This window comes from Scyliorhinus torazame, chromosome 20, assembly GCF_047496885.1.
Source record: "Scyliorhinus torazame isolate Kashiwa2021f chromosome 20, sScyTor2.1, whole genome shotgun sequence".
Lineage (NCBI taxonomy): Eukaryota > Metazoa > Chordata > Chondrichthyes > Carcharhiniformes > Scyliorhinidae > Scyliorhinus > Scyliorhinus torazame.
In genome coordinates this window covers 30716656-30859792 of record NC_092726.1, presented here as the reverse complement: position 1 = coordinate 30859792, position 143137 = coordinate 30716656, and the positions used below count along the sequence as shown (strand labels likewise).

General features: G+C 47.2%; 1 protein-coding gene, 14 non-coding genes and 4 pseudogenes across 15 annotated transcripts; all 19 read right to left on the bottom strand.

Annotated features, from left to right (window-relative positions):
* Positions 1-18381: 18381 nt before the first annotated feature.
* LOC140397346 (U2 spliceosomal RNA) lies at positions 18382-18558 on the bottom strand (annotated as a pseudogene).
* Positions 18559-24689: 6131 nt separating this feature from the next.
* On the bottom strand, positions 24690-24879 carry LOC140397870 (U2 spliceosomal RNA). The gene has a single exon (XR_011937293.1). It is a non-coding gene; the product is annotated as a U2 spliceosomal RNA (small nuclear RNA).
* Positions 24880-29764: 4885 nt separating this feature from the next.
* Positions 29765-29949, bottom strand: LOC140397212 (U2 spliceosomal RNA). The gene has a single exon (XR_011936763.1). It is a non-coding gene; the product is annotated as a U2 spliceosomal RNA (small nuclear RNA).
* A 6134-nt stretch (positions 29950-36083) lies between these two features.
* LOC140397891 (U2 spliceosomal RNA) lies at positions 36084-36273 on the bottom strand. The gene has a single exon (XR_011937314.1). It is a non-coding gene; the product is annotated as a U2 spliceosomal RNA (small nuclear RNA).
* Positions 36274-55102: 18829 nt separating this feature from the next.
* LOC140397078 (scavenger receptor cysteine-rich type 1 protein M130-like) lies at positions 55103-81442 on the bottom strand. The gene is made up of 6 exons (XM_072486111.1): positions 81193-81442; positions 66965-67059; positions 63996-64344; positions 62583-62900; positions 61896-61937; positions 55103-55221 (listed from the first exon to the last, which is right to left on the bottom strand). Exons 1-6 carry the CDS (start codon positions 81440-81442, stop codon positions 55103-55105), a joined length of 1173 nt encoding a protein of 390 aa, XP_072342212.1.
* Positions 81443-93720: 12278 nt separating this feature from the next.
* On the bottom strand, positions 93721-93901 carry LOC140397344 (U2 spliceosomal RNA; annotated as a pseudogene).
* A 6099-nt stretch (positions 93902-100000) lies between these two features.
* LOC140397910 (U2 spliceosomal RNA) lies at positions 100001-100191 on the bottom strand. The gene has a single exon (XR_011937332.1). It is a non-coding gene; the product is annotated as a U2 spliceosomal RNA (small nuclear RNA).
* Positions 100192-100976: 785 nt separating this feature from the next.
* On the bottom strand, positions 100977-101165 carry LOC140397172 (U2 spliceosomal RNA). The gene has a single exon (XR_011936742.1). It is a non-coding gene; the product is annotated as a U2 spliceosomal RNA (small nuclear RNA).
* A 6131-nt stretch (positions 101166-107296) lies between these two features.
* On the bottom strand, positions 107297-107487 carry LOC140397886 (U2 spliceosomal RNA). The gene has a single exon (XR_011937309.1). It is a non-coding gene; the product is annotated as a U2 spliceosomal RNA (small nuclear RNA).
* Positions 107488-108272: 785 nt separating this feature from the next.
* On the bottom strand, positions 108273-108463 carry LOC140397885 (U2 spliceosomal RNA). The gene has a single exon (XR_011937308.1). It is a non-coding gene; the product is annotated as a U2 spliceosomal RNA (small nuclear RNA).
* Positions 108464-109240: 777 nt separating this feature from the next.
* On the bottom strand, positions 109241-109431 carry LOC140397849 (U2 spliceosomal RNA). The gene has a single exon (XR_011937274.1). It is a non-coding gene; the product is annotated as a U2 spliceosomal RNA (small nuclear RNA).
* Positions 109432-114216: 4785 nt separating this feature from the next.
* LOC140397193 (U2 spliceosomal RNA) lies at positions 114217-114407 on the bottom strand. The gene has a single exon (XR_011936754.1). It is a non-coding gene; the product is annotated as a U2 spliceosomal RNA (small nuclear RNA).
* Positions 114408-115192: 785 nt separating this feature from the next.
* LOC140397378 (U2 spliceosomal RNA) lies at positions 115193-115372 on the bottom strand (annotated as a pseudogene).
* A 6144-nt stretch (positions 115373-121516) lies between these two features.
* Positions 121517-121705, bottom strand: LOC140397165 (U2 spliceosomal RNA). The gene has a single exon (XR_011936736.1). It is a non-coding gene; the product is annotated as a U2 spliceosomal RNA (small nuclear RNA).
* Positions 121706-127851: 6146 nt separating this feature from the next.
* LOC140397684 (U2 spliceosomal RNA) lies at positions 127852-128042 on the bottom strand. The gene has a single exon (XR_011937117.1). It is a non-coding gene; the product is annotated as a U2 spliceosomal RNA (small nuclear RNA).
* Positions 128043-128827: 785 nt separating this feature from the next.
* On the bottom strand, positions 128828-129018 carry LOC140397746 (U2 spliceosomal RNA). Its single transcript, XR_011937175.1, has one exon. It is a non-coding gene; the product is annotated as a U2 spliceosomal RNA (small nuclear RNA).
* Positions 129019-129805: 787 nt separating this feature from the next.
* On the bottom strand, positions 129806-129996 carry LOC140397477 (U2 spliceosomal RNA). The gene has a single exon (XR_011936913.1). It is a non-coding gene; the product is annotated as a U2 spliceosomal RNA (small nuclear RNA).
* A 784-nt stretch (positions 129997-130780) lies between these two features.
* LOC140397324 (U2 spliceosomal RNA) lies at positions 130781-130956 on the bottom strand (annotated as a pseudogene).
* Positions 130957-137090: 6134 nt separating this feature from the next.
* LOC140397194 (U2 spliceosomal RNA) lies at positions 137091-137273 on the bottom strand. The gene has a single exon (XR_011936755.1). It is a non-coding gene; the product is annotated as a U2 spliceosomal RNA (small nuclear RNA).
* Between the last annotated feature and the right edge of the window lie 5864 nt (positions 137274-143137).

Here is a 143137-nt window from a genome sequence, read left to right as displayed (position 1 = left end):
TCCTCATTGTTAGACAAACAGACAGATGTCCATTTATGTTTTGAAACATATTCGAGATTGTAATTGATATTAATCATACTTATAATGGTTAAAGTAACATTGGCTCCAGCTTAATTTAATTTCCACATTTACAATATTAATACACCGTGTCCAACAATCCAATTACCCAGAATAAGGTGTTAAAACAGTTCACTATACCGCAGACCAGGCACACAGCGGTTCCATTTAGATACAGCTTTACCTAACCTGAGGGTGTGCTCAGTGGGCAGTAACTACAGCTGGAGTCAGCAACTTAACAGGCATCCAGGACTGCGGTACAATCTATTCTAACTATTTGTAGCCGGATCAGTTGAACTCGAATTTCAATTCCAGCCTGCTATGTCTGCACAAAAGCCGCAGCTGAACATTTTAAAACGACCTCAGTCTGGAGTTACAGTCCGTGTTCACTCTGTTTTTGATGTTAATACTGGTGACAAATTTAAAGTATCTATTAATCAGATGCAAGATACCCTACGTATGACACTGCTGTGATTATAGTTGGAAAATTATTTCCCTATTTGCCGACAACATATTATTCCATAAGATGCCTGTTCTTAACTTGACAGTAACATCAATATCAGTGCAGGGACGAGTGTCGGTGATTGTTATTAATAGTTAGAGGTTAAAAACTTTAACTTAAGAGACTCATTTTGAATAGCGAGGAACTGAACTGACTCATCGGCATAGGACTCAGCAGAATGCCCGAGATGAGAAAGGGAATGAAGAAACAATTCTGAAAATGTTGCTGAACACTGCCTGGTATACAGCAAAAATAAAAATATGGAATGGGTTTGCGCAAAATTAGTGACGACAAAAAGAAAGTAGAAACATTGCACAGAAATACTAATTTAACACGACGTGGTTATATATGAAAGCATTTCTGAGCCGCTTATGCAACAGTATTCACAAAGCAAGTTTCCCACAGAATGAGTAAATCTCAGCTTGTGAGAATGTTCCTCACCCCCCCAAACAAAAGTAATTAATAACAGCATTAATTGCTCTTGTAATTCCTGTGTTAAGATACACTTTTCCCGCCGTCAGCGCACTCCCACCCAGAGGTTTCCCGGCGGTGTGGGGTGTCGTCAATGGGAAATCCCATTGACAAGCGGCGGGAGTGAAGAATTCCGCCGCCAAAGAACGGCGCGCCGCCGAGAAGCACGCGGCTGGGATAGTGGAGAATCCAGTCCGCTGTGTATCCAATTTGCACAACGCTGTAAGGTTGTTAAAAAATATTAATTTTCCCCGGACACGGACTCATGTGGAAGGTCTACTGTGGAAAATCTCTGACAGATATATAGGGAGCTTCATGGCGATGTTAGTGCAGTTTAAACTCACTGCATTGGCTTATACGTCGGCTTCCATTCAACAATAACAACATGGCATTCTGGTGCAATTTAGCGTGGCCAAAGTCTGCACATCCTCGGCACCATGCTCAACACTGTGCTGCCGGGCAGCCTGGATTTAACTGCTTCAATCAGCGGCTACACACTTAAAACGGACAAGCTCACTTAAATACTTCAATGTGTTTCGAAATATATGCTGTTTCTATAATATACAGGGGTGGCGGATGCCAAAGTAAACCCATCTGCTAATGTGTTTATGTTCAAGGACAGATTTAAATCTCAATTTGATGTAAATCTCAACTGAAAATTTTAAAAATAAGTAAATCATTTATACTATATTCTAAATTTACTTCAAAGTGGTGGATTTTAATATGAAACAAAGAATCTAAAATATTAAATAACGAGAACTTCTGCCAGTTAATTTCCCAGCTTTATCGGGAAAGCTGAAGGTCACAGAAAGCTGAAAAGACATGACTGAAGGTCACAGTTGAAAATCCCCGGTCACCTTTTCCTAAAAGGAGCCCAGATTCTGAAACTCTGAGGGAAAAGTCAATTGTTTCTTCCAGGTTCAGTGTGAACTCTCCCTTTTGATTTTTAACTCCAATATCTGCAGCCTGCACCAAGAATCTCCGGTGAACGGAGATTAAAGACAGTTTCCGCTGGAGACTAGTGAACTCAGAATTATTTGTGTCACAAACATAGGCCTATTGGTCCAACCTGAGTGTATGGATGGAAGGAAATTTGATCCAGTTTGTGCCTGTTACCTGATCTTAGTTCTTTCTTCGTGCGAAACAATAATTCAATCCAAGAATCAAGAATGATGGAAAAACGCTGAGGATTTCAGTTTTTCAGACACTGAGCTTCCCTCCTCCCAATGCAGTTTATTATATATTAATATCCCTTTAACTCCGGTATCCAATGTTAATATTCAAACGCCTATCTTCCTCAATGTAGCACATAAGCATTTTCATGACGAATAATTAGTACATCACTTCATTTGATGTAAATATTTATAATAGCTGATTTCTCAACAGGAATCAGAATAGTTTTAGTCAATAATAACTCACAGTTCAGAAGCTGCAGTGTAACTAGTGTCAGAAAGGAGCGCATCATCGTCCCGGCAGTCCTTTACTGCGATCAGACTGGAATATTAACCAGATGTTGTGCACAGACACTAGACTGCCTTTCCTGCACGATCTGAAACCCAGACTGTTCAGACAATTATTTCTTTGAGAACAGTTTGTCCTCTTCTGCATAATCAATTCATGCTGTCATGTGGATAAGGTAAACCGCCCTTTGATAAAGTGCACCAATGAGAAACAATCAGAGCAATAACACGTGAGAAAAGCCCAGGTTTCATCCACCTTCTTGTCCTGTGCGGCCCATGAAGGGAAGTAGATGACGTATCCTGCATCATAGAGTCATAGAATCTCCGACCACAGACGCAGCGGCCTATTGCAGCTGCAACGCCAGAGCCTTTTGCTTTTCCTCCACAAATCTGGAAGTGAGTGTTCCTAACGCACATGTCCCAGCAGAGTTCCCAGAATCCCGTGGAGTCTGAATTGAGCAGTATTCTCACCGCGCGGTCCACATCTTAACAACTCGGTGAATGAATAACTTTCTGTTCAGCAACAAGTTAATCAACAATTTCAAATCTATGCAATCTGAATATAATAAATAACTTGTGGGGGAATTAAAATCTTTCCTACTTACTCTTACAGCAACTCGCAGATGTCATTTTATTCTTTCATGGGTCATAGGTGTCGCTCGTGCTGCACGCATTTATTGCCCTTCCCAAAAGCTCTTGAGGGGGCAGTTGAGAGTCAATCACATGGCTGTGGACCTGGAGTCACATGTAGGTTAGACCGACTACCAGACCAGGTAAGGATGGCAGATTTCCTTCTCTAAATGGCATGAGTGAACCAGATAGGTTTATCAGACAATAGATAATAGTTCATGGTCATCAGTAGACATTTTAACTTAGATATTTTATTGAGATTAAATTCCATCACTTTGCATGGTGGGATTCGAACCCGGGTCCCCATTTCATATCCTGGGTCTCTGGATTTCTCGCTCTGCGACAATACTACTCTACCACCATTTCTATTTGGAGAACTATATTCTCGAAGGAGGCACAGCCCAAACGAAGCAATTTCTCGAAATAACAGCAGACCCGTCCCTATGGTATTAATCTGCGAAATATAATCCATATCCTGTCAAGGAACCTCAATCGTGCAGCCTAAAGTATCTGAGAAAAATTGTACAAAAGTGAGAAAACCCAATGATATAAGCCAATGCATGTCGAATATGATTTCTTAATAGTCTCCATCTGCACTTTATTAACTCTCCTGGCTGTTTCTATTTCTCTCTCTCTCGCTCTCTCATTCTCTCTTTCTCTCTATTACTCTATCTATCTATCTCTATCTCTCGCTTTCAATCTGTCTCTCTCACCTCTATCTAAATCTCTTCGCAATCTCTGCGTGTGATGGTGCGGTGTGTGTGTATGCACATGTGTATGTTTGTATGTACATCTGGCCTCCTGTTTTTGGTTCGACGTTCATAACTAAATATCTCTTTCCAAATATCTATCTCTGAAATTGCAATGCAACATAGGAACTGGAAAAGGTCATTCAGCCCATCGAGACTGCACTGTGATTAATTAGCTGATCCGGGGCCTAACTCTATCTGATTGGATTTAAGGGCTTGTTGAGTACTAAGTAATCCGTGGCCCATTTCCCTTAATGTCTTGGTTTATAGAAAGGTGTTTTTGTCTCCGATTTCAATTAACAGCTGATGGAGTATGAATTGCCGTTGTTGGAAGTTTGATCCAAATCTCTGCCACACTTTGTGTGACGCAGTGCTTCCTCACATCTCCAAGCAGCTGAATCACTTTAAATTTACCTAATCTATCCTTTGGTCTTGATATATTTAAGATGTCGATCAGATCACCTCTTAACCTTTCACATTCTAGAGGAAATTTGTCTAATCTCTCCACTTATCCCCTGATGTTAAAGTGTCATTCTCCTCAACCTAGCCTACACTCCACACAAGGCCAGAATATGCTGCCTGGAGTGTAATGGCCAGATCTGCCCACAGTACTCCAATTGTGGTATAACAAGGGTTTTGTAAAGCTGCAATACAACCCCTGCATATTTATATTGCAGTCCTCTAAGTATAAATGCCAGCATTCCATTATCCTTCTTGATTACCTTCTGCCCTTCTTCATGGAATTTGAATTATCTATTGCTTTTGGAAAATAGTGTGAGGGACCGGCTCTGTGATCATTTGGACGAAAATGGACTAGTTAGTGACAGACAGCACGGTTTTGCACGTAGATGGCCATGCCTCACCGACTTATTGAGTTTTCTGAAGACGTAACAAAGAAAATTGATGAGGAAAGGGCTCTGGATATAGTTTATAAAGACGTTAGTAAGGAGATTGACAAGGTTCCACATGGCAGAGTGGTAGAAAAACTAAAATCTCATGGGATTCGTCGTGGGATGGCCAGATGGACACAGAATTGGCTTGGTTGTACAAGGCAGAGCGTAGCGGTGGAAGGGTGTTTTTCAGAACGGAGATCTGTAGCTAGGGATGTTCCGCAGGGATCGGTGCCGCGATCGCTGTATACATAAATGATCTGGAAGAAAATGTGGGTGGTATTTTCAGTAAGTTTGGGGATGACGTGAAGATTGGCGGAGTTGCTGATCGTGGCAAGGATTGCCAGAGTACAGAACAGGGTATAGATAGTTTGGAAATTTGGGCAAACACATTAAAGTTGGAGTTTATTCCGGACAAAGGCGAGATGATGCATTTTAGAGTATCAAATCTAGGTATGAATTATACTGTAAGTGGCAGAACGCTCAGGAACATTAACAAACAGAGGGATCACGGCGTGCAGGTCCACACTTCCGTGAAAGTGGCAACACAGGTGGCCAAGGTGATTCAGAAGGTAAATGACATGATTGCCTTCATCAGCCGGGTCACTGAGTATCGGAGTTAGAAAATCACGTTTCAGCTATTTAAAACCTTGGTTAGGCGCATTTAGAATATTGCGTGCAGTTCTAGTAACCACATTATCAGAAAGACGTGATAGTTTGGAGGGAGTGAAAAGTAAGTTCACCAGGATGGTGCCTGGTCTCGAAGGTGTTCACTGTGAGGAAAGATTGAATAAACAAGAATTGATTTCGCTGTAAAGACAGAAGCTGAGGAGTCACCTGATAGAGTTCTACAAAATTATGCGAGGCATAGACCGGGTGGGTAGTCAGCGGCTTTTTCCAAGGGTGGAAGTGTCAATTAGAAGGGGGCAGAGATTCTACGTGAGAGGGGGAAAGTGTAAGGAAGGTGTGCGGGGTAAGGTTTTCACACAGAGTGGTGGGCACGTAGACCATGCTGCCAGAGGATGTGGTGGAAGTAGGCATATTAGCAAAATTAAGAGGCTAGGTACATCCACATGGAGGAAATAGAGGAATACGGTCCGAGTACAGAAGGTTTTGTTTTTTAGTTAGGGCATCATGATTGGCTCAAGATTGGAGGGCCGAAGGGCATGTTCCTGTGCTGTACATTTCTTTGTTCTTTGTTCTGGGCAGCTGAACCCACAGGCCCCTCTCGGATTCCCCTGAATTTAGTTTCATACCATCTCGATCCAGAAAGTATCCAGGTATCTCCTTTCTTGGTCCACAATAGGAGGCCTAACGCTTTCCAGCGTCCTGCCCTAATGTGAATGCTCAGGCAAATAATTATTCACCGTGTGTGCAAAGTTGTCACAGTCATTGACAATATCCTCACTTTCAGTCTGCAGCGGGCCAATAGTGCTCCTGATCGCCGGCGTTCCTTTTGTACAGCTGTCAAACTTATTCTTTTTCATTTTGATGCCCCTTGCAAGTTTCATTTCATTATTCATTTTTGGTGGCCCTTCTAAGCTGCTTTGTGTCCCTTTGTCAGCCATGTTCTTCTTTCACAAAGGTTCCCGTGCAGCATACAAGCACAATGCTGTTGAACCTGATGTACTGGATTACAAACGCGAAAAATAAAATGTTTGAATGACTTGAATGATGTAGCAGCATCTTTGGAGCGAAACATGCAACCTTTCATGACAAGGTGACCTCAGCAACATAGCATCCGGATTCAGATGAAAGGCAATTTCGCACTGAAACTGCAGCTCTGTCAGTCAGAGAGAGCCGTGCGTGAGATAGAATGTTCACCTGAAATGAAGCAGGCATTGGAAGACTAAATTGTGTTTGCTAATCCGCCTAAATGCGGGGTTTATAATGGAGAAACAACACATCCGCAGGAAAACCTGAAAACAAAGTAAAAATTAAGCTCGAAATGGATCTTTTTATCATCCTCATTTAAAATATCATGTTAAACCTGGCCACCAATAGATTCAGAGGCAGCTCATCGATTATATTTGAAATTAGTCAGATTTTATATTTGAAGCCTATTGTGACATTTGTTTCCACATCCTGATTGCACTCAGTGTTTGTGCTGACACAGTGTGATTTTCACTTTTCAATGTCCATCGCAGAATGCAAAATCCTTTACCGCATGTTCCGTACATTTTTAAAATCTAAATCAAAGCACACCCAGACGCACGCGGACATGTACTGCCGTGTCCCCAATCCAATTGGAACATGATAGAGACAGTGAAGTGAAACGTCTATTTCCAACTTTTCTCTCTATTCCTGAAGTTCAAACGGCCCTATTTTAAACTGATCTTTGATGTGGATCGCGATGTTGTCGTATGTTTCAAATAGACGTTGTGTCAAATTTATAACATTTTCCTGGTTATTCTGCAAGCAAATCAGCTGTGTTCGTGAAATATGCAGAGGATTATTGTCGGTGATCCTGTACAGGGATAACTAAAGATTTGGGGATGCATTACAGATCATAAATCGACAAGACGTTGGGGCAGAAGTAGGTCATTTATCCAATCAAGTCTGTTCCACAATTGAATACTGTACAATACTGATTTGCAATGATAATCTTCTAGACCACTTTTACCCGTTATCCCAATATCCCATGATCCCCTTATTGATTTAAATTATATCTATCTCAGCCTTGAACATACTTAAAGGAATGACACGCAGTTTAACCAAGGATTTCAGCAACCTATTGGGTTTTATATAACTTTCAGTCTAAATGGCGGCTCAATCTCAATTAACTTCTAATTTGCAGCGACTTATTGCAGAAGTTATTAAAGGCTCTGTTAAAAAATAGTAATTCTTCAATTGAATTTAATTACTTTTCGATCAGACGATCGAGGCCAACATTACATTTCTGAGCGTGTTTGCTGCCTGTGCCCAGCTTAGAGTAAGAGAGTACGTCAGGCCAATGCCGCTCAGTAATCGTTCATTATTAATGCACCAAAATTCTTGCACCTTCATCGGTCAACTTGCCAGTCAGTTGAGTAAACGTGCTGCAATATTTATCGAGCTTCTGGCACAGACGTAACGCGCACTGTTATATTTGTTGTAAACACGAAGAGAAATGTTGATGAGAAGCTGACCAATTGGCATTGAGACATATTTTGGGTAATGCGAAAGCAGGTTTAAGTTTGCAGAGCCTCAGAAGACTCGCTGTGTCTTTTCCTGTTCTGCAAAACTGACAGGAAGCACCTGGCGTTCTAGCGATGTCTGTGTTTGCATTTCAGTCTTTGATCTCCGTTTGCGTTGCCACGCTGCTGCTGAATGTTCTAACTTGTGCTGGGCAATGTAGCGGGGAGGTAACATTGCTAAACTGTAACCATTTACTGGTAACTTCTGAAAGCATGGCTTCTACATAAAATTCTCAAGTGAAAATCAATAAGCTATACGTATACCTTGTCCTGCTTAGTTGTACAGGAGCCACGATCCAGCTGAAACCCCTCAGTACTTCCTGACTACACACAGCAGGCCGGATGGACTATAAACAACAAAGAACAAAGAAATGTACAGCACTGGAACGGGCCCTTCGGCCCTCCAAGCCCATGCCGACCATGCTGCCCGACTAAACTACAATCTTCTACACTTCCTGGGTCCGTATCCCTCTATTCCCATCCTATTCATGTATTTGTCAAGTTGCCCCTTAAATGTCACGATCGTCCCTGCTTCCACCACCTCCTCCGGTAGCGAGTTCCAGGCACCTGCCACCCTCTGCGTAAAACACTTGCCTCGTACATCTACTCTAAACCTTGCCCCTCTCACCTTAAACCTATGCCCTCTAGTAATTGACCCCTCTACCCCGGGGAAAAGACTCTGACTATCCACTCTGTCTATGCCCCTCATGATTTTGTAGACCTCTATCAGGTCGTCCGTCAACCTTCTTCGTTCCAGTAAGAACAAACCGAGTTTATTCAACCGCTCCTCATAGCTAATGCCCTCCATACCAGGCAACATTCTGGTAAATCTCTTCTGCACCCTCTCTAAAGCCTCCACATCCTTCTGGTAGTGTGGCGACCAGAATTGAACACTATACTCCAAGTGTGGCCTAACTAAGGTTCTATACAGCTGCAACATGACTTGCCAATTCTTATACTCAATGCCACGGCCAATGAAGGCAAGCATGCCGTATGGCTTCTTGACTTCCTTCTCCAGCTGTGTTGCCCCTTTCAGTGACCTGTGGACCTGTACTCCTAGATCTCTTTGACTTTCAATACTCTTGAGGATTCTACCATTCACTGTATATTCACTACCTGCATCAGACCTTCCAAAATGCATTACCTCACATTTGTCCGGATTAAACTCCATCTGCCATCTCTCCGCCCAAGTCTCCAAACAATCTAAATCCTGCTGTATCCTCTGACAGTCTTCATCGCTATCCGCAATTCCACCAACCTTTGTGTCGTCTGCAAACTTACTAATCAGACCAGTTACATTTTCCTCCAAATCATTTATATATACGACAAACAGCAAAGGTCCGAGCACTGATCCCTGTGGAACACCACTGCTCACAACCCTCCAATTAGAAAAGCATCCTTCCATTGCTACTCTCTGCCTTCTATGACCTAGCCAGTTCTGTATCCACCTTCCCAGCTCACCCCTGACCCCGTGTGACTTCACCTTTTGTACTAGTCTACCATGAGGGACCATGTCAAAGGCCTTACTGAAGTCCATATAGACAACATCCACGGCCCTACCTGCATCAATCATCTTAGTGACCTCCTCGAAAAACTCTATAAAGTTAGTGAGACACGACCTCCCCTTCACAAAACCATGCTGCCTCTCACCAATACGTCCATTTGCTTCCAAATGGGAGTAGATCCTGTCTCGATGAATTCTCGCCAGTAACTTCCCTACCACTGAAGTAAGGCTCACCGGCCTGTAGTTCCCTGGATTATTGTTGCTACGCTTCTTAAACAGAGGAACAACATTGGCTATTCTCCAGTCCTCCGGGACATCCCCTGAAGACAGTGAGGATCCAAAGATTTCTGTCAAGGCCTCAGCAATTTTCTCTCCAACCTCCTTCAGTATTCTGGGGTAGATCCCATCAGGCCCTGGGGACTTACCTACCTTAATATTTTTTAAGACACCTCGTCTTTTTGGATCTCAATGTCTCCCAGGCTATCTACACACCCTTCTCCAGACTCAACATCTACCAATGTCTTCTCATTGGTGAATACTGATGCAAAGTATTCATTGAGTACCTCGCCCATTTCCTCTGGCTCCACACATAGATTCCCTTGCCCATCCTTCAGTGAGCCAACCCTTTCCCTGGCTACCTCTTGCTTTTTATGTACGTGTAAAAAGCCATGGGATTTTCCTTAACCCTATTTGCCAATGACTTTTCGTGACCCCTTCTAGCCCTCCTTACTCCTTTCTTAAGTTCATTCCTACTTTCCTTATATTTCACGCAGGCTTCGTCTGTTCCCAGCCTTTTAGCCCTGACAAATTGCTCCTTTTTCTTTGTGACGAGGCCTACAATATCTCTCGTTTTCCAAGGCTCCTGAAAATTGCCGTATTTATCCTTCTTCCTCACAGGAACATGCCACACATACCGTTGAGATGCGAGCAGAAAGGTACTTGGGATGTTAGGTCCTCCTCTTACCTTTAGTTGCAGGATGTTATTACGGTTTCTGGGTCAGTTACAATCTGGTTGCCAGTTTCCTCTGATATATTTCAATACACAGTGTCATGTGAGAGTACATTTAAGAAATGGATGTTTCAGCAATGTACCTTTAAGAAAACAGTGAAAGCAGAGAGTGGGTGGAGCTGAGCTCAGTTCAGCCAGTTTGTAGTTTCAGTTTGAAAAGAGCTTGGGTGTCTGTCTGTGTTTGCAGTGAGCTGGATCTGCTGTGATCTCTGCCATGAAAGACTATCTCTGGATCATTTGAGTGATTTAAACTCATAATAGTAAAGCCTTTAACCTGACGTGTTTCTGTTTAATGGTGTTAAGTCTCAAGGATGTTCAAAGGTTAAAGACTATCTCTGGATCATTTGGGTGATTTAAACTCATAATGGTAAAGCATTTAACCTGATGTGTTTCTGTTTAAAGGTATTAATCTCAAGGATGTTCAAAGGTGAAAGACTATCTCTGGATCATTTGGGTGATTTAAACTCATAATAGTAAAGCGTTTAACCTGGTGTGTTTCTGTTTAAAGGTGTTAAGTCTCTCTTGGATGTTGAAAGGAATAACTGAAGGATTATTTACTGTTGTAATGTTTTCGGGGTTATCTTTGAAGTAAGGGGTGTTAAGAGATCCAATGTTTATTTCAGAGGTTAAGTTGAGTTCATGGAATAAACATTGTGTTGTGTTTGAAAACCCACGTGTCCATAATTGAAATACCACACCTAGGGAACAAGCTGTGTGCTCGGAAAAGCAACAATTGCATTAAAGGGGGAGATTGGTTCAACTCCATGGCACATTTTGGGGTTCTGAAAACGCCTCGCCCATAACAACAGCATGTCAAGCACTAACCACGATGTGATTTCCTCAGTAATTGGGACCACACGGCTACCTGGTCATCCCTGTATTGCTTTATTAGCGAGAGGCCCACTGATGCACTCTTGTACCTTTGTTCAGAGATGAATTCTGGAGCAGTGTCTGGATGTTGTGAAAATGAGGGATCCAGCTATTAATCTGTTAATATTTCGGGTGATGTCTCAGTTGTATGCTGTGTCCTGGTTCGTAGAGCAGTTCTGTTCCTGTCGAGTCACTTTAAGAATTTTGATTCAGCAAGAGTTCGTGACTTTTAGACGCCATCAGCATTTCTCTATCCATTTGGCAATACCCGGATGCGGAACATATGTTTTGCAACTAAAATTTCTCACGTCTCACATCTCTGGGAAGAAATATATTTTTCATTTTATGGTTTTTTAAATCAGTGTTTTATGAGTTGCTGAAGAATTACCTCAGTATTAACTAATGTCCCAAAATACATACAGTGACCGCATATCAGAACTCACACAGTAATACATGTTTGACTTCTGTTGACCAACAGCCATTCAATGAAACTCTCTGTTACCCGTCCTGGCCAATTTTCATCAAATAATTTTACTATTTGAGGGCTGCCAAATTCTCTGTTTATTCCCTAGCCGTGCCTTCATATTTCCAACCATCGAGCATGATTTACGGTATCTTATGAAGACAACTGTGGACAGCATCACACTATATCCTGGGGCACCGCACCACTACCCCTCTGCCCCTCAACCCCATCCTTCCAAACGAGGCCCACAACATGCTCCCTGTGTTAAGGCCTGAAATGCCACCACTGCATGCTGCATCTTGGAACATTATGTAGCGCATGATCGCAAAGGCCGTTATTTTTGACAGCAGATGCTGTGTCTCTGTGTCAGCGAGTGGCGGGTTGGTGGTGTAGGAAGGGGCTGTCTGTTGATGAAGCCAACGGGGTTTCACGGGATTTGGCCACGAAACCTTCACGGAATTCTAATTGAGATACAATGCTCAAAGTGGAAATTTATACATTTATTGTTATTTTTCTGAATTGTCAGAATGGTAAAATATAAGCTATGGCGAAAGGCAAAACCTCTAAGAATATGGGAGAACTTTTTACATGTTTTTTTTACAACCGCATATATAACCTAGTGACAAGGACATTTCGTTCAATGTTGTTCTTTAAAAAAAAGGATGGAAGATCCATTTGTAACAACATACCCACACAGACCATGTCCCACAGTGCGTTGTAAAAATGATCGACCAATTAACTATTTATTTCATTCTCCTTAATCATGTATAGAATTATTGCAAATGTTTCCCACACTTACTATTAATATTTTGACAGACGTCTGCCTCTGCGATAGTGTCTGAAGGAATATCCTCCATCTTCCTTACTCTCCAGTTTTGTTGGGGACACTTCTATGTGTCAAAACACACTCCATTAAATATAATGTATTCTCTTTCACTTTGCTTGTCTAACCCCTCGGCTCTGGGGGATGCCCGTCTGATTATGGGATGCTGGAAAATGATCGTCCAGGCATTGACTTCAATAACAAATTTGACTTGTTATTTGTGGGTTTGTTTTTTAAGGAATACATAATCTTCCCCATTCCAATGCCACTGATGTAATTTTAGGCTAGGGTATGGTGTGTTGGTAATTGTCCTGAACTTGTAAATGTAAGAATCTTTTTCTTGATAGTTTAATAGATACTTCACCCAACCTGGCAAGAACTGACAGCTTATCCCTGCGGTAGAGGTTTTCGGGGTCAGAAACAGGAGGCGGGGTAATGCTTGGCCTAGTAATAGCCTACCTGCAATTGCAATCTGGCTGCCCAAGAGAATTATAATGTCGCAACCTCTCCTCCACCGGATTTCCTTCTGGAAAAACCTTCGACCAGATAACACAACCCCAGTGATCTGATCAAAATACAATATCGGTGTAACATAGAAACACAGGACATTGTCATGTGAGAGTACCTTTAAGACATGGATGTTGAAGCAATGTACCTTTAAGAAAACAGTGATGTCTGAGAGTGGGTGGAGCTGAGGTCAGGTCAGCCATTTTGCAGTTTTGTTTTGCAGTTGGAAAAAGAGCGTGTCTGTGTCTCGGTGTTTCCAGAGAGCTGCAGTTTTAAAAAGCAGCTTGTGTGTGTCTGTGTGTTTCAAGAAGTTTGCAGTTTGAAAAACAGCTTGTGTGTTTCTGTGCTTTACAGTGAGCTGGGTCTCTGCCATGAAAGACTATCCGTGGATCATTTTGGGTGATTTAAAGTAAAGCCTTCAACCTGATGTGATTTTGTTTGAAGGTGTTAAGTCTTTTGGAAGTTCGAAGGAACATTTTTAGGAATTATTTACTGTTGCAATATTTTCTGAGTTATCTTTGAAGAAAAGGGTGTTAAGAGATCCAATGTTTATTTAAGATGTTAAGTTGAGTTCATGGAATAAAAGTGTTTTGTGTTTAAAAACCCACGTATCCATAATTGCAATCCCACACCTCGGGAAAAAGCCGTGTGCTAGGAAAAGCAACAAATCCATTCAAGGGAGAGGTTGGTTGAACTCCATGATAGATTTTCGGGTTCTAAAAACGCCTCGCCCATAACAATATGGTCATGAATAGCGCAAAAGGATATCATATTTCCGTACATTTGTTGAAGCAATTGATTTTTTTGATGGACAATGGATCAGCTTAGAATGATGGGAGTAAAATAATTTGCTTTCATAGAATTTACAGTGTAGAAGGAGGCCATTCGGCTCATCGAGTGTGCACCGGCTCTTGGAAAGAGCACCCTACCCAAGGTCAACACCACCACCCTATCCCCATAACCCAGTAACCCCACCCAACACTAAGGGCAATTTTGGACACTAAGGGCAATTTATCATAGCCAATCCACCTAACCTGCACATCTTTGGACTGTGGGAGGAAACCGGAGCACCCGGAGGAAACCCACGCACACACAGGGAGGATGTGCAGACTCCGCACAGACAGGGACCCAAGCTGGAATCGAACCTGGGACCCTGGAGCTGTGAAGCAATTGTGCTATCCACAAGGCTACCATGCTGCCCTTGGCACATTGGTGGAAGGTTTGAATCGAGGCACTCAAGAGGGCATTGGGTGACTATTTGAATAGAAACAATTTGCAGTGACACCTACTTCTTCCCCAGCCCTCAACCAGAATAACGAACATCCCTGCATCCAGCCTCTCCAGCACTGTCAGTTTTTTATACGGTTCAATTCGATTCCCTCCCATTCTTCTCAATTCTAGTGAATGCAGGTGCTGTCAACCCAATCTCTCCAAGGCGACAATCTTCCCTCCCAAGAATCAATCTGCTGAGCTTCTGATGCACTCCTGTGTCATATAACTCAAGTAATTTGTTTGCATCTCCATAGATGCTGCCTGACCTGCTTCGTATGATCACATTTTCCATTTCATTGTCTGAGGAGTTGTGTATGGTGCTGAAGATTGTGCAATTATCAGCGATCTTATGATGGAGGGAAGGTCACTGATGAAGCGGTTGTCGATGGTTTTGCGACAGAGGTGACTGAGGAATTGTATTAATGTAGTCAGTGACTATTGTCCTGAATGTACTGCCTGACATTGAAGTGGAAGTAGAATCCATCATGGATATCATGAGCACATTTTATGGAATCACATGGAATTCCTACACGGCATAGAAGGCGATGGGCCAAGTCCTGGAAAACGGCATTAGAATGGTTAGTTGTTCATTTATGACTCGCACAAGCGCAATGGGCCGAATGGCCCTTTCTGTGCTGTATGATTTTATGACTCCAATTACAGAAGGAAGCCATTTGGCCCATTGAGTCTACGCCAACCCTCCGAAAGTGTACTGTACCGAGTTCCACTCCCCCGCCCACCCCCCTCGACCGCAATAACCCAGTAACCGAACCTGCACACACTTGGACATTAACGGGCAGTTTTTCATGGCCAATCCACCCAACCTGAACGGCTGTCTAATGGCCGTGTTGTACCTGCTCGGGGACTGTCAGAGGGAGAGAGATTAAAAGGCCCAATGTTTCGTCTGATGTTATCCTGATGTCTCTCTGCCTCAGAATGATCCCACACCAGGTCGGAGTGCGTGCCACCAGAATCAAACACACATTGGTGTTGGTCAAACCAAACTCTGGTGTTGTGCCTGGGTGGCCCTTTGTCACATTGCGTGTGATTTGAGTTTGGAATTTCTGTTATATTGTGGGTCACGGGCAATGTCCAATCTCAGGATAGACGTCTACTTTGTAAGAACGACTTTTCACCGTGGATGGCGCGGTGGTTTCAATGTGGAGCTGGTCAACGGCCATCGTTGAGATTGAGCTGAAGCTCAGTCAATGTGAACTGGTTTTGTCAATAAAGATGCTGCCATTGGCCAGTCTCTGCCTTAGGGAATTGTTGACCATCTCCTGCTCCATCCAATCACATTCAATCTGGACAATGGGCTTCAGGAGTCGCCACTGCGCCTGCGCCACAACCACAGCCTGCGGATGGCGGCCAGCTTGAGCTGCTCGGTGTGGCGGCCGGCGCAATTTTGAGTTGCCAGGGGAGACGGCCGGCGGCAATCTTGAGTTGCCAGGGGAAACGGCTTCATTGAGGTGATGCCCCGCGCGCTGTCCTCTGGGGGAAAGCCCCTCCGCACATGAGCACAGGCGCATGTTTGAATATTTAATTTGCATCTGATGATTATAATTACTCGCATCCTCTCCCGTCTGAATTCCTCTTCCTTCTCGGTTCTGAAGCTTCGATTCCAGTTTTGATCTGTTTTTGACAATTTGATTTATTTTTAAAACCTGGGCTCCTCTGGCCGCACTCTGGGGGATGCGGCGGCGCATGCGCAGTCCCGCAGCCGTCACTGGGTTATGAAATGACCTGTTGATTTGATTTTAATTCATTTCCTGGGGGCGGCTCTGAATTTAAGTCAACTCCCCCGTTTCCCAACAGCCGCTTCTTCCTCTTTTCTCTGAAATAACCGGTGGGTGGAGAGGAGGAGGTCGCGGCGACGTCACGGCAACATGGCGGATGCCCCGCCCAACACCGGGACCCGGATGTTCCGCCAACAAGCAGCGGCCGGGCCGGGCTGCGGACAGGAGGTGATACTGGGAGGAGCGGAAGCAGCATCGGCATCTGGGAGAGTGACCCACGCCCTCTGGCGGCCGGGACGGGAAACAGCCGCCGACGTCTCTCTGGCCGCAGAGCAGCGCCTGCAGCGGCTGTGAACCACCAGCAGGCGGCAGCCTTGAAGCAGTTGAATCAGCCACACTGACAGAGGTTTGAGACAAAGAGGGATTTGTGTCTTTAATTCATTGACAGACACAGAGGAAAGGTGCAGCCGCCTTTTCACCGGCACATTCTGCATCCCGCACCTTTTAAACACACATTCATCTCAGAGCCTCATTGTCTGGGGTTGTCTCTGAGATTTCCACGGAGCGGTACAGCTGGTTTAATGTGGTTCACCTTTTATTCCTCTTGAATCTTCGTTCCATCCTCTTCCATTGAGTGTTCCTCGTCAGATGAGGTTGGGGTTGTGTTGTCAGTGCGTGCTGGGGCCTCCCCTTTTTGTTGAGGGCCCTTCTGGTGCTTTTACACATTCTGTGCTGTGGTGTCTTTGTCGTTGAAGGTGGCATCAACCTTCTCTGAGGTCGCCTTTTTGACTCCGCCGCTGATGATTTGTGCGTACGTTGCCCCGCGTTCCGGGCAGGCCCTGTACAGATGGCCGGCCTCCCCACACAGGTTGCAGCACTTGTCTTCCTTGCAATCCTTAGTCATGTGTCCCTCCTGCTTGCAGTTGTTGCAGAAGGTGACATTGCAGTTGGCGGCAACATGTCCCGTTTTGCCACAGGTGCGGCATACTCGTGGCTGTCCCACATAGTAGAGGTAGCCACGATTTCCTCCAATGGCGAAACTGGAGGGGGGATGCAGGATGGTTCCGCTGCCCTCTGTTCTCAGAGTCACTTTGATCTGGTGCTCACTTGTCCAGATGCCGAAGGTGTCCATCAGTTGCACGCTGTCACTTTTCAGCTCAGCGTTCCTGGCGAGGAACGTGAGCACATCAGACACGGCAACGTGGCGGTTGTACGTGTGCAGTGTAACAACCCGGTTTTTCTGCGACGGAGCGTAAACAGAGGCTCCGCAGTCAGGATCGACAGGGGACTCAGGTTGCCCTTTTCTTTAAAGACGTTCAAGAATTTGATGCATGCTGCAACACTCTTGAAGGTGACATCAAAATATCCATTGTTGGGGAGGTTTTGCAAGCAGAAGATATCTGTTGCTTGAAACCCGCAGCGCTCGAGCAGCACCCGCTTCACGAAGAAGTTTCGGTCCACAGGTGACTCCTCTTCCACCTTCTTCGCTGTGATTCGGACAGTGTTTCGCACACCCCAGCCTGGTGGTCGGGATGCAGCTGCAGCCATAGCTCATACGTTGAGTCCAAACTGTATCGGCATTAGGCCTAACCCAGAGGCTTAGCCCAGCATGTAGATCCCCCAATAGCAGCCAAATTCTAAACGTTTCCTCTTCGAAGACTTCAATCCCTCCGTGTTCTCCAATCCACGATCGACATCGCAATCCTCAGCTTCTCTTGATCCAATATACAGTTGATCATAGCCAAAAGGCCGAGAAGCGATAACCCATATTTCCAGGCTATGGCTCTTGTCCTCCTTGCCCACCGATATTCAGGTGCACCTTGCTGCGCTCGACTGTGCTTTGGAACGTTTAGTCTACGGTCACGGTTGGCAAGAGATCTCCAGCTTGGCCGAGCACTGTGGAGTCTGTGCAGGCAGAACCAGTAAAACACAACAGGGAGACATCGTCTGGCACACCTTCCACTGTCGTCAGCAGAAGAAATGGAGACGCTGTGAAGGCCCAGTGACACCCAACGCAGGGAGTCGAAGAAACCTCCAGCTTTGCCGAACAAAGGGCAATCCGTGCAAGCAGCAAGTACTGGCGGAATCCAACAGGGGGCAATGTCTAGTCTCCCTGAGCTCCACCCTGGCGTGTTGGTCGTGGAGTCAGGAGAACTAAAAGAGACGCCGTGAAGGTCAGGATGAGACAACTGGACAAGAGAGAAAAAGGGAAGCCAGGTTTTGCGACATTTTCTGCTTTAATACATTTTCGCCCCAAAGCAGGGTGAAGGAACCATTCCTGGAAGCACTGCAAGACCAGGCTGATGCGTGGAGCGGAAGGAGCAAGCCCCTGAACCATCTCCGAGTCCCAAAAATCAATTTAATATTCGGTCCCCAGATAGAGGACCTATCAGATATTAAACTGATAGGAACAGATTTATTTTTTTTTTCAAAAAATATACTTTATTCATAAAAATTTATCATGAGCATTACAGAAACATTTCAAATTGTCTTGACTGTACATTTCCGGCAGGGTTACATGTTGCCTTGACTTTCTTCCATTCAATGTTGATATTGTCATAAACATATCACTCTTTACATTACAATTCCTTCTTAAATATTTACAGTGCCAGTTTTTTTTGTACATTTGGAGTGTTGGTTGCCCAGACCGAGGGGCTTTACGCTGTTACCCGCCCCTCGGTGTACATTTGCTGGAAAGACTTTACACTGTGGTCTTTCCCCATTGCGCCTTGGCGGCAGCTGCCCCAAGCTTGAGTGCGTCCCTCAGCACGTAGTCCTGGACCTTGGAATGTGCCAGTCTGCAACACTCGGTCGAGGACAATTCTTTGCACTGGAAGATCAGCAAGTTTCGGGCAGACCAAAGAGCGTCTTTGACCGAGTTGATGACCTTCCAGCAGCAGTTGATATTTGTCTCGGTGTGTGTCCCTGGAAACAGTCCGTAGAGCACAGAGTCCTGTGTCACAGATCTGTTTGGGATAAACCTTGACAAATACCACTGCATCTCTCTCCAGACCTTCTTTGCAAAGGCACATTCCACAAGGAGGTGTGTGACCGTCTCATTTCCCCCACAGTCACTCCGAGGGCAGCGTGCATTGGTGCAGAGCCTTCGGGTGTGCATGAAGAACCTGACGGGGAGGGCCCTTCTCACCAGCAGCCAAGCTAGGTCTTGGTGCTTGTTTGAAAGTTCTGGTGATGAGGCGTTCTGCCAGATGACTCTGACAGCCTGCTCAGGGAACCATCCAACGTCCTCCACGGTCTCCTTTTCCCTGAGGGCCTCGAGGACATGACATGCTGACCACTGCTTCATTGCCTTGTGGTCAAAGGTGTTTTCCTTCAAAAACTTTTCCACGAAGGATAGGTGGTATGGCACGGTCCAACTACTTGGAGCGTTCCGCGGCAATGAGGCCAGGCCCATCCTTCGTAACACCGGGGACAGGTAGAACCTCAGTATGTAGTGACACTTTGTGTTTGCATACTGGGGGTCCACGCACAGCTTGATGCAGCTGGATACAAAGGTAGCCAACAGGATGAGGGAGGCGTTGGGTACGTTCCGCCCTCCCTTCTCCAGAGGTTTGTACATGGTGTCCCTTCGGACACGGTCCATCTTGGATCGCCAGAAAAATTTGAAGATGGCCCGGGTGACTGCGGTGGCGTAGGGTCTGGTTATGGGCCAGACCTGCGCCACGTACAGTAGCACCGAGAGTACCTCACACCTGATGACCACGGTTTTGCCCGCAATGGAGAGGGAGCGTTGCTCCCACCAGCCTAGTTTCTGTCTTACCTTGACTAAGCGCTCCTGCCAGTTTTTGGTGCAGGCCCCAGCAGCTCCGAACCATATCCCCAGCACATTCAGGTAATCTGACCTGACAGTGAAGGGGACAAAGGACCGGTCGGCCCAGTTCCCAAAGAACATGGCCTCGCTCTTGCCCCGGTTTACCTTGGCTCCAGAGGCCAGTTCAAACTGGTCGCAGGTGGTCAAGAGCCTGCGTACAGAAGCAGGATCCGAGCAGAAGATGGCAACGTCGTCCATGTACAGGGAGGCCTTGACTTGCATGCCTCCACTGCCTGGGATCGTCACACCTCTTATACCCGGATCCCTCCTGATGTACTCGGCAAAAGGTTCTCTGCAGCACACAAAAAGGGCAGAGGAGAGAGGGCAGCCCTGCCTGACTCCAGATCTGATCTGGAACTTTTCTGATTCCCACCCATTGATTGAGACTGCGCTATAGATGTTTGTGTAGAGCAGTTTGATCCAATTGCGAATTCCCTCCCCAAACCCCATTTTGGAGAGCACATCCATCATGTAGGTGTGCGATATTGTGTCAAAAGCCTTCTCCTGGTCAAGGCTGATGAGGCAAGTGTCCACCCCCCTGTCCTGCACGTAGGCGATCGTATCCCTGAGTAGCGCGAGGCTATCAGAGATCTCCCTGCCGGGTACAGCACAGGTCTGGTCAGGCTGGATCACCGACTCCAGAGCAGACCTGACCCGATTGACGATGACCTTGGCTAGAATTTTGTAGTCCACATTCAACAGTGAAATGGGTCGCCAATTTCGAATTTCTTCCCTTTCCCCCTTCTGCTTGTAGATGAGGGTGATGATGCCTTTCCTCATGGACTCTGACATGCTGCCTTCCAGAAGCATACTCTCGTACACTTCCAGCAGGTCTGGGTCGATCCAGTCCCACAGAGCCGAATACAACTCAACCGGTAAGCCGTCGCTTCCGGGAGTTTTGCTCGTCTCGAAGGACTTGACGGCCTTTGTCAGCTCGTCCAGAGTTAGTGGTTTGTCCAGGTTTTCCAGCTCGCTGTCGCCTATGACCTCCGTGATAGTCGACAGGAAAGCCTGGGAAACAGTGCTATCTGTTGGGTTCAGGTCATACAGTCCGGCATAAAAGAATTGGCTGATCCTCAGGATGTCAGACTGCGATGACTTTTCAGAGCCATCTTCTTCCTTCAGGCTGCTGATCACAGAGGTCTCTCTGTGCAACTTTTGGAAGAAGAAGCGTGAGCACTTTTCGTCCTGCTCCACGGAGCGGACTCTGGAACGGAAGATAACCTTGGAGGCCTCCGAGGTGTAGAGCGAGGCTTGCTGGCTCTTCACCTCTTGGAGATCCTCCTTGGCATCCACCCCCATCGACTGCAGCTGGAGCAAATTGTGCATACTTTTCTGGAGCCTGGACATGACCCCTCGTCTCTCTCTCTTAAGTTTTGAACGCCCTTGAGGATGAAAAACCTCTTGATATTCCCCTTGATTGCTTCCCACCAGAGATGTGGGGCCTCAAAGAGGGGTTTCACGGTTCTCCAACCTTTGTAATCCCTCCTGAGTTCCTCGATGTTCTCAGGGGTCAGCAGTTTTACATTTAGCTTCTATGTCCCCCTGCCTACCCCCTGGTCTTCCTGCAGGTGGCAGTTGGCCAGTAGGAGGCAGTGGTCAGAGAAGAACACCGGCGTTACGTCGGTGGACCTGACCGTGAAAGCTCGGGACACAAAAAAGAAGTCTATCCTGGAGCGGACGGACCCGTCTGGCAGTGACCATGTGTATCTACGCTGCGCGCCGTCTGCAGGGTTGCTGCAGACGTCGAGCAGCTTGGCGTCTTTTACCGTTTCCATCAGGAGTCTGGACATAGCGTCTAGTTTGCTGTCGGCTTTGCTGGATCGCCCAGCCGCATCGATGATGCAGTTGAAGTCACCACCCAGGATGACCGGCTTGGAGGTGGCCAACAGCAGTGGGAGTTGCTGAAGGACTGCCAGCCGCTCACTTTTTACGGCCGGGGCGTACACATTAATAAGTCTGAGAGGGGTGTTTTTGTATTTCACGTCTGCTACGAGGAGGCGCCCGCCCACCACCTCCTTAACGTCGGAGATGGTGAAGTTGCCTCCCCGCAGCAGAATACCCAGGCCGGAGGAGCGGCAGTCGTTTCCTCCTGACCAGATGGATGGCCCGTGGGACCACCAGCTCGACCAGCGCCTGTAGTTGCTGAGGTGCGGAATTCCGCACTCCTGCAGGAACAGTAGGTCAGATTTTACATTTGCCAAATAGTTGAGTGTGGCTACACACCGCGAAGTATCTTTGATGCTTCGCACATTTATGGATGCAATTTTTAAACCCATTATAAAAAGGTAGATTTACCAGTCTCAAGAGTCCAGAGTCTATACAGTTGGCTGTTCCAGCTGTTGAATGTTCCCCAGCATGCCGGTGGTGCTCGCAAACTTTAGCACAGTTGCAGGGCTGAGAAAGCTGTTCTGGTCCTTACTGGCCCCGTGGATTTGATGCAGATGCATTGGGGGGGGGGGGTGTAGCCCTGGGGTTCGTCGTGGCAGTCAGTAGGTGTTGGGGTTGCAGGCCGGTCTTCACCTGGGTTGTTGCTGCTCGTTACTATCGGGGGTTGGTCTGTGACCTTGTTTTCTTCCCGGTCGGTGGTCTGGGGGGTCTGTGCCTTCCGTTCCACGTTGGTGCTTTGCCTCTTTATTTGAGGCCGATTCTTGTCCTGTTTTCCCTCATCGGATGAGGTGTCAGCGCTAAGTGCGCCTGCTGAGAGGTGTCGCTTTTTGCCGCTACCCCTCGGGGATTCTTCAGTTTGTTTTTTTGTCTTCTCTTTCGTTTGTCCCAGTTCACGGTTTCGCAGGGCTCTTTATTCTTTGTCCCCTCCTCTTCCTCTTCCATTGAATGTTCCTCATCAGATGGGGCTGGGTTGTCAGGGCGTGCTGTGGCCTCCTCTTTTTGTTGGGGGCCCTTCTGTTGCTTTTCCGCATTCTGTGCCGTCGTGTCTTTTTCGGTGGAGGGTGTATGCTCCTCCTCTCTGGTCGCCTTTTTAACTCCGCTGCTGATGATTTGAGCGTATGTCGCCCCGCGTTTCGGAAGGCCCTGTAAAGATGGCCGGCCTCCCCACACAAGTTGCAGCACTTGTCTTCTTTGCAGTCCTTAGTCATGTGTCCCTCCTGCCTGCAGTTTTTACAGAAGGTCACACTGCAGTTTGCGGCAACATGCCCCGTTTTGCCACAGGCGTGGCATACTCGTGGCTGTCCCACGTAGTAGAGGTAGCCACGATTTACTCCAATAGCGAAATTGGAGGGGGGATGCAGGATGGCTCCGTTGCTGTCCGTTCTTAGGGTCACCTTGACCTGGTGCTCACTTGTCCAGATGCCGAAGGTGTCTTTCACTTGCACGCTGTCACTTTCAGCTCAGCGTACCTGGCGAGGAACGTGAGCACATCAGACACAGGGACGTGGGGGTTGTAGGTGTGCAGTGTAACAAGCCGATTTCGCTGTGCCGGTAGCGTAAACAGAGGCTCCGCAGTCAGGATCGACAGGGGACTCTGGTTACCTTTTTCCTTGAAGACGTTCAAGAATTTGATGCACGCTGCGCCACTCTTGAAGGTGACATCAAAGAAGCCATTCTTGGGGAAGTTTTGCAAGGAGAAGATTTCTGTTGCTTTAAACACTCGAGCAGCACCCGCTTCACGAAGAGTATCCGATCCAAAGGTGACTCTCCTTCCGTTTTCTTCACTGTGACTCGGACAGTGTTTCGCACTCCCCAGCCTGGTGGTCGGGATGCAGCTGCATCCATAGCTCGTACGTTGGGTCTGAACTGTATCGGCGTTAGGCCTAAACCAGAGGTTTAGGCCAGTATATCGATCCACCAATAGCAGCCAAGCTCCAAACGTTTCCTCTTTGACGACTTCAATTCCTCCGAGTTCTCCAATCCACGATCGTCATCGAGATCCTCAGCTTCCCACGATCAAATGAGACTACACTTGATCTCAGGCAAAAGGCCGAGAAGCGATAGCCAATATTTTCCGGCTATGGCTCTTGTCCTCCTCGTCCACCGACTTTCAGGAGCACCTTGCTGCGCTCGACCTTGCTTTGGAACTTTTAGTCTACGGTCACTGTTGGTCAAGAGACCTCCAGCTTGGCCGAGCACGGTGGAGTCTGTGCATGCAGAACCAGTAAAACACAACAGGAAGACATCGTCTGGCAAGCCGCCCCCTGTCGTCACCAGATTAAATGGAGACGCTGTGAAGGCCCAGTGACACCCAACGGAGGGAGTCGAAGAAATCTCCACCTTTGCCGAACAAAGGGCAATCCGTGCAAGCAGCGAGTACTGGCGGAATCCAACAGGGGGCAATGTCTAGTCTCCCTGAGCTCCACCCTGGCGTGTTGGTCGTGGAGTCACGAGAACGAAAAGAGACGCCGTGAAGGTATACCTACATCCAAATCAGGATGCCGTTCAGTCTGTCGCCACACTTCCCCGTTGTGCAGGATGAAGGGATGTGGTAACTGAAGTGAGGAGAAGGCAAGTCGGCATCCGAGGGTGAGGGTGAGTGGCCTGTAAAAAGCAGCAGGAAATCTGTTTGGCATATCAGCTGAAAACGGAGCCTGGCTGCCGCAAGTCCGCGAGCCCATAGGCTCACGACATTAGTGCGCGAAGCGCCCGCCAGCAGAAAAGCTAGCAATGCTCTGGAGCCTGAAATTTTTTTAATTGGTCAGGATGAGACAACTGGACAAGACAGAAGAGGGGAAGCCAGGTTTTGCGCCATTTTCTGCTTTTGCACTATTTGTGCCCAAAGCGGGGTGAAGGCACCATTCCTGGAAACATTGCAAGACCGGGTTGATGCCTGGAGCGGAGCAAGAAAGCCCCTGAACCATCTCCGTGTCCCAAAAATCAATTTAATATTCGGTCCCCCGAAGGGGACATACCAGATATTAAACTGATAAGAACAGATACTACACTTGATCTGAACCAAAAGGCCGAGAAGCGATAGCCCATGTTTTCCGGCTATTTCCCGAGTTATCCTTTTACCCTTAATGAGCTGGTAAAATTACTTAGGACGTTCGTTCATTTTACCTGCCTGTATCCTTTCATGTACCGTTTTTGCTCTCCTAATTTCCTTAAGTTCCCAGTCCACATTGCGACCCCGGCCCCGGGTCACTGGCCGCATGGAGTTTGCACATTCTCCCCGGTTCTGCGTGAGTCTCACCCCACAACTCAAAGATGTGAGAGGTAGGTGGATTAGCCACCATAAATTGGAAAAATAATTGACTACTCTAAATTTTAAGAACTGTGTATTTCATTGTAAAACAAAAAAGAGGCTGTCAGAGACCCCAGAGATTGTCCTACACGGTGAATCTGTGCAGTGCAGAGTCCAGGAGGCTGCAATCCGGTGTCACAGTAGTTTGCACGCTTGCCTCAGCGCGCCAGCAACCCAGGTTCAATTCCAGCCTCGGATGTCTGTCCATGTGGAGTTTGCACTTTCTCTGACACGGTTTCCTCTGGGTTCTCTGTTTTCCTCCGACAGTCCAAATATGTGCAAGTCAGGTGGATTCGCCGTGCTAAATTGCCCTTTAGGTTAGTTTGGGTTGCGGGAATGTGGATAGGGTGGCGGTGTGGGCTTAAATAGGTTGCTCTTTCTAAGGGCTGGTGCAGACTCGTTGGGCCGAATGACCCGCCTTCCGCTCTGTAGGGATTCTATGATTCTATAAAGAATCGTAACCTGCATTCGAGCCTGACGTGGGATTTCGAAACAATCCAAGGCGAATGGCACAGGCAGATTGGCTTCTGAAGTACAGCTTGGGTCAGTGGGTGTGGACAGTGGTTGGGAAATGAAACACATACATGTTCGGCTGCAGGGCAGGTGCATGTGTCCGTTGGAGCACCAGGTTAGAACGGAAGAGCGAAATATTACTCCAGACTATATCTAGATGTGTTCAGCAGAGCGCACTGGCGACACGCAGATCTCGTACAGCTCAGCTTGATCTGTTTTTATGAACAATAGAGCCAAAAATGACACAGAAAAGTCAGTCCAAAGTATATCTCGACGTAGTGCACTGATGTGTGAACAGCAGTGTGGATAGGAAGGCAGAATTGTCCTTCTAAAGTTCACCAGCTTCTTCAATATAGAACAGTCGGCTGGATAGGAAAACAATTATTCTTCCTGAGCATAGCTGGATATGGTATTGTGGAAAGTCCGGTGGATTGGGACACTAACTAAGGTGGGATTTATGCAGTCGAGCAATTGGGGGCAGAGGATCTATCCATTTCTATCATTAAAAAAAAATCTTTATGACGTTGAAGACTTGTTTAAATTCCCCCTAACCTCCTGCGCTCCAGAAAGACGAATCCCAGCTTCTACACACAACTGGGTTGCAGGACAGCCACATCCATCGTCACAGGGATGTGTGGGGCGGGCGGGACCATGAGGAACGAGGGCTCACCACTGCGCTATCCTTCTCCCAGTTTTACAGGTGCTTCCAGTCCCATTTTCAGCCTGTCTCACAACTGGCGTGTCCCATCCATCGATGAACTGTTTCATCCCTAAGCTGAGGGCTTGTAGGTGAATAGCCCCCGGTAGAAGGTCTCAAATGCCTCGTAGACATTTTTTGGCTCTGCCACTGGATTCGGTCTGCTGCTTCTAATCTGAGCTATTACCCCCGTGGCTGCCTGCTTTCTCAGCTGGCGAACCAGCAGTGGCTGGCTTTATCTCCGTGTTCGTAAAGGGTCTCCCGTACCTGGCGGAGTTGCTGCAATGCTTCCCTCGTGGAGAGCAGATCAAAGTCCATTTGTAGCTTTTTCCTCTCCGCCAGGAGTTCTTTGGTCGGGCCCTCAGAGTATCGCCTGTCTACCTCCAGTATGGAGTCCACAACTGTCGCCTAGCCGCCCTCTCTACCTTGTCTCTACGTGCGTTCTTGGCCATGATATCACCCCTGATCTCAGCCTTCGTGGCCTCCCAGAGCGTGAAGGGCGGGACTTCCCCATTCTAGTTATTAATAATATAGTCATCTGTGGCCTGTGATATTTTCTTGCACAAAGCATTCTGGGCAAGTCGGGCCATGTCCAACCTCCATGTGGGGGGGCGGGGTAGCAGGCATTGAGCAAAAACGTATTAATCTGGCTGCATATTAATATGGAACCATATTGGTATGGAACAGCATTAATGTGGCTGGATATTAATATGGAACATTATTCATATGGAGCAGTATTAATATGGCTGCATATTAACTTGGAACCGTATTAATATGGAATAGTATTGATATGGCTGAATATTAATATGGAACAGTACTAATATGGAACAGTATTAATATGGAACCATATCTTCACAGCTCCAGGGTCCCAGATTTGATTCCTAGATTGGGTCACTCTCTTTGCGGAGCCTGCATGTTCTCCCGGTGTCTGCGTGCATTTCCTGCGGGTGCTCCGGTTTCCTCCCACAAGGCCCGAAAGACGTGCTTGTTAGGTGAATTGGACATTCTGAATTCTCCCTCTGTGTCCCCGAACAGGCGCCAGAATGTGGCGACGAAGGGCTTTTCACAGTAACTTCGTTGTTGTGTGAATGTAAGACTACTTGTGACAAAGATAATTATTATTAATATGGAATGTGACTGGATGTTAATATGGAACTGTATTAGTATGGAACAGTGTTAATATAGCCGGATATTAAAATGGCCAGATATTAATATGGAACAGTACTAATATGGAACAGCTTTAACATGGCTGGATATTAATATGTAACAGTAATCATATAGAACAGTATTAATATGGAACACTACTAATATGGAAAAGTTATAATATGAGCGAAAATTAATATGGAACAATGTTTATATGCTGGACATTAATAGGGAACAGTACTCATTTGTAACGGTCTTAAAATGAAGCAGCACGAATATGGAACAGTATTAATATGGAACAGTATTAATGTGGAAGAGTATTAATATGGAACAGTATTAATATGGAGCCGTTTTAATATGGCTGCATATTAAAATGGAGCAGAATTAATATGCTGGATAGAAATATGGAACAGTATTATTTTGGCTGGATCCAGTTCAGTTTTATGAAGGGCATATACTGGCCTCGGGAAAGTTGTTTTTTAGGTCTCCAAAGCAATTGGCTTTACATAAACATGTTTAATGTTTAAAAACATGATTTATTATCGGGCACATTTTAAGTCCGATTACAGTAGGGCACTTTTAATTGGTGTGTTACTGTAAGGCTCTGTTTAAATAAGGTCCGTTTGACTGTAGGGCACTGTTTAAATACATTTGATTGACTATAGGGCACTGTTTAAATGCATTTGGTTTACTGTAGGGCACTGTATAAATGCATTTAATTTCCTGTAGGGCACTGTTTAAATGCATTGATTTACTATGGGCACTGTTAAAATGCGTTTGATTTATTGTAGGGCACAGTTTAAATGCATTTCATTTACTTCACCGCACTATTTAAACGCATTTGCTTTACAACAGGGCACTGTTTACATTCATTTAATTTACTGTAGGGCACTACTTATATGCATTTGAGTGTTGGGCACTCTTTAAATGCATTCAGTTAACTGTCAGAAACTGTTTAAAAGCATTTCGTATACTGTAGGGCACTGTTTAAATGCATTTGATTCACTGCAGGGCATTTTAAACATGCATTTAGTTCACTGTAGGATACTGTTTAAATGCATTTGATTTATTGTAGCGCCTGTTTAAAAACATTTGATTTACTATGTCACTGTTTAAATGCATTTGGTTTACTGTAGGGCACTGTTTAAATGCATTTGATTTAACGTAGAACACTGTTTAAATGCTTTTGATTCACAGGAGGGCAATGTTTAAATGCATTTGAGTATCGGGCACTATTTAAATGCAATTAGTTTACTGTAGGGAACAAAATGCATTTGATTTACTGTTGGGCACTGTTTAAATGCATTTGATTTACTGTAGGGCACTGTTTAAATGCATTTGATTTACTGTAGGGCACTGTTTAAATGCATTTGATTTACTGTGGTGCACTGTTTAAAAGTATTTGTTTTACTCTTGCGCAGTGTTTAAACGCATTTGATTGACTGTCGGGGCACTGTTTAAATACATTTGATTCATTGTCGGCACTGTTTAAATGCATTTAATTTACTATAAAGAACTGTTTAAATACATTTGGCACCGTTTAGATATAATTGATTTATTTTAGGCCACTGTTCAAATGCATTTGATTTACTGTAGGGCACTGTTTAAATGCATTTAATTGACTCGAGGGCAATGTTTAAATGCATTTGATGGACTGTTGTGCGCTATTTAATTATATTTTATTCACTGCAGTACACTGTTTAAATACTTTGGATGTATTCGGGGGCACTGTTTAAATACATTTGATTTACTGTCGGGCAGTTTAAATGCATTTGATTTACTGCAGGGCACTGTTTAAATGCCTTTAGTTTGCTGCCGGGCACTGTTTAAATGCACTTGACTTACTGGAGGGCATTGTTTCAATGCGTTTGATTTCGTGTCGGACACTGTGTAAACGCATTTAATTTATTCCAAGGCGCAAATTTAAATACTTTTGATTTACTGTCAGGCACTGTTTAAATGCAATTAATTTACTATAAATCACGATTTAATATATTTGGCTCACTGGAGGGCACTGTTTGAATGCATTTGATTTACTTCATGGCATTTTTTAAATGCATTTAGTTTCCGGTAGGGCACTGTTTAAACGCATTTGATTTACACAACATTCGTGCACGAAGCTCCCGCCAGCAGGAAAGCTAGCAATGCTTTGGAGCCTGAAAGGCCTTAAATTGGTCAGGATGAGACAACTGGACAAGAGAGAAAAGGGTAAGCCAGGTTTTGCGGCATTTTCTGCTTTTATACATGTTGCGCCCCAAAGCGGGGAGAGGGCACCATTCCTGGAAGCACTGCAAGACCAGGTTGATGCGTGGAGCGGAAGGAGCAAGCCCCTGAACCATCTCCGAGTCCTAAAGATCAATTTAATATTCGGTCCCCAGATTGAGGACATATCAGATATTAAACTGATAAGAACAGATTTTTTTTTTTTTTTTTTTTTCAAAAAAATATACTTTATTCATAAAAATTTATCATGAGCATTACAGAAACATTTCAAATTGTCTTGACTGTACATTTCCGGCAGGGTTACATGTTGCCTTGACTTTCTTTCATTCACTTTTGATATTGTCGTATACATATCACTCTTTACATTACAATTCCTTCTTAAATATTTACAGTGGCATGTTTGTTTTATACATTGGAGTGTTGGTTGCCCCGACCGAGGGGCTTTACACTGTTACCCGCCCCTCGGTGTACATTTGCTGGAAAGACTTTACACAGTGGTCTTTCCCCATTGCGCCTTGGCGGCAGCTGCCCCAAGCTTGAGTGCGTCCCTCAGCACGTAGTCCTGGACCTTGGAATGTGCCAGTCTGCAACACTCGGTCGAGGACAATTCTTTGCACTGGAAGATCAGCAAGTTTCGGGCAGACCAAAGAGCGTCTTTTACCGAGTTGATGACCTTCCAGCAGCAGTTGATATTTGTCTCGGTGTGTGTCCCTGGAAACAGTCCGTAGAGCACAGAGTCCTGTGTCACAGATCTGTTTGGGATAAACCTTGACAAATACCACTGCATCTCTCTCCAGACCTTCTTTGCAAAGGCACATTCCACAAGGAGGTGTGTGACCGTCTCATTTCCCCCACAGCCACTCCGAGGGCAGCGTGCATTGGTGCAGAGCCTTCGGGTGTGCATGAAGAATCTGACAGGGAGGGCCTTTCTCACCACCAGCCAAGCTAGGTCTTGGTGCTTGTTTGAAAGTTCTGGTGATGAGGCGTTCTGCCAGATGACTCTGGCAGTCTGCTCAGGGAACCATCCAACGTCCTCCACGGTCTCCTTTTCCCTGAGGGCCTCGAGGACATTACGTGCTGACCACTGCTTCATTGCCTTGTGGTCAAAGGTGTTTTCCTTCAAAAACTTTTCCACAAAGGACAGGTGGTACGGTACGGTCCAACTACTTGGAGCGTTCCGCGGCAATGAGGCCAGGCCCATCCTTCGCAACACCGGGGACAGGTAGAACCTCAGTATGTAGTGACACTTGGTGTTTGCATACTGGGGGTCCACGCACAGCTTGATGCAGCTGGACACAAAGGTGGCCAGCAGGATGAGGGAGGCGTTGGGTACGTTCCGCCCTCCCTTCTCCAGAGGTTTGTACATGGTGTCCCTTCGGACACGGTCCATCTTGGATCGCCAGATAAATTTGAAGATGGCCCGGGTGACTGCTGTGGCGCAGGGTCGGGTTATGGGCCAGACCTGCGCCACGTACAGCAACACCGAGAGTACCTCACACCTGATGACCAGGGTTTTGCCCGCAATGGAGAGGGAGCGTTGCTCCCACCAGCCCAGTTTCTGTCTTACCTTTCCTAGGCGCTCCTCCCAGTTTTTGGTGCACGCCCCAGCAGATCCGAACCATATCCCCAGCACCTTCAGGTAATCTGACCTGACAGTGAAGGGGACAAAGGACCGGTCGGCCCAGTTCCCAAAGAACATGGCCTCGCTCTTGCCACGGTTTACCTTGGCTCCCGAGGCCAGTTCAAACTGGTCGCAGGTGGTCAAGAGCCTGCGCACAGACGCGGGATCCGAGCAGAAGACGGCAACGTCGTCCATGTACAGGGAGGCCTTGACTTGCATGCCTCCACTGCCTGGGATCGTCACTCCTCTTATACCCGGATCCCTCCTGATGGACTCGGCAAAAGGTTCTATGCAGCACACAAAAAGGGCAGAGGAGAGAGGGCAGCCCTGCCTGACTCCAGATCTGATCTGGAACTTTTCTGATTCCCACCCATTGATTGAGACTGCGCTATAGATGTTTGTGTAGAGCAGTTTGATCCAATTGCGAATTCCCTCCCCAAACCCCATTTTGGAGAGCACATCCATCATGTAGGTGTGCGATATTCTGTCAAAAGCCTTCTCCTGGTCAAGGCTGATGAGGCAAGTGTCCACCCCCCTGTCCTGCACGTAGGCGATCGTATCCCTGAGTAGCGCGAGGCTATCAGAGATCTTCCTGCCGGGTACAGCACAGGTCTGGTCAGGGTGGATCACCGACTCCAGAGCAGACCTGACCCGATTGGCGATGACCTTTGCTAGAATTTTGTAGTCCACATTCAACAGTGAAATGGGTCGCCAATTTCGAATTTCTTCCCTTTCCCCCTTCTGTTTGTAGATGAGGGTGATGATGCCTTTCCTCATGGACTCTGACATGCTGCCTTCCAGAAGCATACTCTCGTACACTTCCAGCAGGTCTGGGCCCATCCAGTCCCACAGAGCCGAATACAACTCAACCGGTAAGCCGTCGCTTCCGGGAGTTTTACTCGTCTCGAAGGACTTGGCGGCCTTTGTCAGCTCGTCCAGAGTTAGTGGTTTGTCCAGGTTTTCCAGCTCGCTGTCGCCTATGACCTCCGTGATAGTCGACAGGAAAGTCTGGGAAACAGTGCTATCTGTTGGCTTCAGGTCATACAGTCCGGCATAAAAGGATTGGCTGATCCTCAGGATGTCAGACTGCGCTGACTTTTCAGAGCCATCTTCTTCCTTCAGGCTGCTGATCACAGAGGTGTCTCTGTGCACCTTTTGGAAGAAGAAGCGTGAGCACTTTTCGTCCTGCTCCACGGAGCGGACTCTGGAACGGAAGATAACCTTGGAGGCATCCGAGGCTTGCTGGCTTTTCACCTCTTGGAGATCCTCCTTGACATCTACCCCCATCGACTGCAGCTGGAGCAAATTTTGCATACTTTTCTGGATCCTGGACATGACCCCTCGTCTCTCTCTCACCTTTTGAACGCCCTTGAGGATGAAAAACCTCTTGATATTCCCCTTGATTGCTTCCCACCAGAGATGTGGGGCCTCAAAGAGGGGTTTCACGGTTCTCCAACCTTTGTAATCCCTCCTGAGTTCCTCGATGTTCTCAGGGGTCAGCAGTTTTACATTTAGCTTCCATGTCCCCCTGCCTACCCCCTGGTCTTCCTGCAGGTGGCAGTCGGCCAGTAGGAGGCAGTGGTCAGAGAAGAACACCGGCGTTACGTCGGTGGACCTGACCGTGAAAGCTCGGGAAACAAAAAAGAAGTCTATCCTGGAGCTGACGGACCCGTCTGGCCATGACCATGTGTATCTACGCTGCGCGCCGTTTGCAGGGTTGCTGCAGACGTCGAGCAGCTTGGCGTCTTTTACCGTTTCCATCAGGAGTCTGGACGTAGCGTCTAGTTTGCTGTCGGCTTTACTGGATCGTCCAGCCGCATCGATGATGCAGTTGAAGTCACCACCCAGGATGACCGGCTTGGAGGTGGCCAACAGCAGTGGGAGTTGCTGAAGGACTGTCAGCCGCTCACTTTTTACGGCCGGGGCGTACACATTAAAAAGTCTGAGAGGGCTGTTTTTGTATTTCACGTCTGCTACGAGGAGGCGCCCGCCCACCACCTCCTTAACGTCAGAGATGGTGAAGTTGCCTCCCCGCAGCAGAATACCCAGGCCGGAGGAGCGGCAGTCGTTTCCTCCTGACCAGATGGATGGTCCGTGGGACCACCAGCTCGGCCAGCGCCTGTAGTTGCTGAGGTGCGGAATTCCGCACTCCTGCAGGAACAGTAGGTCAGCTTTTGCATTTGCCAAATAGTTTAGTGTGGCTACAGACCGAAAAGTATCTTTGATGCTTCGCACATTTATGGATGCATTTTTTAAACCCATTATAAAAAGGTAGATTTACCAGTCTCAAGAGTCCAGAGTCTATACAGTTGGCTGTTCCAGCTGTTGAATGTTCCCCAGCATGCCGGTCGTGCTCGCAAACTTTAGCACAGGTGCAGGGCTGAGGAAGGTGTTCTGGTCCGTACTGGCCCCGTGGTTTTGATGCAGATGCATTGGGGGGGGGGGGGTGTATTCCTGGGGTTCGTCGTGGCAGTCAGTAGGTGTTGGGGTTGCAGGCCGGTCTTCACCTGGGTTGTTGCTGCTCGTTACTATCGGGGGTTGGTCTGTGACCTTGTTTTCTTCCCGGTCGGTGGTCTGGAGGGTCTGTGCCTCCCGTTCCACGTTGGTGCTTTGTCTGTTTATTTGAGGCCGGTTCTTGTCCTGTTTTCCCTCATCGGATGAGGTGTCGGCGCTGAGTGCGCCGGCTGAAAGGTGTCGCTTTTTGCCACTACCCCTCGTGGGGTTCTTCAGTTTGTTTTTTTGTTTCCGCTTTCGTTTGTCCCTGTTCACTGTTTCCCAGGGCTCTTTATTCTTTGTCCCATCCTCTTACTCTTCCATTGAGTGTTCCTCATCAGATGGGGCTGGGGCTGGGTTGTCAGGAGGTGCTGGGTCCTCCTCTTTTTGTTGGGGGCCCTTCTGTTGCTTTTCCTCATTCTGAGCCGTGGTGTCTTTTTCGGTGGAGGGTGTATGCACCTCCTCTCTGGTCGCCTTTTTAACTCCGCTGCTGATGATTTGAGCGTATGTCGCCCCGCGTTTCGGGCAGGCCCTGTAAAGATGGCCGGCCTCCTCACACAGGTTGCAGTACTTGCCTTCCTTGCATTCCTTAGTCATGTGTCACTCCTGCCTGCAGTTTTTGCAGAAGGTCACACTGCAGTTTGCTGCAACATGCCCCGTTTTGCCACAGGTGTGGCATACTCGTGGCTGTCCCACGTAGTAGAGGTAGCCACGATTTACTCCAATAGCGAAACTGGAGGGGGGATGCAGGATGGTTCATTTGCTGTCTGTTCATAGAGTCACCTTGACCTGGTGCTCACTTGTCCAGATGCCGAAGGTGTCTTTCACTTGCACGCTGTCACTTTTCAGTTCAGCGTACCTGGCGAGGAACGTAGGCACATCAGACACAGGGACGTGGGGGTTGTACGTGTGCAGTGTAACAACCCGATTTCGCTGCGACGTTAGCGTAAACAGAGGATCCGCAGTCAGGATCGACAAGGGACTCTGGTTACCATTTTCCTTGAAGACAATCAAGAATTTGATGCACGCTGCGACGCTCTTGAAGGTGACATCAAAACAAACATTGTTGGGGAAGTTTTGCAAGCAGAAGATCTCTGTTGCTTTAAACCCTCAACACTCGAGCAGCACCCTCTTCACGAAATGTTTCCTGTCCACAGGTGACTCTCCTTCCGTTTTCTTCACTGTGACTCGGACAGTGTTTCGCACTCCCCAGCCTGGTGGTCGGGATGCAGCTGCATCCATAGCTCGTACGTTGGGTCTGAACTGTATCGGCGTTAGGCCTAAACCAGAAGTTTAGGCCAGTATGTAGATCCACCAATAGCAGCCGGGCTCCAAACGTTTCCTCTTTGACGACTTCAATCCCTCCGAGTTCTCCAATCCACGATCGTCATCGAGATCCTCAGCTTCCCTCGATCAAATGAGACTACACTTGATCTCAGCCAGAAGGCCGAGAAGCGATAGCCAATATTTTCCGGCTATGGCTCTTGTCCTCCTCGTCCACCGACTTTCAGGAGCACCTTGCTGCGCTCGACCGTGCTTTGGAACTTTTAGTCTACGGTCACTGTTGGTCAAGAGACCTCCAGCTTGGCCGAGCACGGTGGAGTCTGTGCATGCAGAACCAGTAAAACACAACAGGAAGACATCGTCTGGCAAGCCGCCCCCTGTCGTCACCAGATTAAATGGAGACGCTGTGAAGGCCCAGTGACACCCAACGGAGGGAGTCGAAGAAATCTCCACCTTTGCCGAACAAAGGGCAATCCGTGCAAGCAGCAAGTACTGGCGGAATCCAACAGGGGGAAATGTCTAGTCTCCCTGAGCTCCACCCTGGCGTGTTGGTCGTGGAGTCACGAGAACGAAAAGAGACGCCGTGAAGGTATACCTACATCCAAATCAGGATGCCGTTCAGTCTGTCGCCACACTTCCCCGTTGTGCAGGATGAAGGGATGTGGTAACTGAAGTGAGGAGAAGGCAAGTCGGCATCCGAGGGTGAGGGTGAGTGGCCTGTAAAAAGCAGCAGGAAATCTGTTTGGCATATCAGCTGAAAACGGAGCCTGGCTGCCGCAAGTCCGCGAGCCCATAGGCTCACGACATTAGTGCGCGAAGCGCCCGCCAGCAGAAAAGCTAGCAATGCTCTGGAGCCTGAAATTTTTTCAATTGGTCAGGATGAGACAACTGGACAAGACAGGAGAGGGGAAGCCAGGTTTTGCGCCATTTTCTGCTTTTGCACTATTTGTGCCCAAAGCGGGGTGAAGGCACCATTCCTGGAAACATTGCAAGACCAGGTTGATGCCTGGAGCGGAGCAAGAAAGCCCCTGAACCATCTCCGTGTCCCAAAAATCAATTTAATATTCGGTCCCCCGAAGGGGACATACAAGATATTAAACTGATAAGAACAGATACTACACTTGATCTGAACCAAAAGGCCGAGAAGCGATAGCCCATGTTTTCCGGCTATTTCCCGAGTTATTCTTTGACCCGTAATGAGCTGGTAAAATTACTTAGGACGTTCGTTCATTTTACCTGCCTGTATCCTTTCATGTACCGTTTTTGCTCTCCTAATTTCCTGAAGTTCCCAGTCCACATTGCGACCCCGGGTCACTGGCCGCGTGGAGTTTGCACATTCTCCCCGGTTCTGCGTGAGTCTCACCCCACAACTCAAAGATGTGAGAGGTAGGTGGATTAATCACCATAAATTGGAAAAATAATTGACTACTCTAAATTTTAAGAACTGTGTATTTCATTGTAAAACAAAAAAGAGGCTGTCAGAGACCCCAGAGATTGTCCTACACGGTGAATCTGTGCAGTGCAGAGTCCAGGAGGCTGCAATCCGGTGTCACAGTAGTTTGCAAGCTTGCCTCAGCGCGCCAGCAACCCAGGTTCAATTCCAGCCTCGGATGTCTGTCCATGTGGAGTTTGCACTTTCTCTGACACGGTTTCCTCTGGGTTCTCTGTTTTCCTCCCACAGTCCAAATATGTGCAAGTCAGGTGGATTCGCCGTGCTAAATTGCCCTTTAGGTTAGTTTGGGTTGCGGGAATGTGGATAGGGTGGCGGTGTGGGCTTAAATAGGTTGCTCTTTCTAAGGGCTGGTGCAGACGCGTTGCGCCGAATGACCCGCCTTCCGCTCTGTAGGGATTCTATGATTCTATAAAGAATCGTAACCTGCATTCGAGCCTGACGTGGGATTTCGAAACAATCCAAGGCGAATGGCACAGGCAGATTGGCTTCTGAAGTACAGCTTGGGTCAATGGGTGTGGACAGTGGTTGGGAAATGAAACACATACATGTTCGGCTGCAGGGCAGGTGCATGTGTCCGTTGGAGCACCAGGTTAGAACGGAAGAGCGAAATATTCCTCCAGGCGATATCTGGATGTGTTCAGCAGAGTGCACTGGGAAAACGCAGATCTCGTCCAGCTCAGCTTGATCTGTTTTTATGAACAATAGAGCCAAAAATGACACAGAAAAGTCAGTCCAAAGTATTTCTCGACGTAGTGCACTGATGTGTGAACAGCAGTGTGGATAGGAAGGCAGAATTGTCCTTCTAAAGTTCACCAGCTTCTTCAATATAGAACAGTCGGCTGGATAGGAAAACAATTATTCTTCCTGAGCATTGCTGGATATGGTATTGTGGAAAGTCCGGTGGATTGGGACACTAACTAAGGTGGGATTTATGCAGTCGAGCAATTGGGGGCAGAGGATCTATCCATTTCTATCATTAAAAAAAAATCTTTATGACGTTGAAGACTTGTTTAAATTCCCCCTAACCTCCTGCGCTCCAGAAAGACGAATCCCAGCTTCTACACACAACTGGGTTGCAGGACAGCCACATCCATCGTCACAGGGATGTTTGGGGCGGGCGGGACCATGAGGAACGACGGCTCACCACTGCGCTATCCTTCTCCCAGTTTTACTGGTGCTTCCAGTCCCATTTTCAGCCTGTCTCACAACTGGCGTGTCCCGTCCATCGATGAACTGTTTCATCCCTAAGCTGAGGGCTTGTAGGTGAATAGCCCCCGGTAGAACGTCTCAAATGCCTCGTAGACATTTTTTGGCTCTGCCACTGGATTCGGTCTGCTGCTTCTAATCTGAGCTATTGCCCCCGTGGCTGCCTGCTTTCTCAGCTGGCGAACCAGCAGTGGCTGGCTTTATCTCCGTGTTCGTAAAGGGTCTCCCGTACCTGGCGGAGTTACTGCAATGCTTCCCTCGTGGAGAGCAGATCAAAGTCCATTTGTAGCTTTTTCCTCTCCGCCAGGAGTTCTTTGGTCAGGCCCTCAGAGTATCGCCTGTCTACCTCCAGTATGGAGTCCACAACTGTCGCCTAGCCACCCTCTCTACCTTGTCTCTACGTGCGTTCTTGGCTATGATATCACCCCTGATCACAGCCTTCGTGGCCTCCCAGAGCGTGAAGGGCGGGACTTCCCCATTCTAGTTATTAATAATATAGTCATCTGTGGCCTGTGATATTTTCTTGCACAAAGCATTCTGGGCAAGTCGGGCCATGTCCAACCTCCATGTGGGGGGCGGGGTAGCAGGCATTGAGCAAAAACGTATTAATCTGGCTGCATATTAATATGGAACCATATTGATATGGAAGAGCATTAATGTGGCTGGATATTAATATGGAACATTATTCATATGGAGCAGGATTTATATGGCTGCATATTAACTTGGAACCGTATTAATATGGAATAGTATTAATATGGCTGAATATTAATATGGAACAGTACTAATATGGAACAGTATTAATATGGAACCATATCGTCACAGCTCCAGGGTCCCAGATTTGATTCCTAGCTTGGGTCAGTCTCTTTGCGGAGCCTGCATGTTCTCCCGGTGTCTGCGTGCATTTCCTGCTCCGGTTTCCTCCCACAAGGCCCGAAAGACGTGCTTGTTAGGTGAATTGGACATTCTGAATTCTCCCTCTGTGTAACCGAACAGGCGCCAGAATGTGGCGACGAAGGGCTTTTCACAGTAACTTCGTTGTTGTGTTAATGTAAGACTACTTGTGACAAAGATAATTATTATTAATATGGAATGTGGCAGGATGTTATTATGGAACTGTATTACTATGGAACAGTGTTAATATAGCCGGATATTAAAATGGCCAGATATTAATATGGAACAGTACTAATATGGAACAGTGTTAACATGCCTGGATATTAATATGTAACGGTAATCATATAGAACAGTATTAATATGGAACACTACTAATATGGAAAAGTTATAATCTGAGCGAGTATTAATATGGAACAATGTTTATATGCTGGACATTAATAGGGAACAGTACTCATTTGTAACGGTCTTAAAATGAAGCAGCACGAATATGGAACAGTATTAATATGGAACAGTATTAATGTGGAAGAGTATTAATATGGAACAGGAGTAATATGGAGCCGTTTTAATATGGCTGCATATTAAAATGGAGCAGAATTAATATGCTGGATAGAAATATGGAACAGTATTATTTTGGCTGGATCCCGTTCAGTTTTTGGAAGGGCATATACTGGCCTCGGGAAAGTTGTTTTTTAGGTCTCCAAAGCAATTCGCTTTACATAAACATGTTTAATGTTTAAAAACATGATTTATTATCGGGCACATTTTAAGTCCGATTACAGTAGGGCACTTTTAATTGGTGTGTTACTGTAAGGCTCTGTTTAAATAAGGTCCGTTTGACTGTAGGGCACTGTTTAAATACATTTGATTGACTATAGGGCACTGTTTAAATGCATTTGGTTTACTGTAGGGCACTGTATAAATGCATTTGATTTCCTGTAGGGCACTGCTTAAATGCATTGATTTACTATGGGCACTATTTAAACGCATTTGGTTTACAACAGGGCACTGTTTAAATTCATTTAATTTACTGTAGGGCACTACTTATATGCATTTGAGTGTTGGGCACTCTTTAAATGCATTTATTTAACTGTCAGAAACTGTTTAAAAGCATTTCGTATACTGGAGGGCACTGTTTGAATGCATTTGATTCACTGCAGGGCATTTTTAAAATGCATTTAGTTCATTGTGGGATACTGTTTAAATGCATTTGATTGATTGTAGTGCCTGTTTAAAAACATTTGATTTACTATGTTACTGTTTAAATGCATTTGATTTACTGTAGGGCACTGTTTAAATGCATTTGATTTAACGTAGAACACTGTTTAAATGCTTTTGATTTACAGGAGGGCAATGTTAAAATGCATTTGAGTATCGAGCACTGTATAAATGCAATTAGTTTACTGTAGGGAACAAAATGCATTTGATTTACTGTTGGGCACTGTTTAAATGCATTTGATTTACTGTAGGGCACTGTTTAAATGCATTTGATTTACTGTAGGGCACTGTTTAAATGCATTTAATTTACTGTGGTGCACTGTTTAAAAGTATTTGTTTTACTCTTGCGCAGTGTTTAAACACATTTGATTGACTGTCGTGGCACTGTTTAAATACATTTGATTTATTGTCGGCACTGTTTAAATGCATTTAATTTACTATAAAGAACTGTTTAAATACATTTGGCACCGTTTAGATATAATTGATTTATTTTAGGCCACTGTTCAAATGCATTTGATTTACTGTAGGGCACTGTTTAAATGCATTTAATTGACTCGAGGGCACTGTTTAAATGCATTTGATGGACTGTTGTGCGCTATTTAATTATATTTGATTTACTGCAGTACACTGTTTAAATACTTTGGATTTATTCTGGGGCACTGTTTAAATACATTTGATTTACTGTCGGGCAGTTTAAATGCATTTAATGTACTGCAGGGCACTGTTTAAATGCCTTTAGTTTGCTGTCGGGCACTGTTTAAATGCACTTGACTTACTGTAGGGCATTGTTTCAATGCGTTTGATTTCGTGTCGGACACTGTGTAAACGCATTTAATTTATTCTAGGGCGCAAATTTAAATACTTTTGATTTACTGTCAGGCACTGTTTAAATGCAATTAATTTACTATAAATCACGATTTAAATATATTTGGCTCACTGTAGGGCACTGTTTGAAAGCATTTGATTTACTTCATGGCACTTTTTAAATGCATTTAGTTTCCGGTAGGGCACTGTTTAAACGCATTTGATTTATTGCAGCGCCTGTTTAAATACATTTGATTTACTGTGTCACTGTTTAAATGCATTTCATTTACTGTAGGGCACTATTTAGATGCATTTGATTTACTATAAAGCACTGTTCAAAAACGTTTGGTTTACTGTAGGGCATTGTTTAAATGCATTTGATTTAACTTAGGGCACTGTTTAAATGCATTTGATTTACAGTCGGGCACTGTTGAAATGCATTTAATTGACTCGAGGGCACTGTTTAAATACAATTGATGGACTGTTGTGCGCTATTTAATTATATTTGATTTACTGCAGTGCACTGTTTAAATACTTTGGATTTATTCTGGGGCACTGTTTCTGTACATTTGATTTACTGTAGGGCACTGATTAAATGCCTTTAGTTTGCTGTAGGAAAAAGAAAGGGAGAAAGAAAGAGATAGAGAGGAATAAGAAAGGGAGAGAGACGGAAATGAATGAGAGAGAGAGAAGAAATAGAAAAGGTGAGAGAAGAAAGTAGAAATGGAAGAATAGCCCCAGCAGAACAAAGAGAAAGAGAACGGGAGATACAGATGAGGGGAAAAAGTAAAGAGAGAGAGTTTGAACTTCAGAAAATAGCCATGAAACATGACAGTCAGTTAAAATTGGTAGATGCAAAGGGAAACGTACAGTTGGATGATAGTGATGAGGATAGTGAGAAAGAGCGTCAAAGTTGAAGGCTTGGTGGAATTTTTTTTTAATATGTCCAAGCATTGCCAAGGTTTGACGAGAAGGAAGTAGAAGCCTTTTTCATTTAATTTGATTAGGTGGCTAAACAAATAAAATGGCCACAGGACATGTGGGTATTACTGATTCAAACAAAGCTGGAAGGTAGAGCCAGTGAAGTGTTTGCATCACTACCGCAGGAGGTATCTGGGACGTATGAGGAGGTGACAAAATCCATCTTAGGTGCATATGAACTCGGGCACGAAGCTCACTGACAAAGGTTTAGAAAATTAAAGAAAGAATTTGGTCATACATACATGGAGTTTGAAAGGCTCAAACAAATTAATTTTGATAGGTGGATAAGGGATTTGAAAATAGACCAAACGTACAAAGCTCTCAGAGAAATTATACTTTTGGAGTAGTTTAACATTGAATTCCTGATGCAGTATGCACTCATGTGCATGAACAGAGGGTTAAAATTGCGAGATTAGCAGCAAAATGGCAGATGATTATGAATTAGTTCATAAATCAAAGCTTGGTTTCCGACATCAGTTTCAGCCTGTGAGGGATAGAAACTGGGGACATGAGAAATACTCAAGTGGTAAAAGTAAAGGTGATGTGATGGGATATAATAAGGAAAGTGTACCTCAGAGTAAAAATCCAGGAGGGTGGAAGAGACATGAAAAGGTTCAAATGTTTTCACTGTAATAAACTAGGCCATGTAAAGTCACAGTGTTGGTGCTTGAAGAAAAGCGCTGGGAAGGCTGATGTGGTAAAACAGGATAAGACAGTGGGGGTAGTTAAAGTGGTAAAGGAAAGCCCAAATGAAGCGAAGGAGTTGCAAAAGATTGTACACCTGATCAAGAGGTGATTTATCAAATGGTGCCAGATCTCTTTAAATAATTTACTTGTGTTGGTAAAGGTTACTCATGTGTATCATGAGGAGTAGGTAAAGAAGTCACAATTTTAAGAGATACGGGAGCTAATCAATCTTTAATGGTAGGAGATGAGGAGTTATGTAGTTTGGGAAGAATGCTGCCAGAAAAGGTGGTAATATGTGGAATTCAGGGTGAGAGGAGTAGTGTTCAATTATATAAGGTAAGGTTGGAAAGTCCAGTGAAGAGGCGTGAGGTGGTAGTAGGAGTAATAGAGAAACTATCTTGTCCAGGAATACATTTTATCTCTGGTAATGATACAGCTGAATCGCAGGTGGGACTGATGCCCACGGTGGTTGATAATCCAGTGGAAAATCAGACAACTGAAGTGTTGAAGTATTTTTCCGGATTCTGTAGTTACAAGGTCGCAAAGTCACAGGTTAAGACAGGAGGGGAATTCAGAGAGTGAAGATGAAGTTGAAGTGCAATTATCAGAAAGGATTTTTGATCAGATGGTTGACAAAGGTGGAGGATGAGGCGGATATTTTTAGTTCAGGAAAATTGGCAGAGTTACAACAGAAAGGTGTAGAAATAAAACGGATGTATCAGAAACATACAAGGAAGAGTGTATAACAGAGTGTTATTACCGTAAAAGTAATGGCTTGATGAGAAAATGGAGACCTTTACATATGCAGGCTGATGAAAAGTGGGCAGAAGTTCATCAAGTAGTATTGCCGTTGGGTATGGAAAGGAGGTGTTGCGAGTTTCACATGAGGTTCCAGTGGGAGGTCATTTGGGAATAAGGAAAACTTAAGCTAAAATACAAAAACAATTTTATTGGCCTGTACGCCAGAAAGATGTAATTAAATGTTGTCAGTCATGTCACACATGTCAAATGATAGGGAAACCTCAAGCAGTGATAAAAGCAGCGCCCTGAATACCCGTTGCAGCATTTGAGGAACCTTTTCCAAGGGTCCTAATTGATTGTGTAGGACAACTTCCTAAAACAAAATGTTGGAATCAATATCTTTTGGCGATAATGGAGGTGTCTACTAGGTTTCCGGAGGCCATCCAGTAATATTACAGCTAAAAAGATTCTGGAGGAATTACTTGAATTATTTACTAGCAATAGACGACCCACAGAAATACAACCGGATCAAGGGTCAAATTTTACCTCCTGATTATTCAAAGAAGTTATGGATAGTTTAGGAATAAAACAATTTAAATCAACTGCGTACCACCCAGAATCGCAGGGAGTATTAGAAAGGTGATGTCAGAAATTAAAGACAGTGTTGAGGGCTTAGTGTCACGATTATTGAGAGGATTGTGATAAAAAAATTCCATTCGTACTGTTTGCAATTATGGATGCACCTACTGAGTCAACCAAATTTAGTCTTTTGAACTAACCTTTCGTCATGAGGTACGAGGGTCACTTAAATTGAGTAAGGAAAAATTGGTGCGTGAGTAATCAGAAATTACATTATTGGATTACGTGGCAAATTTTAGGGAACTATTAAATAGAGCAGGTCAATTGGCTAGACAACATTTAAAAGTTGCACAAAATGCGATGAAACGGGTAGCGGACAAGAAATCCAAAGTTTGTTGTTTCGCCTGTGGAGATCAAGCTTTAGTATTGTTCCAAGTGGGAGGTGAACTTTTAAAAGCTAGGCTTTGTGGACCATATCAGATTGAAAGGAAATTAAGTGAAATGAATTACGTGGTAACAACACCAGATAAAAGGAAGACTCACCGAGTGTGTCATGTGAATATGCTTAAAAGGTGATTGGAAAGGGAAGGAGAGAAAAAGGTTTTAATGATTCTAACTCAAAATGACCAACCAAATCCAGATGACTGTGAATTTGACACACCTCAAATTAAATTGGAAAACGGGGATGTTCTTAAAAATTGGGATAAATTGTAGAGTTACCTTCCAGAGGAAAAACGGACTGACCTGAAAGTTATCACATGGGCAAGTTTGTGGACATAAATTGGGAAGCACTAAAATGGCTATACATGATGTAGATGTGGGAAATGCTGTTCCAATCAAACGACATCCATGTAGACTTAATCCTTTAAAATTGGCACAGGTTAACAAAGAGATGGTGATTATGCTTTAAAATGGCATAATTGAAGTGGGTTGCAGCCAATGGAGCTCGCCCATAGTGATGATACCAATACCAGACGGTACCCAACAGTTGTGTGTAGACAATAGAAAGGTTAATGCAGTTACAAGAACGGGCTCTTACCCTATCCCACGTTTGGAGAATTGCATTGAGAAAGTGGGACAATCAGCTTTTATTTCCAAACTGGATTTACTTAAGGGTTACTGGCAGGTACCTTTATCCGAAAGGGCGAAGGAGATTTCAGCTTTTGTGACTCCAGATGGTATATAACAATTCAAAGTTATGCCATTTGGCATGAAAACGCCCAACCACGTTTAAATGGTTAACTAACAAAGTTGTTTCAGGATTACCCAATTGTGTGGTATACATCGACGACCTGATAGTTTTCAGCCAGACATGGAAAGAACAGTTGAAACGTCTGATGGAATTATTCGATCGACTTACGGAGGCGGGTTTGGTGATAAACCTAGCCAAAAGTGAATTTGGAAAAACCCAAGTCACTTTCATTGCGAAGTTTCCGATACCCTCAAACGTAGGGAAATAATGCGATTTCTTGGCATGAGTGAATTTCATTAAACATTTAAGTAAAAGTTCATGTTGAAAGTGACTTTCAATCGAGAAGGGCTTCAGTTGAAGGAAGAAGAACACAAATGGACTATATTATTATCCCTGTTTGCGTGTGTTGTTTTTAGAAACGCAAAAGTGTGTTTACTTCGTGCATTTCTTAAAGGATAGTGACAAGGTGAAAAATGAAACCATCTTGAAGTTGATGGTTTATATTTTTTCTTGGGCGGAGGTGTCATGTGAGAGTACCGTTACGAAATGGGTGTTTAAGAAATGTACCTTGAAGAAACGGGTGTTTATCAGTGATGTCAGAGTATGGGTGGAGCTGGGCTGTCTGGCAGCTTTTCACTTTCGTTTTCGGCTGTTTGCTGCAGGGTGTGTTTTAGTTTCAGTGTTGGAGCAGAAGCCAGACAGAGCAGGTGTACTCTTGATCTCTCTGCCATGAAGCGTCTATCTCTTGATCATTTGGTGAAGTCAGAATTATAAACGTTTTCAGGAGTGACGTTAACCAGATGTGCTTCTGTTAAAGGTTCTGTTTTTTGTAAGTCTTCTGGATGTTAAAAGGACAGCGTAAGCATTACTTAGTGTTGTATTCTTTGGGGGTTGTAGTTGATTTAATGGTTGCTAAGAAGTTCACTGTATGTTTTAAAAAGGTTAACTTAAATTCATAGAATAAACATCGATTTGTTTTTTAAAATATATTTTCTATTTCTGCTGTACCACTCCTGTAGAGTGGGCCGTGTGCTCCCCATACCACAGTCTATTAAAAGTTCTGGGTCAGGAGCGTGAGGTGAACTTCATGATACACTTTGGGAATCTCTAAACGCTGGCCCAGAACAAATAAGATTGATGTACTGTAGGCACTATTTAAGTGCATTTAGTTTATTGTAGGGCACTATTTAAATGCGATTGATGTACAGTAGGGCACTGATTAAATGCATTTGGTTTACTGTAAAGTACTGTTTAAGTGCCTTTGATTTACTGTAGTACACTGTTTAAATACATTTGATTTAATGTCGGGCACTGTTTAATTACCTTCAGTTAACTGTCGGGCACTGTTAAAATGTATTTGATTTACTGTAGGGCACTGTTTAAATGCATTTGATTTACTGTAGGGCACTGTTTAAATGCATTTGATTTACTGTAGGGCACTGTTTAAATGCATTTGATTTACTGTAGGGCACTGTTTAAATGCATTTGATTTACTGTAGGGCACTGTTTCCAAGTGATTTTGCATCAGGGCACTGGTTAAATACGTTTGGTTTGCTGTAGGGCACTGATTAAATGCATTTGATTTTCTTCAGATTTATTTACTTTGAGGCACGGATTATATTCGATTGAAAAACTGTAGGACACTATTTAAGAGCTTTTGGTTTACTGGAGGGCACTTTGTAAAAGCGATTGATTTACTGAGGGCACTGTTTAAATGCGATTGATATACTGTAGGGCACTGTTTAAATGCATTTTATTTGCTATAGGGCGCTGTTGAAATGAATTTGACTTACCGCAGGGCACTGTTTAAATACATTTGATTTTCTGCATGGCGCTGTTTAAATGCATTTGACTTACTGTAGGGCACTGTTTAAATGCATTTGATTTACCGTAGGGCACTGTTTAAATACATTTGATTTTCTGTCGGGCACTGTTTAAATACATTACATTTTTTGTTGTGCACTGTTGAAATGCATTTGGTTTACTTCAGGGCACTGTTTCCCGTATTTCCCGTACCGACTCCCCGAACAGGCATCGGAATGTGGCGACGAGGGGCATTTCACAGTAACTTCCTTTGAAGCCTACTTATGACAATAAGCGATTTTCATTTCATTTCACTGTTTAAAGTTGTCTGGTTTACTGTAAGACACTTCAAGGGCATTTGGTTTTTGTCGGGCACTATTTAAAAGCATTTGATTTACCGTAGGACACTATTTAAAAGTATTTGATTTACTGTAGGACACTGTTTAAATGTGTTTGACTCACTGTAGGACACTGTTTAAATGCATTTGATTTACTGCAGGGCACTGTTTAAATGCATTTGATTTACTGTAGGGCACTGTTTAAATGTGTTTGACTTACTGTAGGACACTGTTTAAATGTGTTTGACTTACTGTAGGACACTGTTTAAATGCATTTGATTTACTGCAGGGCCCTGTTTAAATGTGTTTTACTTACTGTAGGACACTGTTTAAATGTGTTTGACTTACTGTAGGACACTGTTTAAATACATTGGATTTACTCGGGGGCACTCTTTAAATGCATTTGATTTTCTGCAGGGCCCTGTTTAACTATCTTTGATTTACTGTCGGACACTGTTTAAATACATTTTATATACTGGAGGGTCCAGTTTAAATGCATTTGATTTAACGTAGATCACTGTTCAAACGCATTTGGGTTACGGTAGGGCACTGTTTAAATGGATTTACTGTAGGACACTGTTTGAATGCATTTGGTTTACTGTAGGACACTGTTTAAATGCTTTTTATTTACTGTAAGGTTCTGTTTAAATGCATTTGACTTAACGTAGGGCACTGTTTAAATGCATTTGGGTTACGGTAGTGCACTGTTTAAATGCATCTGATTTGCTGTAGGACACTGTTTAAATACGTTGGATTTACTGGAGGGCACTGTTTAAATAAATTTGATTTACAGTAGAGCACTGTTTCAAGACATTTGATGTAGAGTCGAGCACTGTTTAAATGCATTTAATTTACTCTAGGACCCTCTTTAAGTACATTTGAATTTCTGTAATGCGCTGTTAATGCTATTTGTTTACTGTCAGGCACTGTTTAAGGCATTTGGTTCACTTTAGCGCACTATTTTAAAGCATTTGATTTTCTGTAGCACACTGTTTAAATGCCTTTGATTTACTGTCGGGCACTGTTTAAAAGCATTTTCTTTAATGTAGCGCATTGTTCAAATTCATTTGGTTTCCAATTGGGCACTGTTTAAATGCACTTCATTTCCTGTAGGACACTGTTTAAATACATTAGATTTAGTGACGGGCACTGTTTAACTGCCTCAGTTAACTGTCGGGCACTGTTTAAATGTATATGATTTACTGTAGGGCACTTTTTAAATGCATTTGATTTACTTCAGGACACTGTTTAAATCCAAGTGATTTTACATTAGGGCACTGGTTAAATACGTTTGGCTTGCTGTAGGGCCCTGATTAAATGCATTTGATTTTCTTCAGAGCACAGTTTAAATGCATTTGCTTTAGGGTCGGGCACTTTTTAATACATTTGATTTACTGTGGTGCACTGTATAAATGTATTTGGTTGACTGTAGGGCACTGTTTAAATGCATTTGATTTACTGTAGTGCACTGGATAAACGTATTTGGTTTATTGTAGGCACTGTTGAAATGCATTTATTTACTCTGAGGCGCTGTTTAACTGCATTTGATTGACTGCAGGGCACTTTCTAAATGCATTTGATTGAGTGTGGGCCACTCTTCAACTGCATTTGTGTTGTGCATGGCACTGTTTAAGCACTTTCAATTTACTGTAGGACACAGTTGAAATGCATTTGGTTTACTGCAGGGCATTGTAAATGCATTTGATTTACTATAAAGCACTGTTTAAAAACATTTGGTTCACTGCATGGAACTGTTTAAATGTGATTTATTTACTTTGAGGCACGGTTTATATGCGATTGAAAAACTGTAGGGCACTATTTAAGAGCATTTGGTTTACTGGAGGGCACTTTGTAAATGCGATTGATTTACTGAGGGCACTGTTTAAATGCGATTGATATACTGTAGGGCACTGTTTAAATGCATTTTATTTGCTATAGGGCGCTGTTTAAATGCATTTGACTTACCGCAGGGCACTGTTTAAATACATTTGATTTTCTGCATGGCGCTGTTTAAATGCATTTGACTTACTGTAGGGCACTGTTTAAATGCATTTGGCTTATCTTAGGGCACTGTTTAAATACTTTTGATTTTTTGTTGTGCACTGTTAAATGCATTTGGTTTACTTCAGGGCACTGTTCCCCGTATTTCCCGTACCGACTCCCTGAACAGGCATCGGAATGTGGCGACGAGGGGCTTTTCACAGTAACTTCCTTTGAAGCCTACTTATGACAATAAGCGATTTTCATTTCATTTCACTGTTTAAATTGTTTGATTTACTGTCAGACACTTTAAGGGCATTTGGTTTTTGTCGGGCACTATTTAAAAGCATTTGATTTACTGTAGGGCACTGTTTAAATGTGTTTGACTTACTGTAGGACACTGTTTAAATGTGTTTGACTTACTGGAGGACACGGTTTAAATACATTGGATTTACCCGGGGGCACTATTTAAAAGCATTTGATTTACTGCAGGGCCCTGTTTAACTATCTTTGATTTACTGTCGGGCACTGTTTAAATACATTTTATTTACTGGAGGGTCCAGTTTAAATGCATTTGATTTGACGTAGATCACTGTTCAAGCGCATTTGGGTTACGGTCGGGCACTGTTTAAATGCATTTAATTTACTGTAGGGCACTGTTTCAGTGCATTTTATTTACAGTTGGACACTGTTTAAATGCATTTGATTTACTGTAGGACACTGTTTAAATGCATTTGAGTTACTGCAGGACACTGTTTAAATGCATTTTCTTTACTGTCGGGTTCTGTTTAAATGCATTTGACTTAACGTAGGGCACTGTTTAAATGCATTTGGGTTACTGTAGGGCACTGTTTAAAAGCATTTGGGTTACGTTAGGGCACTGTTTAAATAAATCTGATTTGCTGTAGGACACTGTTTAAATACGTTTGATTTACTGGAGGGCACTGTTTAAATAAATTTGATTTACAGTAGAGCACTGTTTAAATGCATTTAATTTACTCCAGGACCCTCTTTAAGTACATTTGAATTCCTGTAATGCGCTGTTAATGCGATTTGTTTACTGTCAGGCACTGTTTAAAGGCATTTGGTTCACTTTAGCGCACTATTTTAAAGCATTTGATTTTCTGTAGCGCACTGTTTAAATGCCTTTGATTTACTGTCGAGCACTGTTTAAAAGCATTTTCTTTAATGTAGCGCATTGTTCAAATTAATTTGGTTTGCATTTGGGCACTGTTTTAATGCACTTGATTTTCTATAGGACACTGTTTAAATACATTAGATTTAGTGACGGGCACTGTTTAACTGCCTTTAGTTTACTGTTGCACACTGTTTAAATGCATTTGATTTTCTGTTGGGTACTTTAACTACATTTTATTTACTGTAGGGCACTGCTTAAATGCATTAGATTTAGTGACGGGCACTGTTTAACTGTCTTTAGTTTACTGTTGGACACTGTTTAAATGCATTTGATTTTCAGTAGGGCACTTTAACTGCATTTTATTTACTGTAGGGCACTGTTTAAATGCATTTGCTTTCGTGTCGGGCACCGTTGAAATACATTTGATTGACGGTCGGGCACTGTTTAAATGCTTTTGGTTTACTGCGGCACACTTTCTTAATGCATTTGATTTAGTGCAGGGCACTGTTCAACCGCATTTGTATTGTCTAGGGCAATATTTAAGAACATTTGATTTACTGTGGGGCACAGTTGAAATGCATTTGAATTACTGTAGTGCACTGTTTAAATGCATTTGATTTACTATACAGCACTGTATAAATAAAATTTGGTTTACTGTCGGGAACTGTTTAAGTGTGATTGATTTACTTTAGGGTACGGTATAAATACATTTGAGTTACTGTAGGGCACTGTTTAAATACATTTGATTCACTGTAGGTGCACTGTTTAAATGCACTTGATTTATGTCGGGTACTGTTTAAATACATTTTGTTTGCTGGAGGACACGGCTTAAATGTAATGATTTACTGGAGGGCCCTGTTCAAATGCCTTTCGTTTACTTTAGGGCACTGTTTATAAGGAAAAAGAATAAAGACACGTACAGCACACGAACAGACCCTTCGGCCCTCCAATCCCGTGCCGACCATCCTGCCCGGCGAAACTACAATCTTCTACACTTCCTGGGTCCGGATCCATATATTCCCATCCTATTCACGTATTTGTCAAGATGCCCCTTAAATATCACCTCCTCTGGCAGCGAGTTCCAGGCACCCACTACCCTCTGCGTAAAAAACATGCCTCGTACATCTACTCTATACCTTGCCCCTATGCCCCCTAGTAATCGACCCCTCTACCCTGGGAAAAAGCCTCTGACTAGCCACTCTGTCTTTGACCCTCCTCATAGCTAATGCCCTCCATAGCAGGCAACATTCTGGTAATTCTCTTCTGCACCCTCTCTAAAGCCTCCACATCCTTCTGGTAGTGTGACGACCAGAATTGGACACTATACTCCAAGTGTGGCCTAACTAAGGTTCTATACAGCTGCAACATGACTTGCCAATTCTTATACTCAATGCCTCGGCCAATGAAGGCAAGCATGCCGTATGCCTTCTTGACTACCTTCTTCGCCTGTGTTGCCCCTTTCAGTGACCTGTGTACCTGTACACCTAGATCTCTCTGACTTTCAATACTCTTGAGGGTTCTACCTATCACTGTATATTCACTACCTGCATTAGACCTTCCAAAATGCCTGACCTCACATTTGTCCGGATTAAACTCCATCTGCCATATCTCCGCCCAATCTCCAAACAATCTAAATCCTGATATATCCTCTGACAGTCCTCATCGCTATCCGCAATTCCACAAACCTTTGTGTCGTCTGCAAACGTACTAATCAGACCAGTTACATTTTCCTCCAAATCATTTATATATACTACAAACAGCAAAGGTCCCAGCACTGATCCCTGCGGAACACCACGAGTCACAGCCCTGCAATTAGAAAAGCATCCTTCCATTGCTATTCTCTGCCTTCAATGACCTAGCCAGTTCTATATCCACCTTGCCAGCTCACCCGTGTGACTTCACCTTTTGTACTAGTCTGCCATGAGGGACCTTGTCAAAGGCCTTACTGAAGTCCATATAGACAACATCCACTGCCCTACCTTCATCAATCATCTTTGTGACCTCCTCGAAAAACTCTATCAATTTAGTGAGACACGACCTCTCCTTCACAAAACCATGCTGCCTCTCACTAACACGTCCATTTGCTTTCAAATGGGCAGCACGGTGGCATTGTCATAGCACAATTGCTTCACAGCTCCAGGGTCCCAGGTTCGATTCCGGCTTGGGTCACTGTCTGTGCGGAGTCTGCACATCATCCCCGTGTGTGCGCGGGTTTCCTCCGGGTGCTCTGGTTTGCTCCCACAGTCCAAAGATGTGCAGGTGAGGTGGATTGGCCATGATAATTTGCCCTTAGTGTCCAAAATTGCCCTTAGTGTTGGGTGGGGTTACTGGGTTATGGGGATAGGGTGGAGGTGTTGACCTTGGGTAGGGTGCTCTTTCCAAGAGCCGGTGCAGACTCGATGATTCGCATGGCCTCCTTCTGCACTGTAAATTGTATGATAATCAAATGTGAGCAGATCCTGTCTCGAAGAATTCTCTCCAGTACTGGGTGATACTGGATGATACTGCCGATGATCTCTTGAGTGGGACAACACTAATGGAAATGAATATACAAATTGGGGAATTAAAGTGAGAAAACTACGTTAAATTCTGATTACAGCCTTCAGGACCCGATTGTCAGGGGCAGTGCTGGAATGAATGTGTGGGACTTGGCTGCTGGGAGAATGCAGTGATCGCTGTTCCTCGAATACATGATGTACGGGCTCAATAACTGGGCAGTAAGATGTCTAACAACACCAGGTTAAAGTCCAAGAGATTTGTTTCGAATTACTAGCTTTCGGAGTGCAGCTCCTTCACCTGAGAAAGGAGCTGAGGTCCGAAAGCTAGTAATTCGAAACAAATCTGTTGGACTTTTATCTGGTGTTGTAAGACATCTTACTGTGCTCACCCCAGTCCAACGCCGGCATCTCCACATCATCAATAACTGGAGATAAAACAGAGAAATAATGCATTTATCACTCCTAATCTTAATGTAATGGTGCAAGAGTGAGGGATTTTACCAAATGGTCTTCCAATACACCTGACATGAAACAGCATCAGTTATTTAATTATAATGCCGGTTCGGTTCCACAATGCAGTGCGATTTAACACAGCTTTAACAGGGGCAGTGCAATACTGGATATACATTCTATTTTGTTTTTCATTCCTAAAGAGACAGAATGCAGATTCTTTCACACAAAATAAGGAGAGAAATGTGATTCTAATAAACACAACAGGAAGTAATCTCTCATTCAGTCAATACAATATTGATATCGGGCAGCAAAGCATAATCAAAGCGATGACTTTTTGGAAAAGTTCTGATGTCTTCCATCAGATTTAATGTAGAATCATATAGCTGTGGACGTCACCTCAGGGATGTGGAGTTGACTATTATCTGAGAGGGGTGAAAAGAAAGAAGAGATCATCGAAAGAAATCACATCTACATGTTTTCTCTTTCGCAACATTTCAAGTGCAACTGGCCTTTTAAAATTCTATCAAAAACATTCTCCGTTTTTTCTCTCTGAAACTCTCACTCAGTGATCCGTGGGAATACTCCAGGAGACCCAAAATTATACGGGACAGGTAACGCCCCAGCAGCGCGCCACATACAGAGGGAAATGGAACCAACCATCACCGTTTAACAGTGCACTGCAGATTTGTAAACTTTAGATGTAAACGGTCACTGCCCAATGATGGTAGAACCCCCGGCCTGTGACACAGATAACATTGGTATTGTAAGAAGGTGAGAAGGAACCGAGAATGCTGGGTCAATGAGGATATGAATGTTGTACACTGTGGGGATGAGCATACTTCAGTTAAACATTGGGCTGAAAGTTAGATGCTTTCTTTAAATTATTTGCATTCGCGACATGAACAATTGCAAATCCCACTTTGTTCCATGATCGATTAGAATAACTTCAATCCAGAGAGAGTCCAGTCCTCACAAGAAGGTTGGTGACTGAGGCAATAAACAGAGCTGATAATCTATTCGGAACGCAGTCGCAAAAGGAGACAGCAAGAGCGACGTGGAAAAGTCCAGGGATGTCATCAAACATCCTAGCAAATTGAAACATGCGCGATGACCAATGGAAGGACCTGGAATTAGAAAGCCCAAGAATGTAGAAGGGTCACCCCCAATGGCATGAAGCACATCTGGTGGAAATGCGCAAAACCGAACTTGAATTGTGAAAAGTTGATGATCCTCCTGTTAAACAACCTGTTTTCCCAGCCCATCAAGCGTAGCGTGTCCCAGATGTAGCAAAATCTACAGGTCGTCCATTGGGCTCATTGTTCATCCTAGAGCCTATCTCAGCGGAGCTGGAGAAAATCATCAACGGAACCGAGCGATTCTCAAAGAAACAGAAGAATCAAAGGATTATCTTACCCAGAGTGTGGATATCACCGCTGAACTTTCCCAATGTAATGCGATCATCAGACCCAGGATACTGCAGCAAGTGTCCACCCTGGGCGTTAATGGTTTCAGCCTCAGCATCGTCATAGTTGGCAGAAACAGGAGCTGAGAGGCACAGGTGTTTGCAGTTTAAGTTACTTACGTCCAAAGGACAGTTAGAATGATATACTTTAATCATTCTCTCCCAAGTAATACCGGGGCAGGAAAGTAGATCGATTACGGTATGATGTCATTGAGTTTGAGTGGAGAGAATTATTGAGCCAGCTTGTGCGGCAGTATTTTCAATTTTAGTTTAAATTCACACTGTTCCCAGAAAATGTACATCCCACCAACCTGCCAACATTTCACAGCCTCCATAGGCTTGTTTAGAATCACAAGGAAACGTTTATTTTTAATTAATTTATTTTATTGGGAGAAATGATAAGACGTTGTTTCAGACTCAAGCAGTTTAGATGTTTCGGTTACTGAAATCATTGTGCAATACCTGAGATCCTTGAATCTCTCATTTAATAGTTGATCTGTTTTGGTATTTCAGATGTTACAGAGTGAAGATCAGAAACGAGATGGTGGAAAGTAAATTTCTACATACCCTGAATATTTGAGCATTCATCTTCAGGGTGTACGGATCCAGGATCAGTGTCACCCAAACTGTGACTGCTGTAATATTCAATCTGGTTGAGAGTGTTAATCGTTGCAGAATCTGCTAAACAGAAAGTGATTGGTTAATGGATCAGTTGTTTGTGGTGGAGTCATCATAAAGTCATCACGACACATAATATTTCAACCAATCAGAGGCGAGGTATCAATAACTTCACCATCTTTGTGACAATGTCCTGGAATTGATACATGACTCCACTTTGGAAGAACATTCAGCTTTGGGAGATCAGGCGAAGAAACTGCACAAACTTTTCAGGACAACTATACAGAGGAACATAGAGAGACATAGAAATATGGAACGTAGGAGCAGGAGTGGGCCATTCGGCCCTTCTAATTCGTTCTGGAAATCATCATATGTGTTTTGGCCTCAATTACTTTTTGTAGTAGCAAATTACACAATATCATATCCAAGTGAAGGAAGTAATCCCGATTGCATTTTATAGGTTTCAGATAGATGCCACAAACGCTCTGCATTCTTCTGAACTCAAGCGTAAATTATCGTAAAGGACTCAATCTTTCCTCATATATCAGACCCACCATTATATGGATCCATCTGGTAAATATTCGTTGCACTCCCTTTATGGCAAAAACAAATCACCCCTCAGATAAGGTGACCAAAACTGTACAATATTCCTGGTGTGGTCTCACGAAGGCCCTTTATAATTGCAGCATGGCATCCTGTTCTTCTACTTTTATGGCCACCAAACCAGTTGCCTTCTGTTCCACCTGCTGTACCTGGAGGATTAACTTGAGCGACTGGTGTGAGAAGACACCCGGGTCCCGTTGCACAAACCCCTCTCTCAATTTGTAACCAATCAGATAATATTCTGTCTTCTTACTTTTGCTGCCAACCTCACATTTATCCACATAACACTACATATTCCCTGAATTTTCCCACTCAGCTCGGCCAAATCACACTGAAACATCCTTGCATCCATCCTCCTTATAGCTCACCCTCTCGCCCAGCGTGTGTCATCTGAAGTGTTGGGCGTATTGCATTCTTTAAATCATTAATGTATATTGTGAACAGCTTGGGTCCCAGCACTGAAACATGCAATACCTCAATGGGCATGACTACCATTCTGAATTTTTTTTTAAATTCCTACTCTTCTGTTTCTTTTCTGCCAAACAAAATTCCATCCATCTTAATATCCTCCTCCTAATCGTTTGCGCTTCAATGTCACTTGCTAATAATCGGGTGAGGGTCATTGTAGAAAGCCTTCTGAAAGTCTAGGTAAACCAGGCCCACTGTCCCACCTTATATATTCTACTGATTATATGCTCAAATAATTCCAGTCGTACTCATAAGCATGTTTTCTTTTTCGTAAATCCATGATGACTCTGCACGATTTTATCACTGTTTTATAAGTGGTCTGCTATTAAGTTTTTCATAATGACTCTAGAATTGTCCCCACTACTGACGTTAGGTGTACTGATCTATCATTTCCCATTTTCACTCACCCTCTCCTTCTGGATAATGGGATTACATGAGCTATCCTCCAATAATTAATTACAAAGTGCAAATCATCATAAAAGATGACGCACAATGCATCAACAAGATCTAGCGCCACGTTGGTAAGTAGCCTGGAATGTATATTATCAAGTCCTGATATTTATCGGCCTTCACTGTCATCAGTTTCCTATCTCCACTTCCTGACTAATACTGAGTTTCTGCAGTAAACCCTATGTTGCAGAAAATGACTGGTTTGTTATTTATGTCCATCAGGTGGACAATAAATGTCACTTCTGTCATCTAACAGTTCCGTCCGTTCGGATAGTTATTGTGTCAGATATCGCAGTGGATTAAATAATATAAGGCATAATCCGTGAGGTCTGCATCAGCCGTTGGGTGTTTGATACAGAACCGCTTCCCCTCCCACAATAATTCCCTCTGTTTCAATTTCACTGAAGGTAAATACATCAGAAGTGGATTTAGATCGTGGAACCCGCGGGCAATGGTTCAGGGAAGAGCCAGAATGCGCCAACTGGGATCATTTTGCTTCCTTTCTGTTCATCCATTCTGGATAAACAGCACCCCTCAATACTGTTCACGTTCTTGTACATTGTGTTCAGCCCTCCCCTTAACTGTTCTTGTACTTTCGTAATATCCTGTTCAGATCCATACAATCTACTCCAATTCCATCCAACCAAAGTTCGATTGACTTTGATCTTCATTCTTCTACCTTCCAGTTGTACCTGGTTTAAAATAAACTTTTATAAAAGCAACATACTGCGGATGCTGAAAATCAAATTATGTCACAGTCAGATGGTCTGGCAGGAAGAGTCACATGGTCTCAAAGTGTTGGATTTGTTGGTCTCTCCCAGAATCCTGCCACACCTGCTGACTTTGTCCGGAAATGTCTGTTTTCCCGGTGTTAGAAATGAACATTTGTGTTTTATTTGGTTTTAGTTGACCTTTTTACTTTACATCAGATTACTTTTCTACCTTTGTGTTCTTAATCCCTTTTAGTAAGTATGCCATTTAAATTATTCTTAATTTAATACATGACATGGTGCCTTTTCTCACAAAGTTTTCATTTATGTTAGTTACTTATGTGAAAATTAATTTTCCAATCGTATATCTATTCTATCAAGTCAGCACATCTCCGCCTACCACAATTTGAGACCATCGTTAAAATGTAGTTTTGACTCCAAACTCAAAGTTGATCCAACAAATTACAAACAACATTCATCTTAGCGCCTATTCATGCAGAACGCATTCCTAACCTCCTTCCGTCTATATGGATGCATTTATTCCCAGAATTTAGTCCTTCGATCACTACCAACTGGGACTAATTCTTCTGCTTTCCACGTGACTTCATACTCATGAAATAACCACTTGTTTTTCGTGTTTTTACTCAGAACAGAGGACATGATGTTACTCTCTTCAATAGCTCCAATGAAAGCGGACATCCGAAGATGCACAGCCTCCCGCTCAGCAATGCACCGCAGTGCCAGACTTCATTTATCTGTCCAAGTTATGGGGTGGAACCTGAACCTGAAAACGTCTGACTCAGAGGACACATTGCACCTACTTATCACCTAGCTGACAGCTGTGCTCTGGTCTCATTCATTAGTGTATTAGGTGCTAACTTCTAGCCTAATATTAGACACCAAGATTTACAGTGTAAACCATATCTGCTCCGGCGCCTTTAAAACAATTCGGCGTTGTTGATTATCTGAGAGGTCCTATTTGAAAGATGCGCTGACCGTTCTAATATTCTTTTATTTGTATTGATTTTCTTCCCTCCTTTAGTCGGAATTTTCCTCTCGATAATGTTCAGCGGATTGATGTTTATTTTCCTAGACATTCTTCTCATCCTTTATTAGTAATATCCTTTAGTAATATTATTTATTAGTAATATCCCTAGCTTTCCGCTAGGAGCCTGACATTACACCTTTAGTCATCATAGATTATCATAGATAATAGATTATCATAGATTTTACAGTGCAGAAGGAGGCCATTCGGCCCAACGAGTCTGCACCGGCTCATGGAAAGAGCACCCTACCCAAGGTCAACACCTCCACCCTATCCCATTAACCCAGTAACCCCACCGAACACTAAGGGCAATTTTGGACACTAAGGGCAATTTTAGCATGGCCAATCCACCTAACCTGCACATCTATGGACTGTGGGAGGAAACCGGAGCACCCGGAGGAAACCCACGCACTCACGGTGAGGATGTGCAGACTCCGCACAGACAGTGACCCAAACCGGAATCGAACCTGGGACCCTGGAGCTGTGAAGCAATTGTGCTATCCACAATGCTACCGTGTTGCCCAAATGATTAGTAAATAACTGCAGTACTGCCTCTGCTATCTTTTCCATTTATGTCCCACTCTCCCCAAGTGCTATATCTTGCCGCCTCGTGAATACATTCTGTGGGAATGGATTCCACAGGCTCACCACACATTGGGTGAAGAAACGTGTCCTCATCTCTGTCCGAAATAGCTTACCCTGAATCCTCAGACTGTGACTCCTGGTGTGGACACACTCATCATTGGTAACATCTTCCCTGCATATACCCTGTCTAGACCTGTTAGAATTTTGTAAGTCTCGATGAGATCATTTTCCTGAACTTCAGAGAGGACAACCCTAACGTACTGAATCTCTCCGCATTTGACAGATCTACCATTCTTGGTATCAGTCCATACCTAGGATCAGTCTGATAAACCTTCGTTGCACTACCTCGAGAGCAAGAACATCCTTCCTCAGAAAGGGAGACCAAAACTGTGCACAATATTCGAGGTGTGGCAGCAACACATCCCGGCATCTGTACTCGAAATTTCTTGCAATGAAGGCCAAAATACCATAATATAATCCTAATCTTTTATTGTCACAAGTATAAAGTCACTGCGAAAAGCCCCTCGTTGCCACATTACGGCGCCTGTTCGCGTAAGCTGATACGGGGGTTGAACCCACGCTGCTGGCCTTGTTCTGCACTAGAAACCAACGGTCGAGCCCACTGAGCTCATCCAGCCCTTAACCTCCTTTACCGCCTGTGCATCTGCATGCTTACCTTCAGCGGCTGGTGCGCACTGACTCCCAGGTCCCGCTGCACACTCCCCTCTCCCAATTTACAACAATTCAGGTGGTAATCTGCCTTCCTGCTTTTGCTTCCAAAGTGATTAACCTCACACTTATCCAGATTATACTGCATCTGCCATTGATTTCCCCACTCCCCCAACCTGTCCAGAGCATGCTGTTGGATTCCGGCATCCTCGTCACAGTTCACCCTCCCACCCAACTTGGTATCATCTGCAAGCTTTGAAATTTTCATTTACATATTCCAGCAGCCGCTTTGCCGATACTTATTTGAAGCTGAACGTTGGCGGAGGCAAATGGAGCCGCGGTGCAGCCGTGTGGGAAACTCCTCCGGTGCTCTCTATGTTATGCACTGGCCGCCAAAAACATCCTGGAACAATTCGGGATAGTGGGAATCGAATCAAGATCATTCGTCATCTGAAGATGAAGAAATACAGATCTCCTTGTTGCACGAGAATGGTGTTGTGCATCCAGTGCACTGAAAATTAAACTTGTTAAACCTGAACCGGTATTTGCCCTTGTAACTTGGTTTTGAAGTGAATACAGAATGCAACCCTGAATCACGGGTCTGGATGGAAACCTTGTAAGGTGGAGTATTATATATTTCTGCATAAATTGGTTGGTAGAAACCAGATGGTGAGTCCCAGCAGCCAGTGAGAGGACCTGTTGGCGGGAGAGCGGAACGATTAGCATATTGTCACAATCATAGTTAGACATATAATTCCAGATTGACTCATTTCAAATCTCCCTCTTTGCCGATGCTGTATTTGTACCACGGAACACAGAGCATTACTTTGTGTCTCTGGATGATTGGCCCAGTAATAATTCCACTGACTCGATTTCAAGGATCAGTAACGGAGGGATTTCCGGGCCACTATTGCTCTGTCCATCAGATATGAATCAAAATAACTTGGTGCGAGTTAAGATACAGGGAGCAGTTTTGTTTCTCAGCCCCAATCATAGTGGTTCACAAGACAAAGGTTCATCAGATTCTATAGCCAAAATTCTGGATGGAAAATGTCGCCAGCCTGTCGCCAGACGGTCAGAAATCCATACCAAGCTTGACGGAGCAGGACTTTCCCCCACTTTACCTGTGTGTCATTGTGGCCTTGGAAAGAACTTTCAAGGTGTTTTGATATTCCTTGGTATATGAAGTCTTTGGACCTGAAGCGGAGCTTCTGACTCGGCTGTGGGCCCAGTACTCACTGCACCACCAGCAGAGATCCACTGATATCAGAGTGTTTGTTGTGCTGGGATGCAGAATGTAAAAGATAGAAAATGTTCCATCACTTCTGAAAATGGCGGCTGATTCCATTCAGAGAAGTTGACAGTGGACATCGGCACAGACTGTGCAGGCTTACAACGAATACTGAATGGAACAATATATATAAGCAGCTAAACAAAATACTGAGCTCAGAGTTTAAAGTATTTTCATTCAATGTGTTGATCTATTGTTACAAAAATGAAACTAATTTCGAGTCTCCTGGACGGCTGATGAAAATTCCCTATTTTAAGTGTAATGTTTTGAATCTATTCAAAGATGTGCAGGTTAGTCGGATTGACCATTCTAAATGTCCCCTTAGTGCCTATGGTTAGGTGCGGGTACGGGAATAGAGGGTTGGATCAGGCCTATGTCGGGTGCTCTTTAGGAGGGTTGGTGCCGATTCGATGGGGCGACTGGTCTCCCTCTGTACTGTACAGTTTATATGATTCTATGATGTTACTGTTTCTCGAATACCTTGAACGAAATGACTGACCAATAGCATGTTATTTTCTGTCTTACAACCGACTGGGTACAGTTTGGGGAAAGAGACATTGAAGAGAAGATAAAGCAACATTCAAAATTCAGTGTGAGGGGCACAATCCGATTCGAGCCGCACCTTTTATTGAAATCTTCCTCTGCATTACTGTCACCAGGGCGAGTAACTCACAGATCAATAGGACTCCGAGTGATATGCAGATAACAAGAGGAATGGAAGTGCTTTCACCTTCAGGAGCTGTATTAAAGATTCAGGAAAGTTTTCACAAATAAAGGTTTCACCGTGTAATTTTCAATGTTTACATGATTATCATTTTGAGAAATCCTCACAACAAGGCAATTCCAATGTCCAATTATTCCCCGAATATAAAAATAACAATAATATTGAATGATTTCTATCAACGAGATGTACCTTCAGGCGTGGATGTAGAAGAAGTTGGAGAGAAAAGCGGATCTGTGGAACATGTTGAAAAAAATAAACAATTATTTGGTTTTGATGTTCGAAATTCAGCTGTTATTCTTAATTTATAAACGTGCTTCATATTCAGCACCAAGAACCAAACACCCCTGTCCAGCTCAAGCTCCCACCACTCTGTGCGATGCTTACCGGAACAAACCACACTGGCGTCTTCCTTGTGATCACAGTCAGCTTGAGGCCACAACGATAAAGGACAATCAGAGAGAAAGGATTCATTTCCAGTGCACTTCACCTCATCCAGCCAGGTAGTACTGTTACCCTGGCCAAAAGAGGCCCCTCCTGGGGCCAATAGAGAGGGACCACACTCCAACTGCCCCAAGTATTGTTACACAATATCGCAACTCGCCCGGAGCATTTGGTGTCACCTCCAGCCAAGCGCAAGATTTGTCCTCAATTTGTCAAAGAAAAAATAATTATTACACTTGACGTGACACAAGCGCAGAATACAATCAGGCAGCTGTTAGAAAAGATGAAGGAGAACCTGATTCTCCACCGCAGTCCTTGAGACTGTAGTGTGGTCCCTTTATTGTGTTTCCCCCTGTTGATAAGACAGACATGTTGAATGAAGATGACGTTAATATGTGAAATTACATCTGCAAACAAAGTAGTTCATTGTGTTACCTGAACAAACAATACCCGCATCTTCCCGATGTTCACAGTTGTGTTGACCCCACGGGTCTCCCTGACATTGCCAAAGCGTCGTCTCATGTGACAGACATTCGATCTCATCGAGCCAAATGTGGCCGGTACCCATTCCAAATGATTTAGCGTCATAGTCAATGAAATCGGCGGTGCCGCACTCTAACTGTTTACAGATCACATCTGCATCACGGTTCTCCAGTTTGTCAGAGCACACTGTGCCCCAGGTCCCATTGTAGAACACTTCCACTCTCCCCTCACAGCGATGCTTTCCATTAACCAGACGTAGCTCTTTGTGTTCTATCAATGAAATAACAAACACCCTGTTGGTTCAATTGACCAATTGTTTATCCACAGTGCACTGCAATACATATGTTCCGCCAGTTGAGTTAACATTTTCATTGATATTATTTCAGAAAATTAACAGAAACGAGCAGCTGAAATCAAACGATACAGTCCATAATAAGTAAATGTGAATTCCAAACCAGATATTTACATGATGTACCGCATTGAATGACTAGGAAACTTTGCAAAGTTTAGTGTTGGGTGAAGTTACTTGGTTATGGGGATTGGGTGTGGAGGTGTTGACCTTGGGTAGCGTGCTCTTTCCAAGAGCCGGTGAAGACACGATGGGCCCAATGGCGTCCTTCTTCACTGAAATTTCTATGATAATCTATGATGAATGCGTTCCTTTAAATCAGCCTGGATTGTCAGCAGAGCTTTGACAAGTTCCCACATTGTTAACTCAGGTCAGAAAATGAGAAACCAGCGAGTCAGTAGGAAAGTTGCTGTAAAATTAGCTGTAAATTATTCTGTTAGTTAAATAGCAGAAGTTCGAAAGGATGTTCACATGGATTGGTGCTGGTGTTACTGTTCCTGATGATATACATCAACTATTCGTACTTTGCCCTCACAAGTAAAAGTTCCAAATTTATAGGAGGCAGAAAATGGGGCAAGCAGTTAATTCTGAAGAGGACTGCACAATATATAACAGACACGATGGGCCTAGAGGTCTTTTCTGTGCTGTGGATCTGTATCACCCTGTTACGACCATCTGTTGTACGAATAACATTCACAGTGAGTTCAGGAGAACATGTTTTTCTTCTGATTGCCAGAAAGTTGGATGAAAGTGAAACTCAGTAAACATAAGATACTTGAGGCGGACAGCACCGATGCTTTTACACTGAGAGAAAAAACGGAAGTGAGAGGAGAAAGAATCGGAAGGGAACATAGATCCGGTAGGCTGAATCAACGTTTTAATGCTATTTGTGTGCAGAATAAACGCCACACTCGGCGTTAGTCCAACTAACCTACGTCCGTGCAGTTCCGACCAAATTCGGGGATATATCTTCAGTATGAAACTTCGCTTATAACTGAAGGAAATACGATCTTTACCTGAGCACATGATCTCCACATCTTCTTTATGATTACAGTCGTGGTTTCCCCACAATGCATGGGGGCATTGCCAGATAGACGATTCGTTCCCGGAGCAGTCCAGCTCATCAAGCCAAATGGTGCCTGTGCCTGGTCCAGACGCAGCAGGAAATGGAAGCTGCAATGCATTTCCACAACCCAGCTGTTTGCCAACCACTTCAGCGTCTGTCAGGTCCCAGGTATCGTCACAAACTGAGCCCCAGATCCCAGAGTAATAAATCTCCAATCGGCCAGCACACCGGCTTCCCCCGTCAGACAGACTTAACTGTTTGTGTCCTGATAGAAAATAATGCAGTGGAATATTATCCTTCTAACACAGATTCATATCACTGTTTAATTCAAACTATTGTGTAACAGCCGGCTGAATTAAAATCTCCCTTTCAAGCTGCTGTTCACAGGTAAATGAATACTTGTTGTCCAACACTTTTGTAGTCTTACCTAAATGTATAATATGGTGACTGGAAAATAACGCCGTGAAGGCAATGTGGAACTGCTCTTCAATGGGACGTAGGGAAATGCCTGTTCCGAAAATCTGAATCACTGATACAAATCATTAGGAAATTGATAAAGCACGCAGTGGTTAGCACCGCTGCCTCACCGCGCAGCGGTCCCAGGATTAATCCCGGCCCTGGGTCACTGGCAATGTGGAGAATTCACATTCTGCCCGTGTGTGCGTTGTTCTCACACCCACAACCCAAACCTGAATAGCGTATGGTGATTTGGTCACGCTAAATTGCCCGTTAATTGGAAAAAATTAGTGGGTACTCTCAATTTATTTTATAAAATCTGCACCGTGGTTTTAGGGATTGGCCCATTCTATGCTGGATAGAATGTTTCGCCCGCAATTGTCTAATTATACTAATTAATTAGTCTAAACACAATCCCTTTAAGCAAACATTTTATGTTATGTTTTTCACTGCATACTGTTTTGCTGCCCATATTTCATCAGATATCGCCATAACGTTCTTAATGGTACAAATCAGAAAATGTTCAATGGGTTGGTAGCATCATTGAGAGAAAAAGCGGCTTAACCGCTCAAGCACTGACCCTTCCCGCGAATTCATCACACTTCCGGCTGAAAGTTTCAGAAGATCCATTTTCTTTCAAGACAGGAAGATTTCTCAAATGCCTAGCTGGGAAACCAATCTTGCTCCCTTCAAAAACGCTAATGCAAACAACACTTTCCAAAGTGAACCGCGCAAATTTGATCTCACCAGAAATGCCCACCGTAATTACATTGCCTCACACACTCCCCCCGCCTACCAAAATCACCTATTTGATCTATCCTGCACTTTCATCCTATAATATAATTTAGCTTTAGAATATCATTGTCATGTTCAAATGCACAAATACATCAATCGATCCCTCATACTTAATAAGGAGGCGTCTTCGTAGTGGTATTGTTACAGGACTACTAATGCAGAGACCTGGGGATAGCTCTGTGGGCGCGGCTTCTAATCCCATTTTGCGAAATGGTGGAATTTGAATTCAACTAAAATCTGTAATTGGACGCCTATTGATGACCATGTCACCATTGTCGATTGTCGTAAAAACCCATCTCATTCACTAATACACATCAGGGAGGAAATCTGTTGTCCTAACCCGCTCTGACCTACATGTGACTATAGCCCCACACACAAATGCGGTTAAGTCTTAACTTCCCCCAGTCTGAAATAGTCTAGCACTCCACTCAGTTCAAGGGCAATTAGATTTGGGTAACAATTGCTGGCCCAGACAGCGACGCCCACATCACAAGAACGAACAAAAAAAATCAACAGCCCCGACATTGGCTTTTGACAGACAATATCAGAATTCCTTTACATAGAACATAGAAAATACAGTACAGAACAGGCCCTTCGGCCCACGATGTTGTGCCGAACCTTTGTCCTAGATTAATCATAGATTATCATTGAATTTACAGTGCAGAAGGAGGCCATTCGGCCCTTTGAGTCTGCACCGGCTCCTGGAAAGAGCACCCTACCCAAACTCAACACCTCCACCCAACACCAAGCACAATTTTGGACATTAAGGGCAATTTATCATTGGCCAATTACCTAACCTGCACATCTTTGGACTGTGGGAGGAAACCGGAGCACCCGGAGGAAACCCACGCAGACACGGGGAGGACGTGCAGACTCCGCACAGACCGTGACCCAAGCCGGAATCGAACCTGGGACCCTGGAGCTGTGAAGCATTGTGCTATCCACAATGCTACCGTGCTGCCCTTAAGAACAAATAAATCATAAACCTTTCCTCTCCCTTTCAGTTGCGCTGTTGAAACCTACCCCTTTGGCCAATTCATTTGTCATCGTTGCCATTGGTCCTTATTGGCTTTGTCTGCATTTACTGTGGGCGGGACCTAGAGATTTATAACGTTGTTCAATCTGTCAGCATAGTTCCAAATATGTGTTATTACTGCCCATGTTCATCCTGGCTCCAATGTTAAATAATTGGTCACACAGGCCCCTGAGGAAGAAATGACATGTTCCCATTGCCCATGACACATTTCCCATTGATTTCAGTCACAGTGACCTGTTTATTCACCTGAACACAGAACACCTACGTCGATGCTGTCAGTGTGAGGCGACTTCGGTGGGATTGAGCTGCAGTTCCAGAGATGCGATTCGTTTCCTTTACAATGGACATAATTCACCCACACTGACCCTTCACCCTCTCCGTATTGTGAAGAGTTATATGAGGCTATCGCGGCTCCGCAGCCCTGCTGTCTGCAGACCACGTCAGTGTCATTCAGGTCCCATTGGCTCTCCTGGACTCTGCCCCAGCTGCGGTTGTAGTAAATCTCCACTCGCCCGTCGCAGCTGCTACCCACATTCATCAATCTCAGTGACCAATTGTCATCTGTGTGAAGTGAGACGTTGAGAACAATGGTAACAGTGAAACAAATTAACGCAGATTTAGATCATCTTTACCCCAGACTGCTTCTCTGGTGCAAGAGTGAAGGGTGTGACTGAGCGGATGCTGAGCACTGTCAGGCAGGAAGCTGAACAGTCAGCATTCGTGGTCCCTGTCAGAAACAATGACAAAGAGGGATAGAGTCATGCAAATACTGTTTATAGAAAGCCAGAATTCGCTCGCACGTTGGCCGGTATATGTAGAAAGATCCTTATTAGGTACTGCACCAAATGCAACTCTGTTTTTTTAACATTAGCAAACGCATGTACACCTAGCTGGAGATTAGATGCTGGGGTTTGGACATAAATTTCCTCCAATATGGGCAACAGTTCTGCGGAAGAGGGATCAGGGAATGTTGGGATAGGTTGCAGCTGAACGCAGTCGCGTCCCAAATCCTTCCGGTTCAATTGGCTAGTTCCATCGGTATGGTCAGGACAGATTTGGAAAACATTTTGGAGCTATGAGGTAACATTAGGGGAAATCAATCGCGTGCAGAGAATCGATACAGGCAGCTAGCACGAGAGGAGGGGATATTGCGGCATTAACTGGGATTACAGGAGAAGAGAATGTAACTCCTTTGAAATTATGCTTGCAGTCTAGGGATGTAAATTCAGAGTGTGGGAAAGAATTTGCCTGCAGTGCCGAATACCGAGAACTATTATTCTGCCATTGCAAAGGTGAATTGTCTGAAACAGCTGCAGGAATATGCAAAATGAAAAAAAAAATAGAGACATTAAGGAGGAGACCAAAGTCCCGCAAACAGCCATGTGAGAGTGGCCAATAATCTGTCCTGTGTGATATTGAGTGAAAGAAAATACAGGAGTGGACACGCGGGACTTCTCCTCTAATTACCCTCAATGTAGTGCTGAGGATTTTTTAACTTCCCGATTTGACCGGGTGTTCAGAATCCTGAGTTCTGTGTAACACAGATATGGGCGCAATGTTCCCGTCGGCATAGGGCGAGGATGGGAGGAGGGGCAGGTTTAAGATATTTGACAAAATAACAATTGTGACCTCAGAGTACTTTCATAGGCAGTGAGTGGTTTGGATCGGAAATGGACAGTGTGGGTCTAATGGAGGTGGAGATCAATCATGTCATTGAAAAGAGAATTGATCAATTATGTGGAAGGGAAATAATACAGTCTGCGAGGGCACTCCAGAGCTGTGATGAGGTGAGTTACATTTCCAAAACGTTTGCACGGTCACTTTCTGTACCACATTTTACTTTGCTCTGATTATCTGGATTGAGGGCACTCACCCGAGCAGATGACACTGGCTTCATTTCCATGGGAGCAGCTAAAATCGTCCACGGATGAAAGCGGACACTGCCACAACCTGGACTCGTTCCCGCCGCACCTGTAGTTCTCCTTCCACACTGGGCCGGTTCCCTTTCCAAAGGGAGCACCTCTCGTGATGTTCTTTACCGCCCCGCACTGAAGATGCTCACAGATCACGCTGGCGGCTTCTAAACCAAAGTAAACATCACACAGCGTCCCCCAGCGGTCTCCGTGTAACACCTCCACCCGTCCTGAGCACCTGTCCTGGCCACCAACCAATCGGGGACCATGTTGCCCTGTTTCGGATATAAACACGGACCCACGTAACTTGTAGATATCCATTAGAATAGTCACACGTCAAAAGTAAGGAAAGTAAATTATACCAAGGCACCTATACCCACTGCTCACGTTCACCAAATAATCATTTTAAAGGAGTTAAAATGGTGCGGGACACTTTTAAGTAGCTGCCTCAACTCAAACGTGAGTGTTCATCCTGAAAATCAACCTGATGGAATATTGCCGATTATAGAGGGTTTAAAGGCGACATTGTATAGATTCCAACTCAGTATAAGCTGTTTAATTAAGCTTTGCATGATTAGGCCTGTTTGAAAAACGTATCGTACAGACTCAGTCCAGAGTTGACTGAATTGTTTAAAATGTTGAAGGACTTTCAATGTTTAGACAGGGCGCTGATCGGGAAATGCAGAAAGAGGCCGTTTATCGTAATAGTTTTAATTCTTGGGGATATGACGTTATTGGAAAATTCTCCATGTATTGTTCATTTCTATACTCCACTGCTTGAAAACTATCCACTTCAAGTGCTGGTATCCGAATGTTAACCGGGCATTTGCAATTATGTTACAGAGCTAACATCATTAATTTCTACCGGCAGCAAAAAATGACGTATATACTTTAGGCGCAGCACGATACCACAATGGTTAGAACCGTTGTTTCACAGCTACAGGTCCAAGGATCGGTTCTCGGCTTGGTTCACTGTCTGTGCGGAGTCTGCACGTTCTCCCCCTGTCTGCATTGGTTTCCTCCGGGTGCTCCAGTTCCCCCCCATAGTGGAAAGATGTGCAGGTTCGGTGGATTGGCCATGATAAATTGCCCTTAGTATCCAAACCAGGTTAGGAAGGGTTACTGGGTTACGGGGATAGGGCGGAGTTGCGGCCTTAAGTGGGGTGCTATGTCCAAGGGCCGGTGGTAATGTGATGGGCCGAATGGCCTCCTTCTACACTTCAATTCTATTACTGTATGGTTATACCTCTTCACCTTTTTCCTTTTGTCAATACCCTAGATCTTTCTCTATTAACAATGTAAACAACGTTAATTACTAAATTACCTATTGTTAAAGTCCATAAAGTGGATCATGACTGGGGAGACAGAGCTTGTCTATTGAAGTGTTCGATATAGAAGATACATCAATGTGCAATTAGCAATGATAATTTGTCGTTTTCACAAGATCAATTAAAATATAGACATTTACCATTATCAATATCCGTGCTTACTTTGTAAGCTCACGCCAGAAATATGAAATTAATCACTGATTGGCCGGGCATCGTGATCTCTAAATAAGTGATTAGAACTGAATATCTCGGACTTGGATTGTCTTTTGCTCAGTTACTGAAATATTGGACAAAAATGATCTATTATTCATAATTCAACACTCACCAGAACAGATCACACTGACATCGTTGCTGTGAGTGCATTGGGTCCGATTTACTGGAACAAGAGGACAGTCCACCAGGCTTGTCTCGTTGCCTCTGCATTGAAATCTATCGCTGTGTATCAGTCCAGTGCCCTCTCCAAAATCACCCCCTCTTCTCACAGACACGGCGACTCCACACTGAAGTTGAGCACAGACTACCATGGCATCATTCCAGTCCCAGTCAAGGTTACAAACTGTTCCCCAGGTTATACCGACCTGGATCTCCAGTCTTCCAGCGCACTGTGCACCTTGGGATACCAATCTGGGAAATCTGTGGGCTGAGCAACAATAGATTACAATGATACAAATGATTTACAAATCTGTACACATCTGCTGAATGAGAATCTGTCACGATTAGTTTGGACATTGGCTCATTTCCGCTCCATCACGAATCAAGCAACTTACCTCCTTCCACCAAATGTTTTTGCTTCTCTCGCGACCATAATTTTTCCTTTCAGATTAACTTAATTGTCCGTATGTCTAAAAGAGACCGTCAGTGTCATGTTGCAAACACGCACTTTATCACCAGTGTGATAACGTTGACGTCTTGATTGATAGAAAGCCAAATTGAGGGGAAGTAATCCCTGACCTACCAATAGCAGCGCTGGCTCTATTCCCTGTTTCTCACGTCCATTTTCTACTTCAGAAACTAAAGGTTGAAATGTTGCCGCTGATGGAGCCGCGAATTTCACCCTGCACATGAAAGCGAATGGGCGTTTACCCGCACCGTTAACCCAGCACAGGATGCAGGCCTTGGATGGTGAAGTAACCCATTTTATTAATCAGGATGTCCTAAAGTTAAAATTCACAGCTGACATTTCACTGTCGCTGTTTTCAGTGAACAGATTCCATTCGGTAGAGAATAGACAAAGAAAGATGATTACCTGAACAAATTACTCCGGCATCATTGGAATGCGGCAAGGGATAGGCATCCCAACGGTATGAAGGACAATCCCGCAGAGCGGATTCGATCCCTTTGCATTGCACCTGCCACGTCACAATGGGTCCGGAGCCTTCACCAAAGTGAGCGCTGCGCGGTGCAGCGCGCGCGGTGCCGCAGTCCAGCTCCCGACACACAACAGCGGCGTCCTTCGTGTCCCATTCATAATCATCCACTGTCCCCCACTGTCCCTTATAGTGAATCTCCACTCTCCCAGCGCACCGACTGCCCACATTGCTCAGTCTCAGCTTCACCGCCTCTGTAAAGTACAGAAATAAAATGCAGAGTTATTGGTCCCCAATGCTGCGGGAAATATCGGAATCATTGGTAGCATTGGGCCGTTTACAGGAGCTCAACAAACACGCAGCAAATATTAGACATTGCAAATGTAAGAGAGAATCTTTCTAAATGGTATAAACACGGGGCGAATAGTGGGATATTTAAAAACAATCCTACCGGCTGCGTCAGCCTGGAGTGTGCATCGGCTCAGAATTTATTCGCTCAGGGCAGCACGGTGGCGCAGAGGGTGAGACCTGCTGCCTCACGGCGCCGAGGTCCCAAGTTCGATCCCGGCTCTGGGTCACTGTCCGTATGGCGTTTGCACATTCTCCCCGTGTTTGCGTGGGTTTCACCCACCACAACCCAAAGATGTGCAGGGTAGGGGGATTGGCCACGCTAAATTGCCCCTTAATTGGAAAAAATGAATTGGGTACTGTAAATTTATATTAAAAAAAGAATTTATTTTCTCTACACAGGTCAAGATTGGAATAGTCAGCGGTCTATCACACGGATTGGCCGAGCACAGTGAGATTCCAATCCTAGTGCGGATTACAAGATATCTGCCATCACCGCCGAGCCAGCTGCGTCCTCCCGCTCACCGCTGGAAGGGACAGATATGTAATGTGCTGCCCGCTCAGGGAGGGGGCGGGAGGGGAAAATGCGGTGAACCCACTGCCTTCGGTGGAACCGGATGATGTCGACGGCGGAAGGACCGTAAAATTCCACGATATGTCAGCGCTGGCTGGCAATTCGGGAACTGAATATCTGTTTCAGACCGACAGCTGTGTCTGATTTTTCTCTAAGCCCACGGACACAATCAATTGTCGCTCTGAAATATCCAGCATTAATCTCGCAACAGGAATTAATTGATAACGTGTCAATAATTAAACAGAAAAGCACTGAGATTGTCTCACAGATTTAACATTCAGTTGGATGCGTTGGGCAGGAAAATATCAGCTATGAGAATGAAAGCGATTACCTGCTGAATCAGCCTGGCTGCTCCCGGATCTGCCTGGAAGAAATAGTTGAGAATTAGTGCTCACTGGAACACGACATGAATGAAACTGTCCAAATCAAGCATCACAAAGGCAAACCTGGAGCTGCGTGTGGTGCAGTGGTTAGCACTCGGACTGCGACGCTAAGGACATGGGTTCGAACCCCATCCCTGGGTAATTGTCCATGTGGAGTTTGCACATTCTCCCCGTGCCTGCGTGGGTTTCACCCCCACAACCCAAAGATGTGCAGGGTAGGTGGATTGACCACGCTAAATTGTCCTTTGATTGGGAAAATAATAATTCGGTACTCTAAATTTAAAATAATACAAACAAAGGCAACACAGTGATTTGTTTTATTAATTCACCACCATAATTCACACTTAATGATAAAATATTTCACCGAAATCCAGGATCCGACATTTTCTTTCTGGTTGAATTTCATGAATGTCAGGTAGAAGGAACACCGGGAATTGTGATTAAATCGATTGTAACATGGCTAATATCAGTAACGTGTCAACATTTACCCAGAATTGTTTTAACTGCCAAAATGGTGAGCTGCTCCCAATATTCCTGAGGTCATTGTCTCCCACAGATCATCATGACATTTGCCATAGTCACCCTGCAATACCGTCGGTCTATGTTGACAATCTCACGAATCGGCTAACTATTCAAAATGGCGCCCCCCATGATGTTGGGGACTCCATAAATCATGGTCACATTCTACGTGCTCGCTCAATACTATTCATTTTTCCTTTATATACTCCCAGACGGGAAGAACGGTGGCGCACTGGGTCAGCCTTGCTGCCTCACGGTGCAGTGGTCAAAGGTTCGATCCCGCCTCTGGGTCTCTGATCGCGTGGATTTTGCACATTCTCCCCGGGTTTGCGTGGATTTCGCCCCCACAACCCAAAGATGTGCAGAATAGGTAGATTAGTCACGCTACGTTGCCCCTTAATTGGAAAAAAAATGAATTGGGTCCGCTAAATTTATTTTTAAAAATAAAAATATATATTCGCAGACTGGTCAGCCAGCGTGTCTGTCAAATCTCCTGATTGCTTCCAACCGCTCGTATATACACTATTAAAACTATGAAAAACTATTAAAACTGGATAGAGATTCCTCCGTGCTGTTGGTTTGCCGAAATTTGGCACTTGATACCAAAATTAACAACGATAATGTAAATCCTGTATCTCCGCTTTCTATAATATCGAGTGTTCGTCAAGTGTGGCCGATCCTGGAAATCCTCAGTCATCCTTAAGAACTCAATCCTGATAGTTATACTGCCTATAAATCCATCTTTTGATACCCATTGCCTGACTTATGGAACATATTCCAATAGCTACTCAGGAATGTCACAGCCACAATGGTCTCAATGGAATATACAAAACGTATTTACTCCATTCCGTCTTTTGTTGTCCTGCTCCAGTTATAAACAATCCTTTTCCGAGTTAATCTTCGTAATGTTTCCTCAGTTATTTTCCATTAGTTTGCTCTAAAAGCGCATTGCCACAGACAATGACAAGCCATAAAACAGAATCATTAGGGGAACCTCCAGATAAAAGCACATTTCTATCGATGGGCAGCTCACCCATGAACTTACTTGTCAGTGTGTCATCTGCAAAAATACATTGAATGGTGCTGGACAATTAAACAACGCACTGACAAATGAGTATACACAAATATCCCAATCCACAGCGATGCAGGACCCCAGCAACAACTGTGCAAAAGTTATGACAACAATTATCAGACAGAAGTGCCCCGTGGGTGATTCATCCCGGCCTGCACCGGAGGCCCAAGCATCACGAATTCAGTCAATTCGCCCTCAACTCCTGACACAGTAAAGACTGCAAATCACCTACAAGGCACATGTCAGCGGTTTCATTAAACTTGCCACGTCCCTGAGACATTCCCGCTAAACCAACGACCACGACCATCGAGGAGAACGTCAGTAGTAGATTCCTGGGAACAGCGACACCTGGCAGACCCTCTCCAAGTCATTCACCATCCGAACTGGGAAAGATGTGGACCATTCCTTCACTGTAGCTCGGTAAAAACCTACAAACGCCTCCCCCAGCCAAACAGCACGGTGGATGTACATAAACATCAGGGATTGCAGAGGTGCATAAAGACACATCGCCACCAACCTCTGAAGGGCAAGGAGGGCGGGACAATAAACGCAGGTCTTGCCAGCGACACCCTCATGCAGTAAGTGGATTTTAAACAGTAAACTGTAGCAAAGCGTCAGACATACTTCCACAGCTGCTTCCAAACCCCGGACCTCTACCGCCCAGAAAAACACGGGCCGCAGACATGTGGGAGCACCAAGAAATGCAAGACAGCTGCAATGCGGCCTGGGAACTATATCGACATTCCTATATCGGGAATGATCCCTCCTTAACCTCACTATGCTTGTCCGTATACAACGTGTTCCGCTGCCGGTGAATAAGCCGACTCAGAAACATTTAACGTTAAATACAGGCGGGATGTGAAGGTCAGAATATTTCTTGCGCATTTTAATGTAAATGTATCTTCCCATGGCGGATTGTTCTATGTGTCGATAATAATAATATTTTATTTTAAACTATGGCACGTGAATTGGAGAGTTGTCAGAAATAAATTTAAATGATACGAGCAGAATTATTAAAACAAATATTGATTATAGGTAAAAAGAAATAATTGTCAGCGGACCCAGAATATGTGTGAAAAGTGCAACTTCAATTTCATAAAGTTACATCACACCAAATGAACTCGTACTGGATGTGAGTTTAGAATGTAACCCGTTATGTATGTTATAATTCCGGGACCGGATAAAATTTTATGGGATCTTTCAGTGGAAGGTGAAGATACAAAATGCTTCACACGTGTTTTACGAATAGACGATGGAGCAGGTGCAAAGAGATTGAGGAACAGGTTCTCATTACATTCTGCAGAAACCCGCGTGAAATAGGGAATCTCTGTGGAGAGGCTGGAAAATCCTCATTGTTAGACAAACAGACAGATGTCCATTTATGTTTTGGAACATATTCGAGATTGTAATTGATATTAATCATACTGATAATGGTTAAAGTAACATTGGCTCCAGCTTAATTTAATTTCCACATTTACAATATTAATACACCGTGTCCAACAATCCAATTACCCAGAATAAGGTGCTAAAACAGTTCACTGTACCGCAGACCAGGCACACAGCGGTTCCATTTAGATACAGCTTTGCCTAACCTGAGGGTGTGCTCAGTGGGCAGTAACTACAGCTGGAGTCAGCAACTTAACAGGCATCCAGGACTGCGGTACAATCTATTCTAACTATTTGTAGCCGGATCAGTTGAACTCGAATTTCAATTCCAGTCTGCTATGTCTGCACAAAAGCCGCAGCTGAACATTTTAAAACGACCTCAGTCTGGAGTTACAGTCCGTGTTCACTCAGTTTTTGATGTTAATACTGGTGACAAATTTAAAGTATCTATTAATCAGATGCAAGATACCCTACGTATGACACTGCTGTGATTATAGTTGGAAAATTATTTCCCTATTTGCCGACAACATATTATTCCATAAGATGCCTGTTCTTAACTTGACAGTAACATCAATATCAGTGCAGGGACGAGTGTCGGTGATTGTTATTAATAGTTAGAGGTTAAAAACTTTAACTTAAGAGACTCGTTTTGAATAGCGAGGAACTGAACTGACTCATCGGCATAGGACTCAGCAAAATACCCGAGATGAGAAAGGGAATGAAGAAACAATTCTGAAAATGTTGCTGAACACTGCCTGGTATACAGCAAAAATAAAAATATGGAATGGGTTTGCGCAAAATTAGTGACGACAAAAAGAAAGTAGAAACATTGCACAGAAATACTAATTTAACACGACGTGGTTATATATGAAAGCATTTCTGAGCCGCTTATGCAACAGTATTCACAAAGCAAGTTTCCCACAGAATGAGTAAATCTCAGCTTGTGAGAATGTTCCTCACCCCCCCCCCCCCCCCCACCCAAACAAAAGTAATTAATAACAGCATTAATTGCTCTTGTAATTCCTGTGTTAAGATACACTTTTCCCGCCGTCAGCTCACTCCCACCCAGAGGTTTTCCGGCGGTGTGGGGTGTCTTCAATGGGAAATCCCATTGACAAGCGGCGGGAGTGAAAAATCCCGCCGCCAAAGAACGGCGCGCCGCCGAGAAACACGCGGCTGGGACAGTGGAGAATCCAGTCCGCTGTGTATCCAATTTGCACAACGCTGTAAGGTTGTTAAAAAATATTAATTTTCCCCGGACACGGACTCATGTGGAAGGTCGACTGTGGAAACTCTCTGACAGATATATATGGAGCTTCATGGCGATGTTAGTGCAGTTTAAACTCACTGCATTGGCTTATACGTCGGCTTCCATTCAACAATAACAACATGACATTCTGGTGCAATTTAGCGTGGCCAAAGTCTGCACATCCTCGGCACCATGCCGGGCAGCCTGGATTTAACTGCTTCAATCAGCGGCTACACACTGAAAACGGACAAGCTCACTTAAATACTTCAATGTGTTTCTATAATATGCTGTTTCTATAATATACAGGGGTGGCGGATGCCAAAGTAAACCCATCTGCTAATGTGTTTATGTTCAAGGACAGATTTAAATCTCAATTTGATGTAAATCTCAACTGAAAATTTTAAAAATATGTAAATCATTTATACTATATTCTAAATTTACTTGAAAGGGGTGGATTTTAATATGAAACAAAGAATCTAAAATATTAAATAACGAGAACTTCTGCCAGTTAATTTCCCAGCTTTATCGGGAAAGCTGAAGGTCACAGAAAGCTGAAAAGACATGACTGAAGGTCACAGTTGAAAATCCCCGGTCACCTTTTCCTAAAAGGAGCCCAGATTCCGAAACTCTGAGGGAAAAGTCAACTGTTTCTTCCAGGTTCAGTGTGAACTCTCCCTTTTGATTTTTAACTCCAATATCTGCAGCCTGCACCAAGAATCTCCGGTGAACGGAGATTAAAGACAGTTTCCGCTGGAGACTAGTGAACTCAGAATTATTTGAGTCACAAACATAGGCCTATTGGTCCAACCTGAGTGTATGGATGGAAGGAAATTTGATTCAGTTTGTGCCTGTTACCTGATCTTAGTTCTTTCTTCGTGCGAAACAATAATTCAATCCAAGAATCAAGAATGATGGAAAAACGCTGAGGATTTCAGTTTTTCAGACACTGAGCTTCCCTCCTCCCAGTGCAGTTTATTATATATTAATATCCCTTTAACTCCGGTATCCAATGTTAATATTCAAACGCCTATCTTCCTCAATGTAGCACATAAGCATTTTCATGACGAATAATTAGTACATCACTTCATTTGATGTAAATATTTATAATAGCTGATTTCTCAACAGGAATCAGAATAGTTTTAGTCAATAATAACTCACAGTTCAGAAGCTGCAGTGTAACTAGTGTCAGAAAGGAGCGCAGCATCATCCCGGCAGTCCTTTAATGCGATCAGACTGGAATATTAACCAGATGTTGTGCACAGACACCAGACTGCCTTTCCTGCACGATCTGAAACCCAGACTGTTCAGACAATTATTTCTTTGAGAACAGTTTGTCCTCTTCTGCATAATCAATTCATGCTGTCATGTGGATAAGGTAAACCGCCCTTTGATAAAGTGCACCAATGAGAAACAATCAGAGCAATAACACGTGAGAAAAGCCCAGGTTTCATCCACCTTCTTGTCCTGTGCGGCCCATGAAGGGAAGTAGATGACGTATCCTGCATCATAGAGTCATAGAATCTCCCACCACAGACGCAGCGGCCTATTGCAGCTGCAACGCCAGAGCCTTTTGCTTTTCCTCCACAAATCTGGAAGTGAGTGTTCCTAACGCACATGTCCCAGCAGAGCTCCCAGAATCCCGTGGTCTGAATTCAGCAGTATTCTCACCGCGCGGTCCACATCTTAACAACTCGGTGAATGAATAACTTTCTGTTCAGCAACAAGTTAATCAACAATTTCAAATCTATGCAATCTGAACATAATAAATAACTTGTGGGGGAATTAAAATATTTCCTGCTTACTCTTACAGCAACTCGCAGATGTCATTTTATTCTTTCATGGGTCATAGGTGTCGCTCGTGCTGCACGCATTTATTGCCCTTCCCAAAAGCTCTTGAGGGGGCAGTTGAGAGTCAATCACATTGCTGTGGACCTGGAGTCACGTGTAGGTTAGACCGACTACCAGACCAGGTAAGGATGGCAGATTTCCTTCTCTAAATGGCATGAGTGAACCAGACAAGTTTATCAGACAATAGATAATAGTTCATGGTCATCAGTAGACATTTTAACTTAGATATTTTATTGAGATTAAATTCCATCACTTTGCATGGTGGGATTCGAACCCGGGTCCCCATTTCATATCCTGGGTCTCTGGATTTCTCGCTCTGCGACAATACTACTCTACCACCATTTCTATTTGGAGAACTATATTCTCGAAGGAGGCACAGCCCAAACGATGCAATTTCTCGAAATAACAGCAGACCCGTCCCTATGGTATTAATCTGCGAAATATAATCCATATCCTGTCAAGGAACCTCAATCGTGCAGCCTAAAGTATCTGAGAAAAATTGTACAACAGTGAGAAAACACATTGATATAAGCCAATGCATGTCGAATATGATTTCTTAATAGTCTCCATCTGCACTTTATTAACTCTCCTGGCTGTTTCTATTTCTCTCTCTCTCGCTCTCTCATTCTCTCTTTCTCTCTATTACTCTATCTATCTATCTCTATCTCTCGCTTTCAATCTGTCTCTCTCACCTCTATCTAAATCTCTTCGCAATCTCTGCGTGTGATGGTGCGGTGTGTGTGTATGCACATGTGTATGTTTGTATGTACATCTGGCCTTCTGTTTTTGGTTCGACGTTCATAACTAAATATCTCTTTCCAAATATCTATCTCTGAAATTGCAATGCAACATAGGAACTGGAAAAGGTCATTCAGCCCATCGAGACTGCACTGTGATTAATTAGCTGATCCGGGGCCTAACTCTATCTGATTTGATTTAAGGGCTTGTTGAGTACTAAGTAATCCGTGGCCCATTTCCCTTAATGTCTTGGTTTATAGAAAGGTGTGTTTGTCTCCGATTTCAATTAACAGCTGATGGAGTATGAATTGCCGTTGTTGGAAGTTTGATCCAAATCTCTGCCACACTTTGTGTGACGCAGTGCTTCCGAACATCTCCAAGCAGCTGAATCACTTTAAATTTACCTAATCTATCCTTTGGTCTTGATAGATTTAAGACGTCGATCAGATCACCTCTTAACCTTTCACATTCTAGAGGAAATTTGTCTAATCTCTCCACTTATCCCCTGACGTTAAAGTGTCATTCTCCTCAACCTAGCCTGCACTCCCTACAAGGCCAGAATATGCTGCCTGGAGTGTAATGGCCAGATCTGCCCACAGTACTCCAATTGTGGTATAACAAGGGTTTTGTAAAGCTGCAATACAACCCCTGCATATTTATATTGCAGTCCTCTAAGTATAAATGCCAGCATTCCATTATCCTTCTTGATTACCTTCTGCCCTTCTTCATGGAATTTGAATTATCTATTGCTTTTGGAAAATAGTGTGAGGGACAGGCTCTGTGATCATTTGGACGAAATGGACTAGTTAGTGACAGACAGCACGGTTTTGCACGTAGATGGCCATGCCTCACCGACTGATTGAGTTTTCTGAAGACGTAACAAAGAAAATTGATGAGGCAAGGGCTCTGGATGTAGTTTATAAAGACGTTAGTAAGGAGATTGACAAGGTTCCACATGGCAGACTGGTAGAAAAACGAAAATCTCATGGGATTCGTCGTGGGATGGCCAGATGGACACAGAATTGGCTTGGTTGTACAAGGCAGAGCGTAGCGGTGGAAGGGTGTTTTTCAGAATGGAGATCTGTAGCTAGGGATGTTCCGCAGGGATCGGTGCCGCGATCGCTGTATACATAAATGATCTGGAAGAAAATGTGGGTGGTATTTTCAGTAAGTTTGGGGATGACGTGAAGATTGGCGGAGTTGCTGATCGTGGCAAGGATTGCCAGAGTACAGAACAGGGTATAGATAGTTTGGAAATTTGGGCAAACACATTAAAGTTGGAGTTTATTCCGGACAAAGGCGAGATGATGCATTTTAGAGTATCAAATCTAGGTATGAATTATACTGTAAGTGGCAGAACGCTCAGGAACATTAACAAACAGAGGGATCACGGCGTGCAGGTCCACACTTCCGTGAAAGTGGCAACACAGGTGGCCAAGGTGATTAAGAAGGTAAATGACATGATTGCCTTCATCAGCCGGGTCATTGAGTATCGGAGTTAGAAAATCACGTTTCAGCTATTTAAAACCTTGGTTAGGCGCATTTAGAATATTGCGTGCAGTTCTAGTAACCACATTATCAGAAAGACGTGTTAGTTTGGAGGGAGTGAAAAGTAAGTTCACCAGGATGGTGCCTGGTCTCGAAGGTGTTCACTATGAGGAAAGATTGAATAAACAAGAATTGATTTCGCTGTAAAGACAGAAGCTGAGGAGACACCTGATAGAGTTCTACAAAATTATGCGAGGCATAGACCGGGTGGGTAGTCAGCGGCTTTTTCCAAGGGTGGAAGTGTCAATTAGAAGGGGGCAGAGATTCTACGTGAGAGGGGGAAAGTGTAAGGAAGGTGTGCGGGGTAAGGTTTTCACACAGAGTGGTGGGCACGTAGACCACGCTGCCAGAGGATGTGGTGGAAGTAGGCATATTAGCAAAATTAAGAGGCTAGGTACATCCACATGGAGGAAATAGAGGAATACGGTCCGAGTACAGAAGGTTTTGTTTTTTAGTTAGGGCATCATGATTGGCTCAAGATTGGAGGGCCGAAGGGCATGTTCCTGTGCTGTACATTTCTTTGTTCTTTGTTCTGGGCAGCTGAACCCACAGGCCCCTCTCGGATCCCCCTGAATTTAGTTTCATACCATCTCGATCCAGAAAGTATCCAGGTATCTCCTTTCTTGGTCCACAATAGGAGGCCTAACGCTTTCCAGCGTCCTGCCCTAATGAATGCTCAGGCAAATAATTATTCACCGTGTGTGCAAAGTTGTCACAGTCATTGACAATATCCTCACTTTCAGTCTGCAGCGGGCCAATAGTGCTCCTGATCGCCGGCGTTCCTTTTGTACAGCTGTCAAACTTATTCTTTTTCATTTTGATGCCCCTTGCAAGTTTCATTTCATTATTCATTTTTGGTGGCCCTTCTAAGCTGCTTTGTGGCCCTTTGTCAGCCATGTTCTTCTTTCACAAAGGTTCCCGTGCAGCATACAAGCACAATGCTGTTGAACCTGACGTACTGAATTATAAACGCGACAAATAAAATGTTTGAATGACTTGAATGATGTAGCAGCATCTTTGGAGCGAAACATGCAACCCTTCATGAAAAGGTGACCTCAGCAACATAGCATCCAGATTCAGCTGAAAGGCAATTTCGCACTGAAACTGCAGCTCCGTCAGTCAGAGAGAGCCGTGCGTGAGATGGAATGTTCACCTGAAATCAAGCAGGCATTGGAAGACTAAATTGTGTTTGCTAATCCGCCTGAATGCGGGGTTTATAATGGAGAAACAACACATCCACAGGAAAACCTGAAAACAAAGTAAAAATTAAGCTCGAAATGGATCTTTTGATCATCCTCATTTAAAATATCATGTTAAACCTGGCCACCAACAGATTCAGAGGCAGCTCATCGATTATATTTGAAATTAGTCAGATTTTATATTTGAAGCCTATTGTGACATTTGGTTCCACATCCTGATTGCACTCAGTGTTTGTGCTGACACAGTGTGATTTTCACTTTTCAATGTCCATCGCAGAATGCAAAATCCTTTACCGCATATACCGTACATTTTTAAAATCTATATCAAAGCACACCCAGACGCACGCGGACATGTACTGCCGTGTCCCCAATCCAATTGGAACATGATAGAGACAGTGAAGTGAAATGTCTATTTCCAACTTTTCTCTCTATTCCTGAAGTTCAAACGGCCCTATTTTAAACTGATCTTTGATGTGGATCGCGATGTTGTCGTATGCTTCAAATAGACGTTGTGTCAAATTTATAACATTTTCCTGGCTATTCTGCAAGCAAATCAGCTGTGTTCGTGAAATATGCAGAGGATTATTGTCGGTGATCCTGTACAGGGATAACTAAAGATTTGGGGATGCATTACAGATCATAAATCGACAAGACGTTGGGGCAGAAGTAGGTCATTTATCCAATCAAGTCTGTTCCACAATTGAATACTGTACAATACTGATTTGCAATGATAATCTTCTAGACCACTTTTACCCGTTATCCCAATATCCCATGATCCCCTTATTGATTTAAATTATATCTATCTCAGCCTTGAACATACTTAAAGGAATGACACGCAGTTTAACTAAGGATTTCAGCAACCTATTGGGTTTTATATAACTTTAAGTCTAAATGGCGGCTCAATCTCAATTAACTTCTAATTTGCAGCGACGTATTGCAGAAATACGCTATTAAAGGCTCTGTTAAAATATAGTAATTCTTCAATTGAATTTAATTACTTTTCAATCAGACGATCGAGGCCAACATTACATTTCTGAGCGTGTTTGCTGCCTGTGCCCAGCTTAGAGTGACAGAGTACGTCAGGCCAATGCCGCTCAGTAATCGTTCATTATTAATGCACCAAAATTCTTGCACCTTCATCGGTCAACTTGCCAGTCAGTTGAGTAAACGTGCTGCAATATTTATCGAGCTTCTGGCACAGACGTAACGCGCACTGTTATATTTGATGAGAAGCTGACCAATTGGCATTGAGACATATTTTGGGTAATGCGAAAGCAGGTTTAAGTTTGCAGAGCCTCAGAAGACTCGTTGTGTCTTTTCCTGTTCTGCAAAACTGACAGGAAGCACCTGGCGTTCTAGCGATGTCTGTGTTTGCATTTCAGTCTTTGATCTCCGTTTGCGTTGCCACGCTGCTGCTGAATGTTCTAACTTGTGCTGGGCAATGTAGCGGGGAGGTAACATTGCTAAACTGTAACCATTTACTGGTAACTTCTGACAGCATGGCTTCTATATAAAATCCTCAAGTGAAAATCAATAAGCTATACGTATACCTTGTCCTGCTTAGTTGTACAGGAGCCACGATCCAGCTGAAATTCCTCAGTACTTCCTGACTACACAGAGCAGGCCGGATGGACCATAAACAACAAAGAACAAAGAAATGTACAGCACTGGAACGGGCCCTTCGGCCCTCCAAGCCCATGCCGACCATGCTGCCCGACAAAACTACAATCTTCTACATTTCCTGGGTCCGTATCCCTCTATTCCCATCCTATTCATGTATTTGTCAAGTTGCCCCTTAAATGTCACGATCGTCCCTGCTTCCACCACCTCCTCCGGTAGCGAGTTCCAGGCACCTGCCACCCTCTGCGTAAAACACTTGCCTCGTACATCTACTCTAAACCTTGCCCCTCTCACCTTAAACCTATGCCCTCTAGTAATTGACCCCTCTACCCCGGGGAAAAGACTCTGACTATCCACTCTGTCTATGCCCCTCATGATTTTGTAGACCTCTATCAGGTCGTCCGTCAACCTTCTTCGTTCCAGTGAGAACAAACCGAGTTTATTCAACCGCTCCTCATAGCTAATGCCCTCCATACCAGGCAACATTCTGGTCAATCTCTTCTGCACCCTCTCTAAAGCCTCCACACCCTTCTGGTAGTGTGGCGACCAGAATTGAACACTGTACTCCAAGTGTGGCCTAACTAAGGTTCTATACAGCTGCAACATGACTTGCCAATTCTTATACTCAATGCCACGGCCAATGAAGGCAAGCATGCCGTATGGCTTCTTGACTTCCTTCTCCAGCTGTGTTGCCCCTTTCAGTGACCTGTGGACCTGTACTCCTAGATCTCTTTGACTTTCAATACTCTTGAGGATTCTACCATTCACTGTATATTCACTACCTGCATTAGACCTTCCAAAATGCATTACCTCACATTTGTCCGGATTAAACTCCATCTGCCATCTCTCCGCCCAAGTCTCCAAACAATCTAAATCCTGCTGTATCCTCTGACAGTCTTCATCGCTATCCGCAATTCCACCAACCTTTGTGTCGTCTGCAAACTTACTAATCAGACCAGTTACATTTTCCTCCAAATCATTTATATATACTACAAACAGCAAAGGTCCGAGCACTGATCCCTGTGGAACACCACTGGTCACAACCCTCCAATTAGAAAAGCATCCTTCCATTGCTACTCTCTGCCTTCTATGACCTAGCCAGTTCTGTATCCACCTTCCCAGCTCACCCCTGACCCCGTGTGATTTCACCTTTTGTACTAGTCTACCATGAGGGACCATGTCAAAGGCCTTACTGAAGTCCATATAGACAACATCCACGGCCCTACCTGCATCAATCATCTTAGTGACCTCCTCGAAAAACTCTATCAAGTTAGTGAGACACGACCTCCCCTTCACAAAACCATGCTGCCTCTCACCAATACGTCCATTTGCTTCCAAATGGGAGTAGATCCTGTCTCGAAGAATTCTCGCCAGTAACTTCCCTACCACTGAAGTAAGGCTCACCGGCCTGTAGTTCCCTGGATTATTGGTGCTACGCTTCTTAAACAGAGGAACAACATTGGCTATTCTCCAGTTCTCCGGGACATCCCCTGAAGACAGTGAGGATCCAAAGATTTCTGTCAAGGCCTCAGCAATTTCCTCTCCAACCTCCTTCAGTATTCTGGGGTAGATCCCATCAGGCCCTGGGGACTTACCTACTTTAATATATTTTAAGACACCGCGTCTTTTTGGATCTCAATGTCTCCCAGGCTATCTACACACCCTTCTCCAGACTCAACATCTACCAATGTCTTCTCATTGGTGAATACTGATGCAAAGTATTCATTGAGTACCTCGCCCATTTCCTCTGGCTCCACACATAGATTCCCTTGCCCATCCTTCAGTGAGCCAACCCTTTCCCTGGCTACCTCTTGCTTTTTATGTACGTGTAAAAAGCCATGGGATTTTCCTTAACCCTATTTGCCAATGACTTTTCGTGACCCCTTCTAGCCCTCCTTACTCCTTTCTTAAGTTCATTCCTACTTTCCTTATATTTCACGCAGGCTTCGTCTGTTCCCAGCCTTTTAGCCCTGACAAATTGCTCCTTTTTCTTTGTGACGAGGCCTACAATATCTCTCGTTTTCCAAGGCTCCCGAAAATTGCCGTATTTATCCTTCTTCCTCACAGGAACATGCCACACATACCGTTGAGATGCGAGCAGAAAGGTACTTGGGATGTTAGGTCCTCCTCTTACCTTTAGTTGCAGGATGTGATTACGGTTTCTGGGTCAGTTACAATCTGGTTGTCAGTTTCCTCTGATATATTTCAATACACAGTGTCATGTGAGAGTACATTTAAGAAATGGATGTTTCAGCAATGTACCTTTAAGAAAACAGTGAAAGCAGAGAGTGGGTGGAGCTGAGCTCAGTTCAGCCAGTTTGTAGTTTCAGTTTGAAAAGAGCTTGGGTGTCTGTCTGTGTTTGCAGTGAGCTGGATCTGCTGTGATCTCTGCCATGAAAGACTATCTCTGGATCATTTGAGTGATTTAAACTCATAATAGTAAAGCCTTTAACCTGACGTGTTTCTGTTTAATGGTGTTAAGTCTCAAGGATGTTCAAAGGTTAAAGACTATCTCTGGATCATTTGGGTGATTTAAACTCATAATGGTAAAGCATTTAACCTGATGTGTTTCTGTTTAAAGGTATTAAGTCTCAAGGATGTTCAAAGGTGAAAGACTATCTCTGGATCATTTGGGTGATTTAAACTCATAATAGTAAAGCGTTTAACCTGGTGTGTTTCTGTTTAAAGGTGTTAAGTCTCTCTTGGATGTTGAAAGGAATAACTGAAGGATTATTTACTGTTGTAATGTTTTCGGGGTTATCTTTGAAGTAAGGGGTGTTAAGAGATCCAATGTTTATTTCAGAGGTTAAGTTGAGTTCATGGAATAAACATTGTGTTGTGTTTGAAAACCCACGTGTCCATAATTGAAATATCACACCTAGGGAACAAGCCGTGTGCTCGGAAAAGCAACAATTACATTAAAGGGGGAGATTGGTTCAACTCCATGGCACATTTTGGGGTTCTGAAAACGCCTCGCCCATAACAACAGCATGTCAAGCACTAACCACGATGTGATTTCCTAAGTGTTTCGTCAGTAATTGGGACCACACGGCTACCTGGTCATCCCTGTATTGCTTTATTAGCGAGAGGCCCACTGATGCACTCTTGTACCTTTGTTCAGAGATGAATTCTGGAGCAGTGTCTGGATGTTGTGAAAATGAGGGATCCAGCTATTAATCTGTTAATATTTCGGGTGATGTCTCAGTTGTATGCTGTGTCCTGGTTCGTAGAGCAGTTCTGTTCCTGTCGAGTCACTTTAAGAATTTTGATTCAGCAAGAGTTCGTGACTTTTAGACGCCATCAGCATTTCTCTATCCATTTGGCAATACCCGGATGCGGAACATATGTTTTGCAACTAAAATTTCTCACGTCTCACATCTCTGGGAAGAAATATATTTTTCATTTTATGGTTTTTTAAATCAGTGTTTTATGAGTTGCCGAAGAATTACCTCAGTATTAACTAATGTCCCAAAATACATACAGTGACCGCATATCAGAACTCACACAGTAATACATGTTTGACTTCTGTTCACCAACAGCCATTCAATGAAACTCTCTGTTACCCGTCCTGGCCAATTTTCATCAAATAATTTTACTATTTGAGGGCTGCCAAATTCTCTGTTTATTCCCTAGCCGTGCCTTCATATTTCCAACCATCGAGCATGATTTACGGTGTCTTATGAAGACAACTGTGGACAGCATCACACTATATCCTGGGGCACCGCACCGCACCCCTCTGCCCCTCAACCCCATCCTTCCAAACCAGGCCCACAACATGCTCCCTGTGTTAAGGCCTGAAATGCCACCACTGCATGCTGCATCTTGGAACATTATGTAGCGCATGATCGCAAAGGCCGTTATTTTTGACAGCAGATGCTGTGTCTCTGTGTCAGCGAGTGGCGGGTTGGTGGTGTAGGGAGGGGCTGTCTGTTGATGAAGCCAACGGGGTTTCACGGGATTTGGCCACGAAACCTTCACGGAATTCTAATTGAGATACAATGCTCAAAGTGGAAATTTATACATTTATTGTTATTTTTCTGAATTGTCAGAATGGTAAAATATAAGCTATGGCGAAAGGCAAAACCTCTAAGAATATGGGAGAACTTTTTACATGTTTTTTTTACAACCGCATATATAACCTAGTGACAAGGACATTTCGTTCAATGTTGTTCTTTAAAAAAAAGGATGGAAGATCCATTTGTAACAACATACCCACACAGACCATGTCCCACAGTGCGTTGTAAAAATTATCGACCAATTAACTATTTATTTCATTCTCCTTAATCATGTATAGAATTATTGCAAATGTTTCCCACACTTACTATTAATATTTTGACAGAAGTCTGCCTCTGCGATAGTGTCTGAAGGAATATCCTCCATCTTCCTTACTCTCCAGTTTTGTTGGGGACACTTCTATGTGTCAAAACACACTCCATTAAATATAATGTGTTCTCTTTCACTTTGCTTGTCTAACCCCTCGGCTCTGGGGGATGCCCGTCTGATTATGGGATGCTGGAAAATGATCGTCCAGGCATTGACTTCAATAACAAATTTGACTTGTTATTTGTGGGTTTGTTTTTTAAGGAATACATAATCTTCCCCATTCCAATGCCACTGATGTGATTTTAGGCTAGGGTATGGTGTGTTGGTAATTGTCCTGAACTTGTAAATGTAAGAATCTTTTTCTTGATAGTTTAATAGATACTTCACCCAACCTGGCAAGAACTGACAGGTTATCCCTGCGGTAGAGGTTTTCGGGGTCAGAAACAGGAGGCTGGGTAATGCTTGGCCTAGTAATAGCCTACCTGCAATTGCAATCTGGCTGCCCAAGAGAATTGTAATGTCGCAACCTCTCCTCCACCGGATTTCCTTCTGGAAAAACCTTCGACCAGATAACACAACCCCAGTGATCTGATCAAAATACAATATCGGTGTAACATAGAAGCACAGGACATTGTCATGTGAGAGTACCTTTAAGACATGGATGTTGAAGCAATGTACCTTTAAGAAAACAGTGATGTCAGAGAGTGGGTGGAGCTGAGGTCAGGTCAGCCATTTTGCAGTTTTGTTTTGCAGTTGGAAAAAGAGCGTGTCTGTGTCTCGGAGTTTCCAGAGAGCTGCAGTTTTAAAAAGCAGCTTGTGTGTTTCTGTGCTTTACAGTGAGCTGGGTCTCTGCCATGAAAGACTATCCGTGGATCATTTTGGGTGATTTAAAGTAAAGCCTTCAACCTGATGTGATTTTGTTTGAAGGTGTTAAGTCTTTTGGAAGTTCGAAGGAACATTTTTAGGAATTATTTACTGTTGCAATATTTTCTGAGTTATCTTTGAAGAAAAGGGTGTTAAGAGATCCAATGTTTATTTAAGATGTTAAGTTGAGTTTATGGAATAAAAGTGTTTTGTGTTTAAAAACCCACGTATCCATAATTGCAATCCTACACCTCGGGAAAAAGCCGTGTGCTAGGAAAAGCAACAAATCCATTAAAGGGAGAGGTTGGTTGAACTCCATGATAGATTTTCGGGTTCTAAAAACGCCTCGCCCACAACAATATGGTCATGAATAGCGCAAAAGGATATCATATTTCCGTACATTTGTTGAAGCAATTGATTTTTTTGATGGACAATGGATCAGCTTTGAATGATGGGAGTAAAATAATTTGCTTTCGTAGAATTTACAGTGTAGAAGGAGGCCATTCGGCCCATCGAGTGTGCACCGGCTCTTGGAAAGAGCACCCTACCCAAGGTCAACACCACCACCCTATCCCCATAACCCAGTAACCCCACCCAACACTAAGGGCAATTTTGGACACTAAGGGCAATTTATCATAGCCAATCCACCTAACCTGCACATCTTTGGACTGTGGGAGGAAACCGGAGCACCCGGAGGAAACCCACGCACACACAGGGAGGATGTGCAGACTCCGCACAGACAGGGACCCAAGCTGGAATCGAACCTGGGACCCTGGAGCTGTGAAGCAATTGTGCTATCCACAAGGCTACCATGCTGCCCTTGGCACATTGGTGGAAGGTTTGAATCGAGGCACTCAAGAGGGCATTGGGTGACTATTTGAATGGAAACAATTTGCAGTGACACCTTCTTCTTCCCCAGCCCCCAACCAGAATAACGAACATCCCTGCATCCAGCCTCTCCAGCACTGTCAGTTTTTTATACGGTTCAATTCGATTCCCTCCCATTCTTCTCAATTCTAGTGAATGCAGGTGCTGTCAACCCAATCTCTCCAAGGCGACAATCTTCCCTCCCAAGAATCAATCTGCTGAGCTTCTGATGCACTCCTGTGTCATATAACTCAAGTAATTTGTTTGCATCTCCATAGATGCTGCCTGACCTGCTTCGTATGATCACATTTTCCATTTCATTGTCTGAGGAGTTGTGTATGGTGATGAAGATTGTGCAATTATCAGCGATCTTATGATGGAGGGAAGGTCACTGATGAAGCGGTTGTCGATGGTTTTGCGACAGAGGTGACTGAGGAATTGTATTAATGTAGTCAGTGACTATTGTCCTGAATATACTGCCTGACATTGAAGTGGAAGTAGAATCCATCATGGATATCAAGAGCACATTTTATGGAATCACATGGAATTCCTACACGGCATAGAAGGCTATGGGCCAAGTCCTGGAAAACGGCATTAGAATGGTTAGTTGTTCATTTATGACCCGCACAAGCGCAATGGGCCGAATGGCCCTTTCTGTGCTGTATGATTTTATGACTCCAATTACAGAAGGAAGCCATTTGGCCCATTGAGTCTACGCCAACCCTCCGAAAGTGTACTGTACCGAGTTCCACTCCTCCGCCCACCCCCCTCGACCCCAATAACCCAGTAACCTAACCTGCACACACTTGGACATTAACGGGCAGTTTTTCATGGCCAATCCACCCAACCTGAACGGCTGTCTAATGGCCGTGTTGTACCTGCTCGGGGACTGTCAGAGGGAGAGAGATTAAAAGGCACAATGTTTCGTCTGATGTTATCGTGATGTCTCTTTGCCTCAGAATGATCCCACACCAGGTCGGAGTGCGTGGCACCAGAATCAAACACACATTGGTGTTGGTCAAACCAAACTCTGGTGTTGTGCCTGGGTGGCCCTTTGTCACATTGCTTGTGATTTGAGTTTGGAATTTCTGTTATATTGTGGGTCACGGGCAATGTCCAATCTCAGGATAGACGTCTACTTTGTAAGAAGGACTTTTCACCGTGGATGGCGCGGTGGTTTCAATGTGGAGCTGGTCAACGGCCATCGTTGAGATTGAGCTGAAGCTCAGTCAATGTGAACTGGTTTTGTCAATAAAGATGCTGCCATTGGCCAGTCTCTGCCTTCGGGAATTGTTGACCATCTCCTGCTCCATCCAATCACATTCAATCTGGACAATGGGCTTCAGGAGTCGCTACTGCGCCTGCGCCACAACCACAGCCTGCGGATGGCGGCCAGCTTGAGTTGCTCGGTGTGGCGGCCGGCGCCATTTTGGGTTGCCAGGGGAGACGGCCGGCGGCAATCTTGAGTTGCCAGGGGAAACGGCTTCATTGAGGTGATGCCCCGCGCGCTGTCCTCTGGGGGAAAGCCCCTCCGCACATGAGCACAGGCGCATGTTTGAATATTTAATTTGCATCTGATGATTATAATTACTCGCATCCTCTCCCGTCTGAATTCCTCTTCCTTCTCGGTTTTGAAGCTTCGATTCCAGTTTTGATCTGTTTTTGACAATTTGATTTATTTTTAAAACCTGGGCTCCTCTGGCCGCACTCTGGGGGATGCGGCGGCGCATGCGCAGTCCCGCAGCCGTCACTGGGTTATGAAATGACCTGTTGATTTGATTTTAATTCATTTCCTGGGGGCGGCTCTGAATTTAAGTCAACTCCCCCGTTTCCCAACAGCCGCTTCTTCCTCTTATCTCTGAAATAACCGGTGGGTGGAGAGGAGGAGGTCGCAGCGACGTCACGGCAACATGGCGGATGCCCCGCCCAACACCGGGACCCGGATGTTCCGCCAACAAGCAGCGGCCGGGCCGGGCTACGGACAGGAGGTGATACTGGGAGGAGCGGAAGCAGCATCGGCATCTGGGAGAGTGACCCACGCCCTCTGGCGGCCGGGACGGGAAACAGCCGCCGACGTCTCTCTGGCCGCAGAGCAGCGCCTGCAGCGGCTGTGAACCACCAGCAGGCGGCAGCCTTGAAGCAGTTGAATCAGCCACACTGACAGAGGTTTGAGACAGAGAGGGATTTGTGTCTTTAATTCATTGACAGACACAGAGGAAAGGTGCAGCCGCCTTTTCACCGGCACATTCTGCATCCCGCACCTTTTAAACACACATTCATCTCAGAGCCTCATTGTCTGGGGTTGTCTCTGAGATTTCCACGGAGCGGTACAGCTGGTTTAATGTGGTTCACCTTTTATTCCTCTTGAATCTTCGTTCCATCCTCTTCCATTGAGTGTTCCTCGTCAGATGAGGTTGGGGTTGTGTTGTCAGTGCGTGCTGGGGCCTCCCCTTTTTGTTGAGGGCCCTTCTGGTGCTTTTACACATTCTGTGCTGTGGTGTCTTTGTCGATGGAGGTGGCATCAACCTTCTCTGAGGTCGCCTTTTTGACTCCGCCGCTGATGATTTGTGCATACGTTGCCCCGCGTTCCGGGCAGGCCCTGTACAGATGGCCGGCCTCCCCACACAGGTTGCAGCACTTGTCTTCCTTGCAATCCTTAGTCATGTGTCCCTCCTGCTTGCAGTTGTTGGAGAAGGTGACATTGCAGTTGGCGGCAACATGTCCCGTTTTGCCACAGGTGCGGCATACTCGTGGCTGTCCCACATAGTAGAGGTAGCCACGATTTCCTCCAATGGCGAAACTGGAGGGGGGATGCAGGATGGTTCCGCTGCCCTCTGTTCTCAGAGTCACTTTGATGTGGTGCTCACTTGTCCAGATGCCGAAGGTGTCCATCAGTTGCACGCTGTCACTTTTCAGCTCAGCGTTCCAGACGAGGAACGTGAGCACATCAGACACGGGGACGTGGCGGTTGTACGTGTGCAGTGTAACAATCCGGTTTTTCTGCGACGGAGCGTAAACAGAGGCTCCACAGTCAGGATCGACAGGGGACTCAGGTTGCCCTTTTCTTTAAAGACGTTCAAGAATTTGATGCATGCTGCAACACTCTTGAAGGTGACATCAAAATATCCATTGTTGGGGTGGTTTTGCAAGCAGAAGGTATCTGTTGTTGAAACCCGCAGCGCTCGAGCAGCACCCTCTTCACGAAGAAGTTTCGGTCCACAGGTGACTCCTCTTCCACCTTCTTCGCTGTGATTCGGACAGTTTCGCACACCCCAGCCTGGTGGTCGGGATGCAGCTGCAGCCATAGCTCATACGTTGAGTCTAAACTGTATCGGCATTAGGCCTAAACCAGAGGCTTAGCCCAGCATGTAGATCCCCCAATAGCAGCCAAATTCTAAACGTTTCCTCTTCGAAGACTTCAATCCCTCCGTGTTCTCCAATCCACGATCGACATCGCAATCCTCAACTTCTCTTGATCCAATATACAGTTGATCATAGCCAAAAGGCCGAGAAGCGATAACCCATATTTCCCGGCTATGGCTCTTGTCCTCCTTGCCCACCGATATTCAGGTGCACCTTGCTGCGCTCGACTGTGCTTTGGAACGTTTAGTCTACGGTCACGGTTGGCAAGAGATCTCCAGCTTGGCCGAGCACTGTGGAGTCTGTGCATGCAGAACCAGTAAAACACAACAGGGAGACATCGTCTGGCACACCTTCCACTGTCGTCACCAGAAGAAATGGAGACGCTGTGAAGGCCAGTGACACCCAACGCAGGGAGTCGAAGAAACCTCCACCTTTGCCGAACAAAGGGCAATCCGTGCAAGCAGCAAGTACTGGCGGAATCCAACAGGGGGCAATGTCTAGTCTCCCTGAGCTCCACCCTGGCGTGTTGGTCGTGGAGTCAGGAGAACGAAAAGAGACGCCGTGAAGGTATACCTACATCCAAACAGGATGCCGTTCAGTCTGTCGCCACACTTCCCCGTTGTGCAGGATCAAGGGATGTGGTAACTGAAGTGAGGAGAAGGCAAGTCGGCATCCGAGGGTGAGGGTGAGTGGCCTGTAAAAAGCAGCAGGAAATCTGTGTGGCATATCAGCTGAAAACGGAGCCTGGCTGCCGCAAGTCCGCGAGTCCATCGGCTCGCAACATTCGTGCACGAAGCTCCCGCCAGCAGAAAAGCTAGCAATGCTTTGGAGCCTGAAAGGCCTTAAATAGGCCAGGATGAGACAACTGGACAAGAGAGAAAAGGGGAAGGCAGTTTTTGCGCCATTTTCTGTTTCCACACCATTTGCGCTTCAAAGCGGGGTGAACGCACGATTCCTGGAAGCATGGTAAGACCAGGTTGATGCGTGGAGCGGAAGGAGCAAGCCCCTGAACCATCTCCGAGTCCTAAAAATCAATTTAATATTCGGTCCCCAGATTGAGGACATATCAGATATTAAACTGATAAGAACAGATTTTTTTTTTTTTTTTTCAATAAAATATACTTTATTCATAAAAATTTATCATGAGCATTACAGAAACATTTCAAATTGTCTTGACTGTACATTTCCGGCAGGGTTACATGTTGCCTTGACTTTCTTTCATTCACTTTTGATATTGTCGTACACATATCACTCTTTACATTACAATTCCTTCTTAAATATTTACAGTGGCATGTTTGTTTTATACATTGGAGTGTTGGTTGCCCCGACCGAGGGGCTTTACACTGTTACCGGCCCCTCGGTGTACATTTGCTGGAAAGACTTTACACAGTGGTCTTTCCCCATTGCGCCTTGGCGGCAGCTGCCCCAAGCTTGAGTGCGTCCCTCAGCACGTAGTCCTGGACCTTGGAATGTGCCAGTCTGCAACACTCGGTCGAGGACAATTCTTTGCACTGGAAGATCAGCAAGTTTCGGGCAGACCAAAGAGCGTCTTTTATCGAGTTGATGACCTTCCAGCAGCAGTTGATATTTGTCTCGGTGTGTGTCCCTGGAAACAGTCCGTAGAGCACAGAGTCCTGTGTCACAGATCTGGTTGGGATAAACCTTGAAAAATACCACTGCATCTCTCTCCAGACATTCTTTGCAAAGGCACATTCCACAAGGAGGTGTGTGACCGTCTCATTTCCCCCACAGCCACTCCGAGGGCAGCGTGCATTGCTGCAGAGCCTTCGGGTGTGCATGAAGAATCTGACAGGGAGGGCCCTTCTCACCACCAGCCAAGCTAGGTCTTGGTGCTTGTTTGAAAGTTCTGGTGATGAGGCGTTCTGCCAGATGACTCTGGCAGTCTGCTCAGGGATCCATCCAACGTCCTCCACGGTCTCTTTTTCCCTGAGGGCCTCGAGGACATTACGTGCTGACCACTGCTTCATTGCCTTGTGGTCAAAGGTGGTACGGTATGGTCCAACTACTTGGAGCGTTCCGCGGCAATGAGGCCAGGCCCATCCTTTGCAACACCGGGGACAGGTAGAACCTCAGTATGTAGTGACACTTGGTGTTTGCATACTGGGGGTCCACGCTCAGCTTGATGCAGCTGGACACAAAGGTGGCCAACAGGATGAGGGAGGCGTTGGGTACGTTCCGCCCTCCCTTCTCCAGAGGTTTGTACATGGTGTCCCTTCGGACACGGTCCATCTTGGATCGCCAGATAAATTTGAAGATGGCCCGGGTGACTGCTGTGGCGTAGGGTCGGGTTATGGGCCAGACCTGCGCCACGTACAGTAGCACCGAGAGTACCTCACACCTGATGACCAGGGTTTTGCCCGCAATGGAGAGGGAGCGTTGCTCCCACCAGCCCAGTTTCTGTCTTACCTTTCCGATGCGCTCCTCCCAGTTTTTGGTGCACGCCCCAGCAGCTCCGAACCATATCCCCAGCACCTTCAGGTAATCTGACCTGACAGTGAAGGGGACAAAGGACCGGTCGGCCCAGTTCCCAAAGAACATGGCCTCGCTCTTGCCCCGGTTTACCTTGGCTCCAGAGGCCAGTTCAAACTGGTCGCAGATGGTCAAGAGCCTGCGTACAGACGCAGGATCCGAGCAGAAGACGGCAACGTCGTCCATGTACAGGGAGGCCTTGACTTGCATGCCTCCACTGCCTGGGATCGTCACTCCTCTTATACCCGGATCCCTCCTGATGGACTCGGCAAAAGGTTCTATGCAGCACACAAAAAGGGCAGAGGAGAGAGGGCAGCCCTGCCTGACTCCAGATCTGATCTGGAACTTTTCTGATTCCCACCCATTGATTGAGACTGCGCTATAGATGTTTGTGTAGAGCAGTTTGATCCAATTGCGAATTCCCTCCCCAAACCCCATTTTGGAGAGCACATCCATCATGTAGGTGTGCGATATTCTGTCAAAAGCCTTCTCCTGGTCAAGGCTGATGAGGCAAGTGTCCACCCCCCTGTCCTGCACGTAGGCGATCGTATCCCTGAGTAGCGCGAGGCTATCAGAGATCTTCCTGCCGGGTACAGCACAGGTCTGGTCAGGGTGGATCACCGACTCCAGAGCAGACCTGACCCGATTGGCGAGGACCTTTGCTAGAATTTTGTAGTCCACATTCAACAGTGAAATGGGTCGCCAATTTCGAATTTCTTCCCTTTCCCCCTTCTTCTTGTAGATGAGGGTGATGATGCCTTTCCTCATGGACTCTGACATGCTGCCTTCCAGAAGCATACTCTCGTACACTACCAGCAGGTCTGGGCCGATCCAGTCCCACAGAGCCGAATACAACTCAACCGGTAAGCCGTCGCTTCCGGGAGTTTTGCTCGTCTCGAAGGACTTGACGGCCTTTGTCAGCTCGTCCAGAGTTAGTGGTTTGTCCAGGTTTTCCAGCTCTCTGTCGCCTATGACCTCCGTGATAGTCGACAGGAAGGTCTGGGAAACAGTGCTATCTGTTGGGTTCAGGTCATACAGTCCGGCATAAAAGAATTGGCTGATCCTCAGGATGTCAGACTGCGATGACTTTTCAGAGCCATCTTCTTCCTTCAGGCTGCTGATCACAGAGGTCTCTCTGTGCACCTTTTGGAAGAAGAAGCGTGAGCACTTTTCGTCCTGCTCCACGGAGCGGACTCTGGAACGGAAGATAACCTTGGAGGCCTCCGAGGTGTAGAGCGAGGCTTGCTGGCTCTTCACCTCTTGGAGATCCTCCTTGGCATCCACCCCCATCGACTGCAGCTGGAGCAAATTTTGCATACTTTTCTGGAGCCTGGACATGACCCCTCGTCTCTCTCTTACCTTTTGAACGCCCTTGAGGATGAAAAACCTCTTGATATTCCCCTTGATTGCTTCCCACCAGAGATGTGGGGCCTCAAAGAGGGGTTTCACGGTTCTCCAACCTTTGTAATCCCTCCTGAGTTCCTCGATGTTCTCAGGGGTCAGCAGTTTTACATTTAGCTTCCACGTCCCCCTGCCTACCCCCTGGTCTTCCTGCAGGTGGCAGTCGGCCAGTAGGAGGCAGTGGTCAGAGAAGAACACCGGCGTTACGTCGGTGGACCTGACCGTGAAAGCTCGGGACACAAAAAAGAAGTCTATCCTGGAGCGGACGGACCCGTCTGGCCGTGACCATGTGTATCTACGCTCCGCGCCGTCTGCAGGGTTGCTGCAGACGTCGAGCAGCTTGGCGTCTTTTACCGTTTCCATCAGGAGTCTGGACGTAGCGTCTAGTTTGCTGTCGGCTTTGCTGGATCGTCCAGCCGCATCGATGATGCAGTTGAAGTCACCACCCAGGATGACCGGCTTGGAGGTGGCCAACAGCAGTGGGAGTTGCTGAAGAACTGCCAGCCGCTCACTTTTTACGGCCGGGGCGTACACATTAATAGGTCTGAGAGGGGTGTTTTTGTATTTCACGTCTGCTACGAGGAGGCGCCCGCCCTCCTTAACGTCGGAGATGGTGAAGTTGCCTCCCCGCAGCAGAATACCCAGGCCGGAGGAGCGGCAGTCGTTTCCTCCTGACCAGATGGACGGCCCGTGGGACCACCAGCCCGACCAGCGCCTGTAGTTGCTGAGGTGCGGAATTCCGCACTCCTGTTGGAACAGTAGGTCAGCTTTTACATTTGCCAAATAGTTGAGTTTGGCTACACACCGCGAAGTATCTTTGATGCTTCGCACATTTATGGATGCAATTTTTAACCCCATTATAAAAAGGTAGATTTACCAGTCTCAAGAGTCCAGAGTCTATACAGTTGGCTGTTCCAGCTGTTCGATGTTCCCCAGCATGCCGGTGGTGCTCGCAAAATTTAGCACAGTTGCAGGGCTGAGAAAACTGTTCTGGTCCGTACTGGCCCCGTGATTTTGATGCAGATGCATTGGGGGGGGGGGGGGGGTGGTGTAGCCCTGGGGTTCGTCGTGGCACTCAGTAGGTGTTGGGGTTGCAGGCCGGTCTTCACCTGGGTTGTTGCTGCCCGTTACTATCGGGGGTTGGTCTGTGACCTTGTTTTCTTCCCGGTCGGTGGTCTGGGGGGGTCTGTGCCTTCCGTTCCACGTTGGTGCTATGCCTCTTTATTTGAGGCCGATTCCTGTCCTGTTTTCACTCATCGGATGAGGTGTCGGCGCTAAGTACGCTGGCTGAAAGGTGTCGCTTTTTGCCACTACCCCTCGGGGGGTTCTTCAGTTTGTTTTTTTGTTTTCTCTTTCGTTTGTCCCTGTTCACTGTTTCCCAGGGCTCTTTATTCTTTGTCCCATCCTCTTCCTCTTCCATTGAGTGTTCCTCATCAGATGGGGCTGGCGCTGGGTTGTCAGGAGGTGCTGGGGCCTCCTCTTTTTGTTGGGGGCCCTTCTGTTCCTTTTCCTCATTCTGAGCCGTGGTGTCTTTTTCGGTGGAGGGTGTATGCACCTCCTCTCTGGTCGCCTTTTTAACTCCGCTGCTGATGATTTGAGCGTATGTCGACCCGCGTTTCGGCAGGCCCTGTAAAGATGGCCGGCCTCCCCACACAGGTTGCAGCACTTGTCTTCCTTGCAGTCCTTAGTCATGTGTCCCTCCTGCCTGCAGTTTTTGCAGAAGGTCACACTGCAGTTTGCGGCAACATGCCCCGTTTTGCCACAGGTGTGGCATACTCGTAGATGTCCCACGTAGTAGAGGTAGCCACGATTTACTCCAATAGCGAAGTTGGAGGGGGGATGCAGGATGGCTCCGTTGCTGTCCGTTCTTAGGGTCACCTTAACCTGGTGCTCACTTGTCCAGATGCCGAAGGTGTCTTTCACTTGCACGCTGTCACTTTTCAGCTCAGCGTAACTGGCAAGGAACGTGAGCACATCAGACACAGGGACATGGGGGTTGTACGTGTGCAGTGTAACAACCCGATTTCGCTGTGCCGGTAGCGTAAACAGAGGCTCCGCAGTCAGGATCGACAGGGGACTCTGGTTACCTTTTTCCTTGAAGACATTCAAGAATTTGATGCACGCTGCGACGCTCTTGAAGGTGACATCAAAGAAACCATTCTTGGGGAAATTTTGCAAGCAGAAGATTTCTGTTGCTTTAAACCCACAACACTCGAGAAGCACCCGCTTCACGAAGAGTATCCGATCCAAAGGTGACTCTCCATCCGTTTTCTTCACTGTGACTCGGACAGTGTTTCGCACTCCCCAGCCTGGTGGTCGGGATGCAGCTGCATCCATAGCTCGTACGTTGGGTGTGAAACTGCATAGGCGTTAGGCCTAAACCAGAGGTTTAGGCCAGCATGCAGATCCACCAATAGCAGACAAGCTCCAAACGTTTCCTCTTTGACGACTTCAATCCCTCCGAGTTCTCCAATCCACGACCGACATGGAAATCCTCAGCTTCTCTCGATCAAATGAGACTACACTTGATCTGAGCCAAAATGCCGAGAAGCGATAGCCCATATTTTCCGGCAATGGCTCTTGTCCTCCTCGTCCACCGACATTCAGGTGCACCTTGCTGCGCTCGACTGTGCTTTGGAACTTTTAGTCTACGCTCACTCTTGGACAAGAGACATCCAGCTTGGCCGAGCACGGTGGAGTCTGAGCATGCAGAACCAGTAAAACACAACAGGAAGACATCGTCTGGCAAGCCGTCCCCTGTCGTCACCAGATGAAATGGAGACGCTATGAAGGCCCAGTGACACCCAACAGAGGGAGTCGAAGTCATCTCCACCTTTGCCGAACAAAGGGCAATCCGTGCAAACAGCAAGTACTGGCGGAATCCAACAGAGGGCAATGTCTAGTCTCCCTGAGCTCCACCCTGGCGTGTTGGTCGTGGAGTCAGGAGAACTAAAAGAGACGCCGTGAAGGTATACCTACATCCAAACAGGATGCCGTTCAGTCTGTCGCAACAGTATCCCGTTGTGCAGGATGAAGGGATGTGGTAACTGAAGTGAGGAGCAGGCAAGTCGGCATCCGAGGGTGAGGGTGAGTGGCCTGTAAAAAGCAGCAGGAAATCTGTGCGGCATATCAGCTGAAAACGGAGCCTGGCTGCCGAAAGTCCTCGAGTCCATCGACTCGCAACATTAGTGCACGAAGCTCCCGCCAGCAAAGCTTTGGAGCTTGAAATGCCTTAAATTGGTCAAGATGAGGCAACTGGACAACAGAGAAAAGGGGTAGGCAGGTTTTGCGGCATTTTCTGCTTTTATACATTTCCGCCCCAAAGCGGGGTGAAGGCACCATTCCTGGAAGCACTGCAAGCCCAGGTTGATGCGTGGAGCGGAAGGAACAAGCCCCTGAACCATCTCAGAGTCCTAAAAATCAATTTAATATTCGGTCTCCATATTGAGGACATATCAGATATTAAACGGATAAGAACAGATACTAGACTTGATCTGAGCCAAAATGCCGAGAAGCGATAGCCCATATTTTCCGGCAATGGCTCTTGTCCTCCTCATCCACCGACATTCAGGTGCACCTTGCTGCGCTCGACTGTGCTTTGGAACTTTTAGTCTACGCTCACTGTTGGTCAAGAAACCTCCAGCTTGGCCGAGCACGGTGGAGTCTGTGCATGCAGAACCAGTAAAACACAACACGAAGACATCGTCTGGCAAGCCGTCCCCTGTCGTCACCAGATGAAATGGAGACGCTGTGAAGGCCAGTGACACCCAACGGAGGGAGTGGAAGAAATCTCCACCTTTGCCGAAAAAAGGACAATCCGTGCAAGCAGCAAGTACTGGCGGTATCCAACAGGGGGCAATGTCTAGTCTCCCTGAGCTCCACCCTAGCGTGTTGGTCGTGGAGTCAGGAGAACGAAAAGAGACGCCGTGAAGGTATACCTACATCCAAAGAGAATGCCGTTCAGTCTGTCGCCACACTTCCCCGTTGTGCAGGATGAAGGGATGTGGTAACTGAAGTGAGGAGAAGGCAAGTCGGCATCCGAGTGTGAAGGTGAGTGGCCTGTAAAGAGCAGCAGGAAATCTGTGTGGCATATCAGCTGAAAACGGAGCCTGGCTGCCGCAAGTCCGCGAGTCCATCGGCTCACAACATTCGTGCACGAAGCTCCCGCCAGCAGAAAAGCTAGCAATGCATTGGAGCCTGAAAGGCCTTAAATTGGTCAGGATGAGACAACTGGACAAGAGAGAAAAGGGTAAGTCAGGTTTTGCGGCATTTTCTGCTATTATACATTTTGCGCCCCAAAGCGGGCAGAGGGCACCATTCCTGGAAGCACTGCAAGACCAGGTTGATGCGTGGAGCGGAAGGGGCAAGCCCCTGAACCATCTCCGAGTCCTAAAAATCAATTTAATATTCGGTCCCCAGATTGAGGACATATCAGATATTAAACTGATAAGAACAGATTTTTTTTTTTTTTTTTTTTTTTTTCAAAAAAATATACTTTATTCATAAAAATTTATCATGAGCATTACAGAAACATTTCAAATTGTCTTGACTGTACATTTCCGGCAGGGTTACATGTTGCCTTGACTTTCTTTCATTCAATTTTGATATTGTCGTACACATATCACTCTTTACATTACAATTCCTTCTTAAATATTTACAGTGCCATGTTTGTTTTATACATTGGAGCGTTGGTTGCCCAGACCGAGGGGCTTTACACTGTTACCCGCCCCTCGGTGTACATTTGCTGGAAAGCCCTTACACAGAGGTCTTTCCCCATTGCGCCTTGGCGGCCGCTGCCCCAAGCTTGAGTGCGTCCCTCAGCACGTAGTCCTGGACCTTGGAATGTGCCAGTCTGCAACACTCGGTCGAGGACAATTCTTTGCACTGGAAGATCAGCAAGTTTCGGGCAGACCAAAGAGCGTCTTTTACCGAGTTGATGACCTTCCAGCAGCAGTTGATATTTGTCTCGGTGTGTGTCCCTGGAAACAGTCCGTAGAGCACAGAGTCCTGTGTCACAGATCTGTTTGGGATAAACCTTGACAAATACCACTGCATCTCTCTCCAGACCTTCTTTGCAAAGGCACATTCCACAAGGAGGTGTGTGACCGTCTCATTTCCCCCACAGCCACTCCGAGGGCAGCGTGCATTGGTGCAGAGCCTTCGGGTGTGCATGAAGAATCTGACAGGGAGGGCCTTTCTCACCACCAGCCAAGCTAGGTCTTGGTGCTTGTTTGAAAGTTCTGGTGATGAGGCGTTCTGCCAGATGACTCTGGCAGTCTGCTCAGGGAACCATCCAACGTCCTCCACGGTCTCCTTTTCCCTGAGGGCCTCGAGGACATTACGTGCTGACCACTGCTTCATTGCCTTGTGGTCAAAGGTGTTTTCCTTCAAAAACTTTTCCACAAAGGACAGGTGGTGCGGTACGGTCCAACTACTTGGAGCGTTCCGCGGCAATGAGGCCAGGCCCATCCTTCGCAACACCGGGGACAGGTAGAACCTCAGTATGTAGTGACACTTGGTGTTTGCATACTGGGGGTCCACGCACAGCTTGATGCAGCTGGACACAAAGGTGGCCAGCAGGATGAGGGAGGCGTTGGGTACGTTCCGCCCTCCCTTCTCCAGAGGTTTGTACATGGTGTCCCTTCGGACACGGTCCATCTTGGATCGCCAGATAAATTTGAAGATGGCCCGGGTGACTGCTGTGGCGCAGGGTCGGGTTATGGGCCAGACCTGCGCCACGTACAGCAACACCGAGAGTACCTCACACCTGATGACCAGGGTTTTGCCCGCAATGGAGAGGGAGCGTTGCTCCCACCAGCCCAGTTTCTGTCTTACCTTTCCTAGGCGCTCCTCCCAGTTTTTGGTGCACGCCCCAGCAGCTCCGAACCATATCCCCAGCACCTTCAGGTAATCTGACCTGACAGTGAAGGGGACAAAGGACCGGTCGGCCCAGTTCCCAAAGAACATGGCCTCGCTCTTGCCACGGTTTACCTTGGCTCCCGAGGCCAGTTCAAACTGGTCGCAGGTGGTCAAGAGCCTGCGCACAGACGCGGGATCCGAGCAGAAGACGGCAACGTCGTCCATGTACAGGGAGGCCTTGACTTGCATGCCTCCACTGCCTGGGATCGTCACTCCTCTTATACCCGGATCCCTCCTGATGGACTCGGCAAAAGGTTCTATGCAGCACACAAAAAGGGCAGAGGAGAGAGGGCAGCCCTGCCTGACTCCAGATCTGATCTGGAACTTTTCTGATTCCCACCCATTGATTGAGACTGCGCTATAGATGTTTGTGTAGAGCAGTTTGATCCAATTGCGAATTCCCTCCCCAAACCCCATTTTGGAGAGCACATCCATCATGTAGGTGTGCGATATTCTGTCAAAAGCCTTCTCCTGGTCAAGGCTGATGAGGCAAGTGTCCACCCCCCTGTCCTGCACGTAGGCGATCGTATCCCTGAGTAGCGCGAGGCTATCAGAGATCTTCCTGCCGGGTACAGCACAGGTCTGGTCAGGGTGGATCACCGACTCCAGAGCAGACCTGACCCGATTGGCGATGACCTTTGCTAGAATTTTGTAGTCCACATTCAACAGTGAAATGGGTCGCCAATTTCGAATTTCTTCCCTTTCCCCCTTCTGCTTGTAGATGAGGGTGATGATGCCTTTCCTCATGGACTCTGACATGCTGCCTTCCAGAAGCATACTCTCGTACACTTCCAGCAGGTCTGGGCCCATCCAGTCCCACAGAGCCGAATACAACTCAACCGGTAAGCCGTCGCTTCCGGGAGTTTTACTCGTCTCGAAGGACTTGGCGGCCTTTGTCAGCTCGTCCAGAGTTAGTGGTTTGTCCAGGTTTTCCAGCTCGCTGTCGCCTATGACCTCCGTGATAGTCGACAGGAAGGTCTGGGAAACAGTGCTATCTGTTGGCTTCAGGTCATACAGTCCGGCATAAAAGGATTGGCTGATCCTCAGGATGTCAGACTGCGATGACTTTTCAGAGCCATCTTCTTCCTTCAGGCTGCTGATCACAGAGGTCTCTCTGTGCACCTTTTGGAAGAAGAAGCGTGAGCACTTTTCGTCCTGCTCCACGGAGCGGACTCTGGAACGGAAGATAACCTTGGAGGCCTCCGAGGTGTAGAGCGAGGCTTGCTGGCTCTTCACCTCTTGGAGATCCTCCTTGACATCCACCCCCATCGACTGCAGCTGGAGCAAATTTTGCATACTTTTCTGGAGCCTGGACATGACCCCTCGTCTCTCTCTCACCTTTTGAACGCCCTTGAGGATGAAAAACCTCTTGATATTCCCCTTGATTGCTTCCCACCAGAGATGTGGGGCCTCAAAGAGGGGTTTCACGGTTCTCCAACCTTTGTAATCCCTCCTGAGTTCCTCGATGTTCTCAGGGGTCAGCAGTTTTACATTTAGCTTCCACGTCCCCCTGCCTACCCCCTGGTCTTCCTGCAGGTGGCAGTCGGCCAGTAGGAGGCAGTGGTCAGAGAAGAACACCGGCGTTACGTCGGTGGACCTGACCGTGAAAGCTCGGGACACAAAAAAGAAGTCTATCCTGGAGCGGACGGACCCATCCGGCCGTGACCATGTATATCTACGCTGCGCGCCGTCTGCAGGGTTGCTGCAGACGTCGAGCAGCTTGGCGTCTTTTACCGTTTCCATCAGGAGTCTGGACGTAGCGTCTAGTTTGCTGTCGGCTTTGCTGGATCGTCCAGCCGCATCGATGATGCAGTTGAAGTCACCACCCAGGATGACCGGCTTGGAGGTGGCCAACAGCAGTGGGAGTTGCTGAAGAACTGCCAGCCGCTCACTTTTTACGGCCGGGGCGTACACATTAATAAGTCTGAGAGGGGTGTTTTTGTATTTCACGTCTGCTACGAGGAGGCGCCCGCCCACCACCTCCTTAACGTCGGAGATGGTGAAGTTGCCTCCCCGCAGCAGAATACCCAGGCCGGAGGAGCGGCAGTCGTTTCCTCCTGACCAGATGGATGGCCCGTGGGACCACCAGCTCGACCAGCGCCTGTAGTTGCTGAGGTGCGGAATTCCGCACTCCTGCAGGAACAGTAGGTCAGCTTTTACATTTGCCAAATAGTTGAGTGTGGCTACACACCGCGAAGTATCTTTGATGCTTCGCACATTTATGGATGCAATTTTTAAACCCATTATGAAAAGATAGATTTACCAATCTCAAGAGTCCAGAGTCTATACAGTTGGCTGTTCCAGCTGTTGAATGTTCCCCAGCATGCCGGTGGTGCTCGCAAACTTTAGCACAGTTGCAGGGCTGAGAAAACTGTTCTGGTCCGTACTGGCCCCGTGATTTTGATGCAGATGCATTGGGGGGGTGGTGTAGCCCTGGGGTTCGTCGTGGCAGTCAGTAGGTGTTGGGGTTGCAGGCCGGTCTTCACCTGGGTTATTGCTGCTCGTTGCTATCGGGGGTTGGTCTGTGACCTTGTTTTCTTCCCGGTCGGTGGTCTGGGGGATCTGTGCCTTCCGTTCCACGTCGGTGCTTTGCCTCTTTATTTGAGGCCGATTCTTGTCCTGTTTTCCCTCATCGGATGAGGTGTCGGCACTAAGTGCGCCGGCTGAGAGGTGTCGCTTTTTGCCACTACCCCTCAGGGGGTTCTTCAGTTTGTTTTTTTGTTTCCTCTTACGTTTGTCCCTGTTCACGGTTTCCCAGGGCTCTTTATTCTTTGTCCCATCCTCTTCCTCTTCCATTGAGTGTTCCTCATCAGATGGGGCTGGGGTTGGGTTGTCAGGAGGTGCTGGGGCCTCCTCTTTTTGTTGGGGGCCCTTCTGTTGCTTTTCCTCATTCTGAACCATGGTGTCTTTTTCGGTGGAGGGTGTATGCACCTCCTCTCTGGTCGCCTTTTTGACTCCGCTGCTGATGATTTCAGCGTATGTCGCCCCGCGTTTCGGGCAGGCCCTGTAAAGATGGCCGGCCTCCCCACACAGGTTGCAGCACTTGTCTTCTTTGCAGTCCTTAGTCATGTGTCCCTCCTGCCTGCAGTTCTTGCAGAAGGTCACACTGCAGTTTGCGGCAACATGCCCCGTTTTGCCACAGGTGTGGCATACTCGTGGCTGTCCCACGTAGTAGAGGTAGCCACGATTTACTCCAATAGCGAAATTGGAGGGGGGATGCAGGATGGCTCCGTTGCTGTCCGTTCTTAGGGTCACCTTGACCTGGTGCTCACTTGTCCAGATGCCGAAGGTGTCTTTCACTTGCACGCTGTCACTTTTCAGCTCAGCGTACCTGGCGAGGAACGTGAGCACATCAGATACAGGGACGTGGGGGTTGTACGTGTGCAGTGTAACAACCCGATTTCGCTGTGCCGGTAGCGTAAACAGAGGTTCCGCAGTCAGGATCGACAAGGGACTCTGGTTACCTTTTTCCTTGAAGACGTTCAAGAATTTGATGCACGCTGCGACGCTCTTGAAGGTGACATCAAAGAAACCATTCTTGGGGAAGTTTTGCAAGCAGAAGATCTCTGTTGCTTTAAACCCACAGCACTCGAGCAGCACCTTCTTCACGAAGTGTTTCCGGTCCAAAGGTGACTCTCCATCCGTTTTCTTCACTGTGACTCGGACAGTGTTTCGCACGCCCCAGCCTGGTGGTCGGGATGCAGCTGCATCCATAGCTCGTATGTTGGGTGTGAAACTGTATCGGCGTTAGGCCTAAACCCGAGGTTTAGGCCAGCATGTAGATCCACCAATAGCAGCCAAGCTCCAAACGTTTTTTCTTTGGCGACTTCAATCCCTCCGAGTTCTCCAATCCACGATCGTCATCGAAATCCTCAGCTTCCCTCGATCAAATGAGACTACACTTGATCTTAGCCAAAAGGCCGAGAAGCGATAGCCCATATTTTCCGGCAATGGCTCTTGTCCTCCTCGTCCACCGACATTCAGGTGCACCTTGCTGCGCTCGACTGTGCTTTGGAACTTTTAGTCTACGCTCACTCTTGGACAAGAGACATCCAGCTTGGCCGAGCACGGTGGAGTCTGAGCATGCAGAACCAGTAAAACACAACAGGAAGACATCGTCTGGCAAGCCGTCCCCTGTCGTCACCAGATGAAATGGAGACGCTGTGAAGGCCCAGTGACACCCAACAGAGGGAGTCGAAGTCATCTCCACCTTTGCCGAACAAAGGGCAATCCGTGCAAGCAGCAAGTACTGGCGGTATCCAACAGAGGGCAATGTCTAGTCTCCCTGAGCTCCACCCTGGCGTGTTGGTCGTGGAGTCAGGAGAACTAAAAGAGACGCCGTGAAGGTATACCTACATCCAAACAGGATGCCGTTCAGTCTGTCGCAACAGTATCCCGTTGTGCAGGATGAAGGGATGTGGTAACTGAAGTGAGGAGCAGGCAAGTCGGCATCCGAGGGTGAGGGTGAGTGGCCTGTAAAAAGCAGCAGGAAATCTGTGCGGCATATCAGCTGAAAACGGAGCCTGGCTGCCGAAAGTCCTCGAGTCCATCGACTCGCAACATTAGTGCACGAAGCTCCCGCCAGCAAAGCTTTGGAGCTTGAAATGCCTTAAATTGGTCAAGATGAGGCAACTGGACAACAGAGAAAAGGGGTAGGCAGGTTTTGCGGCATTTTCTGCTTTTATACATTTCCGCCCCAAAGCGGGGTGAAGGCACCATTCCTGGAAGCACTGCAAGCCCAGGTTGATGCGTGGAGCGGAAGGAACAAGCCCCTGAACCATCTCAGAGTCCTAAAAATCAATTTAATATTCGGTCTCCATATTGAGGACATATCAGATATTAAACTGATCAGAACAGATACTACACTTGATTTGAGCCAAAAGGCCGAGAAGCGATAACCCATATTTTCCGGCAATGGCTCGTGTCCTCCTCATCCACCGACATTCAGGTGCACCTTGCTGCGCTCGACTGTGCTTTGGAACTTTTAGTCTACGCTCACTCTTGGACAAGAGACATCCAGCTTGGCCGAGCACGGTGGAGTCTGAGCATGCAGAACCAGTAAAACACAACAGGAAGACATCGTCTGGCAAGCCGTCCCCTGTCGTCACCAGATGAAATGGAGACGCTGTGAAGGCCCAGTGACACCCAACAGAGGGAGTCGAAGTCATCTCCACCTTTGCCGAACAAAGGGCAATCCGTGCAAACAGCAAGTACTGGCGGAATCCAACAGAGGGCAATGTCTAGTCTCCCTGAGCTCCACCCTGGCGTGTTGGTCGTGGAGTCAGGAGAACTAAAAGAGACGCCGTGAAGGTATACCTACATCCAAACAGGATGCCGTTCAGTCTGTCGCAACAGTATCCCGTTGTGCAGGATGAAGGGATGTGGCAACTGAAGTGAGGAGAAGGCAAGTCGGCATCCGAGGGTGAGGGTGAGTGGCCTGTAAAAAGCAGCAGGAAATCTGTGCGGCATATCAGCTGAAAACGGAGCCTGGCTGCCGAAAGTCCTCGAGTCCATCGACTCGCAACATTAGTGCACGAAGCTCCCGCCAGCAAAAAAGCTAGCAATGCTTTGGAGCTTGAAATGCCTTAAATTGGTCAAGATGAGGCAACTGGACAACAGAGAAAAGGGGTAGGCAGGTTTTGCGGCATTTTCTGCTTTCATACATTTCCGCCCCAAAGCGGGGTGAAGGCACCATTCCTGGAAGCACTGCAAGCCCAGGTTGATGCGTGGAGCGGAAAGAACAAGCCCCTGAACCATCTCCGAGTCCTAAAAATCAATTCAATATTCGGTCTCCATATTGAGGACATATCAGATATTAAACTGATAAGAAGAGATACTACACTTGATTTGAGCCAAAAGGCCGAGAAGCGATAGCCCATATTTTCCGGCAATGGCTCTTGTCCTCCTCATCCACCGACATTCAGGTGCACCTTGCTGCGCTCGACTGTGCTTTGGAACTTTTAGTCTACGCTCACTGTTGGTCAAGAATCCTCCAGCTTGGCCGAGCACGGTGGAGTCTGTGCATGCAGAACCAGTAAAACACAACACGAAGACATCGTCTGGCAAGCCGTCCCCTGTCGTCACCAGATGAAATGGAGACGCTGTGAAGGCCAGTGACACCCAACGGAGGGAGTGGAAGAAATCTCCACCTTTGCCGAAAAAAGGACAATCCGTGCAAGCAGCAAGTACTGGCGGTATCCAACAGGGGGCAATGTCTAGTCTCCCTGAGCTCCACCCTAGCGTGTTGGTCGTGGAGTCAGGAGAACGAAAAGAGACGCCGTGAAGGTATACCTACATCCAAAGAGAATGCCGTTCAGTCTGTCGCCACACTTCCCCGTTATGCAGGATGTGGTAACTGAAGTGAGGAGAAGGCAAGTCGGCATCCGAGTGTGAAGGTGAGTGGCCTGTAAAGAGCAGCAGGAAATCTGTGCGGCATATCAGCTGAAAACGGAGCCTGGCTGCCGCAAGTCCTTGAGTCCATCGGCTCACAACATTCGTGCACGGAGCTCCCGACAGCAGAAAAGCTAGCAATGCTTTGGAGCCTGAAAGGCCTTAAATTGGTCAGGATGAGACAACTGGACAAGAGAGAAAAGGGTAAGCCAGGATTTGCGGCATTTTCTGCTTTTATACATTTTGCGCCCCAAAGCGGGGAGAGGGCACCATTCCTATAAGCACGGCAAGACCAGGTTGATGCGTGGAGCGGATGGAGCAAGCCCCTGAACCATCTCCGAGTCCTAAAAATCAATTTAACATTCGGTCCCCAGATTGAGGACATATCAGATATTAAACTGATCAGAACAGATACTACACTTGATTTGAGCCAAAAGGCCGAGAAGCGATAACCCATATTTTCCGGCAATGGCTCGTGTCCTCCTCATCCACCGACATTCAGGTGCACCTTGCTGCGCTCGACTGTGCTTTGGAACTTTTAGTCTACGCTCACTGTTGGTCAAGAGACATCCAGCTTGGCCGAGCACGGTGGAGTCTGTGCATGCAGAACCAGTAAACACAGCACGAAGACATCGTCTGGCAAGCCGTCCCCTGTCGTCACCAGATGAAATGGAAACGCTGTGAAGGCCCAGTGACACCCAACGGAGCGAGTCGAAGTCATCTCCAGCTTTGCCGAACAAAGGGCAATCCGTGCAAGCAGCAAGTACTGGCGGAATCCAACAGAGGGCAATGTCTAGTCTCCCTGAGCTCCACCCTGGCTGACTCCAGATCTGATCTGGAACTTTTCTGATTCCCACCCATTGATTGAGACTGCGCTATAGATGTTTGTGTAGAGCAGTTTGATCCAATTGCGAATTCCCTCCCCAAACCCCATTTTGGAGAGCACATCCATCATGTAGGTGTGCGATATTCTGTCAAAAGCCTTCTCCTGGTCAAGGCTGATGAGGCAAGTGTCCACCCCCCTGTCCTGCACGGAGGCGATCGTATCCCTGAGTAGCGCGAGGCTATCAGAGATCTTCCTGCCGGGTACAGCACAGGTCTGGTCAGGGTGGATCACCGACTCCAGAGCAGACCTGACCCGATTGGCGATGACCTTTGCTAGAATTTTGTAGTCCACATTCAACAGTGAAATGGGTCGCCAATTTCGAATTTCTTCCCTTTCCCCCTTCTGTTTGTAGATGAGGGTGATGATGCCTTTCCTCATGGACTCTGACATGCTGCCTTCCAGAAGCATACTCTCGTACACTTCCAGCAGGTCTGGGCCCATCCAGTCCCACAGAGCCGAATACAACTCAACCGGTAAGCCGTCGCTTCCGGGAGTTTTACTCGTCTCGAAGGACTTGGCGGCCTTTGTCAGCTCGTCCAGAGTTAGTGGTTTGTCCAGGTTTTCCAGCTCGCTGTCGCCTATGACCTCCGTGATAGTCGACAGGAAGGTCTGGGAAACAGTGCTATCTGTTGGCTTCAGGTCATACAGTCCGGCATAAAAGGATTGGCTGATCCTCAGGATGTCAGACTGCGATGACTTTTCAGAGCCATCTTCTTCCTTCAGGCTGCTGATCACAGAGGTGTCTCTGTGCACCTTTTGGAAGAAGAAGCGTGAGCACTTTTCGTCCTGCTCCACGGAGCGGACTCTGGAACGGAAGATAACCTTCGAGGCCTCCGAGGTGTAGAGCGAGGCTTGCTGGCTCTTCACCTCTTGGAGATCCTCCTTGACATCCACCCCCATCGACTGCAGCTGGAGCAAATTTTGCATACTTTTCTGGAGCCTGGACATGACCCCTCGTCTCTCTCTCACCTTTTGAACGCCCTTGAGGATGAAAAACCTCTTGATATTCCCCTTGATTGCTTCCCACCAGAGATGTGGGGCCTCAAAGAGGGGTTTCACGGTTCTCCAACCTTTGTAATCCCTCCTGAGTTCCTCGATGTTCTCAGGGGTCAGCAGTTTTACATTTAGCTTCCACGTCCCCCTGCCTACCCCCTGGTCTTCCTGCAGGTGGCAGTCGGCCAGTAGGAGGCAGTGGTCAGAGAAGAACACCGGCGTTACGTCGGTGGACCTGACCGTGAAAGCTCGGGACACAAAAAAGAAGTCTATCCTGGAGCGGACGGATCCGTCTGGCCGTGACCATGTGTATCTACGCTGCGCGCCGTCTGCAGGGTTGCTGCAGACGTCGAGCAGCTTGGCGTCTTTTACCGTTTCCATCAGGAGTCTGGACGTAGCGTCTAGTTTGCTGTCGGCTTTGCTGGATCGTCCAGCCGCATCGATGATGCAGTTGAAGTCACCACCGAGGATGACCGGCTTGGAGGTGGCCAACAGCAGTGGGAGTTGCTGAAGAACTGCCAGCCGCTCACTTTTTACGGCCGGGGCGTACACATTAATAAGTCTGAGAGGGGTGTTTTTGTATTTCACGTCTGCTACGAGGAGGCGCCCGCCCACCACCTCCTTAACGTCGGAGATGGTGAAGTTGCCTCCCCGCAGCAGAATACCCAGGCCGGAGGAGCGGCAGTCTTTTCCTCCTGACCAGATGGATGGCCCGTGGGACCACCAGCTCGACCAGCGCCTGTAGTTGCTGAGGTGCGGAATTCCGCACTCCTGCAGGAACAGTAGGTCAGCTTTTACATTTGCCAAATAGTTGAGTGTGGCTACACACCGCGAAGTATCTTTGATGCTTCGCACATTTATGGATGCAATTTTTAAACCCATTATAAAAAGGATAGATTTACCAGTCTCAAGAGTCCAGAGTCTATACAGTTGGCTGTTCCAGCTGTTCGATGTTCCCCAGCATGCCGGTGGTGCTCGCAAACTTTAGCACAGTTGCAGGGCTGAGAAAGCTGTTCTGGTCCGTACTGGCCCCGTGATTTTGATGCAGATGCATTGGGGGGGTGATGTAGCCCTGGCGTTCGTCATGGCAGTCAGTAGGTGTTGGGGTTGCAGGCCGGTCTTCACCTGGGTTGTTGCTGCTCGTTACTATCGGGGGTTGGTCTGTGACCTTGTTTCCTTCCCGGTCGGTGGTCTGGGGGGTCTGTGCCTTCCGTTCCACGTTGGTGCTTTGCCTCTTTATTTGAGGCCGATTCTTGTCCTGTTTTCCCTCATCGGATGAGGTGTCGGCGCTAAGTGCGCCGGCTGAGAGGTGTCGCTTTTTGCCACTACCCCTCGGGGGGTTCTTCAGTTTGTTTTTTTGTTTCCGCTTTCGTTTGTCCCTGTTCACTGTTTCCCAGGGCTCTTTATTCTTTGTCCCATCCTCTTCCTCTTCCATTGAGTGTTCCTCATCAGATGGGGCTGGGGTTGGGTTGTCAGGAGGTGCTGGGGCCTCTTCTTTTTGTTGGGGGCCCTTTTGTTGCTTTTCCTCATTCTGAACCGTGGTGTCTTTTTCGGTGGAGGGTGTATGCACCTCCTCTCTGGTCGCCTTTTTAACTCCGCTGCTGATGATTTGAGCGTATGTCGCCCCGCGTTTCGGGCAGGCCCTGTAAAGATGGCCGGCCTCCCCACACAGGTTGCAGCACTTGTCTTCTTTGCAGTCCTTAGTCATGTGTCCCTCCTGCCTGCAGTTCTTGCAGAAGGTCACACTGCAGTTTGCGGCAACATGCCCCGTTTTGCCACAGGTGTGGCATACTCGTGGCTGTCCCACGTAGTAGAGGTAGCCACGATTTACTCCAATAGCGAAATTGGAGGGGGGATGCAGGATGGCTCCGTTGCTGTCCGTTCTTAGGGTCACCTTGACCTGGTGCTCACTTGTCCAGATGCCGAAGGTGTCTTTCACTTGCACGCTGTCACTTTTCAGCTCAGCGTACCTGGCGAGGAACGTGAGCACATCAGATACAGGGACGTGGGGGTTGTACGTGTGCAGTGTAACAACCCGATTTCGCTGTGCCGGTAGCGTAAACAGAGGTTCCGCAGTCAGGATCGACAAGGGACTCTGGTTACCTTTCTCCTTGAAGACGTTCAAGAATTTGATGCACGCTGCGACGCTCTTGAAGGTGACATCAAAGAAGCCATTCTTGGGGAAGTTTTGCAAGCAGAAGATCTCTGTTGCTTTAAACCCACAGCACTCGAGCAGCACCTTCTTCACGAAGTGTTTCCGGTCCAAAGGTGACTCTCCATCCGTTTTCTTCACTGTGACTCGGACAGTGTTTCGCACGCCCCAGCCTGGTGGTCGGGATGCAGCTGCATCCATAGCTCGTACGTTGGGTGTGAAACTGTATCGGCGTTAGGCCTAAACCCGAGGTTTAGGCCAGCATGTAGATCCACCAATAGCAGCCAAGCTCCAAACGTTTCTTCTTTGACGACTTCAATCCCTCCGAGTTCTCCAATCCACGATCGTCATCGAAATCCTCAGCTTCCCTCGATCAAATGAGACTACACTTGATCTTAGCCAAAAGGCCGAGAAGCGATAGCCCATATTTTCCGGCAATGGCTCTTGTCCTCCTCGTCCACCGACATTCAGGTGCACCTTGCTGCGCTCGACTGTGCTTTGGAACTTTTAGTCTACGCTCACTCTTGGACAAGAGACATCCAGCTTGGCCGAGCACGGTGGAGTCTGTGCATGCAGAACCAGTAAACACAACAGGAAGACATCGTCTGGCAAGCCGTCCCCTGTCGTCACCAGATGAAATGGAGACGCTGTGAAGGCCCAGTGACACCCAACAGAGGGAGTCGAAGTCATCTCCACCTTTGCCGAACAAAGGGCAATCCGTGCAAACAGCAAGTACTGGCGGAATCCAACAGAGGGCAATGTCTAGTCTCCCTGAGCTCCACCCTGGCGTGTTGGTCGTGGAGTCAGGAGAACTAAAAGAGACGCCGTGAAGGTATACCTACATCCAAACAGGATGCCGTTCAGTCTGTCGCAACAGTATCCCGTTGTGCAGGATGAAGGGATGTGGTAACTGAAGTGAGGAGAAGGCAAGTCGGCATCCGAGGGTGAGGGTGAGTGGCCTGTAAAAAGCAGCAGGAAATCTGTGCGGCATATCAGCTGAAAACGGAGCCTGGCTGCCGAAAGTCCGCGAGTCCATCGGCTCGCAACATTCGTGCACGAAGCTCCCGCCAGCAGAAAAGCTAGCAATGCTTAGGAGCCTGAAAGGCCTTAAATTGGTCAGGATGAGACAACTGGACAAGAGTGAAAAGGGGAAGCCAGGTTTTGCGGCATTTTCTGCTTTTATATGTTTTGCACCCCAAAGCGGGGAGAGGGCACCATTCCTGGAAGCACTGCAAGACCAGGTTGATGCGTGGAGCGGAAGGAGCAAGCCCCTGAACCATCTCCGAGTCCTAAAAATCAATTTAATATTCGGTCCCCAGATTGAGGACATATCAGATATTAAACTGATAAGAACAGATACTACACTTGATCTGAGCCAAAAGGCTGAGAAGCGATAGCCCATATTTTCCGGCAATGGCTCTTGTCCTCCTCGTCCACCGACATTCAGGTGCACCTTGCTGCGCTCGACTGTGCTTTGGAACTTTTAGTCTACGCTCACTCTTGGACAAGAGACATCCAGCTTGGCCGAGCACGGTGGAGTCTGAGCATGCAGAACCAGTAAAACACAACAGGAAGACATCGTCTGGCAAGCCGTCCCCTGTCGTCACCAGATGAAATGGAGACGCTGTGAAGGCCCAGTGACACCCAACAGAGGGAGTCGAAGTCATCTCCACCTTTGCCGAACAAAGGGCAATCCGTGCAAACAGCAAGTACTGGCGGAATCCAACAGAGGGCAATGTCTAGTCTCCCTGAGCTCCACCCTGGCGTGTTGGTCGTGGAGTCAGGAGAACTAAAAGAGACGCCGTGAAGGTATACCTACATCCAAACAGGATGCCGTTCAGTCTGTCGCAACAGTATCCCGTTGTGCAGGATGAAGGGATGTGGTAACTGAAGTGAGGAGAAGGCAAGTCGGCATCCGAGGGTGAGGGTGAGTGGCCTGTAAAAAGCAGCAGGAAATCTGTGCGGCATATCAGCTGAAAACGGAGCCTGGCTGCCGAAAGTCCTCGACTCCATCGACTCGCAACATTAGTGCACGAAGCTCCCGCCAGCAGAAAAGCTAGCAATGCTTTGGAGCTTGAAATGCCTTAAATTGGTCAAGATGAGGCAACTGGACAACAGAGAAAAGGGGTAGGCAGGTTTTGCGGCATTTTCTGCTTTTATACATTTCCGCCCCAAAGCGGGGTGAAGGCACCATTCCTGGAAGCACTGCAAGCCCAGGTTGATGCGTGGAGCGGAAGGAACAAGTCCCTGAACCATCTCCGAGTCCTAAAAATCAATTTAATATTCGTTCTCCATATTGAGGACATATCAGATATTAAACTGTAAGAACAGATTTATTTTTTTTTTATTCAAAAAAATATACTTTATTCATAAAAATTTATCATGAGCATTACAGAAACATTTCAAATTGTCTTGACTGTACATTTCCGGCAGGGTTACATGTTGCCTTGACTTTCTTTCATTCAATTTTGATATTGTCATACACATATCACTCTTTACATTACAATTCCTTCTTAAATATTTACATTGTCATGTTTGTTTTATACATTGGAGTGTTGGTTGCCCAGACCGAGGGGCTTTACACTGTTACGCGCCCCTCGGTGTACATTTGCTGGAAAGACTTTACACAGTGGTCTTTCCCCATTGCGCCTTGGCGGCAGCTGCCCCAAGCTTGAGTGCGTCCCTCAGCACGTAGTCCTGGACCCTGGAATGTGCCAGTCTGCAACACTCGGTCGAGGACAATTCTTTGCACTGGAAGATCAGCAAGTTTCGGGCAGACCAAAGAGCGTCTTTTACCGAGTTGATGACCTTCCAGCAGCAGTTGATATTTGTCTCGGTGTGTGTCCCTGGAAACAGTCCGTAGAGCACAGAGTCCTGTGTCACAGATCTGTTTGGGATAAACCTTGACAAATACCACTGCATCTCTCTCCAGACCTTCTTTGCAAAGGCACATTCCACAAGGAGGTGTGTGACCGTCTCATTTCCCCCACAGCCACTCCGAGGGCAGCGTGCATTGGTGCAGAGCCTTCGGGTGTGCATGAAGAATCTGACAGGGAGGGCCCTTCTCACCACCAGCCAAGCTAGGTCTTGGTGCTTGTTTGAAAGTTCTGGTGATGAGGCGTTCTGCCAGATGACTCTGGCAGTCTGCTCAGGGAACCATCCAACGTCCTCCACGGTCTCCTTTTCCCTGAGGGCCTCGAGGACATTACGTGCTGACCACTGCTTCATTGCCTTGTGGTCAAAGGTGTTTTCCTTCAAAAACTTTTCCACAAAGGACAGGTGGTACGGTACGGTCCAACTACTTGGAGCGTTCCGCGGCAATGAGGCCAGGCCCATCCTTCGCAACACCGGGGACAGGTAGAACCTCAGTATGTAGTGACACTTGGTGTTTGCATACTGGGGGTCCACGCACAGCTTGATGCAGCTGGACACAAAGGTGGCCAACAGGATGAGGGAGGCGTTGGGTACGTTCCGCCCTCCCTTCTCCACAGGTTTGTACATGGTGTCCCTTCGGACACGGTCCATCTTGGATCGCCAGATAAATTTGAAGATGGCCCGGGTGACTGCTGTGGCGTAGGGTCGGGTTATGGGCCAGACCTGCGCCACGTACAGTAGCACCGAGAGTACCTCACACCTGATGACCAGGGTTTTGCCCGCAATGGAGAGGGAGCGTTGCTCCCACCAGCCCAGTTTCTGTCTTACCTTTCCTATGCGCTCCTCCCAGTTTTTGGTGCACGCCCCAGCAGCTCCGAACCATATCCCCAGCACCTTCAGATAATCTGACCTGACAGTGAAGGGGACAAAGGACCGGTCGGCCCAGTTCCCAAAGAACATGGCCTCGCTCTTGCCCCGGTTAACCTTGGCTCCAGAGGCCAGTTCAAACTGGTCGCAGGTGGTTAAGAGCCTGCGTACAGACGCAGGATCCGAGCAGAAGACGGCAACGTCGTCCATGTACAGGGAGGCCTTGACTTGCATGCCTCCACTGCCTGGGATCGTCACTCCTCTTATACCCGGATCCTTCCTGATGGACTCGGCAAAAGGTTCTATGCAGCACACAAAAAGGGCAGAGGAGAGAGGGCAGCCCTGCCTGACTCCAGATCTGATCTGGAACTTTTCTGATTCCCACCCATTGATTGAGACTGCGCTATAGATGTTTGTGTAGAGCAGTTTGATCCAATTGCGAATTCCCTCCCCAAACCCCATTTTGGAGAGCACATCCATCATGTAGGTGTGCGATATTCTGTCAAAAGCCTTCTCCTGGTCAAGGCTGATGAGGCAAGTGTCCACCCCCCTGTCCTGCACGTAGGCGATCGTATCCCTGAGTAGCGCGAGGCTATCAGAGATCTTCCTGCCGGGTACAGCACAGGTCTGGTCAGGGTGGATCACCGACTCCAGAGCAGACCTGACCCGATTGGCGATGACCTTTGCTAGAATTTTGTAGTCCACATTCAACAGTGAAATGGGTCGCCAATTTCGAATTTCTTCCCTTTCCCCCTTCTGTTTGTAGATGAGGGTGATGATGCCTTTCCTCATGGACTCTGACATGCTGCCTTCCAGAAGCATACTCTCGTACACTTCCAGCAGGTCTGGGCCCATCCAGTCCCACAGAGCCGAATACAACTCAACCGGTAAGCCGTCGCTTCCGGGAGTTTTACTCGTCTCGAAGGACTTGGCGGCCTTTGTCAGCTCGTCCAGAGTTAGTGGTTTGTCCAGGTTTTCCAGCTCGCTGTCGCCTATGACCTCCGTGATAGTCGACAGGAAGGTCTGGGAAACAGTGCTATCTGTTGGCTTCAGGTCATACAGTCCGGCATAAAAGGATTGGCTGATCCTCAGGATGTCAGACTGCGATGACTTTTCAGAGCCATCTTCTTCCTTCAGGCTGCTGATCACAGAGGTGTCTCTGTGCACCTTTTGGAAGAAGAAGCGTGAGCACTTTTCGTCCTGCTCCACGGAGCGGACTCTGGAACGGAAGATAACCTTCGAGGCCTCCGAGGTGTAGAGCGAGGCTTGCTGGCTCTTCACCTCTTGGAGATCCTCCTTGACATCCACCCCCATCGACTGCAGCTGGAGCAAATTTTGCATACTTTTCTGGAGCCTGGACATGACCCCTCGTCTCTCTCTCACCTTTTGAACGCCCTTGAGGATGAAAAACCTCTTGATATTCCCCTTGATTGCTTCCCACCAGAGATGTGGGGCCTCAAAGAGGGGTTTCACGGTTCTCCAACCTTTGTAATCCCTCCTGAGTTCCTCGATGTTCTCAGGGGTCAGCAGTTTTACATTTAGCTTCCACGTCCCCCTGCCTACCCCCTGGTCTTCCTGCAGGTGGCAGTCGGCCAGTAGGAGGCAGTGGTCAGAGAAGAACACCGGCGTTACGTCGGTGGACCTGACCGTGAAAGCTCGGGACACAAAAAAGAAGTCTATCCTGGAGCGGACGGATCCGTCTGGCCGTGACCATGTGTATCTACGCTGCGCGCCGTCTGCAGGGTTGCTGCAGACGTCGAGCAGCTTGGCGTCTTTTACCGTTTCCATCAGGAGTCTGGACGTAGCGTCTAGTTTGCTGTCGGCTTTGCTGGATCGTCCAGCCGCATCGATGATGCAGTTGAAGTCACCACCGAGGATGACCGGCTTGGAGGTGGCCAACAGCAGTGGGAGTTGCTGAAGAACTGCCAGCCGCTCACTTTTTACGGCCGGGGCGTACACATTAATAAGTCTGAGAGGGGTGTTTTTGTATTTCACGTCTGCTACGAGGAGGCGCCCGCCCACCACCTCCTTAACGTCGGAGATGGTGAAGTTGCCTCCCCGCAGCAGAATACCCAGGCCGGAGGAGCGGCAGTCTTTTCCTCCTGACCAGATGGATGGCCCGTGGGACCACCAGCTCGACCAGCGCCTGTAGTTGCTGAGGTGCGGAATTCCGCACTCCTGCAGGAACAGTAGGTCAGCTTTTACATTTGCCAAATAGTTGAGTGTGGCTACACACCGCGAAGTATCTTTGATGCTTCGCACATTTATGGATGCAATTTTTAAACCCATTATAAAAAGGATAGATTTACCAGTCTCAAGAGTCCAGAGTCTATACAGTTGGCTGTTCCAGCTGTTCGATGTTCCCCAGCATGCCGGTGGTGCTCGCAAACTTTAGCACAGTTGCAGGGCTGAGAAAGCTGTTCTGGTCCGTACTGGCCCCGTGATTTTGATGCAGATGCATTGGGGGGGTGATGTAGCCCTGGCGTTCGTCATGGCAGTCAGTAGGTGTTGGGGTTGCAGGCCGGTCTTCACCTGGGTTGTTGCTGCTCGTTACTATCGGGGGTTGGTCTGTGACCTTGTTTCCTTCCCGGTCGGTGGTCTGGGGGGTCTGTGCCTTCCGTTCCACGTTGGTGCTTTGCCTCTTTATTTGAGGCCGATTCTTGTCCTGTTTTCCCTCATCGGATGAGGTGTCGGCGCTAAGTGCGCCGGCTGAGAGGTGTCGCTTTTTGCCACTACCCCTCGGGGGGTTCTTCAGTTTGTTTTTTTGTTTCCGCTTTCGTTTGTCCCTGTTCACTGTTTCCCAGGGCTCTTTATTCTTTGTCCCATCCTCTTCCTCTTCCATTGAGTGTTCCTCATCAGATGGGGCTGGGGTTGGGTTGTCAGGAGGTGCTGGGGCCTCTTCTTTTTGTTGGGGGCCCTTTTGTTGCTTTTCCTCATTCTGAACCGTGGTGTCTTTTTCGGTGGAGGGTGTATGCACCTCCTCTCTGGTCGCCTTTTTAACTCCGCTGCTGATGATTTGAGCGTATGTCGCCCCGCGTTTCGGGCAGGCCCTGTAAAGATGGCCGGCCTCCCCACACAGGTTGCAGCACTTGTCTTCTTTGCAGTCCTTAGTCATGTGTCCCTCCTGCCTGCAGTTCTTGCAGAAGGTCACACTGCAGTTTGCGGCAACATGCCCCGTTTTGCCACAGGTGTGGCATACTCGTGGCTGTCCCACGTAGTAGAGGTAGCCACGATTTACTCCAATAGCGAAATTGGAGGGGGGATGCAGGATGGCTCCGTTGCTGTCCGTTCTTAGGGTCACCTTGACCTGGTGCTCACTTGTCCAGATGCCGAAGGTGTCTTTCACTTGCACGCTGTCACTTTTCAGCTCAGCGTACCTGGCGAGGAACGTGAGCACATCAGATACAGGGACGTGGGGGTTGTACGTGTGCAGTGTAACAACCCGATTTCGCTGTGCCGGTAGCGTAAACAGAGGTTCCGCAGTCAGGATCGACAAGGGACTCTGGTTACCTTTCTCCTTGAAGACGTTCAAGAATTTGATGCACGCTGCGACGCTCTTGAAGGTGACATCAAAGAAGCCATTCTTGGGGAAGTTTTGCAAGCAGAAGATCTCTGTTGCTTTAAACCCACAGCACTCGAGCAGCACCTTCTTCACGAAGTATTTCCGGTCCAAAGGTGACTCTCCATCCGTTTTCTTCACTGTGACTCGGACAGTGTTTCGCACGCCCCAGCCTGGTGGTCGGGATGCAGCTGCATCCATAGCTCGTACGTTGGGTGTGAAACTGTATCGGCGTTAGGCCTAAACCCGAGGTTTAGGCCAGCATGTAGATCCACCAATAGCAGCCAAGCTCCAAACGTTTCTTCTTTGACGACTTCAATCCCTCCGAGTTCTCCAATCCACGATCGTCATCGAAATCCTCAGCTTCCCTCGATCAAATGAGACTACACTTGATCTTAGCCAAAAGGCCGAGAAGCGATAGCCCATATTTTCCGGCAATGGCTCTTGTCCTCCTCGTCCACCGACATTCAGGTGCACCTTGCTGCGCTCGACTGTGCTTTGGAACTTTTAGTCTACGCTCACTCTTGGACAAGAGACATCCAGCTTGGCCGAGCACGGTGGAGTCTGTGCATGCAGAACCAGTAAACACAACAGGAAGACATCGTCTGGCAAGCCGTCCCCTGTCGTCACCAGATGAAATGGAGACGCTGTGAAGGCCCAGTGACACCCAACAGAGGGAGTCGAAGTCATCTCCACCTTTGCCGAACAAAGGGCAATCCGTGCAAACAGCAAGTACTGGCGGAATCCAACAGAGGGCAATGTCTAGTCTCCCTGAGCTCCACCCTGGCGTGTTGGTCGTGGAGTCAGGAGAACTAAAAGAGACGCCGTGAAGGTATACCTACATCCAAACAGGATGCCGTTCAGTCTGTCGCAACAGTATCCCGTTGTGCAGGATGAAGGGATGTGGTAACTGAAGTGAGGAGAAGGCAAGTCGGCATCCGAGGGTGAGGGTGAGTGGCCTGTAAAAAGCAGCAGGAAATCTGTGCGGCATATCAGCTGAAAACGGAGCCTGGCTGCCGAAAGTCCTCGAGTCCTTCGACTCGCAACATTCGTGCACGAAGCTCCCGCCAGCAGAAAAGCTAGCAATGCTTTGGAGCCTGAAAGGCCTTAAATTGGTCAGGATGAAACAACTGGACAAGAGAGAAAAACGGAAGCCAGGTTTTGCGGCATTTTCTGCTTTTATACGTTTTGCACCCCAAAGCGGGGAGAGGGCACCATTCCTGGAAGCACTGCAAGACCAGGTTGATGCGTGGAGCGGAAGGAGCAAGCCCCTGAACCATCTCCGAGTCCTAAAAATCAATTTAATATTCGGTCCCCAGATTGAGGACATATCAGATATTAAACTGATAAGAACAGATTTTTTTTTTTTTTTTTTTTTTTTTCAAAAAAATATACTTTATTCATAAAAATTTATCATGAGCATTACAGAAACCTTTCAAATTGTCTTGACTGTACATTTCCGGCAGGGTTACATGTTGCCTTGACTTTCTTTCATTCAATTTTGATATTGTCATACACATATCACTCTTTACATTACAATTCCTTCTTAAATATTTACATTGTCATGTTTGTTTTATACATTGGAGTGTTGGTTGCCCAGACCGAGGGGCTTTACACTGTTACGCGCCCCTCGGTGTACATTTGCTGGAAAGACTTTACACAGTGGTCTTTCCCCATTGCGCCTTGGCGGCAGCTGCCCCAAGCTTGAGTGCTTCCCTCAGCACGTAGTCCTGGACCTTGGAATGTGCCAGTCTGCAACACTCGGTCGAGGACAATTCTTTGCACTGGAAGATCAGCAAGTTTCGGGCAGACCAAAGAGCGTCTTTTACCGAGTTGATGACCTTCCAGCAGCAGTTGATATTTGTCTCGGTGTGTGTCCCTGGAAACAGTCCGTAGAGCACAGAGTCCTGTGTCACAGATCTGTTTGGGATAAACCTTGACAAATACCACTGCATCTCTCTCCAGACCTTCTTTGCAAAGGCACATTCCACAAGGAGGTGTGTGACCGTCTCATTTCCCCCACAGCCACTCCGAGGGCAGCGTGCATTGGTGCAGAGCCTTCGGGTGTGCATGAAGAATCTGACAGGGAGGGCCCTTCTCACCACCAGCCAAGCTAGGTCTTGGTGCTTGTTTGAAAGTTCTGGTGATGAGGCGTTCTGCCAGATGACTCTGGCAGTCTGCTCAGGGAACCATCCAACGTCCTCCACGGTCTCCTTTTCCCTGAGGGCCTCGAGGACATTACGTGCTGACCACTGCTTCATTGCCTTGTGGTCAAAGGTGTTTTCCTTCAAAAACTTTTCCACAAAGGACAGGTGGTACGGTACGGTCCAACTACTTGGAGCGTTCCGCGGCAATGAGGCCAGGCCCATCCTTCGCAACACCGGGGACAGGTAGAACCTCAGTATGTAGTGACACTTGGTGTTTGCATACTGGGGGTCCACGCACAGCTTGATGCAGCTGGACACAAAGGTGGCCAACAGGATGAGGGAGGCGTTGGGTACGTTCCGCGCTCCCTTCTCCAGAGGTTTGTACATGGTGTCCCTTCGGACACGGTCCATCTTGGATTGCCAGATAAATTTGAAGATGGCCCGGGTGACTGCTGTGGCGTAGGGTCGGGTTATGGGCCAGACCTGCGCCACGTACAGTAGCACCGAGAGTACCTCACACCTGATGACCAGGGTTTTGCCCGCAATGGAGAGGGAGCGTTGCTCCCACCAGCCCAGTTTCTGTCTTACCTTTCCTATGCGCTCCTCCCAGTTTTTGGTGCACGCCCCAGCAGCTCCGAACCATATCCCCAGCACCTTCAGGTAATCTGACCTGACAGTGAAGGGGACAAAGGACCGGTCGGCCCAGTTCCCAAAGAACATGGCCTCGCTCTTGCCCCGGTTTACCTTGGCTCCAGAGGCCAGTTCAAACTGGTCGCAGGTGGTCAAGAGCCTGCGTACAGACGCAGGATCCGAGCAGAAGACGGCAACGTCGTCCATGTACAGGGAGGCCTTGACTTGCATGCCTCCACTGCCTGGGATCGTCACTCCTCTTATGCCCGGATCCCTCCTGATGGACTCGGCAAAAGGTTCTATGCAGCACACAAAAAGGGCAGAGGAGAGAGGGCAGCCCTGCCTGACTCCAGATCTGATCTGGAACTTTTCTGATTCCCACCCATTGATTGAGACTGCGCTATAGATGTTTGTGTAGAGCAGTTTGATCCAATTGCGAATTCCCTCCCCAAACACCATTTTGGAGAGCACATCCATCATGTAGGTGTGCGATATTCTGTCAAAAGCCTTCTCCTGGTCAAGGCTGATGAGGCAAGTGTCCACCCCCCTGTCCTGCACGTAGGCGATCGTATCCCTGAGTAGCGCGAGGCTATCAGAGATCTTCCTGCCGGGTACAGCACAGGTCTGGTCAGAGTGGATCACCGACTCCAGAGCAGACCTGACCCGATTGGCGATGACCTTTGCTAGAATTTTGTAGTCCACATTCAACAGTGAAATGGGTCGCCAATTTCGAATTTCTTCCCTTTCCCCCTTCTGCTTGTAGATTAGGGTGATGATGCCTTTCCTCATGGACTCTGACATGCTGCCTTCCAGAAGCATACTCTCGTACACTTCCAGCAGGTCTGGGCCCATCCAGTCCCACAGAGCCGAATACAACTCAACCGGTAAGCCGTCGCTTCCGGGAGTTCTACTCGTCTCGAAGGACTTGGCGGCCTTTGTCAGCTCGTCCAGAGTTAGTGGTTTGTCCAGGTTTTCCAGCTCGCTGTCGCCTATGACCTCCGTGATAGTCGACAGGAAGGTCTGGGAAACAGTGCTATCTGTTGGCTTCAGGTCATACAGTCCGGCATAAAAGGATTGGCTGATCCTCAGGATGTCAGACTGCGATGACTTTTCAGAGCCATCTTCTTCCTTCAGGCTGCTGATCACAGAGGTGTCTCTGTGCACCTTTTGGAAGAAGAAGCGTGAGCACTTTTCGTCCTGCTCCACGGAGCGGACTCCGGAACGGAAGATAACCTTGGAGGCCTCCGAGGTGTAGAGCGAGGCTTGCTGGCTCTTCACCTCTTGGAGATCCTCCTTGACATCCACCCCCATCGACTGCAGCTGGAGCAAATTTTGCATACTTTTCTGGAGCCTGGACATGACCCCTCGTCTCTCTCTCACCTTTTGAACGCCCTTGAGGATGAAAAACCTCTTGATATTCCCCTTGATTGCTTCCCACCAGAGATGTGGGGCCTCAAAGAGGGGTTTCACGGTTCTCCAACCTTTGTAATCCCTCCTGAGTTCCTCGATGTTCTCAGGGGTCAGCAGTTTTACATTTAGCTTCCACGTCCCCCTGCCTACCCCCTGGTCTTCCTGCAGGTGGCAGTCGGCCAGTAGGAGGCAGTGGTCAGAGAAGAACACCGGCGTTACGTCGGTGGACCTGACCGTGAAAGCTCGGGACACAAAAAAGAAGTCTATCCTGGAGCGGACGGACCCGTCTGGCCGTGACCATGTGTATCTACGCTGCGCGCCGTCTGCAGGGTTGCTGCAGACGTCGAGCAGCTTGGCGTCTTTTACCGTTTCCATCAGGAGTCTGGACGTAGCGTCTAGTTTGCTATCGGCTTTGCTGGATCGTCCAGCCGCATCGATGATGCAGTTGAAGTCACCACCCAGGATGACCGGCTTGGAGGTGGCCAACAGCAGTGGGAGTTGCTGAAGGACTGCCAGCCGCTCACTTTTTACGGCCGGGGCGTACACATTAATAAGTCTGAGAGGGGTGTTTTTGTATTTCACGTCTGCTACGAGGAGGCGCCCGCCCACCACCTCCTTAACGTCGGAGATGGTGAAGTTGCCTCCCCGCAGCAGAATACCCAGGCCGGAGGAACGGCAGTCGTTTCCTCCTGACCAGATGGATGGCCCGTGGGACCACCAGCTCGACCAGCGCCTGTAGTTGCTGAGGTGCGGAATTCCGCACTCCTGCAGGAACAGTAGGTCAGCTTTTACATTTGCCAAATAGTTGAGTGTGGCTACACACCGCGAAGTATCTTTGATGCTTCGCACATTTATGGATGCAATTTTTAAACCCATTATAAAAAAGGTAGATTTACCAGTCTCAAGAGTCTAGAGTCTATACAGTTGGCTGTTCCAGCTGTTCGATGTTCCCCAGCATGCCGGTGGTGCTCGCAAACTTTAGCACAGTTGCAGGGCTGAGAAAGCTGTTCTGGTCCGTACTGGCCCCGTGATTTTGATGCAGATGCATTGGGGGGGTGATGTAGCCCTGGCGTTCGTCATGGCAGTCAGTAGGTGTTGGGGTTGCAGGCCGGTCTTCACCTGGGTTGTTGCTGCTCGTTACTATCGGGGGTTGGTCTGTGACCTTGTTTCCTTCCCGGTCGGTGGTCTGGGGGGGTCTGTGCCTTCCGTACTACGTTGGTGCTTTGCCTCTTTATTTGAGGCCGATTCTTGTCCTGTTTTCCCTCATCGGATGAGGTGTCGGCGCTAAGTGCGCCGGCTGAGAGGTGTCGCTTTTTGCCACTACAACCTCGGGGGGTTCTTCAGTTTGTTTTTTTGTTTCCGCTTTCGTTTGTCCCTGTTCACTGTTTCCCAGGGCTCTTTATTCTTTGTCCCATCCTCTTCCTCTTCCATTGAGTGTTCCTCATCAGATGGGGCTGGGGTTGGGTTGTCAGGAGGTGCTGGGGCCTCTTCTTTTTGTTGGGGGCCCTTTTGTTGCTTTTTCTCATTCTGAGCCGTGGTGTCTTTTTCGGTGGAGGGTGTATGCACCTCCTCTCTGGTCGCCTTTTTAACTCCGCTGCTGATGATTTCAGCGTATGTTGCCCCGCGTTTCGGGCAGGCCCTGTAAAGATGGCCGGCCTCCCCACACAGGTTGCAGCACTTGTCTTCTTTGCAGTCCTTAGTCATGTGTCCCTCCTGCCTGCAGTTCTTGCAGAAGGTCACACTGCAGTTTGCGGCAACGTGCCCCGTTTTGCCACAGGTGTGGCATACTCGTGGCTGTCCCACGTAGTAGAGGTAGCCACGATTTACTCCAATAGCGAAATTGGAGGGGGGATGCAGGATGGCTCCGTTGCTGTCCGTTCTTAGGGTCACCTTGACCTGGTGCTCACTTGTCCAGATGCCGAAGGTGTCTTTCACTTGCACGCTGTCACTTTTCAGCTCAGCGTACCTGGCGAGGAACGTGAGCACATCAGATACAGGGACGTGGGGGTTGTACGTGTGCAGTGTAACAACCCGATTTCGCTGTGCCGGTAGCGTAAACAGAGGTTCCGCAGTCAGGATCGACAAGGGACTCTGGTTACCTTTTTCCTTGAAGACGTTCAAGAATTTGATGCACGCTGCGACGCTCTTGAAGGTGACATCAAAGAAACCATTCTTGGGGAAGTTTTGCAAGCAGAAGATCTCTGTTGCTTTAAACCCACAGCACTCGAGCAGCACCTTCTTCACGAAGTGTTTCCGGTCCAAAGGTGACTCTCCATCCGTTTTCTTCACTGTGACTCGGACAGTGTTTCGCACGCCCCAGCCTGGTGGTCGGGATGCAGCTGCATCCATAGCTCGTACGTTGGGTGTGAAACTGTATCGGCGTTAGGCCTAAACCCGAGGTTTAGGCCAGCATGTAGATCCACCAATAGCAGCCAAGCTCCAAACGTTTCTTCTTTGGCGAGTTCAATCCCTCCGAGTTCTCCAATCCACGATCGTCATCGAAATCCTCAGCTTCCCTCGATCAAATGAGACTACACTTGATCTTAGCCAAAAGGCCGAGAAGCGATAGCCCATATTTTCCGGCAATGGCTCTTGTCCTCCTCGTCCACCGACATTCATGTGCACCTTGCTGCGCTCGACTGTGCTTTGGAACTTTTAGTCTACGCTCACTGTTGGTCAAGAGACATCCAGCTTGGCCGAGCACGGTGGAGTCTGAGCATGCAGAAACAGTAAAACACAACAGGAAGACATCGTCTGGCAAGCCGTCACCTGTCGTCACCAGATGAAATCGAGACGCTGTGAAGGCCCAGTTACACCCAACGGAGAGAGTCGAAGAAATCTCCACCTTTGCCGAACAAAGGACAATCCGTGCAAGCAGCAAGTACTGGCGGTATCCAACAGGGGGCAATGTCTAGTCTCCCTGAGCTCCACCCTAGCGTGTTGGTCGTGGAGTCAGGAGAACGAAAAGAGACGCCGTGAAGGTATACCTACATCCAAAGAGAATGCCGTTCAGTCTGTCGCCACACTTCCCCGTTGTGCAGGATGACGGGATGTGGTAACTGAAGTGAGGAGAAGGCAAGTCGGCATCCGAGGGTGAGGGTGAGTGGCCTGTAAAAAGCAGCAGGAAATCTGTGCGGCATATCAGCTGAAAACGGAGCCTGGCTGCCGCAAGTCCGCGAGTCCATCGGCTCGCAACATTAGTGCACGAAGCTCCCGCCAGCAAAAAAGCTAGCAATGCTTTGGAGCTTGAAATGCCTTAAATTGGTCAAGATGAGGCAACTGGACAACAGAGAAAAAGGGTAGGCAGGTTTTGCGGCATTTTCTGCTTTTATACATTTCCGCCCCAAAGCGGGCTGAAGGCACCATACCTGGAAGCACTGCAAGACCAGGTTGATGCGTGGAGCGGAAGGAGCAAGCCCCTGAACCATCTCCGAGTCCTAAAAATCAATTTAATATTCGGTCTCCATATTGAGGACATATCAGATATTAAACTGATAAGAACAGATACTACACTTGATCTGAACCAAAAGGCCGAGAAGCGATAGCCCATATTTTCCGGCAATGGCTCTTGTCCTCCTCGTCCACCGACATTCAGGTGCACCTTGCTGCGCTCGACTGTGCTTTGGAACTTTTAGTCTACGCTCACTGTTGGTCAAGAAACCTCCAGCTTGGCCGAGCACGGTGGAGTCTGTGCATGCAGAACCAGTAAAACACAACACGAAGACATCGTCTGGCAAGCCGTCCCCTGTCGTCACCAGATGAAATGGAGACGCTGTGAAGGCCAGTGACACCCAACGGAGGGAGTGGAAGAAATCTCCACCTTTGCCGAAAAAAGGACAATCCGTGCAAGCAGCAAGTACTGGCGGTATCCAACAGGGGGCAATGTCTAGTCTCCCTGAGCTCCACCCTAGCGTGTTGGTCGTGGAGTCAGGAGAACGAAAAGAGACGCCGTGAAGGTATACCTACATCCAAAGAGAATGCCGTTCAGTCTGTCGCCACACTTCCCCGTTGTGCAGGATGAAGGGATGTGGTAACTGAAGTGAGGAGAAGGCAAGTCGGCATCCGAGTGTGAAGGTGAGTGGCCTGTAAAGAGCAGCAGGAAATCTGTGTGGCATATCAGCTGAAAACGGAGCCTGGCTGCCGCAAGTCCGCGAGTCCATCGGCTCACAACATTCGTGCACGGAGCTCCCGACAGCAGAAAAGCTAGCAATGCTTTGGAGCCTGAAAGGCCTTAAATTGGTCAGGATGAGACAACTGGACAAGAGAGAAATGGGTAAGCCAGGTTTTGCGGCATTTTCTGCTTTTATACATTTGGCGCCCCAAAGCGGGGAGAGGGCACCATTCCTGGAAGCACTGCAAGACCAGGTTGATGCGTGGAGCGGAAGGAGCAAGCCCCTGAACCATCTCCGAGTCCTAAAAATCAATTTAATATTCGGTCCTCAGATTGAGGACATATCAGATATTAAACTGATAAGAACAGATACTACACTTGATCTGAGCCAAAAGGCCGAGAAGCGATAGCCCATATTTTCCGGCAATGGCTCTTGTCCTCCTCTTCCACCGACATTCAGGTGCACCTTGCTGCGCTCGACTGTGCTTTGGAACTTTTAGTCTACGCTCACTGTTGGTCAAGAAACCTCCAGCTTGGCCGAGCACGGTGGAGTCTGTGCATGCAGAACCAGTAAAACACAACACGAAGACATCATCTGGCAAGCCGTCCCCTGTCGTCACCAGATGAAATGGAGACGCTGTGAAGGCCCAGTGACACCCAACGGAGGGAGTCGAAGTCATCTCCACCTTTGCCGAACAAAGGGCAATCCGTGCAAACAGCAACTACTGGCGGAATCCAACAGAGGGCAATGTCTAGTCTCCCTGAGCTCCACCCTGGCGTGTTGGTCGTGGAGTCAGGAGAACTAAAAGAGACGCCGTGAAGGTATACCTACATCCAAACAGGATGCCGTTCAGTCTGTCGCCACACTTCCCCGTTGTGCAGGATGAAGGGATGTGGTAACTGAAGTGAGGAGTAGGCAAGTCGGCATCCGAGTGTGAAGGTGAGTGGCCTGTAAAAAGCAGCCGGAAATCTGTGTGGCATATCAGCTGAAAACGGAGCCTGGCTGCCGCAAGTCCACGAGTCCATCGGCTCGCAACATTCGTGCACGAAGCTCCCGCCAGCAGAAAAGCTAGCAATGCTTTGGAGCCTGAAAGGCCTTAAATTGGTCAGGATGAGACAACTGGACAAGAGAGAAAAGGGGAAGCCAGGTTTTTGCGGCATTTTCTGCTTTTATACATTTTGCGCCCGAAAGCTGGGAGAGGGCACCATTCCTGGAAGCACTGCAAGACCAGGTTGATGCGTGGAGCGGAAGGAGCAAGCCCCTGAACCATCTCCGAGTCCTAAAAATCAATTTAATATTTGGTCCCCAGATTGAGGACATATCAGATATTAAACTGATAAGAACAGATACTACACTTGATCTGAGCCAAAAGGCCGAGAAGCGATAGCCCATATTTTCCGGCAATGGCTCTTGTCCTCCTCGTCCACCAACATTCAGGTGCACCTTGCTGCGCTCGACTGTGCTTTGGAACTTTTAGTCTACGCTCACTGTTGGTCAAGATACATCCAGCTTCGCCGAGCACGGTGGAGTCTGTGCATGCAGAACCAGTAAACACAACACGAAGACATCGTCTGGCAAGCCGTCCTCTGTCGTCACCAGATGAAATGGAGACGCTGTGAAGGCCCAGTGACACCCAACGGAGGGAGTCGAAGTAATCTCCACCTTTGCCGAACAAAGGGCAATCCGTGCAAGCAGCAAGTACTGGCGGAATCCAACAGAGGGCAATGTCTAGTCTCCCTGAGCTCCACCCTGGCGTGTTGGTCGTGGAGTCAGGAGAACGAAAAGAGACGCCGTGAAGGTGTACCTACATCCAAACAGGATGTCGTTCAGTCTGTCGCCACACTTCCCCGTTGTGCAGGATGAAGGGATGTGGTAACTGAAGTGAGGAGAAGGCAAGTCGGCATCCGAGTGTGAAGGTGAGTGGCCTGTAAAAAGCAGCAGGAAATCTGTGCGGCATATCAGCTGAAAACGGAGCCTGGCTGCCGAAAGTCCTCGAGTCCATCGACTCGCAACATTAGTGCACGAAGCTCCCGCCAGCAGAAAAGCTAGCAATGCTTTGGAGCTTGAAATGCCTTAAATTGGTCAAGATGAAGCAACTGGACAACAGAGAAAAGGGGTAGGCAGGTTTTGCGGCATTTTCTGCTTTTAGACATTTCCGCCCCAAAGCGGGGTGAAGGCACCATTCCTGGAAGCACTTCAAGCCCAGGTTGATGCGTGGAGCGGAAGGAGCAAGCCCCTGAACCATCTCCGAGTCCTAAAAATCTATTTAATATTCGGTCCCCAGATTGAGGACATTTCAGATATTAAACTGATAAGAACAGATTTTTTTTTTTCCAAAAAAATATACTTTATTCATAAAACTTTATCATGAGCATTACAGAAACATTTCAAATTGTCTTGACTGTACATTTCCGGCAGGGTTACATGCTGCCTTGACTTTCTTTCATTTAATTTTGATATTGTCGTACACATATCACTCTTTACATTACAATTCCTTCTTAAATATTTACAGTGGCATGTTTGTTTTATACATTGGAGTGTTGGTTGCCCAGACCGAGGGGCTTTACACTGTTACGCGCCCCTTGGTGTACATTTGCTGGAAAGACTTTACACAGTGGTCTTTCCCCATTGCGCCTTGGCGGCAGCTGCCCCAAGCTTGAGTGCGTCCCTCAGCACGTAGTCCTGGACCTTGGAATGTGCCAGTCTGCAACACTCGGTCGATGACAATTCTTTGCACTGGAAGATCAGCAAGTTTCGGGCAGACCAAAGAGCGTCTTTTACCGAGTTGATGACCTTCCAGCAGCAGTTGATATTTGTCTCGGTGTGTGTCCCTGGAAACAGTCCGTAGAGCACAGAGTCCTGTGTCACTGATCTGTTTGGGATAAACCTTGACAAATACCACTGCATCTCTCTCCAGACCTTCTTTGCAAAGGCACATTCCACAAGGAGGTGTGTGACCGTCTCATTTCCCCCACAGCCACTCCGAGGGCAGCGTGCATTGTTGCAGAGCCTTCGGGTGTGCATGAAGAATCTGACAGGGAGGGCCTTTCTCACCACCAGCCAAGCTAGGTCTTGGTGCTTGTTTGAAAGTTCTGGTGATGAGGCGTTCTGCCAGATGACTCTGGCAGTCTGCTCAGGGAACCATCCAACGTCCTCCACGGTCTCCTTTTCCCTGAGGGCCTCGAGGACATTACGTGCTGACCACTGCTTCATTGCCTTCATTGCCTTTTCCACGAAGAACAGGTGGTACGGTCCGGTCCAACTACTTGGAGCGTTCCGCGGCAATGAGGCCAGGCCCATCCTTCGTAACACCGGGGACAGGTAGAACCTCAGTATGTAGTGAAACTTGGTGTTTGCATACTGGGGGTCCACGCACAGCTTGATGCAGCTGGACACAAAGGTGGCCAACAGGATGAGGGAGGCGTTGGGTACGTTCCGCCCTCCCTTCTCCAGAGGTTTGTACATGGTGTCCCTTCGGATACGGTCCATCTTGGATCGCCAGATAAATTTGAAGATGGCCCGGGTGACTGCTGTGGCGTAGGGTCGGGTTATGGGCCAGACCTGCGCCACGTACAGTAGCACCGAGAGTACCTCACACCTGATGACCAGTGTTTTGCCCGCAATGGAGAGGGAGCGTTGCTCCCACCAGCCCAGTTTCTGTCTTACCTTTCCTATGCGCTCCTCCCAGTTTTTGGTGCACGCCCCAGCAGCTCCGAACCATATCCCCAGCACCTTCAGGTAATCTGACCTGACAGTGAAGGGGACAAAGGACCGGTCGGCCCAGTTGCTAAAGAACATGGCCTCGCTCTTGCCACGGTTTACCTTGGCTCCCGAGGCCAGTTCAAACTGGTCGCAGGTGGTCAAGAGCCTGCGTACAGACGCAGGATCCGAGCAGAAGACGGCAACGTCGTCCATGAACAGGGAGGCCTTGACTTGCATGCCTCCACTGCCTGGGATCGTCACTCCTCTTATACCCGGATCCCTCCTGATGGACTCGGCAAAAGGTTCTATGCAGCACACAAAAAGGGCAGAGGAGAGAGGGCAGCCCTGCCTGACTCCAGATTTGATCTGGAAGTTTTCTGATTCCCACCCATTGATTGAGACTGCGCTATAGATGTTTGTGTAGAGCAGTTTGATCCAATTGCGAATTCCCTCCCCAAACCCCATTTTGGAGAGCACATCCATCATGTAGGTGTGTGATATTCTGTCAAAAGCCTTCTCCTGGTCAAGGCTGATGAGGCAAGTGTCCACCCCCTGTCCTGCACGTAGGCGATCGTATCCCTGAGTATCGCGAGGCTATCAGAGATCTTTCTGCCGGGTACAGCACAGGTCTGGTCAGGGTGGGTCACCGACTCCAGAGCAGACCTGACCCGATTGGCGATGACCTTTGCTAGAATTTTGTAGTCCACATTCAACAGTGAAATGGGTCGCCAATTTCGAATTTCTTCCCTTTCCCCCTTCTGCTTGTAGATGAGGGTGATGATGCCTTTCCTCATGGACTCTGACATGCTGCCTTCCAGAAGCATACTCTCGTACACTTCCAGCAGGTCTGGGCCCATCCAGTCCCACAGAGCCGAATACAACTCAACCGGTAAGCCGTCGCTTCCGGGAGTTTTACTCGTCTCGAAGGACTTGGCGGCCTTTGTCAGCTCGTCCAGAGTTAGTGGTTTGTCCAGGTTTTCCAGCTCGCTGTCGCCTATGACCTCCGTGATAGTCGACAGGAAGGTCTGGGAAACAGTGCTATCTGTTGGCTTCAGGTCATACAGTCCGGCATAAAAGGATTGGCTGATCCTCAGGATGTCAGACTGCGATGACTTTTCAGAGCCATCTTCTTCCTTCAGGCTGCTGATCACAGAGGTCTCTCTGTGCACCTTTTGGAAGAAGAAGCGTGAGCACTTTTCGTCCTGCTCCACGGAGCGGACTCTGGAACGGAAGATAACCTTGGAGGCCTCCGAGGTGTAGATGGAGGCTTGCTGGCTCTTCATCTCTTGGAGATCCTCCTTGACATCCACCCCCATCGACTGCAGCTGGAGCAAATTTTGCATACTTTTCTGGAGCCTGGACATGACCCCTCGTCTCTCTCTCACCTTTTGAACGCCCTTGAGGATGAAAAACCTCTTGATATTCCCCTTGATTGCTTCCCACCAGAGATGTGGGGCCTCAAAGAGGGGTTTCACGGTTCTCCAACCTTTGTAATCCCTCCTGAGTTCCTCGATGTTCTCAGGGGTCAGCAGTTTTACATTTAGCTTCCACGTCCCCCTGCCTACCCCCTGGTCTTCCTGCAGGTGGCAGTCGGCCAGTAGGAGGCAGTGGTCAGAGAAGAACACCGGCGTTACGTCGGTGGACCTGACCGTGAAAGCTCGGGACACAAAAAAGAAGTCTATCCTGGAGCGGACGGACCCGTCTGGCCGTGACCATGTGTATCTACGCTGCGCGCCGTCTGCAGGGTTGCTGCAGACGTCGAGCAGCTTGGCGTCTTTTACCGTTTCCATCAGGAGTCTGGACGTAGCGTCTAGTTTGCTGTCGGCTTTGCTGGATCGTCCAGCCGCATCGATGATGCAGTTGAAGTCACCACCCAGGATGACCGGCTTGGAGGTGGCCAACAGCAGTGGGAGTTGCTGAAGAACTGCCAGCCGCTCACTTTTTACGGCCGGGGCGTACACATTAATAAGGCTGAGAGGGGTGTTTTTGTATTTCACGTCTGCTACGAGGAGGCGCCCGCCCACCACCTCCTTAACGTCGGAGATGGTGAAGTTGCCACCCCGCAGCAGAATACCCAGGCCGGAGGAGCGGCAGTCGTTTCCTCCTGACCAGATGGATGGCCCGTGGGACCACCAGCTCGACCAGCGCCTGTAGTTGCTGAGGTGCGGAATTCCGCACTCCTGCAGGAACAGTAGGTCAGCTTTTACATTTGCCAAATAGTTGAGTGTGGCTACACACCGCGAATTATCTTTGATGCTTCGCACATTTATGGATGCAATTTTTAAACACATTATAAAAAGATAGATTTACCAGTCTCAAGAGTCCAGAGTCTATACAGTTGGCTGTTCCAGCTGTTGAATGTTCCCCAGCATGCCGGTGGTGCTCGCAAACTTTAACACAGTTGCAGGGCTGAGAAAACTGTTCTGGTCCGTACTGGCCCCGTGATTTTGATGCAGATGCATTGGGGGGGGGGGGGGGGGGGTGGTGTAGCCCTGGGGTTCGTCGTGGCAGTCAGTAGGTGTTGGGGTTGCAGGCCGGTCTTCACCTGGGTTGTTGCTTCTCGTTGCTATCGGGGGTTGGTCTGTGACCTTGTTTTCTTCCCGATCGGTGGTCTGGGGGGTCTGTGCCTTCCGTTCCACGTTGGTGCTTTGCCTCTTTATCTGAGGCCGATTCTTGTCCTGTTTTCCCTCATCGGATGAGGTGTCGGCACTAAGTGCGCCGGCTGAGAGGTGTCGCTTTTTGCCACTACCCCTCAGGGGGTTCTTCAGTTTGTTTTTTTGTTTTCTCTTTCGTTTGTCCCTGTTCACGGTTTCCCAGGGCTCTTTATTCTTTGTCCCATCCTCTTCCTCTTCCATTGAGTGTTCCTCATCAGATGGGGCTGGGGCTGGGTTGTCAGGAGGTGCTGGGGCCTCCTCTTTTTGTTGGGGGCCCTTCTGTTGCTTTTCCACATTCTGAACCGTGGTGTCTTTTTCGGTGGAGGGTGTATGCACCTCCTCTCTGGTCGCCTTTTTGACTCCGCTGCTGATGATCTGTGCATATGTCGCCCCGCGTTTCGGGCAGGCCCTGTAAAGATGGCCGGCCTCCCCACACAGGTTTGCAGCACTTGTCTTCTTTGCAGTCCTTAGTCATGTGTCCCTCCTGCCTGCAGTTCTTGCAGAAGGTCACACTGCAGTTTGCGGCAACATGCCCCGTTTTGCCACAGGCGTGGCATACTCGTGGCTGTCCCACGTAGTAGAGGTAGCCACGATTTACTCCAATAGCGAAATTGGAGGGGGGATGCAGGATGGCTCCGTTGCTGTCCGTTCTTAGGGTCACCTTGACCTGGTGCTCACTTGTCCAGATGCCGAAGGTGTCTTTCACTTGCACGCTGTCACTTTTCAGCTCAGCGTACCTGGCGAAAAACGTGAGCACATCAGACACAGGGACGTGGGGGTTGTACGTGTGGAGTGTAACAACCTGATTTCGCTGTACAGGTAGCGTAAACAGAGACTCCGCAGTCAGGATCGACAGGGGACTCTGGTTACCTTTTTCCTTGAAGACGTTCAAGAATTTGATGCACGCTGCGACGCTCTTGAAGGTGACATCAAAGAAACCATTCTTGGGGAAGTTTTGCAAGCAGAAGATCTCTGTTGCTTTAAACCCACAACACTCGAGCAGCACCCTCTTCACGAAGTGTTTCCGGTCCAAAGGTGACTCTCCTTCCGTTTTCTTCACTGTGACTCGGACAGTGTTTCGCACTCCCCAGCCTGGTGGTCGGGATGCAGCTGCATCCATAGCTCGTACGTTGGGTGTGAAACTGTATCGGCGTTAGGCCTAAACCCGAGGTTTAGGCCAGCATGTAGATCCACCAATAGCAGCCAAGCTCCAAACGTTTCCTCTTTGACGACTTCAATCCCTCCGAGTTCTCCAATCCACAATCGACATCGAAATCCTCAGCTTCTCTCGATCAAATGAGACTACACTTGATCTTAGCCAAAATGCCGAAAGCGATAGCCCATTTTTTCCGGCAATGGCTCTTGTCCTCCTCGTCCACCGACATTCAGGTGCACCTTGCTGCGCTCGACTGTGCTTTGGAACTTTTAGTCTACGCTCACTGTTGGTCAAGAAACCTCCAGCTTGGCCGAGCACGGTGGAGTCTGTGCATGCAGAACCAGTAAAACACAACACGAAGACATCGTCTGGCAAGCCGTCCCCTGTCGTCACCAGATGAAATGGAGACGCTGTGAAGGCGAAGTGACACCCAACGGAGGGAGTCGAAGTAATCTCCACCTTTGCCGAACAAAGGGCAATCCGTGCAAGCAGCAAGTACTGGCGGAATCCAACAGAGGGCAATGTCGAGTCTCCCTGAGCTCCACCCTGGCGTGTTGGTCGTGGAGTCAGGAGAACGAAAAGAGACGCCGTGAAGGTGTACCTACATCCAAACAGGATGCCGTTCAGTCTGTCGCCACAATTCCCCGTTGTGCAGGATGAAGGGATGTGGTAACTGAAGTGAGGAGAAGGTAAGTCGGCATCCGAGTGTGAAGGTGAGTGGCCTGTAAAAAGCAGCAGGAAATCTGTGTGGCATATCAGCTGAAAACGGAGCCTGGCTGCCGCAAGTCCGCGAGTCCATCGGCTCGCAACATTCGTGCACGAAGCTTCCGCCAGCAGAAAAGCTAGCAATGCTTTGGAGCCTGAAAGGCCTTAAATTGGTCCGCATGAGGCAACTGGACAAGAGAGAAAAGGGGAAGCCAGGTTTTGCGGCATTTTCTGCTTTTATACATTTTGCGCCCCAAAGGTTGGAGAGGGCACCATTCCTGGAAGCACTGCAAGACCAGGTTGATGCGTGGAGCGGAAGGAGCAAGCCCCTGAACCATCTCCGAGTCCTAAAAATCAATTTAATATTCGGTCCCCAGATTGAAGACATATCAGATATTAAACTGATAAGAACAGATTTTTTTTTTTTTTTTTTTCAAAAAAATATACTTTATTCATAAAAAATTTATCATGAGCATTACAGAAACATTTCGAATTGTCTTGACTGTACATTTCCGGCAGGGTTACATGTTGCCTTGACTTTCTTTCATTCACTTTTGATATTGTCGTACACATATCACTCTTTACATTACAATTCCTTCTTAAATATTTACAGTGGCATGTTTGTTTTATACATTGGAGTGTTGGTTGCCCCGACCGAGGGGCTTTACACTGTTACCGGCCCCTCGGTGTACATTTGCTGGAAAGACTTTACACAGTGGTCTTTCCCCATTGCGCCTTGGCGGCAGCTGCCCCAAGCTTGAGTGCGTCCCTCAGCACGTAGTCCTGGACCTTGGAATGTGCCAGTCTGCAACACTCGGTCGAGGACAATTCTTTGCACTGGAAGATCAGCAAGTTTCGGGCAGACCAAAGAGCGTCTTTTACCGAGTTGATGACCTTCCAGCAGCAGTTGATATTTGTCTCGGTGTGTGTCCCTGGAAACAGTCCGTAGAGCACAGAGTCCCGTGTCACAGATCTGTTTGGGATAAACCTTGACAAATACCACTGCATCTCTCTCCAGACCTTCTTTGCAAAGGTACATTCCACAAGGAGGTGTGTGACCGTCTCATTTCCCCCACAGCCACTCAGAGGGCAGCGTGCATTGGTGCAGAGCCTTCGGGTGTGCATCAAGAATCTGACAGGGAGGGCCCTTCTCACCACCAGCCAAGCTAGGTCTTGGTGCTTGTTTGAAAGTTCTGGTGATGAGGCGTTCTGCCAGATGATTCTGGCAGTCTGCTCAGGGAACCATCCTACGTCCTCCACGGTCTCTTTTTCCCTGAGGGGCTCGAGGACATTACGTGCTGACCACTGCTTCATTGCCTTGTGGTCAAAGGTGTTTTTCTTCAAAAACTTTTCCACGAAGGACAGGTGGTACGGTACGGTCCAACTACTTGGAGCGTTCCGCGGCAATGAGGCCAGGCCCATCCTTCGCAACACCGGGGACAGGTAGAACCTCAGTATGTAGTGACACTTGGTGTTTGCATACTGGGGGTCCACGCACAGCTTGATGCAGCTGGACACAAAGGTGGCCAGCAGGATGAGGGAGGCGTTGGGTACGTTCCGCCCTCTCTTCTCCAGAGGTTTGTACATGGTGTCCCTTCGGACACGGTCCATCTTGGATCGCCAGATAAATTTGAAGATGGCCCGGGTGACTGCTGTGGCGTAGGGTCGGGTTATGGGCCAGACCTGCGCCACGTACAGTAGCACCGAGAGTACCTCACACCTGATGACCAGGGTTTTGCCCGCAATGGAGAGGGAGCGTTGCTCCCACCAGCCCAGTTTCTGTCTTACCTTTCCTATGCGCTCCTCCCAGTTTTTGGTGCACGCCCCAGCAGCTCCGAACCATATCCCCAGCACCTTCAGGTAATCGGACCTGACAGTGAAGGGGACAAAGGACCGGTCGGCCCAGTTCCCAAAGAACATGGCCTCGCTCTTGCCCCGGTTTACCTTGGCTCCAGAGGCCAGTTCAAACTGGTCGCAGGTGGTCAAGAGCCTGCGTACAGACGCAGGATCCGAGCAGAAGAAGGCAACGTCGTCCATGTACAGGGAGGCCTTGACTTGGATGCCTCCACTGCCTGGGATCGTCACTCCTCTTATACCCGGATCCCTCCTGATGGACTCTGCAAAAGGTTCTATGCAGCACACAAAAAGGGCAGAGGAGAGAGGGCAGCCCTGCCTGACTCCAGATCTGATCTGGAACTTTTCTGATTCCCACCCATTGATTGAGACTGCGCTATAGATGTTTGTGTAGAGCAGTTTGATCCAATTGCAAATTCCCTCCCCAAACCCCATTTTGGAGAGCACATCCATCATGTAGGTGTGCGATATTCTGTCAAAATAAAGCCTTCTCCTGGTCAAGGCTGATGAGGCAAGTGTCCACCCCCCTGTCCTGCACGTAGGCGATCGTATCCCTGAGTAGCGCGAGGCTATCAGAGATCTTCCTGCCGGGTACAGCACAGGTCTGGTCAGGGTGGATCACCGACTCCAGAGCAGACCTGACCCGATTGGCGATGACCTTTGCTAGAATTTTGTAGTCCACATTCAACAGTGAAATGGGTCGCCAATTTCGAATTTCTTCCCTTTCCCCCTTCTGCTTGTAGATGAGGGTGATGATGCCTTTCCTCATGGACTCTGACATGCTGCCTTCCAGAAGCATACTCTCGTACACTTCCAGCAGGTCTGGGCCCATCCAGTCCCACAGAGCCGAATACAACTCAACCGGTAAGCCGTCGCTTCCGGGAGTTTTACTCGTCTCGAAGGACTTGGCGGCCTTTGTCAGCTCGTCCAGAGTTCGTGGTTTGTCCAGGTTTTCCAGCTCGCTGTCGCCTATGACCTCCGTGATAGTCGACAGGAAGGTCTGGGAAACAGTGCTATCTGTTGGCTTCAGGTCATACAGTCCGGCATAAAAGGATTGGCTGATCCTCAGGATGTCAGACTGCGATGACTTTACAGAGCCATCTTCTTCCTTCAGGCTGCTGATCACAGAGGTCTCTCTGTGCACCTTTTGGAAGAAGAAGCGTGAGCACTTTTCGTCCTGCTCCACGGAGCGGACTCTGGAACGGAAGATAACCTTGGAGGCCTCCGAGGTGTAGAGCGAGGCTTGCTGGCTCTTCACCTCTTGGAGATCCTCCTTGACATCCACCCCCATCGACTGCAGCTGGAGCAAATTTTGCATACTTTTCTGGAGCCTGGACATGACCCCTCGTCTCTCTCTCTCACCTTTTGAACGCCCTTGAGGATGAAAAACCTCTTGATATTCCCCTTGATTGCTTCCCACCAGAGATGTGGGGCCTCAAAGAGGGGTTTCACGGTTCTCCAACCTTTGTAATCCCTCCTGAGTTCCTCGATGTTCTCAGGGGTCAGCAGTTTTACATTTAGCTTCCACGTCCCCCTGCCTACCCCCTGGTCTTCCTGCAGGTGGCAGTCGGCCAGTAGGAGGCAGTGGTCAGAGAAGAACACCGGCGTTACGTCGGTGGACCTGACCGTGAAAGCTCGGGACACAAAAAAGAAGTCTATCCTGGAGCGGACGGACCCGTCTGGCCGTGACCATGTGTATCTACGCTGCACGCCGTCTGCAGGGTTGCTGCAGACGTCGAGCAGCTTGGCGTCTTTTACCGTTTCCATCAGGAGTCTGGACGTAGCGTCTAGTTTGCTGTCGGCTTTGCTGGATCGTCCAGCCGCATCGATGATGCAGTTGAAGTCACCACCCAGGATGACCGGCTTGGAGGTGGCCAACAGCAGTGGGAGTTGCTGAAGAACTGCCAGCCGCTCACTTTTTACGGCCGGGGCGTACACATTTATAAGTCTGAGAGGGGTGTTTTTGTATTTCACGTCTGCTACGAGGAGGCGCCCGCCCACCACCTCCTTAACGTCGGAGATGGTGAAGTTGCCTCCCCGCAGCAGAATACCCAGGCCGGAGGAGCGGCAGTCGTTTCCTCCTGACCAGATGGATGGCCCGTGGGACCACCAGCTCGACCAGCGCCTGTAGTTGCTGAGGTGCGGAATTCCGCACTCCTGCAGGAACAGTAGGTCAGCTTTTACATTTGCCAAATAGTTGAGTGTGGCTACACACCGCGAATTATCTTTGATGCTTCGCACATTTATGGATGCAATTTTTAAACCCATTATAAAAAGATAGATTTACCAGTTCCAAGAGCCCAGAGTCTATACAGTTGGCTGTTCCAGCTGTTGAATGTTCCCCAGCATGCCGGTGGTGCTCGCAAACTTTAGCACAGTTGCAGGGCTGAGAAAACTGTTCTGGTCCGTACTGGCCCAGTGATTTTGATGCAGATGCAATGGGGGGGTGGTGTAGCCCTGGGGTTCGTCGTGGCAGTCAGTAGGTGTTGGGGTTGCAGGCCGGTCTTCACCTGGGTTGTTGCTGCTCGTTGCTATCGGGGGTTGGTCTGTGACCTTGTTTTCTTCCCGGTCGGTGGTCTGGGGGGTCTGTGCCTTCCGTTCCACGTTGGTGTTTTGCCTCTTTATCTGAGGCCGATTCTTGTCCTGTTTTCCCTCATCGGATGAGGTGTCGGCACTAAGTGCGCCGGCTGAGAGGTGTCGCTTTTTGCCACTACCCCTCAGGGGGTTCTTCAGTTTGTTTTTTTGTTTTCTCTTTCGTTTGTCCCTGTTCACGGTTTCCCAGGGCTCTTTATTCTTTGTCCCATCCTCTTCCTCTTCCATTGAGTGTTCCTCATCAGATGGGGCTGGGGTTGGGTTGTCAGGAGGTGCTGGGGCCTCCTCTTTTTGTTGGGGGCCCTTCTGTTGCTTTTCCTCATTCTGAACCGTGGTGTCTTTTTCGGTGGAGGGTGTATGCTCCTCCTCTCTGGTCGCCTTTTTGACTCCGCTGCTGATGATCTGTGCATATGTCGCCCCGCGTTTCGGGCAGGCCCTGTAAAGATGGCCGGCCTCCCCACACAGGTTGCAGCACTTGTCTTCCTTGCAGTCCTTAGTCATGTGTCCCTCCTGCCTGCAGTTCTTGCAGAAGGTCACACTGCAGTTTGCGGCAACATGCCCCATTTTGCCACAGGTGTGGCATACTCGTGGCTGTCCCACGTAGTAGATGTAGCCACGATTTACTCCAATAGCGAAATTGGAGGGGGGATGCAGGATGGCTCCGTTGCTGTCCGTTCTTAGGGTCACCTTGACCTGGTGCTCACTTCTCCAGATGCCGAAGGTGTCTTTCACTTGCACGCTGTCACTTTCAGCTCAGCGTACCTGGCGAGGAACGTGAGCACATCAGACACAGGGACGTGGGGGTTGTAGGTGTGCAGTGTAACAACCCGATTTCGCTGTGCCGGTAGTGTAAACAGAGGCTCCGCAGTCAGGATCGACAGGGGACTCTGGTTACCTTTTTCCTTGAAGACGTTCAAGAATTTGATGCACGCTGCGCCGCTCTTGAAGGTGACATCAAAGAAGCCATTCTTGGGGAAGTTTTGCAAGCAGAAGATTTCTGTTGCTTTAAACCCACAACACTCGAGCAGCACCCGCTTCACGAAGAGAATCCGATCCAAAGGTGACTCTCCTTCCGTTTTCTTCACTGTGACTCGGACAGTGTTTCGCACTCCCCAGCCTGGTGGTCGGGATGCAGCTGCATCCATAGCTCGTACGTTGGGTCTGAACTGTTTCGGCGTTAGGCCTAAACCAGAGGTTTAGGCCAGTATGTCGATCCACCAATAGCAGCCAAGCTCCAAACGTTTCCTCTTTGACGACTTCAATTCCTCCGAGTTCTCCAATCCACGATCGTAATCGAGATCTTCAGCTTCCCACGATCAAATGAGACTACACTTGATCTCAGGCAAAAGGCCGAGAAGCGATAGCCAATATTTTCCGGCTATGGCTCTTGTCCTCCTCGTCCACCGACTTTCAGGAGCACCTTGCTGCGCTCGACTGTGCTTTGGAACTTTTAGTCTACGGTCACTGTTGGTCAAGAGACCTCCAGCTTGGCCGAGCACGGTGGAGTCTGTGCATGCAGAACCAGTAAAACACAACAGGAAGACATCGTCTGGCAAGCCGCCCCCTGTCGTCACCAGATTAAATGGAGACGCTGTGAAGGCCCAGTGACACCCAACGGAGGGAGTCGAAGAAATCTCCACCTTTGCCGAACAAAGGGCAATCCGTGCAAGCAGCGAGTACTGGCGGAATCCAACAGGGGGCAATGTCTAGTCTCCCTGAGCTCCACCCTGGCGTGTTGGTCGTGGAGTCACGAGAACGAAAAGAGACGCCGTGAAGGTATACCTACATCCAAATCAGGATGCCGTTCAGTCTGTCGCCACACTTCCCCGTTGTGCAGGATGAAGGGATGTGGTAACTGAAGTG

Bases quoted from the DNA above. Each gene is read 5' to 3' on its own strand.
- LOC140397078 (XM_072486111.1), bottom strand. From the start codon at position 81,442: ATGGCTGACAAAGGGCCACAAAGCAGCTTAGAAGGGCCACCAAAAATG. The intron at 67,060-81,192 runs GTTAGGCCTCCT...TGTTTCTGACAG, and splicing joins AGGGCAGGACGCTGGAAAGC to GGACCACGAATGCTGACTGT. The intron at 61,938-62,582 runs GTAACACAATGA...CATGTTCCACAG, and splicing joins TGCGGGTATTGTTTGTTCAG to ATCCGCTTTTCTCTCCAACT.